This window comes from Anarhichas minor, unplaced genomic scaffold (assembly GCF_050575085.1).
Source record: "Anarhichas minor isolate MPS153535 unplaced genomic scaffold, ASM5057508v1 ptg000113l, whole genome shotgun sequence".
NCBI lineage: Eukaryota > Metazoa > Chordata > Actinopteri > Perciformes > Anarhichadidae > Anarhichas > Anarhichas minor.
This window is the reverse complement of record NW_027466559.1, coordinates 302,596-446,774: the sequence shown is the minus strand read 5'-3', so window position 1 is coordinate 446,774 and position 144,179 is coordinate 302,596. Positions and strand designations below refer to the sequence as shown.

Genomic DNA, 144,179 nt, shown 5'->3' with positions numbered 1-144,179 from the left:
AATGGGACGCTCCTCTGTACGGAGGGAGAGAACCAAAAGTAAAAGAGCACAAAAGAAGAAGAGTGGAACACATGCTGCCGATTTGTTGGAGATGTACAGAAGCAGGAGAAGAGGGAAATGCAATAGCGACAACTAAGAGGAAATAAAATGGTTGAACTTGATGTGATGTCGACGCCAGGAAGGAGATCCGCGAGCTACAGAAGAGTGAGTACACAAAAAAATAGAAATCCGCTGTAGAAGAGGAAGCTGCCTCATTTGCATATCGCTGTATGTGTGTATGTGTGTGTGGCAGGTGCTTTGCCCATGCTGTGAGGAAGGGGAAGACCACGTGTTGCAGTAAGCTGCCGCAGCCCCCCCCCCCCCCCCCCCCCTTCCTCCTCTTGTCACCAGGAGCCCTTTAGTTCATAACAACGTTATCAGTTTATATGTTTTTGATCGATGATGGGCTGTGTGCGTCACGCCGTGGGGATGTGAACTGCGTGTTTCCTCTCCGCGCGCTCCATGTCCTTCCCTGTCATCATCATACTGGTTGAGAGCAATTAAGTCACCTGGGGCTGTGTGACGTCAGGGCGCACCATGGACGTTTTGGCAACAATGTAGCGTTTGCTGTGTTCAACCAGAAACTAGCTTTTACTCTGTTTTACGTTCAAATACCAATGGACATTTTCAGATAGATAGATGAATGTATATACGTATATATATAGGTATATATATATATATATATATATGTATATATATATACGTATATATATATATATATATATATATGTATATATATATATATATATATATATGTATATATATATATATATATATATATATATATATACGTATATATATATATATATATATATGTATATATATATATATATATATATATATGTATATATATATATATATATATATATATATATACGTATATATATATATATATATATATGTATATATATATATATATATATATATATATATATATACGTATATATATATATATATATATATGTATATATATATATATATATATGTATATATATATATATATATATATATATATATATACGTATATATATATATATATATATATGTATATATATATATATATATATACGTATATATATATATACGTATATATATACGTATATATATATATGTATGTATTTTTAAATACATATATATTTATATATATTTATATATATTTATGTATATATATGTATATATATATATAGATAGAGAGATAGATGGATGGAGCTTTCTAGATAACCTCCTCAGGATAACCTCCCCCCCCCCCCCCCCCACACACACGCACTATCACCAATATGGCCACTGAGGGTGAAGGCGAGGTCGTGGCCAGTGGGAGGTTAAAGGTCATGGACAACTTTCTCTCCCCCATGGCCTTAAATTCAATTCTGAAACATGCTTTCATAGCTTTATGAAAAAAAAAACAATACAGAATAGTCAGCTGAATTGTTTTGGGAAAGAAACAAAATACTAAAATTGCGACAAAGAAATAGTTTGGTCACGTTCCACGTGTGGCATAATTATACTCCAGCAGAAAAGAGATGAAGAAAACACAGTATGAATAAAGAGTTTGTTTTGGCTCCGATTTCTCTGCTTGACTACTGCGGTTTTTATCAGCTCACATCCAAACGCGTGGCTTTCAGACCCGTGCCGAATCCCGTATGGCTGCCAACACCATGCGCCTGCGGTTCCAGCTGTTTATTTCCCTCTGCTGATTGCTAATGTGCCATTTTATTTTGATTATAAGCTGGCTGTGGAATAAAACGCCCCAGTCTATGGGGAGCGTTGTTTTGTTTTTTTCTTGCGCGTCGTGTGTGCTCCTCCATCAACACAAAGAGCCGCGGTAATACCGTTCACATCCGGCCCTGTGTTCACAGCTTTAGAACGTGCTACTGGTTCATGTTTAGAGGCTGTTTATGCGCGTATATTTGGCACCGACAACGATCACGCGGGCGCTGTGAGTGCAGCTATTTTTAATGCGGCCTCGCGACTTGTCTGGCCTGCAGAACAGGACGATATAGTTACAGTTCGACTGTAAGAAAGAAGGAGGGAGGACGTGTTGGAGAAGACGGCGGCACAATGGAGTTACTGGATTGTATTAAGGGAGAGCACATCTCATCTGGTCATTTTGTAGCCAGCGCAGTCTGCTGCATTGAGAAGTGTATTTAGTGTTGCATATATAAAGGCACATATATATACCTGTGTGTGTATATATATATATATATATATATATATATATATATATATATATATATATATACTGACCCTGCCATACGGAGGAAAAGGTCTACTTCATTTGTCCTTCCCTGTCCGGTGTACTTTGCATGACAATAACCAGGGGAATGGACCTCGATGTATTTTTCAAAGTGCACAAAAGAGCAAAAACGCATTTCTCTTCTTCTTTGTTGGCCTGCAGCTTTTTCACCTCGATAATATTTCACAACACTGACATGTGGGTCGCTGCAGATAATGGCGCCGTTTAACCCCTCTATATGTTCCATTTAAGGCCCGCCGTTAGAATAAATATATAAAAAACTACATGGCTTTTTTAAAGGCAGGGTAAAAAAAAAAGACAATTCCATTTTTAATGGTGCAGACGAACAAGCTTTTAGCGCATTGTCTTCACTATTTATCCCTTCTTTATGACAAGAGCCGGGGCCATACAAACGATGGAATCTTACCTCAACGCTCGAATCCATTTAAGACCCGAGTTTAATCCCAAATGTAGGGCGGAAGAAGAAGCAGCAGCAGACAGCGGCGGGTCTGCGGTTTATTTCTGTAGCTTTGCGCCAATAACTTACTGCGCGTGTTTGTGAGCCGCTGATGGGACAAACTTCTTAGAGAAGCTCGTAAATTGTGAGTGTGACTGTAAAGTTATATTTTTCACGCTCTCTTCCGCTCCCTGAATATTTTATTGCTTTGTGCTTTGTGTGCGTGTGTGTGTGCGTGTGTGTGTGTGTGTGTGTGTATGTGTGTATTTTTGTGTGTGCGTGTGTGTATGTGTGTGTGTGTGTGTGCGTGTGTGTGTGTGTGTGTGTGCGTGTGTGTGTGTGTGAGAGTGATATTATGATACTAATGACATTTGAATGAACCAAACTGCAGAATGGCTGTTTTTTATTAATTTTAATGAACTACTAATTGTTTCTTATTTGAAAGCGAGCAGCTGTATAGTGTTATCTGAGCCCTTTCTTTTATTTCCTTGATGCCACATTGCTACATGTCTGTATATAAATGCATGTAGTGAGAAATCCGGTTCTTCCCGTATCTTTCAAATCTAAATGTGTGTGTGTGTGTGTGTGTGCGGGTCTCCGGTCAGCGCATTGACCTCTACCTGTAGCGGAAACATGGGGCCTCCCGTCCCACTGAATGCTCACTGCTGACAAACTTGACAGAGGGCCGGGAAGTGCCGCAGTCAGACTCAACACACCTTGATCGATACCTGAGATGCCCCCGCTGCAAAATAAAAGCGGGAGGTCAAGGTGACAGAAACACGCCCACACCGGTGCAAAATCACAACGAAATTGAGACACGGTTCAAAAACCAAAACCAAAAACCACAGAGAAACACTGAAAGGTAACAGGAACGATGCAGACTGAGGCAGGTTGACAGCCTCTCCCGCCAGTCTGAGGAGAGGCTTTTTTGTTGTCCATGTATGTTGGTGATGTATGAGCAACTTTTTTGAGGGAACAAGAGAACAGCAATATTGCCTACAGCAGGGAGGGGAGAGCCGGTGTCACAAAATCAATGTGGGAGCAGCACAGGAGCACACACGTGGGAAATAACGCAGGCAAAACGCTTTCAAAACGCACGAGGACAAGCACAAATTATATTTCATTTTTGCTCTTAACCCAGCATATTAATGTGATGAGAAGTGCACTAAAATAACGTCAAATATGACCTCCTTTAAGGCTTAATAAAGCCTAATCAAAGTTTTCTTTTAATTTAGATTTAATGTGTATATATATATATATATATATATACATATATATATATATGTGTATATATATATATGTATTTATATATATATATATATATGTATATGTATTTATATATATATATATATGTATTTATATATATATATATATATATATATATATGTATTTATATATATATGTATATGTATTTATATATATATATATGTATATGTATTTATATATATATATATATGTATTTATATATATATATATATATATATATATATATATATAAATACATATATATATATATATATATATATATATGTATATGTATTTATATATATATATATATATATATATATATATATATATGTATTTATATATATATATGTATATGTATTTATATATTTATATATATATATATGTATTTATATATATATATATATGTATATGTATTTATATATATATATATATGTATTTATATATATATATATATATGTATTTATATATATATGTATATGTATTTATATATATATATATGTATATGTATTTATATATATATATATATGTATTTATATATATATATATATATATATATATATATATATATATATATAAATACATATATATATATATATATATATATATGTATATGTATTTATATATATATATATATATATATATATATATGTATTTATATATATATATGTATATGTATTTATATATTTATATATATATATATGTATTTATATATAGAGAGGGAGAGATAGATGGATAATTAAGAGTGCAGGGCCTCCTTTGTGTTAGTTATATTCCTTTTTAATTCAGTTGGATCAGAGTTTTCGAGGACAGACTTCAATTCATTTGGCATAGTGAAGGGACATTTATTCATTTATTCATTGGTCCATCCATTCTTCAGTCGAATCAGTCAGGACCATTTTTGATAGGACAGTGTTTCCCCGCGCCAAGCGATCTGTCTTTTTTTCCTTTCATTAAATCGTATCCATTCGGTTAGAACGCTCCACGGGTGGAGCTGCCAAGATTTTTTCTTTCTTTCTGTTACTCTTTCTTTTTTTCTCTTCTTGTTCGTTTGGATAATTACAACTGTATAATCGGTGTGGTTGTTTACGTGGTTGGAACGCTTATGGGACATTTTGAATACAATTTTGAATAAAACATTCGTTTTAAACGGAGTAGTGAGAGACTAAATTGGGCATGGAAATATTCAAATTGATTAAAGAACAGGAGGTATACGTTTTTTTTGGTCATAGTCGGAGGCCTGTATATTTGCAAATGATATGATTTTATAAGGACTATAATAAATAATATTTCATTTCCCGGACACAATACATTTGTACTGTTATTCCTCATTATAACAGCTTAAACAATTCCAATACAGAATTTGTAAATTAATGCACATTATATTAAAACAAGGTGAATATGCCTTCATTTTTATTTACAAGATTTATTTCGCTAACAGAACTCAAACAGGACAATAACGCAGCTCTCGTGCTCCCTCCTCTCCCTCACACAAGAGCTGCGAAGATGTTCATTTCCTTATCTCCTTCTTTTATTCGCCAGTCAGTTCATCGTCGCCCCCTCGACTCGCAGGAAGTGTTACAGCATTATAACTTCATTTCCCAGATCCCCACCAGCGGCGAGGAGGTCAGGGGGGTCGGGAGCGGTACAGACGGAAATATTCCAGTGCGGCTGTGGCGGGGAGTTTTATGAAAGCAATAAAAGTCCATCCACGGTGTAACCCTCGTGCCTCCAGAGAGCCGCTGTCTTCTATATCTACCCTGTAGATCCGGATTTGTGTACAAATCATTAAAACAATCACAAATTCGCTTCTAGGGGAGTATATAGTGGATTTATACGCGACGGCAGCGATGGATCCAACGCAGGAGCGGGAGGCCTTTGAGCGGCTGTTATTGGCTTGTAACGCCTTATGGATCGCTGCTTCACACTTGATTTTCTCACAAGTGGAACTGCAAAGGTTAATAAAAATGTCTCATGCACGAATTTGTATTCCACATCAGCGTTGACACGCGCGAATTCATTCATTTCAAGACATTATTGCTGGTTTATGTTGATGGTAACTCAATCCAAGTTTCGTTACACTTTTATTTATATACTTTTACATCATTTTTTTTCCCGCAGTTGAAGGCCGATTCCAGGTTGAATTGGACTCTTTTTTATTTATTATTTGTCCAGTTGAAAAATGATGCGGTCGACTTTACTGTTCATCTAAAGGGGGTTGGGTATGTGTGTATGTGAGGGGGGGGGCTAAGGTTTCGATTTAGAGACGGTCAATTTTTCTCGAAACAAAGGACTTGGATATCTCCATCATCTTGCCTGTGTGTGTGTGTGTGTGTGTGTGTGTGTGTGTGTGTGTGTGTGTGTGTGTATGTGCACATTCAGTCCCACTGATAACATCACAGAAAGCGCCTCCTCTTTGATTAGAAAGAACACATCTTTGCAGCACATTTTATGTGTTTGTGTCTTGCTTCTAAGCTCTCGAACCGCATGCAGAAAGTTTACTGTAGAGTGTGAGAGAATGCTGGTGAACGTGTGTGATTATTATTCTTTATAAAGCAGCGTGTGGTCGAATCTCTGTGCGTCCTCACTTTGCGCAGTGCAGGTTCAAGTCCTTGCTTCATGGTGTTCTGTGTCTGTTTATGGTAATGATAAGGTGACACTAGCGTTAGAGTGTGTGCTACATGGAAGTGTGTTAGTGGTTGAAACGGGGGGACAAGGTTGTAAAAGTCAGCTCGTGTGAGCGGGTCACGGTTGAGGAGATGAATTTCCTCCAGCAGGAAAAAACAACAAAGAGCTGTGTATCTTCTGTTCGGTAAGCTCAAGGGCAAAAGCAGCCGCGCGCGGTCTGGACCCGGCACATGGACTCTCCATGTTAATATCGGGGAAGTGGAGGAAAACAAATACACATCCTGTTTGTTCATGCTGGGCAAAAAGCGACCCGAGGCTGGATTATCATGCAAAGGGAGGGGGGGGGGGTTAAATGTGGAGTGGCTCTCCTGCAAAGAGCCAACCTGTGACGGACTCTCTCCTTCGCATAATGCAAAGGTCTGCTGGTGATTTAGAAGGCCCGTGGAACCTGAATTAGTTGATGAATTTTCTATCGATCCTAAACAAGCCAGATTTATCTCTGACATGGTGCTGCTGCTGGGTGGCGGTGGAGCACTCTCCCACTCCCCGTTATTAGGGATTTAAAAGAAAAAAAACGTTGGTAAGCACGTCTCTATACACACACACACACACACACACACACACACACACACACACACACACACACACACACACATACACACACACAAATATATACACAGAGGGTGGTGCAGGCGCCACTTGAAATCCCCCCGAGCGCTTTCTTTCCACTGCTTCTTTTTTTTTCTCCTTCTTTTTGAAGTCCCAGCCAGACGCGTAAAAGGAGAGAAAAAAGGTTCGTTTGCATCACGGAGGACTTGTCATCTGTACTGTACTCTTGTTGCTCGCGTGTGTCCGTTTGCGCGTGCGCCTTCCTCGAGCTCGAGCCGGAACGCACTTGTATTATTGTTGTGATTCTCTGGCTGCTTTAGGGCGGTGTGCGCGCCGACATGTGGTGGAGGGATCTGCAGAAGGGGGAGAGAGAGGGGACGGTGTTTGGGAGGCTGTGAATGCCCACAAACGGAGGCCATATGATGGTGCGCGTGCGGGGGCCGTGTATATGCTTAATCCCATTTCCTTATCCGGGGTTCATCCCGGAGGCGCGCCATTGGCCGGCCGCCGTCACGTGGCTTCTTAACTTTGTTCACTTGACAGAAAAGTAGGAGGGTTCAACGGAACAGGAATAACCGAAGAGTAAAGGGATGAGATATAAATTTTAGTTATATATTTTCCGAGTAGGTGCAATTCCACAAAAAGACTGACATTAATGGCCATGAGCTCCTATTTGATCAACTCCAACTATGTGGACCCGAAGTTCCCACCGTGCGAGGAGTACTCACAGAGCGACTATCTGCCCAGCCACTCTCCGGTCTACTACAGCTCCCAGAGGCAGGAGGCTGCCGCCTTCCAGTCGGACTCCCTCTACCACCATCAGCACCAGAACCACCACCAGCAGCGCGGCGAGCCGCCGTACACGCCGTGCCAGCGTCCGGGGCAGCCCGCCTCGGTGGTGATTTCCCCGCGGGGTGAAGTCCTCCCCGCGGCTGGGCTGCGGACGGCCGCCGTCCCGGAGCTGAGCCACCGCTCCGACTCGGTGACGCCCAGCCCGCCTCCGCCCGCGACTTGCGGCATAACACCCCACAGCCAAGGCAGTTCGTCCCCCACGAGCGCCAAGGACCCCGTCGTCTACCCGTGGATGAAGAAAGTCCATGTAAACATCCGTAAGTGCTGCATGCAAACTTCTTCCTCCCTCTCCCCCCTCTCTCTCTCTCTCTCTCCCTCTCTCGCTGCGCCTTTGTGCATGCCGTGCAGTCAGCTAGGTGTCCACCGTCTAAATCGACGGCTTCCCCTCCCTGTTTCCCGCTAGAAGCAGAAGAGTAGCCCTTGGGTCAAGATTTACGATCGTCTGTTTGCAGGGCCAATATAATTACACCCTCCATAAATTTTTATTACACCTCTCCGCCGAGGTGCCTTTTGAAGTCCGATCTCCGGCGCGTCGGCTCTAATTCCTCGCCTTATGACAACTCAGACCGAGCCCATAAGTTAGCTTTTATGCTTTGGTAATTTGATTTTAAGTGGTCGGGTTGTATAAACGGTGTACTTTACTCTGTCGAGCCTTCCTTCCCCACTCGTTGTTCCAGGGGAGGGAAAGTTTTATGGCAGCTGAAATATTCATGTTTATGGAGCCGGCCGTAAAAACGCTAATGTAAAACCGAATAGCTGCAGTCTATTACGGCTCCTCTCTGTAATCTTCCAATAGACTTGCTGCCTATATGCGCGTTGGGATAGCTGGAGTTCGCGAGCGCGACCACAAAAATAAAAACAATGCCACTTTTGTAAAGTCACCGTAATGATTTCACTCCACCGGTAAGCACAATTCTCTTGCATATTTTTTTCTTCTCCCGTAGCACAGTTATTTTAGCTGTCAACAGACTCCGCTGCAGCATGTTTGATCGCTGCTAGCGTTTGGTATTTGTTGAATCATCACAAAGTCGGCCATTCAGTGCCATCGTGTATACCCCCCCCCCCCCCCCACACACACACACACACCCACACACACCACCACCGCCACCTTTATCCTCAATCAGTTTATACAAGGCAGACAATGCTGCCATAATTGCGCTCAGTCCGTGGCATCGAAACGACCGCATTTAAATGTTCTGGTATGTGCGCACACGTGTCAGAGCGGCACGATTTTTTTGTCAAGCTTTTAGATAATGCGGCTCTCAAATCACAACATTTGGACACCAGCGTGAGGCTGGATGCGCTGAGAGGATCCACGCCGCCGCAGGCCCTGAAATGACACCTGACAACATGTGAGCCTGTAGTGTGAAACAAACGAGTTCCGCCGTAACAGCTGTGTTTGCGAGCACGCGGGCCAACAGATTTAGTGGTAGGATAAAAGGGGATCGCGATCATTAAAGGGTCTGCAAGGTTACGGCCATTTTGTATCCCATCAGTAGGTGGCCGTGGCTTTATCTCTCCTCGTTGCATGCTCATAATGCCCTGACGTTTTTATTCCTCCGTGGGGCTTGGTGGGCTGTTTTCAGTTTCGCACGTTACCGCAGACATCTGTGTTGGGTCCTCTTTAACGAGCCCACAGTTATAAAACAATAACTATGTATTTTTAGTGAAAGCCAATTGTTCTACTGTAACTATTATAAATATGAAAGCAGTGGCTTGATATCCTGTATTATTTATAATTGTATAAATTATAATTATATATAATTCATGTTATTGTGGCAATTATTATTATTATTATTATAAGTAGTATTACTATCATGACCATAGGCTATATTTTCGAAATTAATTGAAATTATTGTGTTTTCTTATTTTTTTGCTTGAGTGGAGTCGTGATGCTCATATATTCCCGTTGTTGTTCCACAGTGAGCTCGAACTACACAGGCGGGGAGCCGAAGCGCTCGCGGACGGCCTATACGCGCCAGCAGGTCCTGGAGCTCGAGAAGGAGTTCCACTACAACCGGTACCTGGCGCGCAGGCGCAGGGTAGAGATCGCCCACACGCTGTGCCTGTCGGAGCGGCAGATCAAGATCTGGTTCCAGAACCGCAGGATGAAATGGAAGAAGGACCACAAGCTGCCCAACACCAAGGTCCGCTCCGGGACCAACAACAACAACAACAACAACAACAACACAAACTCCCAGGCTCTAACCGGCTCCCAGAACCGCGCTGGGCCCCTATAGCCTGGTTCTCCGGCTCTCTGTTTTATGGTCTTCCTCTCCTTGTTCCAAAACTGAACGCCGAAGCGGCAGCCGCGCTTGTAACCACCGGAGCCCGCACTTAGGACCGGAATAACGCCTGTGCTCTGGAGGAGGATGGGGGGGACATGTCACTGCCGCCTGTTCGGCCTTGATATGTGCTGATGTTACACTCTCTAACATGACGTTATGACGTGGGAGGGGGTGGAGGGGGGAGAATTCCCATTCATGAAACAATGAAATGAACAAAAGTAGGCGAAGGAGACTGAGTGAAGTGAGAAAGCGCCGCGGCCGCTCCTTTGCTTTCCCCTCCTCGTTCCCTCTCTGTCCCTCCCTGCTTTTTATGTCTGTCTTTTATACTCGTCTCTCTCTCTCTCTCTCTCTCTCTCTCTCTCTCTCTCTCTCTCTCTCTCTCTCTCTCTCTCTCTCTCTCTCTTTTTCTCTCTCTCTGTCTCTCTATCTCTCTCTCTTCCTCTCTGTGACGGAGCATAAGACGGTATAGGCTGAGGATAATGTGCCCGCGTGCGTCTATTTTTTGTTTTTTTTTGGTGAAGATGGATCCTCGTTTTCATCTTTAATCATGCCAAACTCGGGCCCCATTTGTCATGTTTACTCTGCAGGTACAAAGAAAAGGGGTGAACCGTGGCTCTGCCCATTACCCCCCGCCCCCCCCAAACCACTACCCCCCCCCCCAACTCACGCACGCACGTGTAATAAATGGAACTCTCGTTTCGTCAGGAGAAGTATTCTTACACCCCGCCACACACACACACGCACACACACACACACACACACACACACACACACACACACGCACACACACACACACACCCCCCTCTGTCCGTCCTTATAGCACTCCGCCATCAAATATTACCTCCGGTGTGACCCGGTATGACACCAGGCAGTCTTCCGCCTCGCTGTCATCACTATAACTGTTGGTATTTCTGTTTTGTTTGACGACAAAATATAGCTTTTTTGAATGAGTCATTTTATTTTTTGAATTCAGTATTGATTGTAAAGCCGTACTCCGTGCTGCTTTCTTTTTTCATTTCTTTTGCTGAGAATGACAAGGAGCGTTTACGTGGTTCGTTGATTGTTGATGTCGTGATGTTGTATACAGGGAAGCAGACAGACAGGGTGAATCCAGAGATATTAAGGAGCGTATACCGAGCAGGGTTTGTAAAGCTGCCTGAACAAAGGACAATAATATCCAAACCAAAATCCTGGTACGAGTAGCGCAAGAACACATTATAAACCCAGCACTATGATACAATGTACTACCTATTACCTCAGTTCTACTTATATAAATATATATATTTTTATTTCTTTGGTCCTCTTATTTCCGCTCGCTCGTTCAATGAAGTGACAGCTTTTCGAGCTTTTTATATTTTTGAAATTGTGTGACGAGTTATTATAATAATAATAATTATTACCTGCAATACAATACAAAGCGCTATTCATTTCTTGTATGTGTAAGATTTAGAAAACAATTATGTAATTTAATTATAAGCGATTGTTCCAGTCATGGACATTGAGAAAACAAGGAGCCTTTTTATTGCATGTCTGAATGGTGTTCACTTTTTCTTTTCTATTTCTTCCTCTTTGTCTTTTCTCCGCACATTAAATGCGCGCGCACTTCCTCTCCCCTCCTCGCTACTCCTCCTCCCTCTGTTCTGTCAGCTTGTTTTTACACCTTTTATTCTGCAAGTGTTGTTGTTTTCTTCTTGAATTGGTGTTATTTTATTTACATTCCAAAGATCACGTTTCTATCGTTATTGATGGTGATAATTATAACGATGATGGTATTGTTGAACATGTGTGACCTCCTGCGATGTGTAAGCGGCTCCTCTCTCTGCTTATGCCTCCTCAGTGTCTACCTTCCTATTATTTGTAAATAGTTCATAGAAATTTAAATAAATGGCTAAAAAGGTTAATTCTCCATCCTCCTCTCTCTTTTGTTATCTTATCTCAGAATTCTGGGTTCCTCATATTCTTCTAAATTTCCCAGCATATAATATTGTTAAAGTCAAGAGGTTTTATTTTTCTACAATTTGTCATAATAAAATTTGTAATATTTTCCTTTTTTCTGCCTCCATAGAAGGTCTGAAAGCAAAAACAAAAAAGAAAAAAATATATATATATACATATACATACACACACGCTCCCACGTGCACACACAATAAATAATTTCATTTCATTTTACTGTTGGTTTTGCCCACAAACGCACATAAGACCTGTCTCGAGAAATCAGCAGCCTGCGATGATTAATCTGTCCCGGCCATGAGTGATCTTGGTACATTACGTCCTGTAATCTCGTTTTAAATCACAAACCGTCCCTCCGTTTCACTCCCGTTCTCCCGTTAATTTAACGGCTGCTCAGACGCGCTTGCACCGGCCCGACACAGAGAACGAGCCCCCCCCCCCCCCCTACCCCTCCTTCTTCTGAAAAAAACATTAAATAGTTTCTTGGTTCGTGGTATTTTAATGCTTTAATGAATGTAATTTTTGCACAACAGTTTTCCCCCCCACCGCTTCCCTATCGGTGTTTTCTAGACCGGTGCTGTGCGCGCATGTGTGTTTTATTTTTTTTATATATTACAAAAAGGGAGCGGGCCGGCGCCATAGCTCAAACCCTGACAACCAAATAGATAATCAACAAGACGAATGGCTTCTTTTGTAAGGCGCGGCCCCCGTATTAATTTTCATTTTCTTTTCTTAGAGCAGGTATCGAAAAATATAGAGCAAGAGGGGGGGGAGCGAGAAAATAGCATTCCTCTCGATGAACTTTAAACACAAAAAAAAATGTGTGCCCCTCAAATTGGTCCGCTCGTATTCCTCGGCCCAGAGAAGATTCCCTATTACTTGTTGGTTGATTTCTCCCTGGGCCTCTTGCCACAGAGACTCCCTCTGCCCATTTATCTGTTTTCTTCCTGTTTATGAGAGGCTGCAAAACGCCGCCCCTCCTATCCAACTGTAACGCCGAGGTGTGCTCGAGCGCGCACACGCACACTGCGCCAAAAATGGTAAAAAGGCTGAATCTATATACACCTTCACTGTTTTATTAGTGCAAAACTCAATTTAAATGTTTAATTTGCTCGGCTTCCAAGTAACAACGGTGCGTTTTCACTCCAGCCTAATGCTTAATATACAGGAGGGCTTATGTATATATATATATATATACCCCTCCACACACACACGATCATATTTGTCCTGTAATTTTCGCCGTACACCAATTGTGCCATATTGGAGAATCCAAACAGAACCCCCCCCCCCCCCCCCTAACTAATATACACACACACGCACACACACGTATGTGCCTCCACAATAACCCCTAAAGCCCCTCAGCGCTCTTGCAGTCCGAGTTGAAATAAATGAATTTGCGTGCCGAGTGACACCGCGCACAATAAAACTCCACCGAGGAATCTGTATTCTTTCTTAGCCCCCTTTATCAGCCGGGGCCTTCTGCCGCTTGTGTGAATGGGAGCAGATTTATTTTTTCTGTGAGGATGCCTACCACCCCCCCACGCCCTGTTGAAAAAAAAGTTCACCGCCATTATTTGCCGGACAGCACAGAAGGGACGGCACCTCAAGAAAAATGCGAGAATTATACAAGAAGAAGAAAAAAATCATTAATCACTTGTTCTTCTTTAAACACGTCTCCTTCTTTTTCTTCTCCTGCTCCTTCTTCTCTATTGTCAGTCGGCAGCCTCACACAAGACCCCTTCTGCCAGCAGAGAGAGAGAGACAGAGAGACAGAGAGACAGAGAGACAGACAGGGGAGAAGAAAAAAGAAGACGTCTTGGAAGACAACCCCCCTCCTCCTCCCTCCTTCCCTCTCCCACACATAAACAGTCACACACACCTCCCCTTCCCACCCATCGGCAAGCTATTTTTTTTCCTTTACACCCCACAAGTATCCATAAGAAAGAAAAAGTTTTTTTCTCTTCCTCATTGGAAAGAAGAAGATCCCTCCAAAGAAACTCCCAACAAACCAGTCAGAGAGCCCTCGCAGCGCAGGAGAAGATGGCCCAGAGGTCCACGACAGTGGTGGCATCCGAGGTAAGAGGCCTGGGAACTTCATTTCGTCTCCCCTCTTTCCGTCTTTTGGCTCTCCTTGCTCTTCTCATTTCGCCTGATGGCTCGGTTGGCGTTTTTATGGTTTTATTGCCCCCTTGCGCATTTGGCGAGATCAGGCGAAGGGAGCGTTTATGGCCGTGGGTGCTTTGATTCTTAGCGCAGGGCACTTTTGGAGTTGCGTGTTTGTGTTGGAAGGTGTGTGTGTTTCTCCCTGAGTTTGTGCAACTGTTTTTTTTTTGGCCACGGTGTCACTTTTGCGTCTGTTTGTCACTCGCGAGGCCCCACCGCTTCTCGCGCAGCTGTTGTCGTGCGTGAAATATGCGTCTGTCACGCAAGGGATTGGGTAAATGGAAATGTTTGCTTTTCAGATTTTTATTTTTTGAAGGTGTGTTTTACTTCACAGGGTTTATATTTCGCAGTTGGACCACAAACTTCACGCGGTCGCCAGTGCAGGCTCGCGCAGTTGAGAAAACGCTCGAGCTAATGCATGACAGAGTGGCCCGCGTGAATACTTCCTGGTTCCCCCAGAGCTTATTATACATTTTGCCTTGGTTGTGTTTCTCTGTTTATAAAGTGTTGCTATGGCCTATAGCTTTTAATGAGATACTATTGGATGCGTGAGCGTGTGTGCGTGTGTGTGTGCGTGTGTTGTCGTCCAGGTGCAAACAGGCTACGGAGACTGCGGTGCGGTATATGAATAATACGGTGCTCAACTGGAGAGAAGGATGCAGGGGGGAGGGAGAGGGGGAGAAAGAAAAATTAAAAGAACTGGGGTGAGGGGGGGGGGGGGCTGGTTAATGGATACTCTCGGTTACGCTCCAAAACAATTTACCTCGAAAACAAACGCCCATGCGGTAGCAGAGCAGCAGCGGCGGGCCTTCGGGATCGCACTCACTCCCGTGTGACCCCTTCAGAAATCAATCGCGGTTGGGATTAAAAAGTAGAAGGGCAGCGGGGGTGGACGCGGGCCGTGGCGTGATGCGATGCGTGGAGAAGTAAGAGAAACGAATGAGGGAAATATATAGGCCGCGGGAATCGAAGGGAAGGCAGAGAATGAGAGAGGAGGAAACAATAATCGATGGTCAAGCAGGGGCAGCGGGATGGCCAAGCTGTGCCGCAGAGGGTTCAACCAGGGGACACGTTTTTCTGACCAATGAGGTCCACTGGCTCTGAAGCCAGAGGCTGACCCGTGGTTACCACAACCTCCCCACCCCCATCCACACACACACACACACACACACACACACACACACACACACACACACACACACACACATACCCCCACCACTCCATGTCCCCCTTGACCTCCTCACAAGGTTTGCTGCTCCCTCGGACATTCCCAGACCTCCAGCCCCCCGGGCCACTTAGTCATAACAGGCCTGAGTTCAGGGCACTGTACCCCGGGGGCACAGCGGCTGTATCTCTGCTCCCACAGCCAGACAGACAGACAAGTGAACTAACCTGGGCAGGGAGGTCAGGGCAGGCCACTGTCTGTCTGTTCAAGGGGGTTGTGTTGAGGAGAACACATCTCACTGTTCAACACAACCACATGAATGTGTGTTGCTCCCAGCGGGGAAGATAGTTTTGTAAATGTTGCATTTGTCTCAAGGTTTGGTCAATCTGTCACCTGAAAGCAAAGCTTTTCAAATGTGGTGTTCTGTCTCCATCTGAAGCCTTAAACCCGATTGGGCAGTTCTGACTCTATGATCTGCTATGAAAGGGTCAGCTAGGCCTGCTGGTCCGGCTGAGAGCCAGATAATGTGCAGCCTGATGTTGGACAGTATTTGGACAGACTGGGACCTTAGTGTAAACAGAGCCGTCCCCTCCTGATTGCCTTGCTGAAAAGCTGCTGAGTTGTTGTTGTTGTTTTTAACTTCCAGGCTTGTTCCAACCATGTTTACAAGCTGTTATTCAGAGCAGAATTTCATACTTTGTTTGGTTATAGTTTAAGACATGACAAGCTGATCCATAGTAGTCAATAATTAGAACAACACAGGAGAGGATGCTGGTGTTTGTGTTACTGTAGAATTGATTGTGAGAAATTCAGTGAGCTGCAGCCATCATTATTTACCGGGATTGGGCTGCTGGTCATTTTCCAGCCTGGTAATCTGACCTGCATCTGGGAGGGGTGGGGGCGTTATGTCTGTGTGTGTGTGTGTGTGATGTTAAGCACTGATTAATCAAGGGCACATATTGAAATGCTGTTCAGTTTGGTTCCCCCATGCCCTCACTACCATTAGTCCAATACAGTGTAGATGGGCCCCTTCATTGTCTATTTCACATGCAACAGATATAATGGAGTTGCCTGCAATCTATAGCTCCTTGAACTGATGGATCCATGTTTTCATTTCAGTCAGCATCCAAAGATAGCAGACTGAATTATGGGGAAATGATATATCATATACATCTATGAGGTTCAGGATGCTGTTGGGATCAGACCTGTGACTCTTTGTTCAGCTCAGTCCCATCTATGTCTTTGACATGTTACAGTTGTAACATACTAAAGTTTCCCTTCTTGCATAAAGCTTCACTCTCACAGCTCTTGAATGTGTGCTGAAGCAGCTTTTTACACATGTAGAGCTAATTCGATTTTTTTTCTTAATACAGTGCACATTAATACAGTATGACACTATCACTAGTCACATGCCAGAGTGTTTAACTAACACAGCTCTGCAGCACTCTCAGCTAGTTAAAGTACATGTAGGACATTATAGATTCACCTACAGTGGATGAGATGTTTCAAGAGCTTCATTTACCAACAGCAGAGGAGATGAAAGGTCAGAGGTCACAGCTCCTTTGGGACTGTGAGACATATTTGGTGTCAGGAAATGATAATCCTTTCAATATCTTAACTTGCTCACTATGTTTTTACATTCATGTTTGCTTTTTTTAATTGAATATAAGCTAAAATGTATAATTTGCATCGTTTTTTTAAATATTATCCTAACACTTGGAGTCTTCAATTTAAAATAGTACAATCAGACAAACATTCATCAAAAGTATGTTTTAAAATCAGCCAACATTCGATCAAAGAATTAATAAACAAACATTCACATAATTCTTCAATCACAAACCAACTCTCTGACAGTAGATGGAGTTACTTTGAATCATTGATGCATCAGTTTACACCAGTTTACGTTCGAATCAAGCTGCTAATGAGTCCTGCTACGCATTCTACGTTTCCTTTCTGTGTTTTTTCTTTTCTTTCTGAATAAGAAATGTTCGACATCTTTAAACGTCCTGCCGGTAAATAGCGTGTCTCTGTGTGGTGTGAAGGTTCTGGGTGGTGGAGGAACGTACAAAGTGCTCAGGCGGAGACTAAATAACAAACTCTTTTCTTTGGACCTGTTTTACGTTTCTGTTAATTGCAGTACAAATAATCCAAATAAGAACTCGTGCTGCAATGCCTCTCATCATGTTGCAATAGAAGAGAAGATGTCGCAGTTTTCATAGCAAAACAAAAGCGCAGTTGCTCAGAATAAGAGCTTGCACGGAGTAAATCTCATTTCTGCCCTGAGCTCGTGCAGGTTCATTAAAAACGCGCTTGTGAAATTAAAAGTCCTGCTGCTCTGCTGCTGCGTACAAAGCCCGCTGAGCTCTTATTTAGTGAAAGTAGATATGACTTATTCTCTATCTCTCTCTCTCTCTCTCTCTCTCTCTCTCTCTGATTTGAAGCCTGTTCCCGCCTCCGTCTGTTGATACCTGTTCTTTTTGTCCTGGTGCTTCTCTCCATGTAAAAAGGCAGAGATCTGCGCGTGTACACATGTCGGCGGGGATTGGCAGATAAATAACTGTGGGGTGGAAGCGTGACGCTCTCGCGCGTCTGACCCGCAGCTTCACTGAGGCCGTTTCAGATCAGCTGTCGGAGCTGATGTTCAACGGCAGCTTTACACCGGAAGCTGCGGGCTTTTCCGGGTTTCAAAACAACGCGTTTGCGCAAATTTGACCAACTGTCTCCGGGTGTGTGCTTTGCGTGAACGTGCGAGTGCCCACATGCTTCAATCGTAGGCTGGCACACACACTTAACACATCCAACCAAACACCAACCTCTCTCTCTCTCTCTCTCTCTCTCTCTCTCTCTCTCTCTCTCTCTCTCTCTCTGACCTGGGGAGTCTCGCGGTGGTTAACTAATTGCTAAACAAATCGCCCGCGCGTTTTTTTTCTCTCTCTCTCCTTGCGCTCATTGAATTTATTATTCTGGAGAGCGCGAGGAGAAGAGAGGTCACGGTGCAGGCGCGCGGGCTGCAGGAGGAGGTCGTCACGAGAGATGTATGGCTGCCAGGCTTTTACTATACTGTGTGTGTGGATGTGTGCGCGGAGAGAGAGAGAGAGAGAGAGAGAGAGAGAGAGAGAGAGAGAGAGAGAGAGAGAGAGCGCGTGCGAACCATTTAAAAGTAGACACGTATTAAGTATTACAAGGAGAGTGCCAAACAATGGGTGCCAAGTTGCAACACGCGCACACACTCAGGCCTGCGCCGTGTATTGTTAGGCCGTGGCTGCTGCAGCGTAATGCTGTTGCAATGTGTTCTAGTGTAATATATTCAATAGGTGTTATGTATGATTATTACTGACGAACATAATCATAAACAGCAGCAAAACCATGAATGACTTTCTTACTGCACGTTTTAAGCGACAGACCGCATTGTGTCATCAGTTTTTGTTTTACGTGAAACCTGGCAACCCGGAGGATTTGAACGCTCAATTAAAGCCTTCTACTGATGAATGCATGCGATATTATCGATTAATAAGTCATACAAATACGCCTTTTATTCAGTCCCCTTTGTCCCCTGCAGTTGGACAGCGTCACAGTCTTCGTAAGGCCGCGTGCAGGCAACGGAGACAAGTGATGACTCCATACCGTTGTGTTCCAGCAGCGCTCATATCCGTTAGATGCGAGTGATACACTTCTGTGGCCCGTATGACTAATGATATATATATATATATTCATATAATAACAGGCCTGAAAACCACACGTAGATTCTGGCAAACAACCACTGTTATTGTGTCACACGTCAGAAACCTCCACCCGAGACGAAACAACTCATTTTGACCCCGACTTGCTTTATTGTTATTATTATTGTTATTATTTATTTCGATAGTATTAACCCTTTAATCGATTAAAGCCCTTCGCATAAGGAGTTAATTGGAACATTTTGCTACAGTTAGAATGCAATACTACTTATCAGTTATGCCATCTTGTCATATATTCATCATTATTTATAGATATCTCCGCACATGTGGAGAGACGTATAGCCAGCTCGTCGTACGGTTTATATCACCACGAGACAAAAACATCCAAAAGCATGTGGCCGAGTTGTGTTCGGATTTCCATATGAAACTGTTCCATATGAAGCCACCATTAGAAGTGCCATTGATCCAAGCAGCTCTCCCAGACTGTATAAAGGGAACACTGGGACAGTTCGAGCATTGTTCAAAAGCCATTGATCCTGTCACGTGTTCTTATTAAAACTCACTGAATTTACTAATAAAAGTAGAGACGGACGGGTTTCAGATAGGATTCAATAATAATAATATTAATAATAACAGTAATGAGCGCGTTCACGTCAACCACTAAAAGGCTACTGGCTGTTGGTTTTGATTGGTTTTAAATACCCACTTAGATACATCATTGATAAGGTACGGGGGTTCCACCACACGGCCCGTGAGACCGCGGCCAGCGGGAATTCGTCTCTGGTGCGATCCCATAATATTACGGGGAAGGAAGACCTCGCGTCTCGCTCAGGGAGAATGTATAAAAAAAACAAAAAACCGTCTGTGCGCGTGCAGCCGTTTTGAGACAGATTTACGAGCCGCGGTGAGAGGCGAGATGTCGGGGCTTGGTAAATCAATCTCTCTCTCTCTCTTACTGTCTCTGTCTTCCTCCTCTCTACCGGATCAGTCTAGCCTTAATAATAATAATAATAATAATAATAATAATAATAATAATAATAATAATAATAATAATAATAATAATATAGGCTCTTTTGATGTAATATAAAACCACTTCATCACGTCGCGGACACTTTGATTTTACGGCCATTCTCCATCCTGACAAAGGGATATTTTCAGTTTCTCTCTTTTTATTCAGAGCCAGTTAATCATGAACGAGGAGGAAGAATCTACCTGTCTTAATCCATCAAGGACCGAGAAGACCCCCAAGATCCCAAGAACCACCACCTTCAATTACTGGCTGTTTGGTGGGATTCTGTGTCCACCTAATAAGTGTTAAAGATAACTGTTTTAATAACCCACGAGACATGCTGCTAGGACGATTTGAATCAAACAGACTTCTCTAAAAAAAAGCCTGCAAATATATGACTTATTAGTAGATTATGAATATTATTAAAACAACTTAAATGCCAGTTTTTAAAAATGATTATTTTCCTTTCTATAAATAGCCAAGTCCATCATGTCGCAAACACATCCCTTTGTGTTTGTCGGCAGCCTACCGTCACTATGAATGATTGTTATGGTAAAGCTACGTTACGGCACTAGAGTTGAAAGGATCTCCTTCTGCTTGACTCTACAACACACACGCACACGCACGTACACACACGCAAACTCACACCACTCCCAGCCATCATAATTCGGATGTTTATGCTCTCGGAATGGTTTTTGTAACAGCTTCGCGTGCGGCTGTGCCAAGTTTACACAGAGCTGACTGCTGTACCGCTGCTGTCAGGCCGGCGCGCGGGTCTCCGCCGCCGCCACTTATCTTCTGCTGTTGTGTTCACACTGTGATTACTATAATTTATGGCCGTCATTACAGACGCCATCATCACCGCCGCAAATGTTTGATTTCAATCTTGTTGTGGGTAAAAAATCTCGGGCGCACAACTTTAAGGGACTCTGAGAAAAAAAACAGGGAAGAGAAATAAATCACAGCACAACTGTTTCCCTGATAAAAGCCTCAGAACTAATGCTAATGCTAATTCTTTTTTATTTCTTTGTTAGGTGGGTGATATTTTTAGAAACCGTGTTTTACTCTGAGCTCACTGGCTAATTTCTTCAGATACTTCACATCTTTTTTATGTCACTTCTTCTCTGGCCTCCCATAAAAAACAACTGGCTTCAGCTGTAGCGGAAGCTTTGTGTGTGTTTTTAGCATGTAGCTTATGCTAGCTACCTGGTTGACACGCTGATTTAGAAATGCTGGGCGGAATGAGGAGCAGCCGCGTGCACGTCTGGAGGCTGCCGCGGCCCATTGTTTGACCTTGAAATATTTCTGTTAGCCGCTCAGCAGCGAGGTTAGTCCCGTTAGCCTCCCGGCATGGACACTTTTTTTTTTTTTTTAAAGACTCTCGAGCTCTATTGTTCTGCTGTGAGGCGGCTCGAGCTCTGGAACCGGGACACGCCAAAAAACAAACAAAAAAAAGGATTCCAGGGTTCTATTGTTGCTGCTCCTGGCGCGGCCTCGCGACGGGGTTTTTGTCTCTCGTCTGTCTCACTCTCTCCTTCTTCTGTCTCCCTCCTTGGTGTCCCTCTCTTTATATCTAACAGCTCGGTTCCGCGTGCTACCTGTCCCTTACTCTCCCTTCTAAATAAATATACACCTTCCTCTAAATGCATTGCAGCGCGCGCGGGTGGCGAACTTGTTCACGCGATAAAATAATTGTAGCCAGTTTTGTCAAGATAAAATATATAATTGTAGTCTGTTTCAGAGATTTTCTCTCATATTTCCAGCTGCATCACCCTCACATTTCGATGCGGATCATGAATTTGTAATTATTAAACAGTTTTAGTCTGTTAAATATAAAGCTGAGCGCTAAAATCAAACACGGGAAATAAACCCTGCCGTGATGCACAGTAGTGATATAAAAAATAATATGCTCGCGCTTTGCTCGAATATGGAATATTGTCAGCTGGAAACAGACACACTGGAATATAAGACGGGACAATATGAGGACCCCCCCCCCCCTTGTTCTGTCGACTGACGGCGACCCGAGAGCAAGCTGACAGTGAGGAATAACGGAGAAAGAGTCTCTATGGCGGCCGGTCATTTTTTTTTAAACGAACATAGTCACAGTGACAATTATCTTTTATTGGGCCTCTCGGTGCGTCTGTCACGGGCCCGGCCCTTTACCTCACACTACAGCACGCGCCACTCCCGCTGAACAAACCGGCTGTACAGGTGAACAGCGGGGCTTCCCGTGCTGCGTTTGTGGGCATGTTTTTTGTTTTGTTTTTTTAAGTCACAGCCCTGAACTGGTCCGGATGGGTCCCACGAACGGAGAGGGTGCATTGATACCCCCCCCCCCCCCCTTATCACCCCCACCGATACCCCACACCCCCGCCCCCGACCGACACGTCACCGGATTCATTAAATAATTAATGCAGAGGGTTGCAGAATAGATATGTATTCGTCGGGAACATAACGGTGAGACCAGTGTGTGTGTGCACGCACTTGCACGCGCGCGCGCGTGTGTGTCTGACGTCGGAAAATCCAACTGTCCTAAAAAAAAAAAATACAAGCCCCCCTATAGCAGCGGAGAGAGGGGGAGAGAGAGAGAGAGAAAGAGAGAGAGAGTGGGGGGAGAAGTGGAGACACCGAGAAACGCCGACGGAGAGAGAGAGAGAGGAAGAGAAAAGAGAGAAGGAGGCTGCAATAAAACAAAATTTGGACGGGTGTGCGTCTTGCGGGTCGCTGTGGACACCGTGAGTATTGCGGAAGGAAGGTGGACTGCATGGGGGGAGACCACACTTCTTCTTCTTCTGCTTCTTCTTCCTCATCTTCCACGCCGCTGCGCCGCCTTCGCCCGCATCCCTTTACCAGTGAATCATAGGCTATTTTAACACCGTGGTAAATATGCCCCCCACACACATAAAAAATACCCATCTTTCGCCGTCTTTTCTCATCGTGCATGTTGCTGTCGTGTTGTTTACACATCTCACCCCCCACCCATCATCATCAGCCATTGTTTATCGGTTCGGAGTAGTGCAGCAAGGCAGCCTGCAAACCGGGGACAGAGAGAGGGAGAGGGAGAGAGAGGGGCAGAGCGATGTGAGCCGGTGGCTGTTTATACTGTATTTTGAGAAGCACTTGGATTATTCTTCTCCATCTTTCTCCCATCACCTCCTGTCTGCCTCTACATCTCTCTCTATCTGCCCGACTCTCCGTCCATCCCTCTCCCTCTCTCTCCCCCGCTCTCTCTCTCCCTCTCTCTATATCTCTCTCTCTTCCTCGTTCTCTTTTTTCCCTCCCCCAGCCAAGCTACTTCTCTTGATTTATAGTGAGGCAGGGTGTCAGCGTGCAGTCGGGGCTGCCATTGTGTGTTTGTGAGGGAGCGCTGTTGTTTACGGTGCTGCTCGCGATAAATCACGCTTTTTCCCTCCGCTGTGGGGAGAAAAAAAATGACGGTCGATGGACCGATGATCCACCGGAACGAGGAAGAAGAAGGAGGCTCCTCTTTCTGATCCGGCTGTGCTTCTCTTTCTCCTCCTCATCATACCCACACACATACAAACACACACACACACACACACACACACACACACACACACACACACACACACACACACACACACACACACACACACACACACACACACACACACACACACACACACACTTTTCTTTCACTCTTGATTATTACTCCAGTTGTGTTTTTTCTTCTTGCTCAGTATGTAACTGGCTGTAGCTCCGGGTCGTGAATTACCGCGGCGACAAATTAACGGGAGATTTGTTTAAATGTGGCACACCGGGCACGCCTCTGGCCGCCATGAAATCTCATTTTTTTTTTTTAAACAGGGGGACCTGCCGGCCAGGGAAATCGCATTCATAGCCAAGAAGTGCGAGTGAATCCAAGTAGCTCAGCCAGGGGAAGTATAGCTCGAATGGACGCCGGTTAGTGTCCAGGGCTTCTCAAGCGGGAATTAGCCCTTCAGGCCGCGTTTTAATGTGGAAAACCCATCATTAACATGCTCTCTGCGGTAAGAGGAGATATCCAGGGAGAACTTGTCTTTGGGATTCATGTCGACTTTATTTGGGCTTTGCCACCATGACAATATTGTTATCGTAAATATCGTTGACATGTGCTGCTGGTTAATTGTATTTAGAGGCGTCTTCATGGTGTCCGCACTCTACTCTCACTCAGTCTGAGTTCTTTTCTTTTTCAGAAGTTTCTCTTCATGAATATTTTTTTTTCTTCAGTGTGTTTTCTTTGGATGCTAGAATGGAGCTGACGTCATTATTCATGTCAGCACTCAAGAGTCTCTGCATTTGCTCAAACCCGTCACTGTGAATCAGAACTTCTTCTTTTTAAATGTAATAAGATGCTGGATTATTTTAAATTGTTGCTCCATGTTTATATTCACATGCATTTCATATCCCATTCTGCTGAGTTTTCCTGCTCGCGCTCGTCCTGTGAAAATACCGAGACTCAATGTAGGCATTGTGAGTGTATTGTGCTACCACGTTTCTTGTCTTTTTAGACTTTCCCATTGCAAGTTATGTAAAATTAAGTATGAGTGGAGGGGAAGAGGGGGGGGGGGGGGGGGGGTAATTCCATCGGCTAACCTCATAAGTCACTACAGTAGTGGAGGAAGCTCGTGTGGTGTTTTGAGTGTGAATATGCAAAGTGCAATGAGTACAATGGGCAGTGTAGAACAAATGATACATCATTTTATTGCTCACACACAATTAGCTTGTAAGACCATTTTTATTGGCCTTGTGATCATAATAATTCATGTGTATTTTTTTAAACAACTGTAGCGATGCATCTACTCTCTGGATGAATGAATGGATGGATGGAAGGATGGATGTGAATCCGGAATATCACTTCACAATCACATTACTGCTGAACTGTCCCAGCATCCTCTCTGCCCCCACTCTCTGTGTGTGACCATGGCTACCAGTGTAAACCAAGTGTAACCAAATTACAGCGGCTCCGCGTCTTTCCCATCCCATAATAACGACAGTAGCAGCGAGAGGCGGCGTTATTTTTTTATGTAAAACGTGTGTATTCCTTCCTGCCCGCCGCCCTGTCAGAAACAATATCCCGCCTCATTTCTGTGGACGTAGACAGAGAGACAGAGACAGAGAGAGAGAGAGACAGAGAGAGAGAGAGAGACAGAGAGAGAGAGAGAGACAGAGAGAGAGAGAGCGGCCTCGTGTGTGATTTGGGCGACATGGAAGGCGTTGAAAATACATTTCCAAACGCATGCTGCATTAAAATAGTCCCCTCGGTGAAGGGAGCGTAGCGGCGAGAAGCGTCCCGCTTTATCTTATCTGATCCCGGGCACGTGTCCTCGTAGAGTGTCTGTTTTGTTCTACAGACGAGACAGTTTCCACATCAAAACGCTGCTGAAATAGTTCAAATATTTGAAGTTGAGAAATGATAGCACTCCCTGTCTGACATCCATTAGCCTATGGCTGCTGCTATCTAAGCTGCAGGAGTGTGTGTGTGTGTGTGGGGGGGGGGGGGGGGGGGTCAGCTCCTGTGAGGCCTCGATGCTAAATACTATTCTGCTGCTGCTGTTGGGCGACTATCATTCATAATCCAGATGTGAAATACATGTTTGTTACCTCATTGTGATTAAACAAAACAAAAAAAACACATGTAGATCAGTCGGTGGTTTATTGTGACGCCACAAAGCATTTGAGGCTGGAAACGAACGTTAAAACACCGAAAGCTGCTGCAGGACGATCTGCAGCATATAGGCAGCTATAGCCCTTTCATAAGACGGGCAGCTTCTCCTATTGTGGTAATACGTTACTGTTTGGTTGAAGCGTTTGTGTTGAAACTGGAGCGACTCGTGTGCAGAGAATGATGGCGCATGTTCGTTAGATGTATTATTGTGTTTTATTATTACTATTATTATTATTATTTATCTCTTGCTTTTTATTATTTTCACTTAAACACCGTGCAAATTTAAAAAAAAATTGCAAATGTGTGTGTGTGTGTGTGTATGACAGAGAGAGGGTCTTTAGCCTAAATGAGTGGTGCTGAGCTCCGGGGAAAGTCTTGTCTTTAAATCTTCTACGGACAGTCTCGTGGTACTTTTATTGTTCGCGAGGGCTGGAACACACCTTTAAAAAGCGGCATATCTGTTTGTATTTACTGGTTGCGGCATCCGGTTATTGGTCAAAGACAAGGTCGGTGCGGACCCACGCGTCTGACGGACACGCACGAACGCAGGCGGACAAGGAGCATCTTCCCACTCGCTGCCTGAGAAGTGGCAGCCATATTGTCTTCTTCTCTGTTCTTTTTCCCACGCAAGGAAAAAAAACAATGCGCTGAGCGACCGTTTCGGTAAAAGGGAGAAATATCTTCCAAAAATATATATATTTATGGATAAAACATTTTAATCCATCATTTACAGTTAGATCCCTGAAACGTTGCGCAATTTTAACACTTGCTTTTCAGAACAGTCAGAAAACAGAAAATAATATGACTAAAACACCTTTTTCTAACACAAGTGAGGCTGAATGACAGACACAAATATTCTGTTATAAAAAGTTAAATATATTTAAATATGCAAGCACGTAAACCCGGGTTAAAGTATTGAAAGTCATGTGGAATTCACCTTTAAAATGCTCAGTAACCGCGTGGTTATTCCATCCATTTAAAGAAGCGCTGTAAAAAAGTAAATACAAAAATAGGCCTTTAAAGTGAAAATATATCCACCGAACGAACAGCTCCAGAAATACATTCCATATCCGTAACACTGGTGCTTTCTTCTCCAATCTGCCGCCGAGTTAATATCACTTTTAGGTTGTATACAAAGCGCGGCTTCCAGACAATTTACTATGAATTGAAATGAAAAAGGCAAAGAATGAAACAACAACAACAACAACAACAACAACACCGGAACAACGAAAGCAGCTGGTTTCAAATATGAGAATGGAGCAGAGATTCTTCGAAAAGAGTCGGACATAAATCAGAGGAACGCTCGGCCTCATAAATCTGCAGCGGCGGGACGTTAACGAGCGAAAGATTTAAGCGTGGGAGAAACAACGTAACCCAAACACGTTAACACGTGTTTCAAGCAGCCTCAGCGAGGGGATACTCTCCACCGTGATTTATTAGAATAGGAACAATTGATCCGCTCTAAAAAACATATTATTCATATTATAATACATATTACTAATATTATTTAACCTATAGCCTAAAGTGCCTTATCTCTTCGAGGCTGCAGATATCCAGTCTCGTGCTCCAGGTACTTCCGGGGCTCTTCCCTCGCGCGGAGATGATTACCTGTTCGGAAATAAATCAATAAGAAGCCTCGCGCTAATTTATAATCGGCTGAGCGAGGGCAGTGATTCAAAGCGCTTGAAAAATGAGCGACTGAAAGCGTATCCAGAGCCCGCGAGCTGCGCTTTTTTCTTTTCTCAAATCCCCCCCCACTCTTCCTCCGTTCAACCGGGCCCGAGAGCAGCATGCACGAGAGCGATAAGAGAGACTGCTTAGCCGGAAATGTTTCCACGAGGAGGGGACCCCCCCCCCCCCCCTGTTTTCTTTCTTTTATCATAGTGGAAACTAAAAATAACGGCTTTGCCTTCGTGTTATTGAACTTCTCTCTCTCTCGCTTCGACCTCTTCCTCGCTTTGTCTCTCTCGTTTTCTCAATGTGTGTGTGTGTGTGTGTGTGTGTGTGTGTGTGTTTGTGTGTGTGTGTGAGTGTGTGTGTGTGTGTGTGTGTGTGTGTGTGTGTGTGTGGCAGTAGCAGTGAAGGCATGTCTATATGCGTGGGCAGATAACACGGATACACACAGAGAGGGGGAGATATAGAGAGAGAATAGCCAAGTGCGTCTCTTTGAGATTCATTTAAAGCGTAAATTGTAGCCTATTTCAGAATAACTGCCAATACCCCAACAAACCGTCTTAAATAAAGAATTGCAATCCAGCAACACGTCCACGGTCTAATCTCTGAGGAAGGCTCGAGAGAAAATGTGACTATTTTAGTGATTTCAGTCAAAGCCGGATATCATTTCAAAATTAGGAAGTCATTTCACCCTCCCGCTCCGTCACATCTATATGTTTTTCGGGTTTTTCTGTCGTCACGTGGAGAGAGGGTTCCATCACCTCACATGATTTGGGTCACAAAAATCATGTGATCTCGCTCAGTGCTAAATATTGAATTGAATCAGTTTGCTTTCGTTTAGATTCTGACCACGTGTCTGTCGCGTGGGACCTACCTTATTGATTGAAGATGATATATTATAATATAATTATGATTGTAATTAGCCCAGATCGGACAGGGTCTCTGGGCCTCCGCCGCTGTAAACACGGCGGAAACAGTTCCCTGCGTGGACGCGCGGGTCAAATCGCAGCGGAACGTCCGCTCTTCCTCTCTGCTCTCAACCTCCTCCATCTCCCCTCTTCCTCTCCTCTGATCGCTCTCAGTTTGACGCCATGTAACAACCAACATCTGGCCGGCAGGCAGCTGGATGGACAGGCGGGTCACGCCGAACTGCTCCACAACCCCCCGTGCGCACCTCAACCACACCACCCTATTGGACAGGAACAAGAACCAGAACTCTACACCTCTCCACTCCCCCCCTAGGTTCTTGCCAGTCCGTAGCCTGGTCCAGGAACCAGCGTACCCCAGCAAAGCCGGGAAAGGACGAACAAGCGGGGAGACGCACACCCAGGGGAGAACTGGCCCATCTGGGGTTGTCTAAAGAGAACCGGTGAGGTGAAATGCGCGTGAAGGGGACGTTTGACCATTTCAGAGACAGATCTAGAATATTTTGGTTCGTGTGGGTGACACAGGTCACCACGGAGGGCTAAACGGCAACATCGAAAACAGCAACAGCGTGCGTTTTGGTGGCTTGAACCAAAAGATAGCAGCCAGCGGTGAGGAAGGAGGTGACGTGAAGAAGAGCGGACAGAAAAGAGGATAAAGAGGAGGACAGAGGCCGGGGAGTACGGTGTCAAGCTCGATCCAGAAAAAAAGCTCTGGCTCAGCGTCTACAACGTGCGACGAGGAGCCGGCGCGGGACCCCCGACATTGGCTCTCCTGCCGGTAAGGAAAAGACAACGCAGCGGCCTGCTACAAGGGGGGATTTTGCGGCGCACGCGGAGGGAGGGGTCGAGCGCGCGCACGCAGTGTGTTTTTTAGGGTAAAGTATAGCACCGCGAGCCCCCAGACCGAGCAGTCCCCGACCGTTTGTGCGCTGTTGGTGTAGGCTACAGGCTTTGATTGTTGTAGATTTATGGCGGAGCCGACTCGAGATTTATGTGTTTTTCCCCCCTCAAATCGGGCTTTCCCCGTGATGGAGGCGTTCTGATGGATACACCGCGATAATAGCGAGCAACAGTGCGGTTTAGTCGCCCGGCTTAACCGGCTTGAATGTCATTTTAGAGCGATTTTGGACTCGAATACACGATAGGAATAATAAATAAATAAATAAAGTGAATATACGTCCAAGGTTTTTCCAACGAGGGATTCTCTGCTCTTCTTTACTCCGCGTCCGTGTCCGAAAACAGACTGCATCCTGGGGGGAAAAACACACTCACACACTACACTAGGAGGAGAGACACGCCGAGAGAGAGCAGGTAGGTCTGCCGGGATGCTTCTCCCTCACTGTCCTGGTGTGTGTTCCCGAGTCCCCCCCCCCCCCCCCCTCCTATCCCGCGCGCTCCGCCGCTCGACATGTCATTAATTATCTGTTGTGTGACCGCGGTCTCCCTCGAACTCGCGGAGGCATCCAAGGAGTGTGCCCGCGCTCCAAAAAAAGCTTCTGCTCTCTTTGTGTGCGCGCGTGCTTGAGCGCGCGCGTGTATGAATGTGTGTGGACAGATGCCTCAGAATAGGTAACAGAAAAAAGGGCGCCATGGTCTCTCTCTCTCTCTCTCTCTCTCTCTCTCTCTCTCTCTCTCTCTCTCTCTCTCTGTCTCCATCTCCCTCTCTCTCTCTCGTCATTGAAGAACTTTACTTGCAGCTCGAATAGTGCAGTGTGTGGACAGAGATGTGCGCGTGTGCGCGCGCGGCATGGGGGAGGAATGAGTTGCAGGGAATAGGGGACCTGACGGCTAGGTGTGAAGAGAGAAGATGCGCGTTAACCGCACCGTGATTTATGATAGTGTGAAAAGATTGCTTACTCAAGAAGCCGCCCTCCTCTCTCCCTCTTTCTTCCCCTCTCTCTCCTATCCACAACTTGTCACCCCCTCCTCCTCCAACACAAAACAAATCCACAAATGGTCCCATGAAAACAGATTCCTTTGCCCATATCTAAGCAAAAACCAGCAGAGTGCTTATAAATATACGTAGGCCTGTAATTACAAGTGCAACAATTTCAGTTTATTCCCGAATCCTCCTTTAATCTGACTAATGTGTTGGGTTTCTCACCTGAAGCCCATTTAATAAGAGAGGGGTGTTTGAAAGCAACATCAGCAATATAGGAATTTAATCAAATCATGCATGCTCTGAATGGAGGTATTTATGACCACAATAAAAAAGGGCCTTACTCTTCTTAATGTTATGAGTGGACAAGATTTCAGGACTCCAACGTGATTTAATTCATTTGTTTATTCTTTCTTTTCATATTGTCCAAACACAGTACCCTCAAACCTGTAGTAGTAGCAGTGAGTATTATTATCATCAGCACAGGGGGAAAACAATCAACACAAATAAAAAGTGCATCTATTATTGGCCTTAAAAGTACCATAAAAGGTCAAATAATAGAGCTGGGGGCCTCATCATCAATGAGTAGTCATGTGAAGAATGCTAGATCTAATGGGTTCCATCCCAATGATATTGTTTGATATATTGTTTGTTATGAATACATGTGACCTATAGGTTGGTCCCCATGCACGGTCAGCATTCTAGAAATACTGAGGCCTCTTCTCCAGATAAGAAGTGGAGCTGACCCACGATTCATCAGCAGCCTCCCAGTTCTACTCCATGATCATCTACTATACTATACTACACTACACTACACTATACTACACTATACTATACTACACTACACTACACTACACTATACTACACTATACTATACTACACTACACTACACTACACTACACTATACTACACTACACTACACTATACTACACTACACTACACTATACTATACTACACTACACTATACTATACTACACTACACTACACTATACTATACTACACTACACTATACTATACTATACTACACTACACTACACTATACTACACTACACTACACTACACTACACTATACTACACTACACTACACTACACTATACTATACTATACTACACTACACTACACTATACTACACAACACTACACTATACTATACTACACTACACTATACTACACTACACTACACTACACTATACTATACTACACTACACTACACTATACTATACTACACTACACTATACTGTACTACACTATACTATACGTCTCATTCTGTGCTTATTAGCGTGACAAATATGTGACTTTCTTTAATCTACCTTTTCTAACTCAAATGTTTATGATGTTTGATTTTCAGTTAAAATTAAAATTAGTAAAAAAATAACCTCACTTTAAATATCTATCAGTGTGTCAATCTGGGGATGGGGAACCCCAAAATAAATCTAACAGAGGGATGAGAGAAAAAGAAATCCTCCAACACAAAATGAGTTTATTTGTTTTTGCTTTTATTCTTGTAAAATAGCGATTACTTCATATGTGTGTGTCATCTAAACACACTCCAAATACATAATCTGAGAAGGAGAAGAACAGTAAACACTGCGGCCTCAGCCAAGAGTCAGGAGAAGATTTCAGAGGGGCCACTCGCCAAAAAAAGATAGTTGCCTCATCATATCAAGTAATAGCCAGACAAATCCTCTGGAAGCTCTCCTGACCTTGGTGGTTTCCGCTCACTTCCCCTCATAGAGATTTTAAAGTTGCAAAAAAAGAAAGAACCCACAGCAGCTCCAACGCAGCTGTGATTTAATTGATTTTTTCATACATCACTGACAAACTATGGGCAAAACACCGATCAGAGTAGAATAGAGGGGGCAAGCACGCCTGACGCTGTGGCACTGTATAAAGGCTGACAGGTCTGGCTGGGTTCCATGCGGCACTCTCTCTCCTGCTGTAACAGGCCTATCTGCTGCTGGGGCCAAAGGGCCTGATTGTATTACAATCACAGCTTCTTTTTTAAAATTTATTATGATCCGTGTGTCAGACGAGGATGTTAGGAAAGGGATACGGGCCTGTTGTACTGATGCAGGTTCGTTCACGAGGCCTCAAAGCTATTAGAATAACAATTTAGGAAAATCCATTTTCAAATGCAATGCCAAACCACAAATGACTACACAGATACATATCACTGAGTGCGAGCAAGGATCTTGTGTTTAACCAACAGGCTGCCACACTGGATGTATTGTCCTGAATTCAACATCCACAACTGGATACACACACCGAGAAAAAAAACCCTGAAAGAGATGCTCTGTCATGGGTCAAAGCGGCTTCCAGGGGGGACAACCCAAACCTACAACCATGCAGCTGCTGGAGCTGCAGTGTAACAAGTGTTCTCTTTGCAGTCCGAGAGTTTAACTCTGATGCCTCCCTGTCGGGCGTCACACACCTTCAAACCTCACTTATACAGCATGTAGTCGTCAGAGCAAAACAGACCCATGGCATATTTAAATACAGCTCGGCTTCATTTTAACCAGCCAGAGATGAAACTTGCCCTCAAACAATCCTTCGTGATTTCTTTCTGTGAGCACACACACACACACACACGAGCAGTCACATCCATCCCTGTTCCTCCTTCTTGACAGACTTGGTGAGCTTGGCACTTTTCATGGCCCAGGAGCAGAAAAGGGCAACTCCACCTCCCTCTAAACCCCCTCCTCCCTCCTCCCCCCACACCCCCTCTCTCTCTCTCTCTCCCTCTCAGGGCTTTTCTTTCTTTGAGTTTGAGGTTAAAGATTAGCATCTCTGATAAAGATTAACTCGCTGTCAAAGGAAGGCGCTGATGACATGAGTTTTGTGGTGCAGGACTGGTGGTGACACCGGGGAGAGGAGCGACCCAGCCTGCAGCAAGGGAGGAAGGGCAGCGTACACGTCGGCTCAGTGGATAAGGTTTAATATGGGACATAACAGCATCATGTAAAGTTGTAGGAAAGGCATTTTGTTGATGTCATAAAGTTTTGGTCCACTTAATGTGATCTTGGAAATAAGATTAAGGTTGTACATAAATAACAAAGATTGTGCACTTAAATGCTTTTGATTTCTTGAGACATTTCCAGCTTTCCAGTCTCCTTCCTAGACTCCAATAAGTTGTCGGACACTAAGTTCAGCTCTGATTGTTGGTGGACGTGTGCGTGAACTCTTCTAAGGACATGAATCAGGGAACACAATTGGTCCTCTGCAGCAGAAGCCATGTGGCCGAACCAGGATCCAGACAGGCCCCTTTGTGCACCACACCAGCTCAGTTATGTGTCGACAGCCAGCAGCTACCAGGTCAATAAGTGGGAGATTTGTTCAGAGTTCTGGAGCTGAATGAAAACAACGGGTTCGCCAAATAAAATCTGATACCGTCCTTTCCGCTGACATGCTTCAGGTGCTGCACAACACATGCAGGGCTGTTAGGTGTAACTGAGGAGTGTGGTGCTGGTGCACACACCCAGAAGAGGCCATGCAGTTTGGACTGGTTGTGAAATGAATAGCCTACAATGTGCACTCAAAGTGCATGTTCACCTTCTAAAATGAAAAGAGTGAAGAGATGTGATTGTGTCCCGGATGTTACAGAACAAAGTTGCCAATGCATGGAAGTTGTTTGATTTGATTGCAATCTTGTGTTTTTTTTTAGATTGATTGGATTCCTACAAGTATATAGGTAACTGAGACCCCCCACCCCCCACCCCACCCCTCTGATGAGCCACTCTTTCATCAAACCAACTGGACGCAGAGGAACATGGTGTCTCTCCCTCTCTTGCTCAGTGGGGCCTATCTGCTGTCTGAAAAACGGTGTTGAAAAATGTGCAGGTCGCTCGCCCTGGAGCGAGGGGGGGGGGGTGTGTTGCAGTGTGGGGGTTTTGTCGTAGCCTGGCTCTGTGGCCTGTGGCTCTGGCGATCGGTGCTGCGTGGCCGTTCGACCTTATTGCACTTCGGGGAAAGCTTCAAATGGACTTGATGAAAAATGGATGGATGGATGATCTTTTTTTAGGGGGGGGGGGGGGGGGGGGGGGGGGGGGGGCACATATGTGATGGCAGTGTAGGTGCTCTGGTGACCCCCCAAAAAAGGGTCAACATTTCTATGCAGACTGTGAATTAAGCAAAGGTGAAGGAGAGTTTGCTGCTTGTTAGTACTTATTGTAAAGTGTAGCGGCATTGGGAGAAATAATACAACTCTCATGTCAGACTACAAACGTGCATGAGTTCACATGTGTTTACAGTTTGTAAATGTTTTCACACATGAACCAACATGTCTCTAAAATCGCATGTGCTCTAAATTGATCGGGTTTCTTTTCTTTCTCTCTTTCTCTTTCTTTTGCTCTGGAGTGAGACCTAAACAGAGAGTTAGTTCAGCATGTGGAAAAAGAGTCCACCAAACGTAATGCAATTGTAACCATGGAGATCATTTGAGAGGAAGGCAGCTGGCCGGTGGTGTTGCAGTAAATGATGTCAAATCAGGAAATTGGATACACATGGGGGATGTGTCCAAACGATAGGTTGATTGAGGTCAAGGCTAAAAAAAGTTACTGTTATGTTTATCTTCTAATTTTCAGCGACTGCAACTAAGTTTGATTGAGTTTTGTCTCATAAAGCTTCTCTGTTAAATAAAGCTGAATACTTTGAGAAAGATTTAGCAATCACGAATAGGCCCGTCACGCTATACGTTATTATTAAGTTATCGTCATATTGTACGATGTATGCACAGGACTTTGATCGTTGTTACGTTATTAACTTATGGTACAATATATGGACCTGACCACGATCATTTGAACATTATTAAGTTATTGTACGATATTTGAGCATGACCTCGATCATTTTACCTTCATCGACTTTATCGTACTATTTGTGGACATGACCTCGATAATATTAACGTTACCACCTTATCGTTTGGTACATGGCTATGACCTCGATCATTTCAACGTTATCGACTATACTTGTACGATATATGGACATGACTGGGATCGTCTTTAAGTTATCGAACTATCATAAAATAAATTGACATGACCGTGATTATTTTTTAGATGTTGACTTGTCATAAGATATTTATAAATGGCCGCCATTATTTTTACGTTAACGACCTTATGTATTTGATATATCTATATGCCCTGGATCATTTTACTGACCACTTGTTGTGTTTACATGCATGTTTCTTTCGACGTCATCAACATTTTATCAAACATGATGCCAGGATAAAGAGCAGGGCTTTAAGATTCGGGCATTGCACAGTCAATAGACATTTATTGCTGACAGAGAACGAGAGTCAATTTTAGTTATTTTCTAAGTTGCGTTTTTCACATTCCAATGCCAATTTCTAAATATTTTCGAGAGTTAAAAGTCAGTTTCTCTTTGACGGGGTGTACTTGGTGTTAATAAGCCATTATTTTATTATTATATATGGTCTTAAAGTGACAAAAATATTATATATGGATATTATTTCTGCGACAATATATTGTCCAAGATAAGTAGTTAACGTGAAAGGCCTTTCCACAAAGTTGGCCTGCAGTTTTATGTCTGCATTTGCTCCCTTGACTACATGGACTGAAATTAAGAAGAAGACTAACGGATTTCTGACAGTTAGGTGAAAAATATATCAACCTATCATTACATAAACAACCTTGATCAAATGTTATATGCAAACATAGTTTGGTGGATAATCTTACACATGGCATTATTGACATATATTCATGTTTTGTGTTGGAGTTTAAATACTTTAAATCTTGTCCTCTTGTCAGCTGAATGCAGTTTCCCAAAAACAGCAACAGAAAATAATTATTTTTGGATTGGAAATTAAATATCCTTGTGTCGCAATTAAAAGGTGGCAGGCATTGAACAGCATTAAAGCATTGAACAGCACATAGAGCAGGAATGCTGCAGCACTCCTCCATGCAGTGGGTTGATCATTAAAGAACTGAGCTGTTGCTCCTCCGGGTCAAAGGTCACTTCTGGAGAGCTGAGTGCCAATATATCACCGAGTGCTGTGGGGCTTCTCTGTTAATACCACCAGATACTTTTTCAAATGTTTTGCCACGAATGTAAAGCAGCAGCACTGATATTTATAAGCATGTCTGAACTTGTGTTTCAGTTGAGTGATTCTGTTGTGATTCAGGTGGAGCTATACGGTTAAAAGAAGTACGAGGACAAAGACTTCTAGAAACTTTACATGAGGCTGATCTTTATTTGTATCCAGCACAGAGACCTTGATAAACAATAGTGAGTATCAGTAAAGCTGTTCTGAAAAAGGATCATATGTGTGTGTGTGTGTGTGTGTGTGTGTGTGTGTGTGTGTGTGTGTGTGTGTGTGTGTGTGTGTGTGTGTGTGTGTGAGGGCTGAGGCAGGCCGGTGACAGCACTACCAGACCAGCAGAGATAAGAGCAGGAGGGAGCCCTGATAACTCCTCTTCGGGTCACGTGAGACTTTAACATGAGACTAAAAATCCATCCAACCCTCCACATTGTCCCTGCAAATTATTAAGAAACAAATATATAAGAAAATATTCCAGTATCACAAACTTGCTTGTGTATGGGGTTTCCGTGAGTCTAAACCCTGCTGTTCTCTCACTTTATGTAAAAGCTCTGCTAAGCTTTACTTGCAGCCTGCCGATACTCCAACTTTAACTTCATCCTGAGACAAAAAAAACAAAACTGCACCCATCTGCATCGTTTTTATTCAGATCCAGGATCCCGATCCAGGAGCATGCATGTAAAAGTCCCCCCTTTCTCCCTCAGCCTCCACTTAAAAATCTGGCTCATCAGCTGTTCTCGGGGGCCTCTGGAGGCGGCCTCCTCCCTTTGTCTCGGCCTATGGGCTAGCTGGCTAAGCTAGTCGGGCCCCTGCATCACTTTCTGGGCAACTTTAGACTAGTCCACTCCTGCTCCCGTGTCGCTCCAAATTTCCCGGCTAGAGATAACCCTGCAGGGGCTGACGTGAAGTGAGGAAAGAGGGGAAAACACAGGGAGGAGACCCTCCGGGGGCTGCGACGGGGATGGACTTTGGCCAGAGATGCGCGTGAGTGCATGGAGGGGAGAAACAATGAATAAGTTTATAGTTGTAGGCTGTAGGAGTAGTGGTGGTGATGGTGGTGGTGCAGGCTGGTACGGGGAGGTCGGGGGGGATCCTTGCTTTTGATTTATGTGTTTGGGGGGAAGCTGTCAGAGAGCAGAAACAGAGGCAGCGCGAGCCACAGATTTATATTCCAGCACTTTAATAAAATACACGAGCCGCTATGCAACAGCACGGACACCGTGGATGCTGTTACAGAATGATTCACCAGGAGAACCACGTTCTGCCACAGCGGAGGGTGGACGTGTACCTGCCCGCATCAGTGCCGGGATGCGTCCTCCTGCTCCGGGACGGAAGCGGGCAAATCGCGCTAAACGTTGTCCGGGATGTGTTCGTTTCTCTCCGGCTGATGCCGAAGTTATTTATGGGCCGCGCGCGTAGCTGCTGGGGAAACAGCTGTTCGCCTCATGGGGCCGCTTCTCGTTCGAGCTTAATTCCCAATTTTCTTTGCCCGTTTTTTCGATAGCTGGAAACATTTCCGACGTTTTTTGTTTTTTTCTTCATCTCCGTTGTTATTGCTGCGGGTTTGTTCATTATTAATGCGAGGCGTTTGTGCGTGTTAACTTTGAGGTTCTCACGGTGCGCTTTGGATTATATTTATTAAGATAATATGCATTGAAATTAATTAGAATCAGGATTTAGAGCATGTTGTTCGATTGCGATCATTTTCTCTTTTGTATATTGGCTGTGATGTTGTCATATTGATGCAATACTTGATGTGCTGACGTTCTCATAACAGGCTATTATATGATATTTAAGAAGCAGCTTATTTATCGTTTGAGTTACTTTATTGTCTTCTTTTTTTTAGGATTATAGACCATCGAACACAGACATGTTGTTTACCTTTCATGCTATTAATACTCCATGAGCTCATTGCACAATATTGTTTCTTATCATTTATGGATCATTTTAGAACATTTTCCATTATTCCCACGTGTAACTGCTTCCTACTGATGGCTTTCAGTGCCATTTTATTTTTCAAACAGCAGAACAAATACGGCGAATATGAAAGCATGTGTAATATGATAACCAGAATCAATAACACGTCAAATCGCTCCCACGCAGCCTTCGTTCCTCCCTCTCGCTCTCACTGCTCTTATTGCTTTTATTCCGGGATATTCAGCGGGAATAATTTCAGGTCAGCGGTACCTGTCAGCGGCCGCTCTCGTCCCAGCCGCTCGATCGGACTACAAGAGGTCTGTGCTCTGTATCGGATTTGAGCGAGACCTTTTGATTGCATATCTCTATCTCTTTCTCTCCCTCCCGTTTCCCCCTGCAGTTCTTAGGAGCTTTCTGGAAGCCGCTTCCTTCCGCCAAAACATCAGCCAATAAGAGGAAATATTTAGGTGAGTCCTGCTGTTTTATTATATATTTCTTTCTTTATTTATTGTGATGCTTTATGTAATGTGAGGAAGAGGTTCATGTTGTATAAACCCTCCTAATTGCATACCCACAATGTCTAAATTTAGACCATTCGAGCTGGTCAAAACACTGCATATATTTTTATTGTTTTATGGACGGGGATTTATTTTTTTATGGGGACAATATATATTTCAAAACAGATTTTATTCTGCACCTGTTGTAGGGTAATCCTCTTTATTAATATGTGTATAATCCTTCTCATTATTGCGTATACTTTAACATTTCCACACCATGATGTTGGAAGTAAGCATAGTAATGTGAGTGAGGAGATGAGGGGATTTTGCTCCACGATTAGTCGATTTACTCCATTTGTTTCCTTTAATAATCGACCGAATCTGCAAAAGGGTGCAGCAGAATGAGTGCATGCAAAATGTGTGTGTGTGGTTGTGTGTGTGTGTAATATCATGTAATGACACGTGCTAATGTCATATAATCCAGCGGTGTGAAGGGCAGTGTGGTGACCGCAGCAGGGTCCCTTCATCATTTCATAAGACAGTTATTAAAACAGTCGCTGCTATAACGACCCCGAAGCTAATAATGGTAACGAAACTAGCACAAGCAGCAGCGTGGAGTCACAGCGGTGGAGTTAATCCATTCAAACCATCAAGGAACAGATATATTTGTTTGCATTGGCATTAACAGCAACACAGAGTCTCTGCACAGTAAAAACAATATCAAATATGATTTCAAATCCCGTAGTCGGAGGAAATTCCTCAGCGTTATCCTCCGTGGCCTACATGTCCCGAGGGGGGAAGGGGAAAAAAGAAAACAAAATGGAAAGAGGATTTCCATGGCTCTGCGAGCCAGAGAGTTTCAGTTGTGAAACCCAATATCCGTGACTCGATCCGAAACACGGATCCGTCGATGCGCGTCTGCCATCCGAGGAAAAAATTAATAAAATAAAGGAAAAGATCTGCCCTCCTTTACGAGCGCCGGCGTGCTTTTACAAGTCAAGACATAGAATCCGCTCTGCTCTCTGCCCACACTGTTGCTCAGTGGAAGAAAGAAGAAGAAAAGAAATAGCAGAAAATAGCTGATTAGTGGTGAAGTTAATGAGTGATGAGGTTGTTTTTCAGCAGCAGTTTGCAGATCCCTCTGTCCTGTCACACACACAAAAAGACGGTCTGAAGGAAAAGTTGCAGTCGGACACATTTCAGGCTCCCACCTACACGGAGCTCATCCTCGCATTTCAGCAGCCCACAGCGAATGCTATCTGTTTTAAAGTTGGGCTGTTTACACACACACACACACACACACACACACACACACACACACACACACACACACACACACACACACACACACACACACACACACATACACACACACACACACACACACACACACACACACACACACACACACACACACACACACACACACACACACTCTCTCTCTCTCTCTCGCTCTCTCTCTCTCTCTCTCGCACACACACGCTGCTGGGTGCGAGAAAACTCATAAATCTTACGTAGCCATAAACGACAGGGGTAGCGTCCTGAATAATACAAATAGAGGGAAGTGGGAGAGAGAGAGAGACAGTCTATTTGGAGGTGTGAGTGTGTGTGTGTGTGTCTGTGTGTGTGTGTGTGTGCGTGTGTATGAAAACCTAGTAAGACACCTTCATATTTTCATTTCATGCACCTCTCTTTGTTTCATTTCCTTCTGGGTTTTCTTGTCACTCCCTTTTTTAGCCTACTTCTTCAAATGTTACATTTCCGCTCCTGTCTTCCTCCACATGTGTCAAAAACACACGTTTGCTCCCTTTAAACGACCTGAAGTGGAGGATTTCAAGTTTCACATCATATCTGTATGTCATACCTGTGATTAACCCCTTTTTTGTTGTTGATTTTACATTGTCTGTATGTCTCCTCCCTCCCACTGTGGCTTCCTTTAATTATTTTTCTATTTACCACTTTCTGTGCATAGTAGCAGTGTGTGTGTGTGTGTGTGTGTGTGTGTGTGTAGGGGGGCGGGACGACGACGACAAGGTGTTGAAATGTTAACAAACACGCTATGGATCTAGTTCCTGCAGAGAGGCCTGAGCTACAGGAGGGGCTCTGTAAAAAAAAGAAGTATTCCCATTCCTGGAAAACTATAGAGGGGGGCTGGGAGCAACTAGTCTCCTCATGATGCCTGTCACCAAATATCAAAAACGATTCACCAAATTGCCACAAACAGGTGCACGGTGCAGTGATATCCCCACTCACTTAACTCACGGAGCTGGCTCTTCAACCGTGAGTGTGTTGTGGCTATAATACACTCCCAAAACAGCGGCAGTCTCACTATGCGTAAGGATTGATAAACATGTAAGAAATATTAGTGCCATGAAGTCACCCGACATCTTTGCAGTGAGCTGAATGGTGTTGAACTGTTTGCCCCTAAAGGTGTCCTCAGGTGAGGTCAATGCTTGTATATACTTTATTTATCATTTTGTATTTTGTTCGATTGCGAGCCTCTAGTTTGGTTTTAGTTCCTATCATTTGGATTGAGCTTGGTTCTATCTGAATAAATGGACTACAGCTAATCCACAGCCAAACTCAGCACACGAAGAACTGCTATCACCTGATTTGGAAATGAAACTAATATGGCTAATGCTAACTGTCTAAGGCTGTTTATCTGTAGCCACCCTGACCATTAGCATTGCCGATAAATAAGATAAATGTACCCCTGTGTATTGAAGCATATTAATAACAAATGGCAGTGAAGGGCATCGAAACAGGAGTTCCATAAAGTTTAAAACATGTTGTTGTTGTTGATGTTGTTGTTGTTTTTACATTAGGGTACACATAGGCTAAAAGTTACGCCCATGTGAAAATAGCTTGTGTGTGTTAACATAACTGCTGGTAGATAATTCCAATTTAAAAGACTCAATTCTGAACTAATGGCGCCATTTAAAAAGTAGCCCGGTTGTATGGGATTAACACAACCGCCTGCTGCGTGTTTTCACTTCCAGCCAGTGGAATTAGCATAATGTGTGAGTGACGCCGAGGTGTTTGATGGGGGGGAATGAACGCGTCCGCGAGTCAAGCCCCGTTATTTCCTCCGTAACACCCCACACGAGCGTCGCTGATACCCGGGCGGCGCGTTGTCAACAACATAACGAGAACGGGCTACCTACTGGATAGGCTACCACAGCCACAGTCACCGCTAGGCCCGCCATAGGCTGCCGCCGCTGGCCGTGTGGAATAAGCCCAACGGCTAAAGCCTCCCAGGGACCGGAGCGAAGCGGGAGCTGGAGAACCAAAACAGAGAGGAAGACGCGGAGGGAGAGAGGCGGGAGACCCGGGGAGACGGAGAAGTGGAAGGAAAAAGAAAAGAAGGGCGCTCAACCGCCCTAAAAAAATGCGATGGGTTGACATTTCGTGGCGGACCTGTTCCTCAGAGGCGGTCTGAACGAGTGGCTGGCTGGCAGCGTGAGCGACAGAAGCTAAAAGGGAACGCAATTTGAGGCCATTGTTATCAGCCAGCGGCGGTGCAGGCAGCGCTGGTGCTGGGGCGGAGGGTGGAGGGGGTGGTGGTGGTGGGGGGGCGCAAGCAGGCTCCCGGTAAGCTCGTTCAGCTCGTGCGCTAGCTTTCCTGCCTGTAGCCTTATTGGCGTAGGCTACACCAAGCCCGTACGTTAATACTGCCCCGTGTATCGACTGTCTCGAGCCCGTCCATCTCTCATCCAGTCCGCCGTTCATGCCACACGGTGTCCGACTCGCCGCCCAAGCGCAGCCCGGTCCGCAGCCGCCACCACTGCCTTTGGCTCCAGGAGGTGGTGTTGTGGTGGTGGTCGCGAGCAGCCGTGCTAGAGTCTCGAGACAGCACCGGAGGAGCAGCGGGCTTGCGGGGAGAAGAAGAAGAGGAAGAGGAGGATAAGAAAAAAAAAAAAACAGGAGAGAAAGACTGCGAGCGGATTCGTTATTTATTTAATTATTTATTATTGTTATTGATTAACCCACGCGCGTGAGGACCTAATATGTGATGCTGTGTTGCCGGGTCCGTGCCGGACTGGACCGGGACCGCCGGTGCTAAAGAAGGTAAGGAGCATCACCGGCGGGCGGGCAGGCCAGCCGGGTGCTGCGCGAGCTCGAACAACACAACCAGAAATACACGAGTGTTTGTTCGCTGAGCAGTTTGTGAACCGCGGAGCGGCGGGCTCAGTGATTTATGGCCCGTATGACTTCAATCCCGGTTCAAGAAGAGTTCACAATGCTTTAAGCTGCCGTAGCTATACCCGCCGCAAGCAGCCCCCCTTCTTCTCTCGGCCTTCCATCTGTCCCTTTTCTTTCTCTTCTTCTCCCTCTCGTTTTCTTCTCATATTCCCTCCTCTTCCTCACTTAAAGCTATTTATTTACAATGCAACGGCCGCCCATTATTGTTTCTGTTATGAATGATCTATATACTTCTCCCTGTTGGTTACTTTCTCCCCCCACGGGCCTCCGTTGTTATTATTATGTTTGCTAATATCTGAGACTATAGTTAACATTTAAATGTTTTGATGCAGTTATTTAATTCGCACATGTATAGGGGTTTCACTGTTCGTTGATTTCAACCTAAATCCAGGCCATGGGCATGGCAACAATAGCTCTGATCTGGCCAATCTTGTATTATTTCTGGGCTGGGCTCCATGTTATTGGCCCCCCTCTCTCTCTCTCTCACTGTGTGTGTGTGTGTGTGTGTGTGTGTGTGTGTGTGTGTGTGTGTGTGTGTGTGTGTGTGTGTGTGTGTGTGTTAATGGGATAAGGAATATGTGGATTGTCCAAGTTAATGCATTCTCTGTGTGACTCCCTGCCTGCATTGCTCCTCGCATGGCGGACGCCATTTGTAATTTTATATCCCAGGATAAAACACAGACACTGGACACCACTGGCCGACCTCTCCCTCTCCATCTCTCTCTCTCTCTCTCTCTGTTGTTTTTGTTTGGGTGGCTGTTTCTCTGTCAGTGTAAGTGGATTATTTAGGGAGGCATCTAGTAAAGTTGGTGATTGTATTAAACTGCAGCGCTACAAGCAAGGGGGCAGAGACATTACGTGTTCCGTATAATGGCGAAACAGCATATGATTTAATAACATATTCCTCCTACACTCACTGCCATGGCCTCTCTCTCTCCCTCCCTCTCTCTCTCTCTCTCTCTCTCTCTCTCTCTCTCTCTCCCTCTCTCTCCCTCTCTCTCTCTCTCTCTCTCTCTCTCTCTCTCTCTCTCTCTCTCTCTCTCTCTCCCTCTCTCCTTGGGACTATTCCTCAGAGTAAATAATTCGGATTCCAGCTTGTCTACTAGAAAGATAAATGGCTGACATGTGTGACGTGCTGAGAGCTGGAGAAGAGCTGGACTGTCTGTCTACTCACAAAAAACAGAATAATAGTATATATATATATATATATATGAATTATATGGGCAATGTTTATTTAGGTATATAGCTATACATTTTACCCAAAACATTCACATCTGAAAGAGGAAGTATTTTCTCTTGCTCTCTTGCTCTTTATTTCTCTTTGTTGATACACTATTATTTAGGCCTCGTGCGCTGCTGGTGTTTACAGAAATAATTGTACTGAATAAACTGTAGACGAACCACGAACATAGCGTAGCCATAACCTACTACTGGAAATAATTTCACTTTTATTTTTAGCATTTGTTTGTAGCTTTTTGCAGCGTAGGCCTTATTTAACGGTGCCACTTATTTTCGCACGCGCTTTAATTATGCATTTTAGTTTGATGTTTTTATATATATTCTCCAGCAATGAAACCCGGAAGTGGCTTTACTTGATTTTAATATTGTTAACTAGACTTGGTGGCTTCCAATAGGCCCACCTGTGTGCTGGGGAATGAATTATTGCTAACATTTACAGTTGGCGGGCCTCAGGAGTTAGCTTCAGTGCTAGCATGCCGAACCGCTGCGTTAGTGTCAGATGGCGGAGCCGCTTCCCCTCCAGCTTCTCCCCGTTCAACATTTTATCTCTACCGATGAGCAATGAGTGCCAGGTGCTCCCTCGCGCCTGACAAGCCGGCCCTCTCGTGGCACACAGGCCCACCCTTAGCGGTGAGGGTGAGATGGGGAGTCTGTGGGGGCTCACACTGCTGTTGGTTCTTTTTTTCTCCCTTCCGCTCCTTTTCCCTGGGCCGTGATAGAGCACTCGACCCTATTGAATCACGGACTCGTGAAGGTTCGGTCTTTTTTATTTTCTATCCATCTTGATGGCCTCTTTTGTTCTGAAGTTAAAAATGTCTTAATTTTGACATTCCTCTTTTTAAACCGTATTAACCAAATAGAATAGTCTGGAAATCATTATTTCCTTTAACCAAAAAAAGAAGAATGTTTTGAGAAATATTCCCGAGATCCCCTTCTTCAGCATCTTCAAATTGCTAATTGGGAGCACCGTTAATACGTTTTTATTTTTTACTCTGTTTAGAAAATCCCCCCAAAAAACATCGTAATAACTTGCAATAATACTTTATTTTTCCTCGGACCTGTTAAAAGAAAATCTCCCGTGATGGCAGCAGCAGCGTTTTTATTCAGCAGCAAACGATCGCTTCCGGAGATAGACTCCTATGAGTGAGGTAACAGCCGAGCAGACGGAACACACTAAATCATACGTGGAAGGCAGAGGCTGACATAAATAGGCTCCCTACATCAGTCACACCGGGAGAACAGACACACACGGGCCGCATCCACTGCCGCCATCACGCGACCAAATGTACCGTTCGGCTTGAATAACAGCAGACATGGCGGGGTCATGCTTTATTATGAACCATACGAAATTAAATATTCAGAAAAACAATTCTGAATGAGGGATAGAAACATAATGACATGTTCATGTTTAAAACAATAATGAAAATACTTTTTTCTGTCATTTTATTCCCAAATTCAAAGGTAAAGCATGTTCATCATTCTTAGATTAATTGCTGAAAAATAGAGAATAATTAGTTCATATCAATAATTACAACAACTACTTTTATGACCACGTCCACTCTAAATAATACGGGTTGGCTGTTATGTAAATACTTATAAAAATAAAAATATCAATAATGATAATAATGATAATAATAATAACTTGTAATTACAAAAATGTGAATTTCTGTGGAAATCCAACATTGGCTAATGAGTGTATGTGTGTGTGTGTTTGCCCTCCTGATGCCTCCTCCACTAGAGCATCTGCAGGCTGTTCACTGGGCTCAGAGGGGAGGGGGAGGGTTAGGGGGGGGGGGGGTGAGGAAAGAAAAGCAGTGGTTTCTATTCATGTCATGACGCCTTTCATGGGAGGAAGATGGATTTATCTCTCTCATTTCTCCGTTCTGCCTCTCCTAACCTTTCAGGTCAGATTGCAGGAGGCCGCTGGAGAGACACCGTCACGTGACCCCCGGTGCCAAATGGTCTTCCGGCAGCAGCTCTCAGCAAGGACCGGAGCACACGAAGACGCCGCCACCTCTCTCAGAAATGCAGAAGACAACCTACTACGACAACTCCTCTGCGCTCTTCGGTGGCTACTCGTCCTACCAGGTGCAGGGGGCGGCGGTGGCGGCGGCAGCGGCGGCTGCCAACGGCTTCGGGGGCTACGATGCACCGGTCCCAGTGTCCCACCACCAGCCGGCCTTCCAGTCAGCGGCCCACCTGGACGTGGATTCGTACCAGCGCTCGGCCTGCTCGCTACAGTCACTGGGCAGTAACGGCGGCCACCAGCAGCAGCAGCAGCAGCAGCTAGCCAAGACCAAGGAGCTGAACGGCAGCTGCATGCGGCCCAGCCTGCCCTCCGAGCACCACCCGGGCTCCCAGGTGTCCCCTCCACTGCCCCCCAACCCCAGCAACGGCAATAACGGGGCCCAGCAGCCAGGCGGCGCCGCTGGGGCCTCCTCCATCTCCAAATCGGGCCCCAATAAGTCGTCCAACTCTTCCTCCTCCATATCGTCCTCCACGTCGTCCTCCTCCTCCTCGCTGCCCCCCAACCCCACTGTGGCCAAGCAGATCTTCCCCTGGATGAAAGAGTGTCGACAGGCGACCAAGCAGAAAAACTGTTCGCCCAGCAACAACTCTGGCAATGGTGTGTTCCACTACACCTGTCTCTGTCTCTCTGTCTGTGTCTGCTTTGATGCCCCTCCCCTCCCCACAGCCCCACACAAACAACATGTCCTCTTACACCAGTCTCTCCTTCCTCATTTTTTTCTTTCCTCAGTCCCTTTTGTCCTCCTTCTATTTCTTCCTCCCTTTATTTTCCTTCCTCATTAGCTCCTTTTTCTCTTCCTATTATCGTCCCATCACCACGTCCCTCTTTCCTCACCTCTCTTATCAACATCCCCTTTCAAGCTCCGGATCCCCGGAGGATTTAAAAGGTTTCTCAGACTATCACTGCAAAACAGGTTTCCATAGGCTGTGGTTCAGACTACTGGTCAAGCTGGTAATCTGTAGTCTGCTCTGGTCCAAGGTCATTTTAGGCGTCTAATAATGTTTTAAAATGATCAGCTGGTGAGCTGGATTCACCAAAGCATTCCTACATCTCACTGAGAAAGCAAGGCAGCTGAAAGGTCCAGTCTGACTTCATCAGCAGGGTAACTTTAAAAAAACAACAACTTAAAAGGCAAGCGGTGAAGAGGTCAAAGGTCAGAGGCATGGCAGACTGACAAATATTCCAGCGAAACCTAGAGGTAAACATGTTAAAAGCAGGAAGAACATTTATATTTGTAATGGCTAGTTTTTTTAAGAAAAGGATGTAGTTATTTATATGATGTGTGCAAATGAAATATAGATGCTTGGATTCAACAAATGAAGATCTAAACAAATGCTGCGCCTCTTTTTTTAGAGTGAGATAAGTATTATGGCAAGTGCAGTGTCAGGAGGTTATTAGCTTAGCTTAGCATAAAAAAAGATAGAGCTTGAAATAATGCACCGAACACCTCTCAAGCTAACTAATACCAACTAATGAACGCGTTGCATCTTTTTTTTGTTTAATCAGAACACAATGTAAAAGCAAGTATGTGTGGTTTTAGAGGGAGTCACATGCTGGCTCTGTTTCTTTCTGCCAATCAACAGCCAGATGCAGCGACTTCCTGGAGGCAAAGGCATGACCCGCCCTACGCTCACTCTGATTGGCTAGAACTCGGTGCCTTTGTGGGTTGGATTAGTTAGGTTTAAACGGAGCAGCGAGGTTAGTCAGGGTTATGGTAAAGGTTTCTGAGCGGATGGATTCATCTAGAAACAGTTCCAAGGGTTACCCTAACCAAACAGCAGAAAGGTGGAACAGAGAGCGATTTAGTGTTCAGTAAAAGGACCTGAAATGAAGTTGGACTTGATAGAGAAACAATCACGGACTATAACACACGACTACAGTAACAGTAGTCACTGTTAGGATAGTGCGGCTAACCAGCTGGCACAAAGCTGCAGCCGATAGCCTGTACACCTCCCTTCATTCATTGACTTCCTCCAAACCTCTCCCCTCTCTGCTAATTGCTTGCTCTCCTTCCTCCCCTCTTCGGCCTCCTCTCTCTCTCCTCCTCCTCCTCCTCCTCCTCACCTTCTTGGAAAGCCACAGCAAGAAAGGAAGATATTAAAACGGGTGAATTTAAATGTTACGTACGATAACAGATGAATAGATCTTCAGACATGCAGACGTTTGAAATGGAAGATATTAGGGAATGTGGGGAGGTGATGAATTTGAATATCATCTGCATGTCTGATAACAGGCGAAGGAAACGGTGATTGAGACAGACACATTGGTAGTTATCAATGAGGAAGAGTACGCTCCGCCATAATGAATATGAGTCTGGTATTCAGAAGGCATTCAGCTGACTGGGCCGAGGGTTGAGGAGAGATTACACTGCTTATTGATGAGGATTTGAAACCATCGTTTTTTGAGAATGTCACCATCTCCGCGAGACGGATGATGTGATGGTTACCTCTCTCATCGCTCTGTCTCTGTGAGAGTCAACTGTTTACACTGTTCAGAGAGAGAGAGATAGGATCTCAGTGCGTGGTATCATTGGTATGAACGCATCGCAGGCGTGCCCGTACATAACAATATATTCATAACAGAGACGAGAGAGATGGAAGAGGCACTGGAGTTCAGCTCCTCTGTCTACTGTGGAATAAACAGCAGCCCAGAGGCAGCTAAGGATCAGCTGTTACTGTTGGAGTCTATGTGCTTCAGCAGCATACCGACCCTCGTTTCAGTCCTTATGACACATGGAACCTTCACAGTTTCTGGGTTTAGATTATGTAGTGACTTTTTGACATTCATGCTCATGGCACATGGTTAAAAACAAAAAAGTATGTTCACACCATACATGAATACTCTGGAAAGATTGAAGAAAACAATATATCCTTTGTTTTTATAGCTCTAGCATAAAAAGGCATATAAAGGCCATTGTAGGTATAAAAAAAATCTAATTAATTAAAATAAAAAGTACGAAGGCAGGGGAGGGGGAGGGGGTAATATTCAGAGAGAAAAAACAAATATTACATGAAAAAAACCTCTAATCTTTCAAATTAAAGGGGTTCATTTACGAGAAAAACACTTGAATATTCTCTGAGATTAAAGTCACAAATTTGCAACTTCCCCCCCCTTGGTTCCACATTGTTTCACTCTAAAGGTTGGGTCAACCTCATCACACCACACATGTCCTAAATTTGCAACTTTAATCTCTTTAATATTTTTTTACTTTATAATCTCATGGAATATTTTAGGTCATTATAAACTCGCTGGTTATTAAACATCAAAAGCAAACTAAATCAACGTCCTACCTCAACTTTGACCTTTTGTAGTCGTGTGTACAAGGCACACCTAGCTACAGCTAATACATCACAACCTCATGGAGGCTATAATGTTCGGCTTATGTTTTAGAGAACTTAGTTTTTGGTGCTGAAAGAGGTTTCTTGCTCTACCCTCATTGGTATAAATGGGTTGGAGATCATATTAGAAACACCCTCAGTATGATGCAACAACATCACACTGAACATTATAACATTCATGACCTTCTGCTGCATTATAATTCCATTAGGTGTACCTAATAAACTGGCAATTTAGTTTAGATAATCTGGTTTATCTGTCAAGTTAAGTTGTCAGTTGTTTGTTCACCCGTTTGACATCTTCTATTTACTGATAGTATCTTTGTTGATGATGATATCGTCAGTACGTGTGAAGGCCAGAGGGTTCAGCAATGCTGAGCAACGGCAGTGATTCAGAAAATAAACATTTATGATACAGGCTACCTAAATTCTGAATTTTAAAACTCATTTTGGAATTGATGTTACAAAATTAACCTCATTTGTTAACGCTTCATTGTAAGGTCCTTATGATAACTGTGGTTTAATAGGCAATAAGGCCCTTATGAGTCCTTTTAAAATGCTTATTAACATTAATAAGTGTTAATAAGACTGTATAAGTGTTAATAATCGCATCATACAAACGTTTATTGTTAGAATATAAGACATGTATGATCACTTATGAGAAACTTGTCCACAGTTTAGACTATTTAAGAATGGTAAGAAAAGGCTTTCTTATATTTGCTCATAATAACTTTCCAAACAAATGAATGATGTCATTGTTAAAGCTTTGCAAAGCTTCTTTTGTAGTTTGATTAACATCAACGCTTATTTTATTATGCATTAATTAGCAGTTAACTGCTTTTTGCTGCTCCTGGATCAAACAATGCCTTAATAAGGACAATACAACATAATAATGCACTTATTAATAACTATAAACACATACAATAAATGTGTGATGATGGTATTATTAACACTTGTTATAGTCTTGATAACACATACTGTTTATAAGCATCTTTTAAGGACTTATAAGGGCCTTATTACCCATTAAGTAACGCTTGTTGACCTTAATATAACGCGCTAGCAATTATTCCTGCTCCCTCACTGTGAGAGTAAACAGGCGTGTGTGACGGGGCTTTGAAGTCCTCTTATCCTCTCAACATCCCTGCTTGTTTTTTATCAAAACTTGACTTTGACTGATAAAGCAGCAGCTTCTATATATTAAGGTATATCAGACTACTTGAGCCCTTTTTGTGTCAGATAACCAGCTATCGTCTAGAATACCTTTCTTTATGAGTTAGTGTAACTATCACATCGAAGCTTGACGTTTTCTCGGTGAGCTGTCTGAGGAGAGCGCGGTCAGCTTCGCTTGCTGGTGCTGCAGCTGCTGTTGCTGCCGGGGGTTTGTCTTTCCAGCCAAGATGCAATTTGGCTGCCCTCGGCCAGCGCCGGAGCCCTCCGTCTCTTAATAACTGCCACTGTTATGAAGTGTTGACAACTAATATCGGGGGATAATTCAGCCGGCACGCCCGGACCACCCTCTGCTTTATTAAGAACCTGAATGCTTTCAATTTCCTCCAGCATGCAGCCTGAGTGTGTTTTATTCTCTCTTCCTCTCTGGCTCTCTCCATTCAGTCCATCATAATTTACCTGCTTCTTACTGACTCCCTTTTTACAATATTTTGTGTAAGTTTCTCCCATTTTCATTCTCTTTATTTTTTAGGGTTTTTTGTGCCCCTGTTTTCTTTTGTTTGGTGACACTTTTTCTCTGCATCCTATCCCTGCCATCATCCATTCCTCCTAATCTCCTCTCTTCTACCCTCCAGCATCAGGAGGAGCTGAGAGCGGCAGCAGCGGGGAGAAGAGTCCCACCGGCGGCTCGTCGGCGTCGTCCAAGCGGGCTCGCACGGCGTACACCAGCGCCCAGCTGGTCGAGCTGGAGAAGGAGTTCCACTTCAACAGGTACCTGTGCCGGCCGCGTCGCGTGGAGATGGCCAACCTGCTCAACCTGTCCGAGCGCCAGATCAAGATCTGGTTCCAGAACCGGCGCATGAAGTACAAGAAGGACCAGAAGTCCAAGGGCCTGAGCTCCAGTTCCGGGGGGCCCTCGCCGACCGGCTCCCCGCCCCTGACCATGCAGTCCTCCGCCAGCTTCCTCAACTCCATGCACCCCATGGTAGGGGGAGGCGGGGTCGGCTACGACGTCCCGTCTCCGCCGTCCTTCGGCAAACCCCACCAGGGAGTGTCTTACTCCATGTCCACTGCCTACTCCAACGTCCCCATGAAGGGCTGTCCCCCCCAACAGAAGTACGGCGCCCCAGACCCGGACTACGGCGACCCCCATCCTCACCATGGCCTAGTGCAGGCCAACAATGCTGGCTACGGGACTCCCACCAACATGCAGGCCAGTCCAGTCTACGTGGGGGGTGGCAGCTACGTGGAACCCATGCCCGGCTCGGGGCCCTCCATGTACGGGCTAAACCACCTGGGCCCCACACCGCCTCACCACCAAACCATGGACTACAACAGCGCGGGGCCCATGTCGGCCGCCAACCAGCACCACGTGGGTGGAGGGGGCCCCCCGGGTCCCTGCGACCCGCCCACGCACCCGACGTACACCGAGCTGTCGGCTCACCACACCTCGACTCAGGGCAGAATCCAGGAAGCACCCAAGCTCACTCACCTGTAGCAGGTTTGGAACAAAAACCGAAAACGTAGGAAGTAGTGAAGACGACACACAGAACGCGTGAAACGACGCGACTCACTAACAGACGAACTAACATGCGGGGACTCTACTGCTGCAACGGGACGGCAGGAGAGACAAAGGGAGACAGACAGGGGCCGTCCAGTGGTTGGTCCTTTGCTCTACAGAGTTGTGTTGTCCAGCCACCTTGTTTCCACTGCCTTCTGAATAGGGCTAAGCCTTCACTGTTCTCTTTAAAGTGCAGCTAATTTGATTTAAAAAACACAATGGTTGTGCCTATTATTAAGTAGCATGAACACAAACCATTTATGTTGCTCAAAAACGTAAACAAAAGGCACTCCGCAGTGTAACGGTACTGAAGTCAACGGTAGTTGCCAAACATTTCCAAGTATTTTTTTAAAAACCGGGACCAAATTTACTATTTTACATCCTCGTACAAGGAAATTATTTCTTTTACACGAGCCTTTTTAGAGCAATTTACACTCTCGAGCGTCCCAGGTGCAGCGAAGCATATTGTAGGCGCGGGAGAAGAAGTGTACAGTCAATTGTCTCCCACGTCCCCCCCTGGGGACAATAAATGTCAGGAAGCTGATCTGGCGGCACCGATGCAGAGACATATCGGCAGCTGTACGGCACAACGGGATCTGAAGGCGAGCCCCGTGGTTCAGTCTGATAATCCACTGCGCTGTCAATCAGAAAACTACAATGTGGACTATTTCAGTTCTTCTGTTACAGAATATCTCAGAAACAGAAAAACAAACACAAATGGCAGTGCATTCTCTTTGCATAATGTGTTTAAGTTACACAGCAAAATAAATGCAAAGCGTTTTTTGTGTGCGTGTGTGTGGAGCACACTGCAGCTGTAGCTCAGCTAGCATGTTTGGTGGAGCTGTAGTATGTTGTTTAAAACTGTAAATTGGTGATATATTCCCCGCACACACACACACACACACAACAAGCAGCTCTCCCGCCTGGTGAATGAAATAGTTGAGATTTGAATGGGCGGTTTAACGAGGTGGTCAGATTTATGACGCTGAGCTCATGGCAGCACGGGTTGTTGTCAGCCGGGCCGAGCTACGTGGTGAGCAGCACATGTGTACAACAGAAATGTACGAGGTTCCACGAGTCACATTACAAACACACTGGATGGTCCTCCCCTTCCGCTGTCTCCTCCCGCCTCCTGCCGGACCGAATCACTACTAACCCACCGGCTCCTGTCTGTGGCAGCAGCACATGGCTTCTGAAGGAGGCCAAAACATGTTCCCACAATCCGCCACAGACCCCCCCCTCCACACACACACACACACACACACACACACACACACACACACACATCCATCAACCACATGTGCACCCACTGCCCCCTCCCATCAATCTAAACAGGGTTTAAGAAGCTACGAGCTCAAAGGCTAAGCTAGCTCCCATGTAGACGCACATCTGCGCTAAGCGAAGCTCGCGCCTCCACACACACACGCACAGCAATGCTAAGCTAGCTTCCTTTCGTTGACATACATCCACAGCCAGGTGAGCAGCTGTTGACATCTTTACACAAACACAGGAGAGGACATGGAAGAGACATTTTAATGTTCTTGTTTTAGCACATCATCGACACAGGGTAAATAATAAGAGTGGAGAACACTATTTATTTATGTTTGGGTAAGTCATCGCCCTTCTCTCCCCCCCCCCCCCTCTCTCTCTCTCTCTCTATCACTCTCTCCCCCCCCCCCCCCCCCCCCCTCTCACTCTATCACTTTGGAAGGTTTCTCTTTGGCTACATTAGCGAACACCAATGCAGAATTTGTCCACCTTCTATATCGTTTTGTTTTGTTCTCACATATCTTGACTTTTAACGTGGATACAGGGTATATATTTGAACAAAAATGCATGTCCCAGATATGTGAGCTGATGTGTGTCACACTTTGTTTTATTAAAAACAACCGGGTTTATTTGTTTGAACGGTCTCTGCTGTTCTGGAAATAAACCTCCCGTATTGTTTTTGTTTTTTTAAAGTGCAGATCTACACAAAAGCTTTTCAAATCCGGGCATCATTGTTGCACTTAGAGTTTACATTTTGATGGTTAAAGGTAAAAAAAAGAATAATGATGAAATCTTATTTTGAAGACGGAAGGCCCTCCAATCAAAGCGTCTTTCGCCAATGTGTGTTCAAGTGAACATTCATATATAAATATTTATTTGTTATAGCCAGTTTAAAAAAAAGAATTTCTGTTTTGTATTATTATTATTTATCCTTAATGTATTTATATCGAGAAAAAATACTGTACTTTTTTAGTATTTACCTGTTATGAAAAAAAAAAAAAAACGTTGTGTTTCTTCTTGTCCATTGTACTGAAGTTCCATTTAATTTTTTAGTTCTTTTAGTTCTTGTATTTTAGAAGAATACGTAGTTTTTATGTTCCTATAATGACCCTTGTACATACATGTCTTGGCTTGTACAGGGAAACAGGCAAGGATGGGGATCGGTGACCCGTCCACGCATAGTCGGAAACATTTAGACAAACTACTAGCTGGAAAAAAAGAACGAGTCTTTCTTTTTTTGGGGAGAAAAACAACTTCTTTCTTTGTCCTTTGTAGCTCCTCTTTTCTTTCATTGTTGAGAGGGTTGTCTGTCGAACAATTCTTTAATAAAATGTTATGTTATTCACAGATATCTTCGGTTTGTTTATGATTCTCAGGTGCTTTCACTTATTCAAACGTTATCGTCCATATCAGCAGTGTTGCTGCAGGTAAAAACCTGTCGCGGCCAGTTGTGTTGACTGTCATGTCTTTGGACTGCGGTTACCTGCCAACGGTGACAAAACAACTATGAAAATAAGCTCAACTTTTAAAGTAAAGTATGTTTTTGTTGATTATCAACTTTGGCAAAATGTCAACCTACTGTCCCTTTAAAATCAGCTGACCTCAAGGATAGAACCCAAAAAGCAACATGAAAAACCACTGTCTCAAAGTATAACGTAAAGCTGCAGGACAAATGACTGTTTATCTCCCACAATCCTTTGCTTTAAAGCTGCTGTGTGCTGGTCGGCGTCCCGGCGTGGGGATCATGCGCGTTCTACCGCGATGTGATGTGACTGTCGAGGATCTGGTGTAGGTGTGACTTCTTTCCAACAAGCGGGGCTGACCTGACACTGACGGGTCAGCATTGGATATCGGGTCGATACCTCGGGGCTAAAGCATGGCATCGCTGTCAGAAAACCCTCCCAATAATTACTTGTGAAGCCGAGAGCGACGTGTAACATGTCAGAAGTAAAGAACAAATCTTTCGGAAAACGTCTCTTTTGAGGCTTTAGAAAGAAGGCAAAGCAGCTGCTACTATTCCACTGGCTGGTGTTCATTTACCGTACTGATTACCAGCAACGATCCACACATGCCGATGTGTGTCAGACACCGGGCTTCATCCCGGTGAAGGTCTAAGGTCGGATCCAAGAACTGTACCTGAACTAAAACCTGATACTTGTTGCCGCTTGTTCTTTTTTCAAGGGTCCGCTCTCTGAGAAGGAAACATTGACTTTAGCTCTGTTGTTTTTGTCTGACAGCAACATCTGTGTTCAGTACCAGTAAAAGCTCTCAGTATTGCACAGCATCTGGAGGATTATATTTGATTGACCCAGATGCTGGAGAAAACATTTAAGACTCAATTTCATGATTTAAAATAGAGTTGTTTTCATGTTGAGTTAATCCGTTCTGTTGGAGCGGCAAAGTGGCAGCAAGGCAACTCTGATCAACCCCCAAACACACAAACGCTGGCTGCTGAGGTGTCCTTGAGCAAGACACTAACGCCCCATCTGACCTCTCAACCTGGACGCTTCACACCAGAACGATCTGTTCCTCTGCACGATGGGTGCTCACTTTAAATCCAGAGGTAGAACATAAGTGCTGTGACTTAAAATGGTGAGCGAGACCATGTGGTGTGGTTGAAAGCTCTGGTGGAGCCTTCTTTAAGTTAACCTCTGTGAGAAAGCAGCAGATGGTTGGAGTTATTTAAATGTATTGGTCTTTTTTACTGTCTAACTAACCCTCCTGTTTGATCATTTATTATTTGTTTGACTATTTATTTGACTTTCTTTTAATAATTGACTGCTGAGTGTTAACTTTCTGGATTGACTTCATTTACTTTTGCTCTTGCTGAGAATGTTCATTTTCCCTCTTGGGGTCAGAATAGTTTGACCCTTTTCAACAGATAGGTGACCCAAGACACATTTCTTCTTAAAGGGACAGTTCCCCCCCAAAAATCAAAAACACATACTCTTACTTTTACCTGTGGTGCTATTCATGAATAGTTGTGAGTGGGCTACTTTTTCGGAGACATCGGCCACAACAGACCTCGTGGTCACAACAACAGAGGTTGCTGTTGAGTTTTGTGTGATAGTCCCATTACATTGGAGAGAAGACAGACTTATTCTACGGAAGATATCTCCAAAACTAGACAACTCACACCAAAACTATCTAAAATATGGATTTTGGAGTGAACTGCCCCTTTAATGTTTTCTCTCTTTTCAACTTTATTTTTCCCTTGTTGTGTCTTTAATGTTTTCTCTCTTTTCAACTTTATTTTTCCCTTGTTGTGTCTTTATTTTCACATGCATGCTGATCCAATGTGTCCTGTGATGTTGTTTATGACTAAAAAAAGCACTGAGGCCTGCGCCTTGGCTCAGTCACATGGTCTCTACCCCCCCCCCCCCCCCCCCCCCCCCCCTCTCCCTCTCCCTCACTCTCGCACGCGCTTGTGCTGAGAGGCCTGAGAGCAGCATAAAACTTGGGACATAAATCAGGCTCCCGTAAATAATGGCTGCACTTCCCTTTACATCTCCGTTGGACTAACAGACAATAAAAACACCAATAAGCAGAGATTGGATCTAATTTATTGCCTCATAAAAACAGGCGGAGGGCTCGGCTTCAGAGCAACGCAGCCTCTGCTGAAAACAGTACAGCTATTACTGTGGAACACGCTCACAGCCAGGTACGCGCACTGCTCTGGAGTCAGACATTACAATTGCATTAATAAGGTGACGATGTTTAGGCAGGGAATTTGTCAGAAAAAGTTGTCTGTCAGACGAGAACAGATGTCTTTATTTTATCATGCAGATAATAACACCAATAGTTATAATAAATAAAAGCAGCCTATAGAAAAATCCTGCTCATTTAGATTTTGTTTTACTTTACTTTGGTGAATTTAAAATCTCAACTATCAATATTAAGCGGACTAATTATATGTTAAATTAGATCAAATCAAAACGTGGGTATTGGTGTGGTAATAATAGTCGTTTTACACCGAGTAACCCTAAAACAAGAGAATTGACTGCCAAATAAAATAAAAGTCACAAATCTTTCAGTCGACCAATCCACGCGTCCCGTGTGATAACTAGCATGAAAAAACTGCCTCTGTTCGCCAACAAAACTTCCAATAAAGTCGTCGGTATTTTCCAATAAAATACATTTTTTTTAAATGAATATATATAATTTTCAAAATTTGCGTAAAAACGAGATGAAGAACAGACACCGAGCGGGCCGCAGTGCATTGTGATGCTGGAGCTCAGGCAGCAGCTTGTGTCTGCTGTGTTCACGCAGCCTGCGCTTATTCTGCTGCGTTCAATGGCCCTCACTCCCACGCGCATTTCTGCCTTTTTCCACTTCTGCCGTCTCTTTCAGAGTCAGGCGGGAAGAAGCCAAATGGCATGGGAACGAGAGGGCGAGCTAAACAGCATTTTCTCCATTTGTATCTGATTGGTTTTATTATTTGTATTTATCTATTTATTTTTTGTTCTCTCAACCGATAAAATATAGCCGCGTGACGTTTACATATGAGCGCATTTGCCGCGCGTAGAATCTGTGCGAAAAAGTAAAATAAATAAATAAATAATAACACACAGTGAGTAATGGATCTAAAGGGGGGGGGGGGGGGTGGGGGGGGACCGGAGGGTTGCTTGTTATTTAGGGAGAGAAGAGGGGCTGCTGTCAGCCTCTTTGCAGGGAGTGAAAGATTGATCACCGCACATTTTCTCCACGCTCGGGGCTCCTCGAGCCCTCCCCAAAAATATCCTCCCGAGTTCCTGATCTTTATGAGGAAAAAAAAAATAAAAAAAAATAAAAATCTACATGAGCCTGAAGGCCACTCAGCACACTCTCACTTTCTATTAGCTTTCGTATTATTGCTGCTGTATTATTAGTATTTTCTTTTACTACAGGAGACCCGCGCTCTCCCCTCATTTTTTTCTAGCTGCACGGAGCGACCTCGCTGTGAACTCTCTCTCTCTCTCTCTCTCTCTCTCTCTCTCTCTCTCTCTCTCTCTCTCTCTCTCTCTCTCTCTCTCTGCGTAAACACACCGGACATTTTTAACACACATACATTACACTGGAGAGAGAGAGAGCAAAATAAATAAATAAATAAAGCAAAATTTGAATTTGAGAGAGAGAGAGAGGGAGAGAGAGAGGGAGAGAGAGGGGGGAGGCTATTTTAGTGGCATTATATTTAGACATTTTAGGGTTCCATCTCTCTCACGCGCGCTCCTGCAACTATTAAATACAAAACATGATCCAATGATTAAAACAAAAATAAAGTACACTTACACACCAACAGGCTTCTCTTCCCCGTTAACTCTAACTGTCTCTCTGCTCTGCTACAAGCCGGTCTGCCTCATCTCCACTGAGTAGAACCTTCATCATCCTCTCCTCCTGAGCTGCTGCGCCATCTAAAACCCTCTCCAAGTATTTTTTTTGGTCCTGTGTCTAAGTTGGGGATTTTCAGCCTCTGTCACACTTTATAAGATTAATGAGCTGAGTGCTGTAAACAGTGATTTCTTTTTTCCTGAGGAGCCATATTGTAAACGGTGCCGGCCAGCTCCGTCCACCCTAACCATCATAGCATCACCCAGAGGACCAAAAAAAAAATGTCCGAGAGATGCTCTATTGTTTGTGCGTGTGTAACACCGGGTCCATGGGGATGCGCCGAACCCGCCGCCCACACGGCGCACATGGCGAACGGCCGCCTCGTCGTCTCTCCTCCGCCCCGCACGTTACCCCCCGTTAAGACGAAACAATAGCAGCCATCCTGTGATGCAGCCCTGCGTTGCCACAGCATTTGGTGGAAAAAAATAATAATGCTGCTTCCCACTGCCATCGCCATCGCCGCCAGGGCCTGGACCCCCCCAACACCCCGATTGGCTGTTTCGCGTCACATGATCAGGAATTGGCTGCAATTTCGCCCCATAGTTCTTCAGTTTAGCCTACCCATGGTCCCCATACGCGAGTAATATCACCAATATACACAATTATTATATAGCCGCCGCGTTTACGCCATTGCGGTCGGGAGCCTACATGCTTGTGCGTTTTTTCCTTTTTCCCCCCCGAAAGAAGCCATATTGTTTTGAGTGCGTGCGCGAGCGTGCGCGTTTATGTGTGTGTTTTTTTTTGTTTGTTTTTTTTATTTTGGGGAAGGGATTATTTCGGGGGTCTCGCCGTTCTGAGGTCGAAGCCGGTTCGAGGGAGCTATGAATTTTGAATTTGAGAGGGAGATCGGTTTTATCAACAGCCAGCCGTCCCTAGCAGAGTGCCTGACGTCCTTCCCAGCCGTCCTGGAGTCATTTCAAACTTCATCAATCAAGGAGTCGACAGTAATTCCGCCTCCCTTCGAGCACACCATCCCCAGCCTCAGCCCCTGCACAGCCAGCCATCCGAGACCGGCTGCTAGGAGCCAGCAGAACCGGAGGACCTCCGTCGCCAATGGCCTCCAGACGAACCACCGGGGCGCCCAGCAGCCCTTCCCGCCCGGCCAGACCCCTGCCCTGGCCGTGGCCGCCCCGGCCGGCCCGCTGGCCCACGAGTTCCCCTGGATGAAGGAGAAGAAGTCCTCAAAGAAGTGCCCGAAGCCTGGGAGCGGCTCCAGCGGCGGCGGATCCATCATCCCCCCTGGCTCGTCCTCCCCGTCGCCGACCGCCTCCGGGTACGCTTCGGCGGGCATCGAGTCACCCACAGGTCGGTATGCTGGGAAGCTGGAGCCAGTATGTGTGCGCGTGTGTGGTGGGAGCGTGAAGGGTGTGCAGCATAGTGCTTTCATTTTCGGTCTGCATCTTCATTTCACTTCATAAACATCATTCATTACACACAGCATGGATTTGAGATGCCATTGTCGTTTTCTTCCTCAGTGTGTGTGTGTGTTGTGTGGTGCTGCAATGCTGTGTCAACAGGGTGGCCATATCTAGACCACTGCATTATGCTGCAGTGCTTTGCACTCTCCCATCACGCATGTAAACGTGCACCCATAACGTATATCTCTGTCACATCATTTATGTGGAATTCAGCTTCACGCTGAGCGCACGTGCCTCTCACACCAGCTTCCGTTTTATTCTGCATCAGAGCACAAATTTGCAAAATGTATATTGTCCACATAGAGTTAATAATCGTGCGTAAAGACGCACAGAGGTGGGTATTTTCCCCCTCTCTATCCACTCTGCAAAGGATTCCTGCTGCAGCCTGATTCATTCTGCTCACTGGCTGCTGTGATTTCAGCAGCAGCGTCTGCCCTGGCATTATATATTCATAACACAACTGAGATGGTAGCCATATTGGATGGCGGTGTAGGAAATATAATGGCGAGGCAGTGGACAAAATATGTTTGGTGGGGGCTGCAGGTGTGTGTGTGTGTGTGTGTGTGTGGGGGGGGGGGGGGGGGGGTATAAGCTACATCCTACACAGAATACAGGCTGCACACAATCTGATCTTCATGGGTCTACCTCATTTCTGTCTTTTAAAACCGACTTCCACAGCAATCACTGCATTTGTTACCCCGCCCCCCCCCCCTCTTTTTCCTCTAAACACAAAATCCCACGCCCGTTCATTTTAGTGGAATTTCTTTTTTCCTCTCTAGCTCCTTTCTCTCCCAATTTCCTGCTTTTATTTTTTTCCTGCATCTCATTCATAAAAAAAACATTTATGATTTTTTTTGTTATGTTCCCGCCACATCGGTTTCACGTGGACATCCCCACATTTCCTCCCTGTCCGGTGATTTATTTATTTTCCCTTTTCTCTTTGCACTTCTCTCAGCTCGTGCTGTAGCCGCCTCACAGCTTTACAGAAGAGAGAACCCCTCTTTGACTTTATGATCATCTGTCTTTATCTAACTTTTTATTATTATGATTATTTTTACCAACCAACAAAGTGGTCAGCTCTTACAGTTATGGCTTTAGCTGCTACGGTAAATGGGAGGAGTATTTTTTTATGAGACTTTTTCATGTTTTATTATTTTTTATTAGAGCCGAGGGGATTTCTGCTCGGTGCTGAAGCAGCTTATTTCTTGGCTGGAAACCCTGCACCCAATAAAAATATGTAGCGCTTTTACGGGGCTCTCCAGAAATAGTTTAAACGAAATATAAAATGTAAATAAAGAATTAACGAGGATAGCTTTTTTAGATCACACACAATAAATCCTTCACGTAATTCCGCTCTCCGTTTGATTTGTCTTCTGCAGACTCGAGCCAGGCGAGTCTGGATGGTGGAGGAGCCGGGTCCCGCCGGCTGCGCACCGCCTACACCAACACGCAGCTGCTGGAGCTGGAGAAGGAGTTCCACTTTAACAAGTACCTGTGCCGGCCTAGGAGGGTGGAGATCGCCGCCCTCCTGGATCTGACCGAGCGGCAGGTCAAAGTCTGGTTCCAGAACCGGCGGATGAAACACAAGCGCCAGACGACGCACCACCGGGACGGCGGAGGCCACGAATCCGGCGAGTTCGAGCCGCTCGAAGGCGCCGACGCCTCGTCTCCGTACTCGAGCCAGCCGCTGGAAGCATCTGGCACTGGGGAGGCTGAGTCGGACAGCGAGGCGGGGAGCTGCAATCCATCTTCGGCCGCCTACGCTAATGACAGCGGGGACAATGCACAACCCACGCCGGAGAAAGGAGGCCGACCGAGCCGCCCCGAACGCCCACCGTTGCCGGGAGCATCTGGCTCCTCCGACGCTGCCGCGGCTCGCCACTCTCCGCCAAAGTTCACCGCGGATATCCCGGGCCTGATGCAGCTCGGCGAGGCCGGGCTCGCAGAGGCAGCGTCCGACCCGTCGTTCTCCGAGCAGCGGGACTCCTCCGTCTCCTCGACCTCGTCCTCTGCTGCCGCCGCCGCCGCCTCGACATCGCTCCCCGACCTGGCCTTCTTTGCCGTGGACGCCTGCCTGTCGCCAAGCCTGCAGAGCTCCCTGGATAGCCCGGTGGATTTCTCCGAGGAGGACTTCGACCTGTTCACGAGCACACTGTGCACCATAGACCTGCAGCACCTGAACTTCTGAGAAACATAAAACTACAAAGAACTAAGGAGCGGACGGAGAGCGTGGACGAGCAATCGAGCGGAGGAGACGGCACTGGAAGCTTCTCGGCAACATTCCTGAAACATTTCTGAACTAAAATTATGTTCCTTTTTTAAATCTATTTTTTCGTCTTTTTCCTGGTTTTATTTTACGACTGTAGCCTACCTAGTTTAAGAGAGTTGCAGTTCATTTTATGGGGATTTTATAGGGATTTTATTTTTTATTTTTGCTTTTCCACGATCGAAACTTTGTGGATTTTTCTCTCTCCCCTTGTTCAGGTATTTATTGCCTTTCTTGTTTTTTGTTTTGTACTGATTTAACTCATCAGTATGTGTGGATTTGTTTCATCTCTTACATTCTGGTGCAGCTTCATGGATCCTTAATAACTTCTCAGGAACTGTTCACGGAGTCTAAAGGTGCAGATAGCTGGACTGCTTTCTAGAAACTATCCCAACTGAAGAATGAATTCTTTCTCTCTCTCTGAACGAGACAAGACCAGAGAGAGAAGTCCTGCTGATGACCCGAGTTTTAGACCCTAGTTTATTTATTGAGATTCTTTAATAGTGAAAATCCAAATTATTTATTGTACATATATTTTCATAGTGGAATAATAATAAAAAAAAAAACACAAACATTTAAGATGTGGCCCATGTCGTTTTGTTTTATGAATTCCAGAGGTGCTGAATGGTCTTTATAATAATGATGTGGATACATGCAGCATTCAAAATAAGAATTCAGTGCAATTTGTATTACGCTAAGTATAATACAAAGTGAACATTTAGCAGCATATTTGACCATTTATTGTTTTCTTCATTATTATTTTGTTGCTGTCATACGAGTGTAATATTTTTTATCTGCTATTTTATATAGTATAAATAATTCCCATGCTATATTTATACATTGCAATTCATTATAAGCCTATAATTCCCTTTTTATAAATATTTTATAATTATTAAGGTTCAGATTGTCATTTTACTAAACAATGTGTAATTTTGATCGTATTATAATCTTCTAATATGCATTTTAATTTTAACTCACAATGTGGACTGAATGCAGATTATTTTTAAGTGTTAATGCGTGGCTCCCTGTAGTCCCCCGCACTATCATCCACCACATAACTATATAGCCTGATATATAGCCTGATATATAGCCTGGCATGGCCCAGTATGGTTCAGCTGGTGTTTACACAGAGATAACCCTAGAATGAGGTATTTTTCCAGAGCAGATAAAAACAGGAGAAACGGTCTGAGGCCAGGCTGGGTCATTGTTTTCCTCCATCGCATTAGCTTAGCTCAGCTGAGAAGGAGCTAATGGTTAGCATAGCACACCAGAGGCAGCTTCCATAGCATCCTTTCACTTAGAACGTGTGGGACCCCAGAGCTGACCCCAGAGCAGCACAACTCACGCTCTATGTGTAGTTTACGAGCATGGAAGCTGACTCTAGCTCGGCATTGCAGATTCTCTCCCACCAGTAAGCTGCCAGGGTGACCATGGAGCAACCCATGAGTTAGCATGGCTGCCATTAGTGTGTGTGTGTGTGATGCTAACTAGCTGCTCCTCCTCCCACAGAGTCAAAATGGCGCTGAAGACAAAGCAGGATGTGAACAATGAGCAGTGGCAGCCATTACAGGATGACCGGCTCAGTTTGACAGGCATGGTGTGTGTGTGTGTGTGTGTGTGTGTGTGTGCGTGCGTGTGCGTGCGTGTGTGTGTGTTTGTAATAGTCAAAAAGAAAGAAAGATGCCTTTTCTTTTAGGCTACAGATTTATTGGTTTATGGCTGATTGTTAAAACAATGATAACATTAAATATAATAATAATAACAATAATAGCAATAATAATACTACTATAAATAATAATAATAATAATAATACTGATAATTTCAGGATATAAAAAATTGAATTATAATCTAATCATCAAAAATGTATATTTGCAATTTGCAAACATACTGAATCAGGAACATTGACTTGGTTGATATTGGCAACAGAACCAGTTAACAAAATAGGTTGGTGCATGAATATTGCAGTTTCATTGTCAATATGACATACTGCATGTCTATTGTGAAACAAGTCTAAGAAAAGACTGACCATTAAAAATCACAGTAACCTTTATATAGTCTGATCAACCATGCCGAAAGTCCAGCCATTGAGTAACAATGAGGACACACATATTGTAATTTGGATAAACCATCTTCTTTTTTCTCTTTACTACACATATGTGGTGCATTCATCATCGCATTAGAAATGTGTTCAAGCTAAATGTTGACTTCATAAGCTGCAAACAACACTGAGGAGTAAGCCCAAACCCAGACTGAAGAGGCTTAACTCCCATTAGTGCTCTCTGGTTTTCTTTCAACCACAATCAGAGGGCATTCCTCACTTCTTCATCTGGGCCTCATTCAAACAATACATATCTTGGTATTTCTATTGGATCCTTAAACTGTGGCAAAGCATGAAATAGAATCATTCAGACTTCACTGTAGTCTGACTGATGATTACACACTAATGTTTGATCAGCATAATGAAGGCAGCCTAACTCTCCGTCAAGTTAACATCGCTCCCTTTGTGTGGTAACGACAAAACCTACAAAACTCATATGAGGTCCATGCAAGTGAGCACAAGTTTTAAATTTCTTGTATGTGCAACATACTTTTGCAATTAAACGTTCTGATTCTGATGGAGTTCCCATGGGAGCCAACAGGCACCAATACTAATAATAACAAGCACTTATAAAGTGTTTTAGATGAATAGAAAAAATGTATGAATAAACTAAAAAAATAGCAAATGCAGTAAAAGACACAATTAAAAAACATACACAAAATAAAATGAAACTAAAATCTTTGACAATAAAAAGTATATTTAAAACATGTATTCAAAGAAGCAAGTGTATCTTCAGAAGGGATTCCAAAGGAGATCTGGTTCACTTCATTTTCGTAAACTGATCTGCTTCGGGGCCCTGCAGAAAAGCATGATCACCTTCAATCTAGTCCTTCAGACCTCCAAAAGTCCAGAGTTCGATTTATTCGTGGTCCCTGGCATGCACGCCTTAATATGTTTGGTAGAATAACTAAAACTGTATGTTTCCCTGATTCTGAGTCAGTCTGGCAGTAGGGTTCTGAACTAACTGAAGACAGTTCTGGTTAGCTCAGGCAGCTACACAGTGAGACAGGATGTGACAAATGCACATAAGAGTTTGCAAGTTCCTGAAAGATTGAATCTTTGATACTTTGGTTTAGCGCAAATTAATAGGATGTTTACTGTAGTGTCATGCTTCGCTGTAATTTATAAATCCGGTAGGGGGTCAAGTCGCAGGATACTAAAAGAATCAGAGAATGTGTGTATTACAATGAAAATCAAGGTTTTGTCCGTGTTCAAGGTGAATCGGTGGCAACAGGCAAAACAGCAGTGGCCCCTGAATAGAGCCATGGGGAACTCCACTGATCTAAGGCACCCTCTCATGAACTTGAATCCCCAAAAGGGCCAGAGAAAGTTTAAACATACGCATTTAATACTGACCTATGCAGTGTTATCAATAATACATCTTGAACCTGTCACTTCAGCATCAGCTGGTCACTTCAAAGAAGTTCCAGAATGTGGCTCTTCATAGAACTCCAGAAGAGTTTGAGATTTGCAAAAACACTCTTCATGCTAAGCTAAGATAACCAGCTACAGGCGTAGCTATATGGCACAGAAAGAGAAAACAAACACCTTGAGAGTGAATTGCGTGATCAGTAAGCAGGTAAACTTGTCTTCTCTTGTGTTAATATGCTCGCTTGTCTTGATCGGCAGCAACTTCCAGAGCTGCTCTGTGACTTTGTACCTGACAAAAATTAGAGTGAAATAACACTTATTATGTTTGATAAATGCCAAAGGTATAAATAATACCCATCAAGTATTCAGCCAAGCCATGGAATAAATAGTATTCTATATTTGAAAAGTAAAAGATGGAATCTGGCTGAGCCTTTTAGACTGATGGGCCCAATGCTGCAGATTAAATGAATAATACTGTTCTGTAACTTACAGGTGCTATGAAACCATAGACTAATATTGTGAGGACTGGACTGGACTAGGACGCAGAGCCAAAGTTCAGTGTTATATTATTATATTATTTCATACATATTTTGATTTTCCACAATTCTGTAATTAAATGTTAATGTTGATATTCACTTCTCTAAAGCATCTAAAGAAACTATTCTATTCAATAAGTGTTACTACTCTACCTATTCTTAGACTGATGGGGAAAGTGTTTGAACAGAGGGAGGATGGCACTGTGACTGTGTGGCAAATGGTTTGAATGGTTTATGGGTCTGGACTTCCACTGTTGAATAAGACAGAGTCACATATTAGAACAACAATATTTAGGTAATATTTGTAGTGGCATTTAAGTATTTGGGTACACCTGACATAACCAACGTCTTATTTGGATAAGAAAAAACCCCACATGAACGTTAACTGAGATGCACATGCATGCAGAACATGCATCTGCATTGCGACATTGGATTGGCCCGACCACATCTGCAGTTGGTCTGTGTTGCACTGTGATTGGCTCTCAGCCAGTAGTAAATGACATCTGTGCAATTCTTACAAAACAATACTGGCCAACAAGCTGTAAGGTGTGCTTTCCCTTTAGCGATGCTAACAATGACGCTTCGTCAATCGGTGTTTGTGGGCGTCTTCCAAAGATACTTTTCATCACAGAATTTCTTGTGTTTCCACAAGCTGATGTTTTGTTTTGGTATGGTAGCCAATAAACCTTTGGACCTTGTATGAAGGCATTTCATCAGCTTCTGCTTCGTTGTGGAACGCATCTTTTGATATCTCATATCTTACATCTGGTCAGATAGGAATCACAGCCAGCATGCAGAGAAGGCACTTTTAATGCACAAATGGCAGGTGAATATGGTATTAAGAGAGAATCAAAGCAAAACTATCTGTTAAAAAAAGATTAAAACTTGCAAATAAAGATCCACACCTCTACACTAACTCTATACGAAGCTCTGTAAAGTATGGTAGTGGGTTTGCAGACTGAAGAGTGGGACTGAAACACAGCCTCTCTCTCCTGTAACCATCCATCGAAGTGTATCTTGTAGACAAAGAGATTACAGCAGAGTACATCTCTATGCTGGGAGACATATCTCACCCTCTGAGTGCCTGTATGTGTGTGTGTGTGTGTGTGTGTGTGTGTGTCTGTGTGTGTTTGTGTTCCAGTAATCTCTCTCTCTCCTGGCTGTCACCGCCTGTCGGCCTGCTGCCATGCTGTAATATGCGGACTGCTCCTTTATCTCTTGCATCACCGTCAACATCACTGTTATGATTTCTGCCTCCTCTGTGTGTGTGTGTGTGTGTGTGTGTGTGTGTGTGTGTGTGTGTATGATATTGCATAACTCAGGCATGATAGATCACCCACTTAGCAGCTCTGGTGAAATATGTGAGCCGTGGATTTTTTATCATCCCGCAACGTCAAGAGGAAACTTTACCCCCCAGACATGCAGTCGGTCCTGCTGCTCTGCCGCTGCACTAACTTTGCACGCAGACATTTTTCGTTGCTGACACGCGCTGCAGACTGAGAGTCAAAAGGGACGACTTAGATTAGAGGGACAAACTGTCACTTCACAGTCCGTCCTGCCTCAGCCTTGTGCTGTGCCTTCAAAGTAGTATGAAGCCATAACAAGAACTGTTTTTGCATTACCCAATTTTGATGTAAAATCCATTTCCTAATAACTTCCTAACATTTATGACTGCAAAATGTATGAATTATTTAACAGAAAACCTTTTTTTATTGACTTACTAACATTTATAATTGAATACATGTTATAAAGTATGAAATCCATGAGTAATTGTTAATGTGTTACCAACATTTATACCTGTATTATTACATAATAGACGGATTATTTTTCATAACCTGGCAAACCAAAAGTTAATGACAGGTCATGAAATAGTCACAAAGGGAAATCTATTGGTTTCATGTACATAGACACGGATTGTCATTTTTTATTTCGTGTTGGACACACAAATGAAATGCATCCAGCTGACTATGAAACAGGGCAAATTACGGAGATTGATGGGTTGAGTAGTTCCTTCACTGTTAAAATAATTACACAGTCTTGTACATTTAACTTATTTCCCACAATTTTTTTTCATGTCTCATTTGCCGTATCAGATGAAAGCATTCATAACAATTCATCTGTAACTATTTCAAGATTACCTGTCCTTTGACCTCCAAGTTACTGCTGTGAAAAGTACAATCTATAGGATTTCCTGTCGATCTCCCCAAATAATATGATCTATAAGTGTAACTTTAACGTACAGCCTAGTACTGTACGTTCAAAATAGTCTCTGAGAGACATCACCAAAGATAACTGGCACCACTATACAATAAGGCACTTTTCATAAGAGGCTGATTAGTAAATTACAACATTTTTTGCATTACCCAATTGTGAAATATCTAGCTCTAAAATTCAACAACTGTGTAGCGGTGATGCAAAATGTATACGATTATTTAACAGAAAAGCATTTTGTTGGCTTACTAACATTTATAATAAAATACTTGCTATAAAGTAGGAAATCCATGCTATTTATAACTACACTATAACATTATAGACTGGTTCTTTTTCACAACCTGGCAACCCAAAAGCTGTCATTCTGTAATGGTTTATAATCCAGCCCAGTATTAGGTAGTGAGCATTAGGTTGTCACCGAATGGAATCTATTGGTTTCCTGTAGATGGAAGCAAATTGTCTGTTTTGTGATCGCAAAAACAATGTCAAAGACAATTGGGATCCTTGTGGACACGCAAATGAAATGCATCCACGTGACTATGCAACAGCCAGAGCAAGTGACGTAGTATATGATATCCAAAAAGACACATTATGGCTGGCTGGAGGGGAAGTGGATGGTCCAACAAACACAGGCCTTTCAACCAAAAATCTGGTGTTCGACACCGCGCTGTGCTTTTCTTGCCTAAACCTAACTGTACGTAGCTATCTAAAGCCCAAATATGATGTTTTTCCAAAACCTAACTTAAGTGGTTTGATTGCCTGAACCTGACTTTCATTTTTAAAGTAATGTTATCACGAAGAAAAAAAGTTATTCCCAGCAACACAAATAATACATTACATACATACAATACTTCTATAACTATGTTTTGGGACCTGAACAATTTGTCAAGGTTAGCCTAAACAGAGCCTCTCCTTAAACCGGAGCCACAAGGACCGCCTGGGGAGAGGGATCAGGTTTAAAGAGAGCACACTGAAGGTCAGGGCAGGGTCATGGCTGGAATAACAGTCAGCCACGTTTCACGCTTGTACATGCTGTGCATGTCTGTCACATGCATATGCGCACGGAGGCAATCATTTCCATACTTCTCTGTTTATTCTATGTGTGTGAACGGTGTGTTTAATAGCATTAACTAAGCTAAGTTAGCATCCGTTCTGTAAGGGGAGCTCAGAGTCAGATAATCAATGCTTCCGCCTCTGAGGGCCCCCATCAATTCACAGTTTAGGTGTGCGAGAAAGAGGAGGCTGCATGGTTGTCCGCATGCAAACACACACACACAACTGTGTATTGAGTTGTCAGGTAGGAGCCTCGGAGGATACACACTAAACACAAATCACTCTGTGAATGTATGTGTGTTGGTGGAACCCCCTTGCAGTCTCTCGGTAAGAGGTCAATAAAGAGCCATTCCACAGGATTTACTGGTATTTACCAAGGGACCGACACAGACAATTGTCGGTCAATCCAACTGCACCAATTATCATCCAGTAAATAGACTGCTGAGTGGTCATCTCAGATCACTAACCAGCAGCCATGTTATTTAAGCGAACCACTGACATCATTAAAACTGTCCAGCCGATGAGTTACATGTCAGTATGTGTGACTTCATGTTTACGCCCCTCAGGTTTTTTCCATCGGTCCAAACCAGGCGAAGTCTGAAGACTGAAGCCAACGTGGAAGTGTCTTGAACTTGCATTCTTTCTAACGACCAGCAGGGGGCGACTCCTCTGGTTGTATAGAAGTCTATGAGAAAATGACTCTACTTCTCTCTTGATTTATTACCTCAGTAAACATTGTAAACATGAGTTTATGGTCTCAATCTCTAGTTTCAAGTCTTCTTCAATACAGCATGATGTTCATTTAGTACATTATGGTCCATTTAGAGTCAAACAGACCATAAAGCAGGGGATGCTTTAGGGCAGGGCTACACAGTGATTGACAGGCCTTTACCACAGCGTTCTCGATGTTTTCGTGGAACAACTTCACTGTGTTTTTAGTTCATGAAGGTCAATTGTTCACTTATTGAGTGTTCAGTCGCACTCAGCTCCTCTCTAGATGTGTCACTTCTAGTTTCAAGAAACCAAGATGGCGAAGGACAAAAACCAAGATGGCGACGGCCAAATAGCTGAACTCAAGGCTTCAAAACCATCTGGAAGCCTCGACTGCTCCGACCAACAAAAGTAGCTGTTTGTCGTTTGGTATCTGCAGCCGAAGCAACTGCTGACGTGTTTGCAGAGAAAATGAGACTCCTCATTGATGAAGTGATGTCATATATGAACACAGCTGGCTGGTGACCAAATTGGTGAGGAAATGAACTGGAATGTTTTCAGAGGTGCTTTGACTGACTGAAGAGTTTGTCATTCAATAAGACTAAAAATATTGAAGTTTAGCAATATAACCAGAGTCCAGAGGTCAGTGCAGTGTTCAGTGTTTCTCCAGATGTTGGATTGATCAAACTTCACCATGTCAAGGGCTGTAACTGATCTTCATTATTGTTTAATTTGCTGATTATTATCTCTTTCAATCAATTAATCATTTGGTCTTTAAAAGGTCAGTTAAAGAAAACCAGAACCAGACCAGCCCATGTTCATATTTAAATTCCTCGTCCAAAACCCCAACATATAATAAGAAACGCAGCAAGTATTCATTTTTGAGAAGCTGGAATGAAGTGAATTTTGAAATATTCTCTGTCAGTTGTTTGATTGATTATTTGTGTTGAGTGTTTCACCTGCAGTCAGTCAGAGCCGGGATATTGAGATGATTCAAAGGTAAATAACAGCTAATTGCTGACACTGTCAGTACTACAGTAGTTGGGCAATAATGCATTCACAGTACCCATTGGTTTTCAGTTAAGTACATATATGAGTGGACATAGTCATAGTAGTCACCATGACCATGATCCATCCATCGGTTCATGGAGGCCTCAAGTTTGAACCGGATAGAGCACACTCTGCTTTATGGTCTATTTTACTCTAAATAATGACATCTTTTCAAATGTACTAAATGAACATCATGCTGTATTGAAGAATACTTGAAACTAGAGATTGAGACCATAAACTCATGTTTACAATGTTTACTGAGGTAATATTTCCACAATTGCTTCACTTTTCAGAACCAGAGGTTGCTGCCTGGTTCAGCAACAGCAGTCATGTCTGACGGTTAAAGCTGGTGTGTCCTAAGCTGCAGTCATGCTCACCGCTGGATCTCAGCTCTAGGAAAAACTCATGTGTTGAAATTAACTGGAAAAATTTTGCACTAAAAATACATTTTCCCAAAGATGGAATAGTTTTAGTGCCTACTTTCACCAGTATTTCATTTTTTTTACAGTATAATTTTAGGAATTATTCTTCCATAATAAATATTTTAGAGAGGGATGCTCATGGTGGATTTCAGGAATTCATTTTATTGACAAAAGAAGCTGAAAACCATTGTCTCTGGTAGTAATTTGTTGGATAACATAGCTAAATGGGTCATCCTCAACAAATTAAGTATTTCCACGAGTACTGTCACCGTACGGTCACAGTACGGTGACAGTACGGTCACAGTACTGAATGAGGTAACGATCTGTTACTAAATATTTTCAGTTCATTCTGAACAAGATAGCTGATGACATTCCACAGAAGGGCAGTAGGTACAAAAGGTTGGAATTCTTCTAAATTATTTCTTATTGTCAGGAAATTTCATAAAAAGACCAAAACGAAACTTTCTGACTTCCCTACCCTGTAGTGGCTCTCAGCCCAAAGCCTATTGGTTCCTACTGAAGATGGGATGAATCAAGAACATATACTTTCATGTTTTTATATACTTAATTTTAAAAAGGCTTAGTCATTTCCTAAAACAGCTGGTGACTGTAGTTTTTATGAAACATTACTCAAACAAGAGGAAGATGGTGCATTTGTTGGGGGCTATTGTCAGCGGCGGATTAATCCACATTTGGAGGTCTAGTGAGTATTTGCGACAGCAAGACGGTGTGGGAGTCAAGATAAACTGCAGCGGGTGTGTGTTCATGGTGATGAAGAAGCAAACAGTGTGGCTCACTGATGTGTTTTTAATAGTTTTTGGATTTGTACAATGGAGCTCAGAGGAAGAAGAGATATCAGGCTTTGATACACACAAAATACTTGTTGGCAGATACGTTCCCTGTTGGGTTTGGTCTTTTCATGGGTTATTCATGGTTTTATTAGTTAATCATGAGAACAAAATACCCGTTTTTCAGTTCTTGGTTAATACGCTTTTACAGTCTGGATCTTCTGCCTCACAGAAATGATAAACAGACTTGGTACTTTTATGCGCTTTTCTAGTCTCTCGACCACTCGAAGCGCTAAATAACGCAGTTCTCACAACATTTCTCAGTTACCCTTATGAAATTCATTCAGTTCCATGCACAAACATGAAGGGCTATTATCTGGAGGCAGTTGTTGTCCTTTGTGGCCCTTCTCCCCTGCCGTAGCCTGGGTGTAAATGTGCTGTGTAGATAAGAGCGGCCCGAGCTGACAGCGTCTTATCTGACGGCTGATAGCAGCGAGCCAGCAGGGAAATCCCCTCAAGCTCCCATTTTTCTCCTCTGCTCGCGGCTGTTCACTCATATCATCATTCTGTGTACACAGGGATATTACATAGCTGCTGTGACCTCCAACTCTTCACCTCTGTTTGAACAGTTTTATGTATTTAACGAGTAAAGATTATTCTTCCCAGCAGTGATGTTGAGCTGCAGTTCTTCTAATGGCCACTAGATGCTGCCTTGAACTCAATGGAAACATCTCGTTAGAAGTACAAAGGGCCCGTCCCTTTACCCACACTTAGTAGTAGTCAAATGCCTACTTGTGTGACATATTTCTTAAAACTGCAGTGTCCAAATGGCTTTTGAGACACAATTGTGCGGAGATTCATCAGAGCTCTGACATGCTTGGCCACAGTAATGAGCAAAGTAAAAGACATGTCTGAATTAAGTGCAGATGCTTTGTGGGTTTTATTAAATGTTCCCACAATAAACCAAGAAGTAGGATCAGCCAGAGCTACATAATCTCAGATCGCAACAAAAAACAAACACGCATTCGGGAGCCAAAAGGGTTAAACTAGCAAAGACTAATTGAGTTATCTAGAAGCATATAAGTCTCCTGTCCATAAAGGAGACGTAATGTTGTATTACTTTAAATCAGGGGTCACCAACCTTTTTTAAACTGAGAGCTACTTCAAGGGTACCGAGTAGTACGAAGGGCTACTTATTTGATACAAACTTCCTGAATAACAAAGTTGCACAGATCACCTTAATAATAATAATATATGTGAAGAGACTGTTTGATCACATGTCAGTTAATTATTCCTCACAATAATTATTAATAATGATTTCCACAACAATGATGGTATAGCTACACATACATATTTAAACATGCAACTTTTATTTCTGTTAATCTGTTTCAACATTTGAAAGTCAGAGGTATCACATCTCTGATATTTTTGTATCATCACATCAAAGCCGGTTACTTTTGCACATAGCGCCTACTGGTGAATGAACCAGTGGTAATGTAGACATGTTGGGAAGTCTGGGTCACCTTTGCATTGCGCAATGAAGCCTGCATGCCGGCCCGTCATCGCGGGAGCCCCGTCTGTTGTCACCGACACCAGCTTTTCCAACGGTACCTTTTTCTCAACGAAGAAACTAGTAACCAGTCTCGTCTATAGCCGAGCGGGGGATCCAACCCTCCTAGGCGTGCGAGCGTCTTCGGGCGCCCGCGTTCAAACCTCTAGTCTGGGCCTTTTCGGTCGGATTGCGTTGCCTCGCCTCTTCCCCCGCCACCCCTGAGTTGTTGCCCCGCGGCCTGTTCCGAGGATTTACAGACCTGACGACGGTGTGCGCTCGTGGCGTGCGTCTGGCGCTAACGGGAAAGCGCCTGCGATTCGGAACCTGAAAAATAGTGCGGCGGCCTCGTCCTGGCTGTCCGCCGTGCGCCTCCGGGTACCCAACTCTCTTATGACAAGAAATATTGTCATTTTAAAATCTACAATAATGCAAGCGTTTTTGATTAAAAAAGAACAGCAACTACAATTTTAGACGGAGCTCCATGGTGACTAGTGCTATTTTTAGAACATGTCTCGCGGGTGACTCACGTGGTCCCTGCGGGCGACAGGGTGCCCGCGGGCACCGTGTTGGCTACCTGTGCTTTAAATGATGTGGGTCAAAATATTTAGGGGAAGAAAATACTTGTTCTTACATATATGTGCAATGTAAGACCTAACTTGACCTCTGCGTTGTCCACTAAGTTGTCTGTGTTTTCGTCTTACAGAAATTTAACCCTTTCACAGTGTGTTTCACTTCATCAAAGTTAATGGCAACGTCTTATTCAGCATTATGATGTACTTAGCTCTACCCTCTTGTGTGGGAGAAAAACAAGATGGCCACGACCAAAATGCTGATCTCGAGACCTAATAAGTCAGTCCACATAGCAAAGGGTGACGTCCCAGAGACTACTCCAGTACAGTCTATGTGCTTAACTGAAAACCAACGGGTACTGTGAAAGCACTTCTGTCTAACTGTTGGTAGGACTGACTTCATCAGCAATTAGCTGGTATTTACTTTGAAACAGTCAGTCAATTAATAAATCATACAATTAACTAACCAACTACCAACTCAATTCTGGTCCCCTAAAAATGACTTATTCAGCAGTTGGTTGTACTCAGCTCCACCTTCTCGTGTCACTTCTGGTCACAAAAAACAAGATGGCGACAACCAACAACCAAGATAATTATGCCCAAATTGACAAACTCGAGGCTTCAAAACAGCATCACAACTGAATAGTGATGTCACAATGTGTACATCCACTTCTTAAATACAGTCTATTGTCGTCACATACCACTGGTCAAAAGTATACAGCAATATGGCCGACCACACTGGCTGCATGCAGTTACATTTCATCATCAGATTTTTTTAATTTAAACTGACCATGAAGGAAAAGTAAAAAATAAAAGTTTCTCTATGCTTTGCTGATACTTTCTCTATCTCTTTCCCCATCAGTTGAGATGTGTGTGTGTGTGTGTCTCTGTAAATGTTATTAATAACGGTTAATAAATGCTGTTATGTGTCTGCATCAGTGGTTCAGGTTTCAAAGATAATGCAACAACGTCAGCAGTCTGGAAGCACAATTTCTTCCACTCAGTCATGCCTCCCTTTCACTCTCCCTCCTATATCATCTTTCATGATCTTCAGAAAGCCCCTCATATCGCACACACACACAGATACAGACACACACACACACACACACACACACACACACACACACACACACACACACACACACACACACTCACACACACATCTCCACTGTTTTCCAGGAATACTGGAGTGTAACTTCCTGGTTCCGGAGTTATCTGACTGATGACTGTCTGATGGGACTGTTAGAGGAGACGGACAGACAGAGAAAGCAGAAGGACAGGAATCTTATTTGTCCAATCAGATTGCTGCGCTTCTTTGAAGCGATGTGTAACTTTACGGTCACATTCCCTGCTCTCAAGTAGTACTTCTTAATTCACTCTGATCCAGGACTGTGAGACATCCTGGAGGGACATCCAAAATATGCAGACCAAAAGTCCGAAACACTAACAGATAGTTTGAGGCGTATAGGTCTGATTCTTACATTCCACTCCTGACCTGAGACAAGACAGAAACCAGCCTGACTCATCCGGGAGGTCACGACCCCCACAGGAGGTATGAAGGTCAGTCTGTCAAGAGGCAGAGTCCAGAAAAAGAGAAACACTTCACCAGAAGACCTGTGGCATTGAAATGAAGCTCTAGTGTAAGTTCAGTAAGGAAGACTATACTCTTGCATGCTTAGACTTGTAGTTTATTTCTCATACATCTGTCATTCACTTCTCACTCATGCTCACTCATTATTTCATTGCTGTTATTGTTTCAGGCTGTCAGCCATGATATCAGCTGTCTAGATCAGCTGGTCTCTTCTATCCAATAGCACAATGAAACAATGACATCGTTAGCCTATCATGTTGCTGCTGTCTCATTTAAATATGATTGTCTGTCTACCTTCAGTACATTCATGCTGCTGTTACGCACCTAAACAATAGAGAAGCAAAGTCCCGCACCTTCCAGGGACTTATTTCATAAAAAATATGTATGCTAGTCAATGGCGAGAAACAAATTATTTTTGGATTTGATTTTGAATTGTGCCATGTATGACACATATGACATTAGTCGATTTAAAAAGATACTATTGCACGTCAAGAAAGAAGCATTTGGTCGTTAAACTGTTAAAGTTCAAGACTGTGAAAATACGTAATTAGAAAGACACCCACAAGTTGCGTTAGCAATATCTCTTGCTGTGTGTTCCACACCAAGAAGTTCCAACAAAGAGTCTCACTCGTTCTTCTTCTTAAGATAACGTTACATTTATGTCTGGATATAGCTAAGTTAGCTAAGTAGCTAGCAAGCTGAGCTAATGGTCATGTTGGTGACGCACATTGTGCGAGATGACAGTCACTGATCGGTTTAGCAAATAACTAAATGATAACGAAGTCAAATCTGTGACAAACTTTCTTGACTTGCAAAATTTGCTATAAACAAACATCATACTTGAAATTCATGGCCTAATTAAAACGGGATCAACAGAAGGTTTGTCTTTCCCCGTTGACTACAGTACATAATTTATCCCGAAATAAAGTCCCATAAGGGACACCACGCTGCTCTGAATCGCTCCAGTTGTGAAGAGTCTCTAGCATAGTCCTCATTAGAGGACAACAGTTGCTCCGTGCAGGCTTAACCCTAATCTTTAGCGCCACAGTCTCTTTCGCTCAACCACACACTTGCTACACTCACACACACACACACACACACACACACACACACTAACTACCAATGCCCCATTGAGCCACGATCGTATGCATCAATGTTGATGCACAAATGGAATACTACCGAGGCATGCAAATCTGGAACAATCCACTTCCCTGGATTCCAGGGATTCCAAACTGAAGCAGTTGTTCATCACTTGCAGCCTCTACTGGCCGGTTAAGGGGAGCCAGGCATCAGCAGTCAATGCAAAGTACCTCATACAACGGTTCATGTTTCTTTAGAAAAGTTACTCCTTGGTTTTTGTGAGTTTTCCTGGAAAAGCCAGCAAAACATTTCAATTTAAGCATGTTACATGCATACGGTCTTTTCCATTACATTACAGTCATTTAGCAGTCGCTTTTATCCAAAGCGACTTACAATTCAGATTCTATCACATTTATACACCGTAGGCACAGCTACGGGAGCAATTTTGGGGTTAAGTGTCTTGATCAAGGACAAGGATTGCTCCCTCCAGGTGGGGACGGAGTGCCTACCTCAAGCGAAGGTAGGCACTTGTCTTGTTCACGAGTGAGGGTAAGATGGAGCGGGAGATCGACAGGCGGATCGGTGCGGCTGCAGCAGTAAAGCAGGCGCTGCACCGGACCGTCTTGGTGAAGAGGGAGCTGAGCCGGAAGGCAAAGCTCTCAATTTACCACTCGGTCTACGTTCCTACCCTCACCTATGGTCACGAACTCTGGGTCGTGACCGAAAGGACAAGGTCGCGGCTACAAGCGGCCGAAATGAGCTTCCTCCGTAGGTGGCCGGGCTCAGCCTTAGAGATAGGGTAAGGAGCTCTGTCATCAGGAGGGAGCTTGGAGTCGAGCCGCTACTCCTTCGCGTCGAAAGGAGTCAGCTGAGGTGGTTCGGGCATCTAATTAGGATGCCTCCTGGACGCCTCCAACTGGAGGTTTTCCAGGCACGTCTAACTGGGAAGAGACCCCGGGGAAGACCCAGAACACGCTGGAGGGATTACATCTCCCAGCTGGCCTGGGAACGCCTCGGGATCCCCCAGAATGAGCTGGAACATGTTGCCGGTGAGAGGGAAGTCTGGGTCAGCCTGCTTGGCCTGCTGCCACCGCGACCCGAACCCGGATAAGCGGAGGAAAATGGATGGATGGATGGATCAAGGACACATGCGACTAGCGGAGCCGGGGATCGAACCGTTGATCCTCTGAAGGACAGCCCCGCTATCCACTTATCCACAGTCACCCCAATTAAACTAAACTAAAATAACTACGGAAGTGCCGTAACTAATTACGAAAAAAAACATCAACTTCTCGTTTCACATTGGGATCAGAGAGTGGTCTCCAGGCTGAAAGATCGCTGCTTGTTTGACCCATCCAGCGTGTGCTTCAGCTGTCTTTATACTTCCTCATTCATGACTACGTGGATAACATGCAAAATGATTTTGTGGAATATCTGCAAATCAAGACGCACTATATTTTAGGTAGGTATTGCTACGAATGCTGGATGACTTATGAGGTAATGACGGTATAAAACAGACCTTAAAATATGTCTTTTAAAAATTGTGGATCACCTCAACTACAAGGGGTCCTTAAGCATACAGTCATAAATGAGCACAAAACATATCAGACATATGGCTGCAGTAGTATGTGAGACTAGCCATGGACAGACAGACAGACAGACAGACAGACAGACATACACACGCGAACACATAATCTCCCCGTAATGTTACGCCTGGTGGAGATGATAAACTGAAGCATGCAGGCACCGAATACAGTCAATGGTGTTAAGTTATAATCATGACAAGTTGTGCATGAAGCTGTGATGCATTTCTGACTTGTAGAGGCCTCCTATTCGTTGATTCAGTGCTCGAGGGTATTGTGGGTAGACATGATTGTTGGACTATTTTACAACACTGAAAACTATTTGGCTTCATTCTTAAGAGAAAAATCTGCATGTAAGGTCACATGACTCCTTATCCGATCTGCCAATCATAAAGTGACAAAGGCGCCCAACTGTGCAAAGGACAAATAAGTAGAGTAGAGCTGTATTGGTACATCTGTTAGTCGATCGACAGATAAATGATCAACAACTATTATACAGTGCATCCGGAAAGTATTCACAGCGCTTCACTTTTTCCACATTTTGTTATGTTACAGCCTTATTCCAAAATTGATTAAATTCATTATTTTCCTCAACATTCTACACACAACAACCCATAATGACAAAGTGAAAACTGTTTTTTGCAAATTTTTGCAAATCTATTAAAAATAAAGAACGAAAACATAACATGTACATAAGTATTCACAGCCTTTGCTCAATACTTTGTTGAAGCACCTTTGGCAGCAATTACAGCCTCAAGTCTTCTTGGGTATGATTCCACAAGCTTGGCACACCTATTTCTGGGCAGTTTCTCCCATTCTTCTTTGCAGAACCTCTCAAGTTCCATCAGGTTGGATGGGGAGCGTCGGTGCACAGCCATTTTCAGATCTCTCCAGAGATGTTCAATCGGGTTCAAGTCAGGGCTCTGGCTGGGCCACTCAAGGACATTCACAGAGTTGTCCCGAAGCCACTCCTTTGTTATCTTGGCTGTGTGCTTCGGGTCGTTGTCCTGTTGGAAGATGAACCGTCGCCCCAGTCTGAGGTCCAGAGCGCTCTGGAGCAGGTTTTCATCGAGGATGTCTCTGTACATTGCTGCATTCATCTTTCCCTCAATCCTGACGAGTCTCCCAGTTCCTCCCGCTGAAAAACATCCCCACAGCATGATGCTGCCACCACCATGCTTCACTGTAGGGATGGTATTGGCCAGGTGATGAGCAGTGCCTGGTTTCCTCCAGACATGACGCTTGGCATTCAGGCCAAAGAGTTCAATCTTTGTTTCATCAGACCAGAGGATTTTGTTTCTCATGGTCTGAGAGTCCTTCAGGTGCCTTTTTGCAAACTCCAGGCGGGCTGTCATGTGCTTTTTACTGAGGAGTGGCTTCCGTCTGGCCACTCTACCAAACAGGCCTGATTTGTGGAGTGCTGCAGAGATGGTTGTCCTTCTGGAAGGTTCTCCTCTCTTCATAGAACAACACTGGAGCTCTGTCAGAGTGACCATTGGGTTCCTGGTCACCTCCCTGACTAAGGCCCTTCTCCCCCGATCGCTCAGTCTGGCTGGGCGGCCAACTCTAGGAAGAGTCCTGGTGGTTCCAAACTTCTTCCATTTCCGGATGATGGAGGCCACTGTGCTCATTGGGACTTTCAATGCTGCAGAAATTTTTCTGTACCCTTCGCCAGATCTGTGCCTCGATACAATTCTGTCTCGGAGGTCTACAGATAATTCCTTGGACTTCATGGCTTGGTTTATGCTCTGATATGCACTGTCAACTGTGGTACCTTATATAGACAGGTGTCTGCCTTTCTAAATCATGTCCAAGCAACTGAATTTAGCACAAGTGGACTCCAATCAAGTTGTAGAAACATCTCAAGGATGATCAGTGGAAACAGGATGCACCTGAGCTAAATTTTGAGTGTCATGGCAAAGGCTGTGAATACTTATGTACATGTTATGTTTTCGTTCTTTATTTTTAATAGATTTGCAAAAATTTGCAAAAAACAGTTTTCACTTTGTCATTATGGGTTGTTGTGTATAGAATGTTGAGGAAAATAATGAATTCAATCCATTTTGGAATAAGGCTGTAACATAACAAAATGTGGAAAAAGTGAAGCGCTGTGAATACTTTCCGGTTGCACTGTATATTGATTATTGATTTTATCAGTCCATTCTATGGTTTATGAGGATTTGCTTCGTGTCTTTGTCTTGTTTGATTGCAAGCTCAACCCTGCATTTTATTATATGGTCTGTTGATTGGAAAAAACATCGCTTTGATGACATCCCCTTAGGCTTGAGGTGACTGTGATGGACCTAAATACTTTTTTTGAGAAAATAATTAGTTGATTAATTAGGAAATCTAAATGTCACATGATGAAAAATAGTGTTGGTTCAATTCAATTAAATTTTTTTGTATAGCACATAGACTGTATATAAGAGGTGGACGTAGTCATCGTGTCCTCACCTGTTGGTTTATAGACTGCTGTTTTCAAACCTCGAGTTCGGCGATTTGGCTGTCGCCATCTTGCCGTTTTTGCAACCAATGAACGTAAGTGATTATTTTGCAGTATACGGCTCTGGTAGCAGCAGCAACCTGTCAATCACAGTGAGCCCGCCCTTAAGCATTCTCCGCTTTATGGTCTGTTTGACTCTAAATGGACCATAATGTACTAAATTAACATCATGCTGTAGTGAAGAAGACTTGAAACTAGAGATTGAGACCATAAACTCATGTTTACAATGTTTACTGAGGTAATAAATCAAGAGAGAAGTAGAGTCATTTTCTCATAGACTTCAATACAACCAGAGGAGTCGCCCCCTGCTGGTCATTAGAGAGAATGCAAGTTTAAAACACTTGTGCGTTTGCTTCACTCTTCAGAACTGGAGGTTGACTGATATAGCCCAAAATCAAACTTCAGAAATTTGCCTCACAGGGCTTTACAATGTGTGCAGCATATGACATCCACACTGTCTTTGGACAATTGCATCAAAAAAAAAAACAGAATCCCCCCCCAAAAAACATTTTACAGAAAAAAAAAGTAAGAAACCTTTGTGAGAGCAACAGAGGAGGATCCTCTCCCAGGATGGACAGAAGTGAAATGGATGTCATGTGTACAGAATGAACAACATAATAGAGTTACAACACAATCAATCCATTTGATATAAATTATTCAAATAATGCCCAGATACAAACCACGAGTTCAAAACTTTAACACACACATAAACTGCTATATGACCAAAGAATGAATTAACAGAACTGAATCCTTACATGAATTTTAAAATACCTGACCTCATGACCCCTCTCTCCTGTAGTCCCTTCACCACCCAGACAGCCGCGTGGGCGTCATTTAATCTTCTTCTTCTTGTCCCGGTCTGTTCCTGCTCACTTCCTGCTCACTTCCTGCCCACTCTCTCGCTCTCCTTTCAGCCCCTCGCTGATCATTAACCTCCCTACTTGTCGCACGCCCACGCCGCTCGTCCTGATTTCGTCCTGGCGGCTGGGCGACGGTGCGTCTGCTGTCAAGCCCCTTCACAGGGGAGGGGTGAAATGGATGAGGTCATAATGGAGAGGGGGGGGGGGGGGGGGGGGGGGGGTAATGAGAAGGTGTGCAAACTGTGAAACGGACACTTCATGAGCAAATAGTTAACAAAGACATGAAGAGATAAGATTACATTTTATTTACCTCAAGGGTGCAAAGAGTGCAAACATCAAATTGTAAGAGAACAACAAGGTGCAAAGAATTCAAGCAAAGCCAGAATCAGGAGAGCAATGGCTGCTGGGGGCCACTTGAACCGGAATTCTGGAATTCTGTTAAGATTTTAAAAAGGTTACGAATAAGATCATATGTTTTCAACATCATCAAACTAACAACTCAAGGACACAAAGGGGCAAAGAACACAATTAAACCCAACAATGAGCACAGTAGCAGGTCATTGTTTGGCGTGCTCACAGAAAGAACATTGTGTCGTCGTCAAGGCTACCCCTGCTTCCTGTCCTGCTGGACCGGCAGGGTTTGTCCGTCCAGAAGGCCTCCTGTCTGCCTTAACCTCATTTCTGTAACAGATCAGCTCATTCATTCAATTAGCAAACACACACAAGTGCACTCTCACATGCACATTCTGCCATCAGAAATCCATGGCCTCCCCAATCCAATTGTCGAAAAACCAAACCGATTCCCAAAAGTCTCCGCGATCGGGGCTCCACCGGTCGATAGGAAACCTTTTGATCCTTTAAAAGATCCCTCGCATCATGTGAGTCAAACGTGTAGAGAAGAGATACAGTCCGATCAATGATCTTTAAGGTGACGATCGGTGTGGGTGAACCGGGCTGAGAGGTGAACGCAGAAGGAGAGATGAAGCTACAGTCTGTCAGTGCTGCATGTGTACAGCAGAGGGACAGAGAGTCAATCAATCAGCCACAACGGTAGATCGAACTTTCAGAGACGAGCCAACGCACTGCTTCGGCTCTCGGTTCACATTGATGATGCTGTATTTTTACAGGGAGTTGTGGAAAAATCCTCAGAGTTTAGTCAGCCCCGGCTGAGCTCGAAGTAAGAAACCATACAAGCATACGTTTAATGAGGATAATTCCACTTCATTACAACTCTATATTTGTAGGTTTGGCCAGCAGCAAAACTTTATTTTTCTGGGATCCAATTTTTTAAGAATGACAAAACCACGTCTCATTAGGCCTCATCTATAAATGGTGAGGAGAGCGAACGTGTGCGTAAATGAACGTTCCGTGTTTTACTTTAATTTCCACATCAGCATATAGCATCTTGGATGGTAAAGCAGCTCTGTAGCTTTGATACATCATACCTTTGTTGATGCTTATGAAAGCATACACATTTGTTGGATACTTTATAAGAATTAACAGGATCATTCTTTTCATTTCCTCTCATCAGTTAAACAATATACATATAGGCAGAGTTTTTTTATTCATTTAAATACACAGAATGTAAGCTACCCTTTTGTATCACATTCAATGTTAGAGGCTATCAGAGCAATAGGAACGTTCCCTCGTGTGGCTCACAGGTGTACAGCGGATATAAACGTTACATAGAAGACGATGGAAGACATTCTGCAGATTTTTTTGGCGACCCCAAATAAAATCTCCTGCGACCCACCTGTGGACCCCGACCCAGTCTTTGGTAACATCCGTCCTAAAAGTCCTAAAAAACTCAGTTTGATGCCTTTGTTTTTCTTCAGTATATCTTTTCATGGTCCATTCATCGACGCTCACAGCTACATGGTCAGGTATATGTGCAGTATAAACGTAGGTTCCATAGTTTAAATAAATCAAGTGCACTGTTTGATTCTCAGACTAGATCAGAAACGATTCTTTGATTCCCAATAAGGACCCCACAAAGGTTCATCTATGACCCACGTTCACAATACATCTTCATGTGCAGTGCAAGAGAATACGCAGGAAATGTGTGCCTCCAGTTTGTATTTTTTGGAACCTTGTGTTAACATTGACTTAGTTCATCGTTTGGGCTCCCACAGACCCCATAGTGAATAATTATAACAAAATCAAACTATTGTTTAAAAATATGATTTCCTTCTGACCTAATTAGAACCCAATATGTACAAATCATTGAGGCCGTAACTCTTTCCTTTGTCAAAAACTGGACTTCAAGTTTTGATGAAGAAATGAGCTGAAAGCATTGTAAACACACTAAACAGGGACGTATTCCATGTCTGATATGTTATGAGCTATATGAACAAGGAAAGGAAACGCTCAGCATGTTATCCTACAGAGTTTGGCTCCATCCTGTTAGAGCTTGTATGAGCTTTTAGGAACATAAATCCTACATTTGGGTATTTAAGGAGGAGCAGTGCTGTGTGAAATCTACTGTGGGCTATCAGGTTATGAATAATCCTCTTCCATGAGGAATAGTCATGAAACAATGTTATTTTGGAGCTGTTAAAAACAACACATCACTCCGCAGTCATTCCAGCAGCAGCAGCATCATGACAGTAATGCTGCCGGACAGGGAGATGTGTTTGGGGACCTGCAGCAGCAGTGTTACAGGAGTTATACTAAAGAACATCAGTTTTCTGGGAGTCAGTCTTCTCCAGAGAGGTCTGGAAGCAGCGGGCCGGCTCACACAGCTCCTCTTCTGTTCTCCGCCTCTCTCTCTCTCTCTCTCTCTCTCTCTCTCTCTCTCTCTCTGTTCTGACAGATCCGCGCTCATATCAGATTGATGGGCCCGTTTGATTGAAGTCCCTTTGTCGCGCTAATGTCACGGCGAGTGATGGATGAGGCGCGTGCGCCGGGGCAAACGCGCGCGCGCGCAACAACTATACACTCCTGAACCGAAAAGTCCCCTCCTCCTCCCCCTTCCCGTACATACACATGCCCCCCCCTCATCCCCCGTTTTCTGTGACCGGCTGACAAACTTCTGTCCTCCGGTCACCACAGGCGACGTGACGACGAGCCACGTGACCTGCGGCGGAGGTTAGAACGACAGTCGTGGGGGGAGAGGAGAAGCGGAGAAATAGGTCAAAACAGAATGGAGGAGAACGGAGTGTGACCTGCGCGGAGGTGAAAGAGGTGACTCGACTCTTTTCCGTCTTCTCGCGGTGTTTCGCCGCCGTCACCGACGGAGACACGCGGGTTTAGATGAGCCGTTGACAGCGTAAAGGCCTCCCGTTTACGCACACAAGCGCACCACGGCAGAGCGCGTGACTCGCGTGTGTTTCCAATTTATTTTACTCCACTTTGGAAGTTTCTGCTGTTTGTTTTCATCATTTTTGCTGAACTATTTTACAGAACTATTTTTCTTTTATTGTGGAGTTTTTTTCTTCTTTTTTTTGTGATTTTGTCGTTTGTTGATGTTAATTCTAACTCGATTCTGTTAACTTCATCTGTGAGCTCCTGTTTCTTGCTCATTTTAAACGCCGCTGTCTGCATGGACAACATGAACTCGTTTGTGGAGTACTCCATTTGTAACCGACCGGGGACCGGCGCTTATGCTGCGCCTAAATCCGGTTACAACCATTATCATCACCATCTGCATCACCATCCTCTGGAGCAGCATCAGGGCTTTCCGGTGACCTCCGGCTCCTTCCACGCGGGGCCCACCGGCTCTTCGGCTCCCGTTAAAGGGACGAGAGGTGAGAGCGGCGTCGGAGGAACGACTTACACCGGGGACGCGCGACTGTACGTGGGCTCTGGAGCGCACGGGACGACCCAACAGCAGCAGCAGCAGCATCAGCAACATCATCATGAACAGCACCAGCAGACGCACAACGGCTACCATCATCAACTTCACCCAACCCAGAGCTTACAAAGTGGAACACTGTCTGCCTACAATAACGGGAATAGCGGCAGTACCGGGGCCTATGCAGGTCAGGCGTGCGCCACAAACTCGGAGTATTCTAACGCGGTAGGCCCTCCCAACACCGTTCACCCCCAGTATTTCATAGAGGAGCCCGTGGCCTCCACCTACTATCATCAATCAACCTTCCCCAGCTCGGCCTCCACCGTCGGCCCCAGCTACGGGGCCCTGGCCGGGGCCTACTGCGGGCCTCAGGGCGCTCTGGCCGGCCCACAGTACCCGCAGCAGCTGAGCGGGGGTCTGGACGCAGCGGGCTACCTGGGGCTTCAACACGGGGGAGGTTACGGGGAGCTGCCGGTCTCCCAGGACCGAGAGAGGGGAGAAGAGGAGGGCCAGCAGGCCGGGCAAGGGCAGACCTTCGACTGGATGAAGGTGAAGAGGAACCCGCCTAAAACAGGTATGGATGGGCGGGTGATTTTGCTGGAGATAAGCGGTCAGTTACAGCACTATAGAGGCAGTAGCCTCGTTTGCATTCATCAAAGCTGTCACGACATATGAAATGTGGTGGACAATAAATATCTAAAGGAAGCTTTTAAAAAATGTTTTATGTTTAGCTGAAATGAGAGGAAAAAATGTGGCCTATAGTCAGCAATAAAATGTGAAAAATAACATTTAGGGGGAACAGGTAATTAAACTGATTGCATTTAATTGTAACAACACAAGCGTATACGTTTCTCTGAAGAATAACGAAATTATTATCAGTAATGTATTTTTAATTCTATTTCCTGCAGGCCTCAGTTTTCAATGTATCTGTACACAGATGTCAGGCTTTTCTAATGTAAATGTCACTTGCAGTCTGTTCTCGTTCCACTGAAGTCTCAATTCGTTTCACGGTAAACCAATGGGACATTAAGAAAAAAAGAAAAGCTCCATCGATGTATTTATTTACTTTTATTTATATTTTTTGTGGTTGTCCAACATCAATAGGTCACATACACTGTATTTATAAACAACGGGATCTATCATAATACTGAGTATTGTGGTTTAATTTCACAGATCTTTCAACCACAATAAAACGTTTCTGGCATATTTCACTAATAACGACCGCGAAGGTTTCATTTCCATTGTAAACACACATTTGCTCTCCAATAAATGAAAACAATTCATTATTATTTTAAATGACCAATTTGTTGCTGAATATTGTTCAAGTAAAAAATAAAATGCCTATGGATTATTCTTATATGTATTGCTCGTGATATTCCTCATGGAACGCCGCGAAACGTTTCACTTCTCATTGTGACGTCAACTTGACTACTCGCACTTCATATACAAAAACGGTGTTTGTGTGTTTTCAGGACTTATTCAGTCTGCAGTCATATCTCAGGCCAGATAGCAGGTCTGGTTCGGGTCCACGGAGGCCCCCCGACGTCTGATAGGGGTTTCTCCTCTCTCTCTTTCTCTCTTAATGGACATAGCAGACGGTTACTTCACCCTAGGAAGTCTGACCTGCTCTGTTATCTTTTACCCCCCCTCCTCCATTACACCCCACCTCTCCATCCCTCTGCACGTCTGCTCGCGAGCCCTCCCCCCCTCCCCTCCTTTGTAGTCCTTCTTGATATTAAACTTATTTTGCTGTAACATTAGGATTAGCAGATAAAGACACACACTGATCACTATACAACCTACAGTCTGGATTGAAATAGCCTGATTAGTAAACTAAATACATAAATAGATATTAATACATAAAAACATTACCACAAATCATACAACAACAAAAATGAACGAAAAAAAGTATAGGGACCTATAGGCAATAGTTTACTTCCTGATTCTATTCAACGTGAAAGGCATGCCGGGTAAAATAAAACAGCAGCTCCCAAACATGGACACATTTAATTCATACGGTCGGAACTCTTTGTTCTCTGTATTCTTAACATGAACATCTAACCTTTATTTATTATGTAAATAAAATAAATTCCTATAACACATTAATAACATCCTCTCTCTCTCCTCCACCCAGCCAAAGTGTCGGACTTCGGCCTCGCGGGAGCGCACAACAACGCCATGCGCACCAATTTCAGCACGCGGCAGCTCACGGAGCTGGAGAAGGAGTTCCACTTTAGTAAGTACCTGACGCGGGCGCGGCGCGTGGAGATCGCCGCCACGCTCGAGCTCAACGAGACGCAGGTGAAGATCTGGTTCCAGAACCGGCGCATGAAGCAGAAGAAGCGCGAGCGGGAGGGCACCACCGCCACGGCGCGCTCCTCTTCCTCCTCCTCCTCCTCCGGGGCCGACGGAGGCTTCAACAAGGACCCGGACGACACCGATCACTCCTCCGCGTCCACGTCTCCGGGCGCGTCCCCGAGCTCGGAGACGTAGTCCGCGCTAGCGATGTGACTGGTTTGGCAGAATCTGGGGTGTTGCACTATGGGATGCTATCTGTGGTTAAGTCGTCAGCAACTACGCATTGGTTACTGACTTCCTACATGTCCCATAATTCCTTTTTATAATCCCATCCAGCACCTGGAGGAGATCCGGAGAAACTTGATCAAGCCTTTCTGGTATATTTACTGCTCGGTCAGTTGTTTTTATACAGAGAATAACACGTGTTTCCTTCAAATACATGAACTACAGTTACTTGTTGAGGAGTCAAAAAGCACTACAGCTGATTCTGAGCCCACAGTAGTTGATGTTTTGACCTCAAGGGCTGCACTGATGCAACAAAGGGGACCAACACCAGGCAACCAACATGAGCGCACATATGGCTGATAATGACTGCCGATGCAAAATGCCCCAACTGGAGGAAAGTCTTAGTAATAACAATAATAATGAAGAAGTCAGATAAAGCTCCGGCCACTTTATCTGGGATGTCAAGTAGGTGACATTGTCCAGTGGAACTCTGCAGCTTCTTCCAAACCAAACCAAAAGCCACATTCTCACACAGGACCACGTATTTCATACGGAAACAAACAAGTTGCAGTGGTTCCCAACTTGGGGTTTGGGACCCCGTCATGGGGTCCAAAGATAAGTCTGCAGGGTCGCGATGTATAATTGAAGGAAAGAAAAAACAAATTTGGTTAAACAAAATGATTAGTGTTTCTGCTTTTTTGTAAAAGTATGGAGTATGTTTACATCTTTAGGCTTCTATACATCTTTATAATGAACAATCTGGGAAGGAAAACGAACCCACTGGCTAAACTAAACACAATGCATTTGTACTCTAGGGCCATACATAACCTCTGCAGCGGTTAAAAGGTGCTGAATTAATATAGCCGCAGACAACTATTTGCTGTATGAAGATATGTCTACCTGAGCGAGAATGAATTCTCTCCCCCTCTGTGTGTTATCTGAACTTCTCCGTGCTTTGTGTACATAGCCGGGCCGTCTGCTCGTGCATTTAGTGCACGTGAGTCCTAGTGAGCGTGCCCCACTGGCGAAGCTAACAGCCTCGTCTTTGAACTGCGCTCATACGGCGGTTACCGCTGACAACGCCGTCCCGACCGCCACTGTCCCCCCCCCCAAAGGTGAACACCGTTGCCTTTGTTTGCACCATTCGAGCTGTTAGGACTGTCAGCTGGCGGCTCAGCCGTCGCCATGTTGAGAGCCGAGTGGACGCAATCCCCGCATCATAGGTATGCTCTGAATCTGTAATTGAACACCTTTAACTTTGTGGTAAAGGTTGGTCACCACTGCCCCAATGGACCTCTGGTGCAGCAAATGTCATGACAGCGTGGATCACACGTCTCGTCTCTGTCCAAACCGGGATAATCAAAAACCTTCAGGAGCCGTATTCTCAAACTCTCTCACTGGTGAAGAAGCTGCTGTGGTGCTAAAACGTTTGCTGAACAGATTGTTGGACTAAAACCTTTTGAGAGTCCTGATGTTTAGACACCCACATATATTTTTGAGATGATCTACTTTTCATGTGACGGTAGATGAACATAGAGTCTGGTGTACCGGGTAATGATGACGATGATGGTGGTGGGATGCACTTTGCCATCTTTATATAATGTCTGATTCACAGGGTTGAACTGGTATTGGGTTATTTAAGGTGGATCATACGTTATTTCTGCTTTTTTTTGTTTTACATTTTTGACGGTTTTAATATTTTTTGCCACTGTTGTTTTTGTAAAAACAAACCCCATGAGGACCATCATGGGATGCTAAAACCCCACTGAAAGCCTTCGTGATTGATGTCAATGGGAAGAAACTCAGGGATACACAGCTGTGCTGACATGACCACTTCACATACAAAACCCTTAATTTATGATATAAAACATGTCGAGCTTTGGTCCATCTTTAACCCACATACCAGTGTGAGTCCAGCCTAACTAAACGAGCCTGAGGATCAGGAATACAGGGAGCCTCTGATGGCAAAAACACGCCTATGTCTTATGTGCTTGAAGCTATTTTTGTTCCACTTTTAGAACCTTTAAAAATGTATATTTGAACATGTGAAGCGTCGTACCGTGTGTTCGTCTCACCCCGTGCAGCTCTGGCCTTTGCACTGTGTGACTACAGGGTACCTTTGCAGAAAAACTGCTTGAATTCATACATTAATCTGGAATATTCGTTCAGTTTCTATGTATGGTGATTCACAGGATTGTGTCTTGAACATGTTAGTTAGACTCAGGGTCTAATTTGGGGTGTGTGTGTGTGTGTGTGTGTGTGTGTGTGTGCCAATGGGGGACGGGTGATTAAAGAAAACTACTGAAAAGAAAGGCTGAAGCCTGATAAGACACACTCGTCTCCTTGCTGAATGGGAAAAGTGGGGGAAATAATGTTTTACTGCCGGTCCTTTCCCCCGCGAGAATTATTTATTGGATGCATTTTATGTTATTGATTAAAGATGATGGGAAAAAAGGTGTTTGTCTGTGAAGGGGGTGTTCTCCACGTGTACATCTTTTTTGTTCCTGCAGAAGGCCGTGATACTTAAAACCTGACAAAATGACTTCATGTGAATAGTTCTACTCTGAAATAGATCTAGTAAACATCACAGGAGTAAATCTCGTCGTGTGTGTAATGTTGTCGGGTTAAAGGCCGGCCTCCACTGTGATCTTTTTCTTTTTTATATTGTTGTCTGTTGTTTTGAAATGAGAGCAGACTGACTGAGTTTTATCAGTTCTGCTGCCTGAGAGACTCCCAATCATGTTCCTGTCTGTCCTTTTCTGTCTGTCCTACCTCAATTAAAGACTCTCCTGTCAAACCGCTGCTATTGCACTCTTGACGATGTTTTCTTTACACTGACCATGAACTGTTTTGTATGATATAAATCCATTCATTCACAAATTGCAGAGATTTAAAAGCAGTGCTGCAGGAACCAGTGGGCTGGGAACTGAAAGCCAGAGAACTTCATGCATTTCAATAAGCATTCAGGTCTCTCGCATCCACATGGCCGCATGCCCTCTGGTTGACCCACACACACACATGCAGGGCTACAGTGAGGAATGTAGCGGGGCTTTCCGGGTGGCTCGGCGACCTGTTGACCTTTGGAGAGCCTCTGGGATATCTAAACATGTAAACACACTCCTCCTCCTCATCTTCATCTCCTTCTCCTCTCCGCCGGACTGAAGGTGTCTGTCCTGGAGCCTGGGTGGCAAGCTCAGTCACCACCTGATCACACACACCAAATGCAAACCTCCCTTAGATCCTCCTCCTCAGTCACACCTCATCCTGTGCACTACATTGCAATAGTTGTTTTCAGATTATTTGGTCAAAGAGTTTATTTTTAAAAAACAACCTCATCTTCGACTGCAATTAGTAGTTTTCTACGTTCCCTAATATCCACCAGGAACCAGTTTTCCGCTGTGATTTAGACCCGTACTTTCCCGCTCTCTGCTGGTCTGACCGGATGTAGACTGTGGGTATAAGCAGCGTTGGGTAATGTTACTTTAAAAATAAAATGAAGTCATCAGTTTTGTGTTACCAAAAAGCAAAACCCCTTGCTATTCCATGCGCATGTTGGTTGTATGGTCCAGAGGGCACGTAGCCCACACGTAGGCTATACCTGCTGAACCTATTGAAACGTCATCGCACAGCCTCGTCTGCTGCATCAGGGCCCTGCGGGTACTATCAGGTCATCTGAGATTCATTTGCAATTAAACAAATAAAAACAACGCAAAAAACATGGAAATTATCCTTTTTTCTCCTTTTTGTTGACAGAAACAATCAACAATAAACCCAAATAAAAAATAAATATCTGTATAAAAACGTTTTTCTGTTATTAAAATTAGAACAGAAAAAATGCAACAAAAAGCTAAACGGAAAAACAGAAGAAGTCGTTTCATTTGTCATTGATCAGGGTCCAGTAACGGATCAACTTGGCGGGGGAGGGACGGAAAATAGTCTTTTTTTCTTTTCTGCGAGACTGTTCCCTTCATGTTCCGCTTCATAGAGATTTTTATTTATGCTCCTACGGAGAGAGATACTCGTTCATATCGGTAGCATCTCCTCCACCATGTAACCGCCTACATGCGTATTTATTTCCCTCGGAGTGACAGCTCGAGAGCTGAACTAAAAGCTTCTTGTCTCATCGTTCTTCTCCTTAATGTGCCTCAGCGCCCACCAGTCTTCTTCTTTAAATCTCAATTAGACCTCTTAAAGCTGACAGACACTTGTCCACCGGGCACAATATAACAAAATAACTGATTACTGTCAATTAACACGCCGCGTTACTCGCTACGACAGCGATGTAATCTGAGTCGTCTAACGTGTTGCTTTGTAACATGTTGCACTTAGCACTGGGTGTAAGTCTGCCATTGGCCGCCTAGTGGGCATTCTCCTCCCCTTCTGATATTTTCTATTTCCTTTTTTGCAAGGGCAGCGTCGCTGCATCCTCGGCCTAGTGCCTACGATTGTGAAAGCCAGACCCCCCCCCCCCCCCCCCCCATACTAGCACAATAATGGGACCAGCCGGACCTTTTGACCTTGTGGACATAGGTCCAGTTGGCATTGGATGTAAATTGTGAGGCGTGGAATCGCCCGTGTGAACCTACTTCCTCTGGATTCTGGGCTGGGATTTTTTACAAGTTTCCTATTTCTTGCTCAAATAAATACCAAAAGTTGGTCTCTGTGTTCATGTGTGTCTGTTTCTTCTTCTCTTTGTATGGTTCCTCTGGCAGGAAGCTCTTACTCTTTCATTCTAATGGACGATATTCGAAGTGTGACAATACTTATTTCAACTCAATCTACTTGTCAAAAGGAAGTGTGACTGAGCCTGCAAAAAACAGTAACAGTTGACTGGAGAAGCTTCGTCATGTCTGAAGCATTTACTCTGATGATGTCATAGGATTACCATAATGCTGTCGTTAGGGTTTTCTCAGATGGGGCATAGAAACCTTTGGACTGGAAGCTTGTGTTACAGACTTGGGGGTGTGGAGTTGGAAAGGTGTGTCCATTTACTGGTCAGGGAATCTCACGAAGGATGTGATTTATTGTGATGCATTATGGGAATTGTAGGACTCATGATATGGAATAAAAGGCAGGATATCTCAGCCCCTGTTGCTTCAATTTGCAACCAATCAATGAATCAAATGCTCTGAAGAAAAGAAGAATGTAATCTGGTATCTGTGTGAGGACTGTAATAAGACGGTCTAAGACGGACTACCTGCTAGTCTACCTGTGCGCACTCATTGCTCTTCATCCCGGTCTTCCACAAATTGCTATCTTGACAGCTGTACATCAATAACCATGTTCGTTGTTTACATTCATATGACAATTGTGGAGGAGTGGCTTTAGAGGGAGGCCTGACGAGACAAGCTCTGTGTTGCCGACTTGGCAACCTTCTCACTAGATTCAGGGACCTTTGGAGCTAATGTAGCTGCTCTCATTGTAAAACAGTTGGCAACACTGAGCTGGGTTCTTTGGTTGGATGAAGTTTATTTTTAGTTTTTTTTATTCATCGTACTCTTGCTGGTTTCTCAAGAGTACCAGCCTTTAAGGGGAAAATAAGAAAACGGTGCTCCGTTTGAGAACAGAAGGAATAGGAAGAAGGCGGGGGGGGGGGGGGGGGGGGGAATGCTGAAGATGGTTACATTGGTGAAGCAGAGGACAGTGCATATAGAGGCCGAGAGGACAGAAAGAGAGAGAGAGAGAGAGAGAGAGAGAGAGACCTTGAGAAGGAGTGGTAATTATTTCAGGGTGACCTCATACGGTCTGACCCCCAACTTCTGTTTTCCTTTCCATAACTCATCTCAAGTTCAACACAGAGCTGTCTGCCTGTGTGTGTGTGTGTGTGTGTGTGTGTGTGTTCATGCCCTCACAATGAGCTGTGAAAGATAACGTGGTGTGGCTGCAGTTCAAGAGTTCAGTATAATCAAATAGACGAGTGCACACACACACAGACACACACACACACACACACAGACACACACACACACACACACACCACACTAGGCAACGTTCTTATGGTATTCTATAAAAATAAGGTCATATTATGAATTTTTTAAACAAATATATTAAATTTACACAATAGAATACATTTAAATCATTACGTTTTTTCTATATTTTTATTCTAAATAGAATTAAGCGTTCGTCGTGTTTTTGTCTTTAGTAGGATTTCATAATAGATTTTTTACATGCGGAATGCTCAGAAATCTGTACGTTTCAATATTGAAAGAAGATTGTCAATTCTAAATGCTGAAATAGCTCCTCCTCGTCTTCTTCACTCCTGGCCTTTGTCACCACTGGACGGACAGGAATGTCATGGCCTGATAACCTCCTGCTCCCTGCTCCCCCTCTGACCTCAACAGTCGAGCCTGTTGACAAAAACAAAAAACAAAAAAACAAAAACTTTCGGCTTGTGTCCTCTTGTAAAAGACCCAACATGTGGATGACATCACTTGACTCTGCAGTTTTAATGTTGAATTAAAGAGATGGTGTGGGTCGTCTGTAGATTAGTGAACACCCTCCCAATGAAAGACTCAGGTGATGCTCCACTTTGGGGACCAGTTGTCCTTTAAGTGAGGATCCAGGATCGTTGGGTGGTTGAGATGATTCCAGGGATCTTGCTTGGATCGGGAGTGAGAACCAGGAGGATCTAAAACGGATTAAATGATGTTCAGTGTCCTGTCCTCTGTTTCACAGCTCTAACACACACACTTAACGGTTATCTGCTTGCTACTTAATGACTTTGAGAAATTTGATGACGATCGCTTATAAAATTTTAATGCTGACGAGTTTCAAAAGTCTCCTGCAAATTACTGCTCGGGGCATCAGAGACTCCAGCTGTAAAAACTGGTTGAAAGAGATTTTTATGAATGAGTTTATCTCTAAGTAACAACAGAAATATATATTTTCATTTTATTTTTTACATACAGAACAGTGTTAGTCTGTTGGACCCCAAACAATGAGGAAGAAAGAAAAGGTTCAGAGGGTTTCATGGATCCTTAAGGGTTTTGTGTTTTCTAAAATGTTCCAGTTTTGCATCAGTCTAATGTGGATCAGCCGGAACCAGATTGAGGTCTGAAGCAGGGCCCAAAGAATGTTTTATCCCAGCATTTCATGCACTCAATTGTGCAAATCAGATTTATTTTGTGTGTATGTGATGATTTTCTTATGTTACCGCTCATATTACAACAATACAGTATCAGTGGCCATTATACAGAAATGAACAAGAACTTTAAAAACGTAAGTGAAGCACGTTGTTCCAGAGCTTCTTCAGCCGCTCTAAACCTCCAGTGAGGAGGAGTTTGTTGATCTTCTATCATTTCTAAAAAGAGTCTTAAGTTACGAATGCTTTGGGCGTGAAGAGGTCCATCAGGTGGGTTTCAGGATCATCTCCGCCCTCAGAGGCCTTTGGGAGAGGAGGCCCATGCAGATGTTTCCTCCAGAGCAGCAGGCCTGTGTCAGCGGGGTGCGGCGGCTGCTCAGCAGGGCTGCTGAGCTCCTCTGTGGGCAGCGCTGCACTCTGGATGACCTGACAGACACAAACCATCACACACACTCAACTGGACTGAATAAAGCACAGAAACACACTCCAGGGTTCCTCTGCTCGCTTTATCTTTCTATCTTAGTGTTCTATTCACTGTAATCCATTTTAAATGATGCCTTTAGATTGGAACTGTCATCATTATTTATGATGACAGTGTTTTGTATTTTCTAATGTTTCTGTGATATTTAATAAATTAAATCTGACCATAGTCATCCTTTAATTGATATCAGCATGAATATACTGTATTGTTTCATTGCATTAACAATACAACACATTGTTACTGCTGATGAGTTTTTTGGGAACATACATACAGCTCACTCCCAGAGAACTGAAAAAACAACAAAAAACATGACAAGAACACAACTATTATTATTATTATTGTAATATTATTATTATATTTTACAGAGTGAAAGTGTAGTTATATCAAATATGTGGATGACAATACAACAACACATCTGTTAGATATAAAGTGTATCGCTTTAATTCATATTTATAATGTATGTATTTTACCATAACCTATTATATACTAATTATATTTGTTGAAAATGGGACAATTTAGATTTAATTAATATGATGAATAATATGCAAAAGAAAAAGGGATTTTCTTTTACATTATATTTACAATACATTCATATATTTAAAACATCCTGTATTATTGTTCTGCCCTGTATTCATTAGAGTAAAGAATGTGTGTGTGTGTGTGTGTGTGCGTGTATTGTGTGTGTTTAGCCGGCCCCAGCTGAGATACAGCACACAGCGTTGCAGTCCATTAAGCAAGACGAAGCTGAACATCTGCATCAAACGAAGACTGAATACAAAGAAAGCAGCTTTTTATTTCAATCAAGTCATGTGACCGTTTATGCTCACATAAAACCGGCCCACGCAAATAGGAAAATACTCATCTAGTGTGGGTGAAATTGTTTTATTAACTTTCATACCAATACATTTGACATCGATATGATACAAAACAATGTTAAAATTAAGTTTTTTATTTTTTATAATAAAAACACTTTCACAAATGTTGAGTTTAACCTGCAAAATAGGACCAGCTGATTTTGAGGCAGTTTAATTCATAAAAAAAACAAAAGACTAAATAAATTCGATAAGTCACATAAACCCACAGACACACAAACCCACAGACACACAAACCCACAGACACACAAACCCACAGACAGTAGGCTTTGATACGGTTTATCTGTCCTGCAGCTTTGTACTGATCCCGAATAAGAAATCAAACTTTTACTGACCAACTGACAGCTCAAGATAATAGAATAAAAATGTCTTCATGTAGAGACTGTAGTTTTCCGACCCGATACTGCCAGGCTGGTGTGTGTGTGTTTATGGCAGACAGGCCTGAACACCTATGACTGTTTGCCTTAGCTAACATTGTGTACCCCATGCCCCTGTGTCCTCAGCACACACACACACACACACACACACACACACACACATGCTCACCAGAGTCCGCATGCGGTGTTAGCTTCAGATAAACAAGCTATTGTGCTGCGTTCTGTCAGCACCCTCTCTCTCTGTGTGTGTGTGTGTGTGTGTGTGTGTGTGTGTGTGTGTGTGTGTGTGTTTGTGTGTGTGTGTGTGTGTATTGAGAGAAAGAGAGACGGGGGGAAACAGGAACAGCTAAAGTGCATCAGCTATCCTCAACGCTTGGGCGAAAGCAAGGGCACATCCATCACACCATGACAACAAACACACACACACACACACACTGACACAACACCACAAAATGACAATGCCAATATTTAATGAACGATCTTGTTCGACATGAAATCAATCAGTAATTGGGTCATAACAATTATCTAAGTTAAACTGCTGTTGACCAAGAACCTGAGCAGGCAGAACCAAGGCCACACACGCAAAGAGAGAGGAATATTGTTTCCTTGAAGCCGGGGTGGGATAGAGAAGAAGCAACCAGCGTTTACCTTGACTGACTGTAAAAGACTACTGTGGGCAGATAAAATGGAGAACTTTGAGAATGTCAGTTCTTGGCGGTGAGAAACCCTCACGGAGAACAAAAGATCCAAACATTTCCTCGTCACGATTCCACGTTAGCTCGTGTCCGTGAGACCGTCCTTGTGGAAAGTATAAATGAGTCTTGAGGCACCTGTCAATCAGAGCCCCCACAATGCCACTGTCTTCTGAAGTTCAGCCAAAGACACAAACATTATTGAAACAATGGAATGAGTTTCAATTTCTAAAGACAAGCTGGGGTTCTTTAAATTTAAAGTGAAGCCAATGCAGAAGCACATTCAACTTGCATTCTCTCTAGTGTCCACCAGGGGGCGACTCCTCTGGTTGTATAAAAGTCTATGACTCTACTTCTCTCTTGATTTATTACCTCAGTAAACATTGTAAACATGGGTTTATGGTCTCAATCTCTAGTTTCAAGTCTTCTTCAATACAGCATGATGTTCATTTAGTACATTATGGTCCATTTAGAGTCAAACACACCATAAAGCAGGGGATGCTTTAGGGCGGGGCTTACTGTGATTGACAGGTCACTACCACGTAGTTGTCCGGTCCTGTGTTTTTGTCGTAGAACTCTAAAGCTCTTGTCTCTAAAGGTTTATTACCATGATATTATGAAGGGGGATAGTAACAGTGTATATGTTTCACCCACCTTTTAATAAGGTACTGCTGAAATACACTACACACCTCATGTTACCTCATTGCCCTGTGAAGGGAAAATCCCTGCACCAGTGAACAATGTTGCTTATACAGACCAGGAGATCATTCTTTTTCTCTAGTTCATGATCAGTAGATGGATTTATGAATAGTTTGGTCTTTGTAATAATGCCAAAATCATATCTCTAAAATCTGTGCTTTTAAAGTCTGGCTGGAACCAGGTGAAGACCACATCAAAAGATGGGTCTCGGTCCAGTTTTTGGTCCGCACCAGAGGCGCTCTACATTAGACCACACATACAATTGTTGAGAAGAATACATAATCAATTCATTTCTTGAGACCTTAAGTCTCAAGTCCAAATGTTCCATTCAAATTTCATTAAAAATGAATCAGAGACAGTCTGCTGGCAATGCTAATGATGATTTGTTGTTATGCTTTGAGATATCAATATCTATGTAGAAATGTTCACACTCCAGACAGATCAGGCCTGTATTGAGTGCTGTCCACCTGTGATTGGCTCACTCGGGTTACATTCAGTATCACCGTGTGAAGACGGCCCGTTTGTCTCCGGTCTGTGCTGTTTCCTGGAGGCCAGACGGTGAGGTGATGACCACACGTTACCATCGATCAGCAACAGTTTGACCACACATACACCTCAGAGACTCACCCTGGGGAAACACACGCCATTATAAGACCTGAGGTTGCCAGGTGAGAAGACTTTATCCTCCTTTTATGGCTCCGGTGCAGCCGATAATTGAGATGTTGTCTTGTGCCCGTTACGTTACTGTTGTTGGGTGAGTTGTAGGGCTACTTGGTTTGGAGCTGGTGCCCTTTTATGGCTCCTATTGGCGCATGGTCGAGACCTTTTGTCATCTTTGTGTGTATCCTTATCGTTGCCAGGTCAGTCAAAAGGTCGCCAGTCCCCCCATTCCCAGTTTGTGACTCACCACTGAGCTCCTCCTTTTGTCTTCTTATCCTGTCAGCTCCAGCCTTGAAGTTACCTATTTGGACAAACCTCACTATTTGTCGCCACTTATTGCCCGACTTCCCGTTTGTCTCGCTGTAACATAGGTCATTGGTTAATTGCCAGGTTTGCAGTGGTCCATCCTTCTTTTATGGCTCCCTGTGACTAGAGACTGAGCTCTGTCCTGGGGTTGTTTGTGTCCTTACTGTTATTACTGACATGGGTGACATTTACATCACTGTTTCTTAATGTATGCTTCAGGGACATTATGGGTCACGGTTGTTGATTCATCCTGGTCTCCTTGTTCTGACTCAGCAGTGATCCAGGACCGACATGTGTCAGCAACTGGAGAGGCAGATATGACCTTGACATAAACTGAACTAAAAAGATTTCTGGAACACCGGCTAATCTAGTGGACCGAAAGCACTCTGCAGCACAGCAGGCAGCTACAACTGCCCAGTCAGTAAATCTAAGCAACACTAACCTGACGTGCTAGAGAACCATCTGAGAGGCCGTCATTGTAAACTGTTTGGAAAAGGGTAGGCACTTAAAAGGGAGTTTACAAAATACCTGTCAGCTGATTGGCTGAACCAAAAGAGCAAAAAACCATACAGTGCTGTTCTTTCAATGAAGAAATACGATAGAACTGATGCTATTGCAGCATCTACGCTAACCTCTTTAGGCGCAGCCTTTTATCTGTAAAAGTCCGATTCTTTGATTAATCAGAAGACACATGATATTTTTATACATTCCTTTGATGAAAGATGTTAGGACCTGGACACTTTGTTTTATTCCCTGCAGGCCTTCATTTAAATCCAGTGACATATGAGAATTCAGATAAAAAACATCACGATGAAGTGTAGTGGTAGCAAATCATCTAATGTCAAAATCAGAGAGGAGATGAGGAGTTTTGTTTTGAAACAAAATGATGAACTGTGCCATGTTGGTTTTTAAAAAGCTGACTTTTCAGAATGAAACGGATCACAGTTGCAAATCTTATACAGATATTTTCACAGGATGCTGAGTGGTGAGAACCATTGTGGTGAGAACACAAATGCATTACTCGAAGCCTGACGAAGAGATGGATTTTAGTGATATCTCCTGATCTCGCAATTCTTGTGTGAAGTTGCGAGAATCTAGCTGCACGCAAGGTAAAAGCAACACTTTCAATACAAGCAACAACTTTCCACAGCGGGCTGGATAACATTACAAGTTCAACATGGTACGGCAAGGTGGAGGAATGCCAATAATAACTAATCTTCTCATCTGAATTTCTCACCTTTTTAACACATTTTCTGAAGAAATGTACAATTGTTGTTACTAGGCGATGCAAATGTGTTGGTTTTTGCCAAAATATATGATATTTGTGTCCTTTGGAGTCTCCAAATGGTAGAGTAGAGAGCTCGATCGCCAAAGTGAGGGAGGATGTATACAGTCTCGTGGCTTTGGCCACAACTGCATACACATCCTCCAGCTGACCAAACTGACCAGGCTGCAGGCATGTTATGGCCCTGAAAATTTCAAGAATGAGAAGATTTATTTGACCATGTTTGTGTGTGTGTGAATTAGATCACTAAGACTAATTCAATTGTTTTGATAGTAATATGTTTTCTATCAGTAGAGACCAGTAACTGACTGGATTAAAAGGGCTCAAGAACGGTTTGCATTTTATCTTAGGAACAGTCCTAAAACAGTCTTAACATTCCCAAGCGTATGACCACTGAAACAGACCTTTGCCTATTGTAATCATCCCTCCTGTTCATACTCATATTCTCCAAAGGGTACCATTAGATAAGGACTCATTTGCATTTTAGAATATTTCAGAAAACTTGTAGAACAAAAAACAAAATGTAAAAAATAGATATCTTCAATGGTCTTCTTCTTTTCGTTTCACTGAAGCGTGATGGTTATATGACAGTTTCCCATTTCTTTACACAGTCCTTTGCATTTGAATACTGCAAAGTCTTTTGAGTCTCAGGGTTGGGTAGTAGAGGGCAGACAAGGCAGTGCTCCATAGTGTGGTCTGCTTCTCCACATTCAAATGTGGTTGGGCCAGCCTTGTAGCCCCATCTGACCAGAGCAGCTTTTGATCGTCCCGTTCTTGTTCTGAGGCGGTTTAGTGTTTTCCATTGAGCCCATGGTGCTTCTGGGCCAGGGGGAAGGTTTTCAGTGGGGGGTATTCCCATGACAGTTGGAGGAGGGTCATTCTCAAGCTTTTCACTCCAGAGTTGGAGTCTGGTTTCTTCCTGAGACTTTATTAGGGGCTGGACATGGCTGAGAAAGCTTCTTCTTGATTTTAGCCGTTGGTCCGGATGGTGACATCCATGGAGGAGATGGCGTTCATCACTAGTAGATTTTGTTTTCTCGACTCGGCTGGCAACTTCCCGTCTAATATCAGCAGGGGCAATGCCAGCGAGGAGGTGAAGGTTGCTTGTGTTGGTGGGTTTCAAGCAGCCAGTGATCAGGCGGCAGGTGTTGTTCAGTGCTGGGTCAAGTTTCTTGGCATGGGTTGACCTCTCCCAAACTGGACATGCATATTCTGCAGAGGAATAGCACAGGGCCAGAGCAGTAGATCTTAATGTGTGTCCTGTGGCTCCCCATTTGGAGTTGGTCAGTTTCCGTAGGATGTTGTTTCGGGAACCGACTTTGGATTTTGTGTTGTTGATGTGCTCCTTAAAGGAGAGAGTACGATCCAGGGTTAGTCCAAGGTAGACAGGGTGGGTACAGTGCTCAAGTGGTGTTCCAGACCATTTGATGTTAAGTGGTCGGTTGGCTTCACGGTTCCTGAGATGGAAGGAGCAGACTTGGGTCTTTGCAGGGTTGGCATGTAGGTGGTTGCGCTCGTAATATAGGAGTAGCTCCTCTAGAGCTGTGGTGAGGTTTAATTCTACTGCTTTGAACGAGTTCTCTTGAGATATTACACAGAGATCGTCTGCATAGATGAAACGCTCAGTGTTCTGGTCCATTGGCTGGTCGTTGGTGTAGATGTTATACAGTAGTGGGGCCAGCACACTACCTTGAGGTAGGCCATTCCGTTGTTGTCGCCAGCGACTCTGCTTGTTATTCAGGACAACAAAGAAGCGCCTGTCTTTCAGAAGGGCTCCAATGAGGTCTGTGAGTGCCAGGTCTTTTGTCAACTCCAAGATCTTTTTTAGGAGGAGGCGGTGGTTCACAGTGTCATATGCGGCAGACAAATCGACAAAGACGGCTCCTGTTACCAGTCCTTTCTGGAATCCGTCCTCGATGTGTTGAGTGAGGTTCAGAAGTTGGCTTGTTGTAGATTTGCCAGGTCGGAATCCGGCTTGTTGAGGTATGATGGCTGGTTCAGCAACAGGGGCAAGCCTGTTGAGGATCAAGCGCTCAAACAGCTTGTAGAGGTGGCATAGCAGAGAGATTGGGCGGAAGCTCTTTGCATGTGCTGGGTCTTTGCCTGGTTTGAGAAGGGCAATAATCCTGGTTTTCCTCCAGATTTTTGGGATGTTTTTTGTCAGCATGCACTTATTCATCAGCTCGAGGATCCATTTCCTCATCAGAGGTCCAAAATGCTTGATCTCTTCAGTGAAAATGTTATCCAGTCCAATGGCTTTGCCGGTTTTAAGGGTGTTGATGCTGATATTGAGCTCTTCAGGGGAGAACGGCTTGGTCAGTCCCATGGTTTGGGAGTGCTTTACTCGATCTACCTTTGGTCTTGGCTGTTTAGTGGTGGGTTTCCCATTGAGCAGCAGCTGGTGCGCAACTTGGTTGGCAGTGGTCGTATATTGTTGCCGAGTTGCGGTTGATGGATCATTGCTGATTTTTCGGATGAGGCTCCATGCCTTTTTGCTATTCTTTGCCATATCAGTTGTCTCCAGCAGGTTTTTCCACTTCAGCTGGCGGCGTTCTGAAATGGAGGTCATGAGTCTCTCACCTACTTCGGTGGTAGTTTCAGCAAAGGGGTCAGATTCATAGAGCTGTTGGTATCGCTCGTACAGTTCGGTACTTGTAGCGTCAAGGCCCGAGATGTATTGAGTGCGGCATCCTCTTGGGATGTTCTTGCGGGCTGCTTCATGCACAAGCTTAGTGAGTTTGTCATAGTTCCTGCGGTGTGCCGGGAGATGGGCAATCTTCCTTTCAACATGTTCTTGAAAGCCAGGCCAGTTCGCTTTTCCAAAGTTGAATCTTCTTCGGAATGGAACTGTGGCTGGGGTTATTGCAGCGTTGACTGTGATGCCGATGGGACGGTGTTGGGTCCTTGGCAGTGGCTCCAAGACCAGCTTTTTGCTTAATCCTGCAAGCTTGTGGCTGACAAACGCGATATCAGGGTTGTAACCTGCTCTCCATCGTCCGCTGTTGAAGGACTTTGGTTGTTTTGCGTCGTGGATCAGATTAAGCTGGCAGTTTTCAGCCCACATTTCTACTGCATCTCCATCTGCATTGTTGTTGGCGTATCCCCATTGCGTGCTATGGCTGTTGAAATCTCCTATCACAATCTTCGGTTTTCCGGATGGTGGTATTTCAGGCATCTTCATAGGTATGGGGGGCGGTTTGTAGACTGAGGTGATGGTAACTCCTCTGAGCTCAGTGGTTAGGACTTCAATGTTGTTTTCATTGCTCTTTGATGTTGATTCGGCAATTGTCCCATTTTTTGCTAGCATGATGCTGCCATATTTCTTATGTGGTCTTTCTATGAGGTGGTCATACCTTCCACACGGGGGCGATGGTTTTCTGGTCCGCGGTGAGTTTCCTGTAGGCAGAGAATATCGCACTGGTATTCTTTGCAGAGTTTTGCAACAAGTTCTTCTTTAGTTTAGTTAGTTAGTTTAGTTAGTTTAGTTATTTAGTTTAGTTAGTTTTAATGGTCAAATCTACAATTAAATAGCACTTACATAGATCGGAAACTCTCCAGTTTTAGAGCCTGATTTATACAACATTGTATTGATAAACCCATGGAGAAAATGGATGGACTGTTGAAAGTATTTTCTGATTGATGAAGTGATAGAAAAAGATATCCAAAAATTCCTCTGTCAAAACCTTTGACACCAATATGTCAACAAAATGAAACAAAACTTTTCAACCTGGCTCCATCCCATGTTCAGATTTATGTTCAGGAAATGTATGAATAAGTGCACATATTTGATAAGATATTGCGTCATTTGCATATTTAAAAAACATTTCAGAAAATTTGTAACATGGTCAAACTGCACATTGAAATTAACAAATGTAAAATTGTAACAGCTTTAAAGTTTGATTTGTGAATATCCTCCCGAACACTGCCTGTAACTTATAGAACTGTGTAATAAAGTTGAACCCAGGGGCCTCAGATTACACTTTATAACAGTCTGTCTGATTTGTATGGGAGTTGAAACATAGCTTGTTTTGCCATGAGGGCTTCAGGTCAAAGAAAGCTCAACAGTTATGACTGAAGAGACAATACTCAGAAAAATTAATGTTGGGACGTACAAAATGGACAGCTGAGACATGGAAGCTGTAAAAAATGAGATCAACTTGACCTGGAAGACGGAGACAGAAAGAAAGCGAGGACAGAGGGTTAAAGGTGGTCAAACATCCGCCCCATCATTCTTTTTTTTTCTCAGCTATTTTTCTTTTTGCTGTTCATTCGACTTTCATTTTCCTTTCATTTTCTCCTTTACATACAGCCATCGGTTACACATTTCAAAAGTATTTTTATTGATCTTAAAAAGCAAAAATAGAAGACCCCTTTGGTAGAATTCAACAATATAGCCACCAAAAGGGCCATCTCTGGCATTCAAACCACATAGAATAGAAGACAACATTTTAAAATGGGAATGTTTATTCTACAACGGTTCTGATGTGACGCAGGCTTCTCTCAGCCCGTGTGTCCTCTTTCAGCGGTTGACCTGACACCCTGTCCTGACAGCATCACCACCACCCTCCATCTGTGCATGTGTGTGTGTGTGTGTGTGTGTGTGTGTGTGTGTGTGTACAGAGATAACCTAGCTCCTTAGAATCCGGTTTCGATGACCTCTGTTGACCTTTGCTGGGGTCACAGTGAGGTTGGGCCAAGAGATTCTTGACATTTTTCTCTTCAATACCTGACCCAGCACATAACCAGGTGTGGGTGTGTGTTTGTGTGTATACGGTGTGGGGACATACATTTCTTTACACAGTCACATTGTGGGGACTCTCCTTTCTTTTGGGGACATATTGAAAGTCCCCATAACGTGAATCATTTCATTTAGCTTCGGTTAAGAGTGAGTCTTGAGGAAAGGAATGTGATATCAACTAAAGTGATGACAACACGACTGTGTGTGTGTGTGTGTGGGAGCAGTGCCACAAATCTTTATTTCTGCCCGTCAGTTATGTGTGTTATGCACCTGACAGCAGAGCGTTTTATACAAATGACTCCACAGAGCTAACATCATGACAGGATTGAATTCAGCTGTTAACACTGAGACCGTAGTAAAGTTTATCAAACGCCAACCTGTCAGTGTAAGATACATCCTCTAAATTCATTGAAATGCGTGAATAACAATATGAAAACAAATGGTGAATACCAGCTGTTGCATATAATTAACATATCAAATATTAAAAAGTCAATCGAGTGTAGTGTAAATCTAAAAGGGGAAAAGAGATGAATACTGTTTAAGGAGTCCTTGTTGATGACATTAGCTCTGAACATAAAAAAAGGCTTTGACATGAAATATCATAAGAGAAAAGGAATATCTTCTGTATAATGTTATATAGTTTTACAGGTCCACATACGACAACCAGGAAGTATCCCTCCAGTGCAGTTCAGCAAGGAATCATTCACTAATATGTGCATGGAAATGTTCCTACTTCATGCACGCAATATAACTTTTGAACACGTGCACACTGGCCCATATGGTTCTTACCACCATGTAAGAATTGTTCAAAATAAGCATACTGCTATGCCCCCATTTCTCCGTTTAAGTAAATATGATTGCCTAGAGGTGTATTATAGAGAAAGGCCATTTACATTAGACCACTGCATTAGACCGCTGCATTAGACCGCTGCATTAGACCGCTGCATTAGACCTCTGCATTAGACCTCTGCTGCATTAGACCGCTGCATTAGACCTCTGCTGCATTAGACCGCTGCATTAGACCTCTGCTGCATTAGACCTCTGCTGCATTAGACCGCTGCATTAGACTGCTGCATTAGACCGCTGCATTAGACCTCTGCATTAGACCTCTGCATTAGACCTCTGCTGCATTAGACCTCTGCATTAGACCACTGCATTAGACCGCTGCATTAGACCTCTGCTGCATTAGACCGCTGCATTAGACCTCTGCATTAGACCTCTGCATTAGACCGCTGCATTAGACCTCTGCTGCATTAGACCGCTGCATTAGACCTCTGCTGCATTAGACCTCTGCTGCATTAGACCGCTGCATTAGACCTCTGCATTAGACCGCTGCATTCGACCTCTGCATTAGACCGCTGCATTAGACCTCTGCATTAGACCTCTGCATTAGACCTCTGCATTAGACCGCTGCATTAGACCTCTGCATTAGACCGCTGCATTAGATCGCTGCATTAGACCGCTGCATTAGATCTCTGCATTAGACCTCTGCATTAGACCGCTGCATTAGACCGCTGCATTAGACCTCTGCATTAGACCGCTGCATTAGATCGCTGCATTAGACCGCTGCATTAGATCTCTGAATTAGACCGCTGCATTAGACCTCTGCATTAGACCGCTGCATTAGACCGCTGCATTAGACCTCTGCATTAGACCGCTGCATTAGACCGCTGCATTAGACCGCTGCATTAGACCTCTGCATTAGACCTCTGCATTAGACCGCTGCATTAGACCTCTGCATTAGACCGCTGCATTAGATCGCTGCATTAGACCGCTGCATTAGACCTCTGCATTAGACCGCTGCATTAGACCTCTGCATTAGACCGCTGCATTAGACCTCTGCATTAGACCTCTGCATTAGACCGCTGCATTAGACCTCTGCATTAGACCGCCGCATTAGACCGCTGCATTAGACCTCTGCATTAGATCGCTGCATTAGACCTCTGCATTAGACCTCTGCATTAGACTGCTGCATTAGTAAATTAACGGTTTTAAATATTGCTGTCTATTCAAGAATTTTTTAAAGTGTAATGTTGTAATATCATGTGAATTCAGTTACAGTTGTGTGTACTAACAAATACAATAAAATATTGATTAATGCGGAGTATGCTTTAGGGCGGTCTTAATGTCATTGACACGTTGCTGCGGCTACCAGAGCCGTATATGGTCTATCCAGTGGTGGGCCGTCAGGGCCAGCTAAGTCTTCTCTGCTGGCCTAAACAGAATCACAAAGTTATAGCTATTTTATAATTTAATAATTTTTCATAAATACACTACATGTATTATAATTATTTTTCCCATTAGTTTATTTTCTCATTGCACAGCTACTGTCTTCCTCTGCAGTGCTGCTTCCAGTGCAACTTGTTTTAAGGAGAGCTTTTAGCTTTTATCCAATCAGATTTTAAGAAGAGAGTGTCATGTATCTGTTTTCTTTTACAAAGCAAGAATTATGGTCTGGAGAAATGGGAATTGTGTGGCGATTGCTTTAGCCCTGTTTGAATCGGTAGGTAACATCTACCTCAATGCGTGTGTGTTGCTGTTGTTTTCCTGCTAAGCTAGTTTAGCATAGCCTCCTAGAATAAACGTGCATCACCAGAGTAAAATATTTTTTTCCGTGGTGGGCGTGTCAGACAACACGTTGGGTGGGTTGCCAGGTTGAGCGCAGTCGCTCCACTGGAAGAACATTATAATTCCCACAGTTTAGGATAAGTTTGTAAGCCTCGGACCGAACAGTTTATTATGAATACGTGTATTGCTACACCCCTAGAAACAAATAATAACCCGTAGCTGTGCCGTCATAATGAGGTTATTAGGAGGTGCTTCAACTGTAGGACAGCACTGAAGGCCCAGGTATAAAATGCACGGCCCGCCGCTGGGTCTATCTACGTCACTCCTCCGCATTCCAAATATGGTCCCTTCAATTAATTGGTGGTCCAAGATGGCGACGGAAAAATTGCCAAACTCGAGACTCCAAAACATGAGTCCACAAACCAATGAGTGATGTCACGAAGACTATGACCACTTCTTATATACAGTCTATGATTTTACAACAACTAATAACTCTGTCAACGGGTATCTGAATATCTTATTGGGTAGCCTGCAGTGGACACTATTTCTGAGTACTGTGTTTGTCCTGGCCGCGTGAAATTAACTGTACAATCTTGTCCACCAGATGTGTTCATTTAGAGCAGATAATCTGTCATATGTACTTTTATGTGTGATATATAACAAAAGCAGTCACATTATTCCCATTATTCCACATTACTTAACAACTTCAGAATATATGCTTAGGTTGCACACGCACACACATACACACACACACACACACACACATATACACACACACAGCACTGGGACAAACTCTACCTGTGGAGTGAGTGGGAGGCTGACACGGTGGAGTGTCGGCCTGTAGCGTATGTGTGTGTGTGCTTGTGTGTGTGTGTGTGTGCAGGGGTCAGAGTGTTAGAGGTTGCGGTGAGGACAGGCAGAGGTGATGCCGCATCTTGTCTGCAGCACGGCATGGTGGGAAATATAAGAACAGAGGTGGGGAGAGAGAGAGAGAGAGAGAGAGAGAGAGAGAGAGAGAGAGAGAGAGAGAAAGAGAGCGGTTAGCTTGTCATCACCATCGTGTGGGTTATCTGAGATTGGAGTGGGGGGGGGATGTCAGTGAAGGAGGTGGCAGGACAGAGGGAGAGTCACATGAGCAGCAGGAGGGAGGTTAAGAGGTTAATGAATTATTATTTATTTTCAACACTATTTTGGGATATTTTAGTTTAACATCATACAGTATTTAATCGTTTGTCTCAGAATGTAGTGTTTTTTTTCTTTTTCTGCCAAAAATTTACAAAGTTAACTTTAATCGATAAGCTCAGATCTTATGGAACCACAAAAGTGAGGTTTTTAAATGAAATGTACTTAAGATGTGTGGTAGAAAATTTCTAGGTTAATCGGGAGGAGAGAGTTTTCGTTCTCAAATCAATAATGAAGTCATCAGAAGATTCAAAGTTGTCTTTTTCCGTTTATTCTCTTGCGCAAGAGGGAAGAAAGCACAACAGCCACGTATTCAGTAGACTGCGTGAAACCTTTTTCGAAGTGCAATATTCAACATCATTTATGCATACAAAAGTTCACGCCTTTACAACTTCAGATAATGCGTCAAAAGGGGAGGAAAAGTATTTCAGACAAAGGATGTCTGTTAGTCAAGGCCTCTCTGTGTCTCCGTCTTACCAACAAAGAAACAGTGTACAAGATAACAGATAACAAGACACCTGGATACTAAACTGATTATAATCATCTCCTGACTTCCTCACATCGAGTAGTACATTCTTTAAACATTACACATGATACTATAACATAACCTAACTTATATATGTGGTCAAGATATCTGTATTACGATCTATACTATAACATAATTTCCCATTACAGATGTTCATCTGAAGCTGAACGATTAAGGTTAGTGTTATTCTATATTTTTCTTACTTTCAACAAATCCCATGAAAACCAACAATGTGTTCCTCAATACTGTCTGACTTCCCTAATGACTAACTCTTTTTTAAGTCTTAGTCATTTTCTAAAGCAGTAGGACACTGTAGTATTTTATCAAACCTTACTCAAACAGGAGAAAGTGCATTTGTTGGGGGACTAATTTAGTAGCGGATTAACACTTCTATGTCTAATGTGAGACAACACTACTGTGTGAAACGTCTAATGCTGCAAATCAACCAATAATCTCCTAAAACCTTTTATTCCCTCGTGTCATTTTGTGTTTGTAAATCTAATCATAATCATCTGAAAAATTCACAGTGTTAACCACCTGGTTACACCAGCGTTTTTCTTGGTTGTAACATATCCTCAACTGTTCATATATATTTATTTTTGTAGCGTAGTGTTTCCTGTAAATGTCCTGCGACTCGTCAATGCAATGTGTTGCTTATAACATGGAAACAGTCTTTTCAAAATAAGTTTTCGAAAAGACTGATGTTTGGGTTAAAATAACTACAGAAGTGACGTTACTTAACTCTAGCCCGAGAGCCCCTCGATTTTACAGAGAAAGTTTAGCGTACAGCGTGTCGTACAATGCACTTTTCAGGAACGAATATAATAAATGTTACACATGTTATATACCCAGTTAAAGAAAAAGGTCTGGCCAACAATATCATGTAAGGCATTTTTACATGCTCCAAACACAATTCTACACAACTGATATTTCAACTAGAAGATTTCCCACAATATCACGTATTTTTCGCAACGAGTTCGCCTGACCCCTCTGTACTAAAACTTCTCTAATTGTGTTCTGCTTCACTTTATCAAAGTCAACATTTGCAGAGAGACTGTTCACATATTGTGCTATGATTTGGGAGACGTTTAAACTTTCAGCTGCATCATTCAAAAGAGACAATCATGCTTTACACATCTGAACAAATCTCACAAGTGTTACCTTTATTATAACATCAAAATTATTCAAATATACCTTGTAGTTAGAGAAATACACTCTTTTTAGTATGGTTATGCAATTTTCGACCAGAGGCCTAAAAATAGGGCTAGGGGTAAAGAGGTTTTTAAGTAGCAAAGTTACTTGACAAATAGATCAACGTTGACTTCTGGTTTCACACTGGACACTAAGCGTCCTTCTGGGTGAAGGTCTGGTGTTGATGTGGTACATGCAGTACATTTCTTCAAATACATTTTGTGGGATAAATAAACATCACAGTGTATTACTTTTTTCGTTGGTAGAGCTAGAAACAGTGTATGAGAACAGTCTAAACATTTATTCCCCCAACAAGCTTGTATTGCTTGAGATTGATAAGATGGAACATGGGAAATCATTTTATTTAATATTTTAGTTTTAATTCAGAAATATTGAAGGATATCCATTTTACAGTTCTGGGTGATTTACATTAACCTAATGGTTTGTTACAGAGAACCATCTGATAAGTTGTCATTGGAAACAGTTTAGAAAAAGGGAAGACGCTTTGAAAAAAAAATTGCTGGCAGGTGACCGGATGAACCATCTGTCAATCAGACTTATCAAAGCTACTCGGGAGAAGAGCGAAAACATCCTGTCCATCCTTAGACTGTATATAAGAAGTGGACGTAGTCTTCGTGACGTCACCCATTGGTTTGTGGACTGCCGTTTTGAAGCCTTGAGTTCAGCGATTTCGCTGTCGCCATGTTTGATTATGGCCATGGTCATGTTGTTTTTTTTGCAGCCAATGAACAGAAGTTACAATATTTGCAATGCGGAGGAGTGACGTAGAGACGCCACATACGGCTCTGATAGCGGCAGCGACCTGTCAATCACAGTAGCCCCGCCCTAAAGCATCCCCTGCTTTATGGTCTGTTTGACTCTAAATGGACCATAATGTACTAAATGAACATCATGCTGTATTGAAGAAGACTTGAAACTAGAGATTGAGACCATAAACTCATGTTTACAATGTTTACTGAGGTAATAAATCAGAACTCCAGTTCTGATATAACTGATGCTTTTGCAGCATCTAAGTTAACCTCTTCAGGAGCCATCGTTGTTGTTTTCAACGAACAGTCGACTCTCCGTTTTGTGTCACACACACCTAAGCCACGCCCCTATTTTCTCAGAGGACGCTGATTGGTCCATGCTCTGGCTTGTCGGTAACAAAAGCGTTACTTGAATCCTGGATGGATTTTTGTGTTATACGTGATCCCGTGACTCTCGCGTGATCTTGTGACATCGTCGGATTCAGATTGTTTGTTTGGGAATCATATCTGCTTGGTTTAAGTAATTTGATAGTTGGTTTAGTATCTTACCAAAACACGGCCTCAGTGCTAAAAAGTGGACAGTCGTGTTTCTGCTCATATATTCAGACGTGATGGTTGAACAGCAGAATAACACAGACAAATATGAGCTAACATCAGCCTGCTGCTTCTCTAGGCAATCCATTCAGCACTGCATGCGGGATGCCAGAGGAAACATTAAATCTCCGCGGCATCCGTCCTCCTCGTTAATGCTCGAGCAGCCCTGGCGGCGGGACACAAACCTCACGGAAGGAGTTCGCATTTGCCCCGAGGCAGGTGAGCCCCGCGGTGCAGGTGAGCCCACAGTGCGGGCCTCTGTGGCCGGGGCTTCATTCATCACCTTGCTGACACATTCCTGCTGTCTGCCTGAGGCTTACATTCACACACACACACACACACACACACACACACACACACACACACAGCGGGCTGTTGTACTCCCACACAGTGCCATGCGGTCACACTGACAACTCTGCTCTCCCCAAACACAGAGTCCATTCTGTTTGTTAGCCCGGAGGTGAAGAACACTGGGAGTCAATGTCAGTTGTTTTTCAGGAGATAAATGGTTTAACAATTGTGAAACATAGAGATTTCTACACATGAAGAATTAGCTTAGTGATATATTGAAACTCATATGTGACACAAACACTGCCAGGGTCAAGGCTTTGATTCCTTGTTCCTAGCAGTCGTATGTAAGCAGTGTTTGACCAGACTGTTTGGAGACTACAGTTGCAACAGTTCCCGGTAACTGAGACCTGAATCTGGGGCCTGAATCTAATCGGGTCTGATTAAGATCCTGTTTGCCGTAGGTCTTCGGTTTGTGTCTAAATATGTCTAAAACCCAAGTGGAGCTGAGAGGGCTCTATCAGCTCTGATTGTGTGGTGTACCCAGTGCTTGAAGTGGACCGGTATAGTCACTAGCAGTACCGGCACTTCTGCTGGCTCTGAATGTCAACAGGTCCCTTTCATATTGGGTCTCTTTTATTTATTGTTATTGTAAATGTCTGTATGCAGATTTGCCACCAACCTGAAGACATGAAAGTACAATACTTGTGAGATCCAATGGATATTGAGTTGGAAATCTGAAATCTGATACATGCAATGATGATGATGATGATGATGATGTCAGGATATAGTGACAGTTTGAACATATGTGATTAAAAAACGCAGCTTTAAGGGGTGGACTCAAATTAGACCTTTTGTTAACTAACCATGAGGTAATGATGGATTACTAATAACAGTATCCATAATGGTGAAATTAATTGGAAGGATCGATCATGAATTACTGATGAACTATAATAGTTATTCGTCAGTCAGGATAATGTACCTCCTATGGGCAGAAACAAACTTGGTAATTAATGTACAGGTACTCATGAAGCTAGGATTCAGTGTTCAATAACAACACCGTGCGATGCACCACTTCACCTAAAGAAACAGAACAATAGAGACTGACAGCAATCAATCAATCAAATGCTGTAAAAAAACAAACAGATATCTGCAGTGGTCACATGAGTAACTCCGTCCAATCATTACATTCGTTCGAATGAAACTGCCCGTCAACCTGCCAACACAGTCTCATGGCAGTTCGAGAAATAGTCACAGAATGCAATACATATCGGTTTTGTGTACAGAGACTCGAATGGTCTATTTTTGTGTGGCTCGGAACTTACGTTACAACGTTACGTTACAAATGAAAGTTATATTTAGAGAACAAAAACACTTTGTTAGGTTGAGGAAAAATCATCATGGTTGGACTTAAAATAACTACGTATAGGTTTAGGCAACAAATTGAACTTTAGGTTTAGGCAACCCGCCCACCGTTGCTTACTCACGTGGATGCATCTAATTTGTATCTCCACCCCGAAAAAAGGATCCTAATTGACTTTCCATTGGTATTATTTTCGTGACTATTTCGCTGACCTGCCTCTGCATATTCTGCCTGTGCACTCATTGCTTGTTAGCGAAGTCTTCCACACATCAATTAATTAACATAATCAATCATTGGCTAGTCTACAAAATTTGATCAGGACTTACTCAAGAATTGCCCTTTAACTGCTGGTTCACTGGCATTCTGTTCTTTATTGGTTCCTCACTTCCTCCCTGGTAACATGTTGCACACCTTATTGTAAAAAATAGGATCATCTCCATTCTGGTTCAGCAGTTTGCCGTTGATGAACAAGTTTCAACAACTTTGCTGACCAATGAGCAGTGAGGAAACAGAGCGTTACTTCCTGGTTTCAGGTTATTGGCTTGGACACAAAGAGAAAGGCAGATGCCGCTTTGGCACATGTTCTACCACAGCATGGGGAAGGAACTCGGTGTGTGTGTGAGTGTGTGTGAGTGTGAGGCAGCAGTGTGGAAGACGGATGAGTGTGTGAATTCTTCTGACTTCCTGTGTACCAGTCAGCTGGAAGCTTTTGACTTGATTAAAGCCTTTGTGTGTCAGTGTGTGTGTGTGTGTGTGTGTGTGTTAGAGAGAGAAAGGGAGAGACAGTGACAGAGACAGAGAAGAAAGAGCAATATGGAGGGACACGGTTTGTGTGCGTGGTAGCATGATGGTGCACCATCAACACACACACAGCCCTCAGTGTCAGAGTATACGTGTCCGCATGCGCTGTGTACAGCGTCTGAGTCCACAAACCAGATGCTGCTCGCTGTGAGAGACAAGACTGTCTGGCACAAAGAGATGAATGCCACCTGGACAAGACAGAGAGAGAGAGACAGAGTGTCACAAATATTTCCAATATATCCAAAAACGCCCCCCCCCCCCCCCCCCCCGGAAAAAAATGTGTAAAAAAAAAAGAGCAAGTGGATACAGGAAGTAGTTTGACGTTGAAGGCAAAGGCGCTAACGCAGGGAGAAATAATTGCAATCTGTCCGTTTCATTGCATGTTACCCAACATGTGTGAAATGTGGTGAATATTGATGTCAGACTGTACAATCTCAATTTTGAAGCATATCAGACACAATGGATATTGGGTTAAAGTGTATCTAAAAATTACGCTTACATTGATGCGTCGGCGAGTAAACCAATAACATCACGAGTATATTTGAGAACAAGATAACATAAAAAGTAGGCCCAAGCAGAGTACCTCTCCAGCAGGTGTTGGAGGTGAACTTAAACTTACATTTGTTTGACATTAACAAATCAGAATGAATTCAAACTAAACCAAACTTATAATTTATTGAAATTGGAAGACAAATATTCACTTACAAGTGATAATAGACAATATTAATATAGAAAGAGTTTTTAAAAATACACTTTCTGGGTGTGATATTAGACCACAAAATCATCTGCAAATCTCATATAATAAAAGTGACAGCTAAGTTGGCAAGCTGCGTTGCAGTTCAGGGAAATAATAAGGCCTTTTCTGGATCATAAAGCTTTACGAGCTCTGTATTGCTCACTTGTATTACCAGATCTGAATTACTGTGTGGATGTTTGGAGTAACACATACAAAAGCACATTCCACTCATTATGCATACTGCGGAAAAATAGAGCAATGAGCATAGTAAACAATATAGGATATTACAAACACAATAACATGCTGTGTATTAAAGTCACAGGCTTTGAAGTTCGTGGATCTGGTGGAATTAAGGACGGCACCAATTATGTACGAGGCAAGACATGATTTAAGTCATGGCTACATACGGACTGGATGGAATGGACCCAACAAATAAATCAAACAAACACAGGACTTTCCTCCAGGAGTCCGCTGTTCATGTCCCACGCAAAACTAGTCATTCAAGCTAATGTCGACTTGGCTCTTTTCCTAACCCTGAGCGCTTTTGTTGCCTCAACCTAAATTCCTGTGAAGACAGAAGTTTATTTTGAAATCACATTAGCATAATTAACACCCCAGTAATAGCACATAGGGCTACAAGTCCTGCACCATATCCTATTTTGAAGTCCTACTTTCAGAGATCAATAAAGGAAAGTTTATCATTTTAAACAGCGCCAACAGCAAAATGAAGGGACATGCTAAAGCCAAGGAATGGGGAAATTAACAATTTTTGCCATGTATGAATACGTTTAGAATTATTAGCCAATAATTCAAATTGCAGAGTCAAACTGGATAATGTCAACATAATTATGAAGTGTAACAAACATTTCAAACTAAAATTTGCTTCAAAGTAATGATATATTCAATTCATTAGTTAGACAATTGAAGATACAAGACAACTGGTGAGTTGGGATTTAGGAGTAAACTACTTAGGAAAACAGACAAAGTAAATACTTTTTTTTCTTTCCAGTAGCCTGAAGGAAGACGTATTATCCAAGCAAAAATAGCCCAAAATCGCAAAATTGATCTGTGCATGTGTTTTGCCTGGAGTGGCCCTTAACTAATAAGTCTGAAGTTCTGCCTTTCAAATGCTTTACCAATTTAGGTTTTGGGGCATTGACACCAAATGTCACAAACACTGTGTTTGTGTGTGTGAGTGAGAAAGGAGGAGTCTCTCTGTCCCTCAGGTCTATTGCTGTGCTGTCTCATCAATAACCTTCATATTGACAGGTGAAGGGACACACACACACACACACACAGGCAGGGACACCCCCACAGTGTGACGACTCTCTCTGTGTGAGTGAGTGAGTGAGTTTGTTTGTGTGTGTGTGTGTGTGTGTGTGTGTGTGTGTGTGTGTGTGTGTGTGTGTGTGTGTGTGTGTGTGTGTACCAGTCTTTCTTAATGTGAATGGGGTTTTCAGGCTTAGGAAATATCTGTGTGTCCTCAGCTCTGTCGGTGAACAGGTGGTCAGTCCAGTCTCATCTGCCTTCCCCTCTGTCACACACACACACACACACACACACACACACACACACACACACACACACACATCAGAGCAGCTCTCTTGTGTAGTCAAGAAAGTGTACACATCTGTCCGACAGACAGTGTTTCTCATTTGCTCCCTCTGTGTGTGTATGTGTGTGTGTGAGTAACAGTTTTATAAGAGTGAATGAAGAAACAGAGAGAGTCACTGTGGAAACAGAGACTTTTATAGATAGTTTTATGTTTGTGCGTGTGTGTGTGTGTGTGAGAGTGTTTTGCTGCGGATAATTAAATGCCAATAGGGGAGAGAATCTCATTTGCAGTGAAGGTCTTTATAGCAGAGTTCCCATGTCAATCACACACACACATGCACACACACGCCCACACACACGCACGCCCACACATACAAGGAAATTAAGGGAGAAAAGAGAAGAGCAAATGAGGAGGAAGGAGTGGTGTAGAGGGAGAAAGACGAGAAGATTTGATGCGCAGATAGAGGGAGAGAGGAGGAAGTTTATGAGGAGGATTTGTAGGTCAGAGACGAAGAAGAAGAGAAAAAGGAGGACAGCGAGGACGAGGCGGTGAAGATGAGAACAAAGATATTAGAAACACAGGAACAGTATATAGAGGAGCACGTGGTCAAGGGAGAGGAAGAAGAGTATAGGATAAGAAAGGGAAGGTGAGAGAGGACGAAGAGGTCGGGGAGGAAAATGAGAAGCAAGGAGACAGGGTGGAAGAGGATGTCAACCATGAGGAGGAGGAAGAGGAGGACAGGGAGTGGAAGTTGGAGAGGTAAGAGAGGGAGGTATAAGGAGCAGGAGGAGGTAATCTGGTAAGGGGTCAGGAAGGAGCAGGAGGAGGTGTCCGGCAGCCAGTCCTGCTGAATGATCTAAAGTGACAGTTCATTTAACTGCTGAAAGCCTGTGACTTTCACACTCCAAACACACATTCAACCATCAATAACTGTAAGGACCATTCACACTAGACCACTAATCCGTTTATGTCAGTCGCAGGTACCTGCAAGGTTGTCAGAGTACCGTGGATGAATGCTGTGCATGAATCCATTTTCTAAAAGGAGAGAAAGGATCCCTGATGCTTTGACGGACCCCAATCGAGAAAGAACAGCTTAATGCACTACAGCATCAATAACTGCTACATTCATTTGAAGAAATCTAAAGGCAACAGGACACGCTTTTGCTATCATGAGAGTTCTCCTTTCCAATTGTAGCTCTCTACTAGCAGTGACCAATCCAGTAGCAGGCTTTGGTTGAATACAGGTAAACAGTCTGTGAGGAGAGCAAAAGAGGCGCATTGGCCAAAATGCATTCTCTGAATTCACCTATCTTACTTGTGATCAATCTGCTCGTACTCGTAGTCTCTCAAATCAAACTCCAGCCTTGCACTCAGGTTGCTAATTGAACTGTAAACAATGAGTAGCACATGGAAGAGGCTTGGCTAAAGGCTCTGTCTTGGCACCGGAACCCCAGAAATACAGCCCCACCTAAAACCTGAGTGGATCCACTCAGGTTTTATGACACACAACCATACCTACCTGAGAGTTTCTATCTCTTCTCTTGTATGCAAGTGAACGGCACGAATGCCTTTGAGTAAAGGCAGTCCGAAAGTATGTGCTGTTATTATCCCCCTATTGGAATGATTTCTTACGTAAGGCTGCAAAGACACAGAGTTCTTTCCAGAAGTCAGGGTTGCAGTGAGACATTTAATTGTCTTTTACCTTTAGGAGCTCAGACGACACATTGTACAACCGAGTTTGTTTGAAGAACAATGAGAACTTTTGTTGGAAGATGCCATCAGAAAATCCACAGTTTTTGTAGAGTTTTGACTCTTAACTGAGACACCCTCCACTTTTTGGGTTAGCAGTGGTGGTCAAATCACTGGCCACCTGCTTCCTATATTGGCTACTTTTTTCTTGCCCACTTAAAGCCGACCAAGAAATTATCTTTGCTTCTTCTCCCAGTCGTCAAGCTACATCCCTCTGCCTCTTTCTGTGACACCTCTGGTTGCAAAAAGAAGTCTGATTGTATGAGAAAATGACCCTAATTCTCCCTTAATTTATTACCTCAGTAAACATTGTAAACATCAATTTATGGTCTCAATTGCTAGTTTTTAAGTCATCTTCCATAAAGCATGATGTTCCTTTTGTTAATTATGGTCCTAGTGAAAGTAAAGTAGACCGTAAAGCAGAGTGTGCTTTAGGGCGGGCTTATTGTGACTGACCGGTTGCTACCACTACCAAAGCCATATAAAGCGTCTTTACGTCACTCCTCCGCATTCCAAACACGGTAATAGCCATTCATTGGTTTCAAAAAGCCAAGATGGCAACGACCGTGATCCAAGATGGCGATTTTATTACCGAACTCAAGGCTTCAAAACGGCAGTCCACAAACCAATGGGTGACGTCGAGATGACTTTGTGCCACTTGGATGGCATCGACAGTGGCAGCACAATATTTAGACGTGGACAGGTATGGACCACATCCAACAACTACATCTTCCCTTCAAGGTAAACCATCATCTCCCAGTATCTTACCATTTCACAGTAGGGTGAGTGAAGGCCATACCTATCTCAGCTTGTGTTCACTGGCGTTAGTGCTTCCATTATAATGTGTCAGCTAAAGTCTTGTTGCGGTGTCATGATGACTATTACAGAGTGATTGAGGACCTGGATACTCTCAAAGTAGTATGGAGGTATTGGGATGTTCTGCTCTATAAGATAGGGTTACGTGGTCATATGCTATGTTTTAGAAGACAAACAATCTCTCTCTCTCTGTGAGTAAGAGGGAGGAAAGAGGAGTGAGGTCAAGGGAGGAAAAGTGACTGAGGATGAGGACGGGTAGAGAGAGAAAATGGAGAAAGATGATCTAATGTTAATACATTCACACACACAATTAACACTGAGTCTGAAAGGCCATCGCGTGTTTGTTTCAGTGTGTGTGTGGACCTGTGGATTGATGTATGGTCAAATGAAATAGGAAGGCTGCTGGATCGCGCTTGAATGGAGCTTACTTTACATGCTAATGTGTGTGTGTGTGTGTGTGTGTGTGTGTGTGTGTGCGTGTTATAGGGCTGTGGAGGATTATTTTAGTCTGGATCAATGGTGTGATGAGATGACACTGCCTCACAGAGATGTCACTCACACGTACACACAGCTGACAGGTTCAGATAAAGGAAGGTTACTTTTACAGAACATTCCTGTAAGTTGACCAGTCACTCAATGTCCAAGCTCGTGTTTCAAGCCTATAACCTTCTTAGTCCAACAGCAGTACAGTCGTTCCGTACCTCGCAGCCTTCACTATGGACCTTTTGACTTGTCATGATGGCAAAAGCAGCCGGTGTAATTAATGGCATTAATGACAGCTGCATTCCATTTGGCTCTGTCAGTTCCAGGTCCCTGGTTTGGTTTTATGCATGCAGCTCACCGTCAGGGTTTACTGATACATAGATAGAAAAGAATCAGCAGTAATGCTATTTGGTGGTACCTGTGCTTTTTCTAAGGAATCCTAGGAAGTTATATGTAATGTGTTCACACTGGAAAACAAAAATACTTGATTTAGGAGAAATGCAGTTGATTCTTTTCGAATGGGATCTCATCCCTACTAGTCGTATTTGCCACTTGGGTAAAAGGTAGCCTTTGTGGATGTAGAATCTCAGCACATAGTTAACAATGTAACACATTAACGCATCGAAACACGTGGTTCATTGTTAAATATGCCCCTGTCACATGTCCATTGTTTATTCCTCAAGGTCTATATGGTATCAGGATTATGTTATTCGATCCCTTAGCCAGTCAACTATTGGACAAAGATAGCCGAATATTGACATGAATTCAGACTACTGTCTAAAAAAAAACAGTAAAACACCGCTCAATCTCAGAGCTACCTCTTCGACCAAATCACACCCATTTAGGCCATTCTATGTTCTTTTGATAACTCTGGTAATAATTTGTTCCATTCACTGAAGCTTCACCTTACACTCTTTGCAGCCTCCCTGTTCTCACACTTTGAAAACCCCGGGTTTAGGCAACACAACTGCTTTGTTAGAGTTATGAAAATCGAAATCATGTATTGACTTAAAATAGCAAAGCTTGTAACCTAACTTAAGCTGCAGGCATAACATCTTGCATCTCGTGCATAGACTGCAGTAGTCTAGGAGTCACCCATGGGTCAGTGGACTGCCGTTTTGAAGCCTTGATTTCGTCATTTTGGCCGTTGCCATCTTGGTTTTTGGCAACCTGTGGTTAGTAATGACACGGATGGGTTTTCATTGGGGTTTGTTTCAAAAGCCCGGTGCGTCTCACACAGAAGCTTAATGATGCCTCGTGTGTCGACATGGAGATGCTAAGCTTCAGTGTTTATCGTGCTGGGGGGAGGCCAGTGTGCTACAGAAGTGTTGAATCAGAATGATCTGTATCCTTTGTGTCCACCTTTAACACATCCAGTGTTCTTCCCAACCGGGGATTCAAACCATCAAACTCCCTCTCTGCAGCAATGCGTCATACTTCATTCACTCTTTCTTTAAAGACGGAAAGGGTGGAAGAACAAAAGAGGAGATGAAGATTTCAATGAAGACAGAGAGAGAGAGAGAGAGAGAGAGACAGAGAGAGAGAGAGACAGAGAGAGAGATGGAGAGAGGTTGGTTTAAATGTATCTTTATTTCTTGTTAAGTTCCGTTTACAGTTGATCAAAAGCTACAACAAAATGAAATCATTCAAAAAAACAAAATTTAAATACTAAAGAAAACAGGAATAAGTTGAGAACCAGAGCATTGTCTCTGACTGAAACCAGATTCCAAATGTTCACAGAGTTCAGTGTTCTTTGTCAGTCTGTGTCCATTAGTCCACAGGGGGTTTATACCGGGACCACCAACAGCCCCTTGGGGAGGATCCCCTGCCAAACAACTCGGTCTACCTCGACACCCGCACTCCTTCATCGTCCCATTGGTCAGATAGTATACAGTCTCTTGTCTCTGTCTCTGTAAGACAGACTGGTGGAACGGTGTCAGACCAGTTAGAACCACTGACTGGGGCTGAAGTAGGAACAGGTGTTTGTCACAGCCCTCCTCAGCAGCACACAGGCAGTATCAGTCCATGGCAGGCCGAAGCTGTACAGCAGTCTCTGAGCTGTCTGAAGGCTGTGATGGGTGATGCGATGTCCACCAGGCCCTGCCCTCCCTCCTGGACCGACAGGTACAGCACCGCAGATCTCAGCCAGTGAGGCGCTGACCAGAAGAAGTCCACAGCTGCCCTCTGGATGTCCTTAATCAGGCCCTGTGGTGGAGGCAGGACTACCAGTCTGTGCCAAAGGGTCGAGGCAACCAAGGTATTGACGGTAAGGACCCTCCCCCTGTAGAAGAGCTGAGGTAGCAGCCATTCCCGTCCAATAGACCTTCCTGTCACCTCATCAATATTTAAAAAAAACAAAAACCTCACCTTGTGCACTGAGAAAAGAAACAGAGCGGTGATGTAGACAGTTAGAAGAACCAATAACAGAAAAAATAAGTGAATCACATCCATCATAGACTCACTTAGAGGTTTTTAACCTTTTTGCACCTTTCCCTTCATCTCTCTTCATTAGCTTCCTGAGATTCGTCACGTGCTTCTTTAGACGGAAACGTTTCTTTCCATCTAGTGACTCCATACCGACCGCTTTCAGTATTTCTGTAGCACTTTCAATAAACTTTTCTGCGTCTGGAAAATAGTCTAAAACATCTACAATTTCCCAAATGTTTCATCCAGGAACTTATTAATGTCCTTTAACTTGTACAGATCTCCAGTTAATAACATTGAGTAGTCATCACTGAGACCTTCAGAGTCAGAGTCATACTCCATCTCCTCCTCCACAACACAAGCCCCCCCACTCTCCTCTGGACCAGCAGCCTGACTTTGGTCAGCTTCAGCTGTCGGCCCTTTACTGCTGCCTGCTACACTTTCCCTGATTCCTTCCTCTGCTCCTGCTGTCAGTGCTTCCTCTGCTACTTGCCTTCCCTCTGCTACTTCCCTTTCCTCTACTTCTTTCCTTTCCTCTGTTGTGAGACTCAGAACAGCTGAGTCCTCATCAATAACTTTATCTCCGCCTAAACCAGCTCTCTGTTCCCCGTCCTGACTGTCTGTCTGCCTGCTATGCCCCTCCTCGGCCAGCGGGTCGTCGCCCCCCCGCGGAGCAGCGACCTCCGCCGGCTCGTCATTTAGCGGAGCTCCGGTGTGATCGAGCTCCTCCGCCGGTACGGCCCCCGGCTCGGGGTGCCTTTCGGCCGGCCTGTGAGGACAAGCGGTCCGCTTGTGCCCCACTTCCCCGCACTCAAAGCACCTGATGCTACCTGTGCTAGCGTACACCATGTAGTGTCCCTCCCCGTGTTTCACTCTAAAGGAGACCTCTAGCGTCTGTGAAGGACAGGTAAGGAACATGAACACCTGTCTCCTGAAGGACTGGACATGCTTCAGTTTATCACTCTTACAACCCAGACCCACATTCCTGAAGCTGCTCGCCAGCTTCCCGAAGCGCTGCAGCTCTCGCTCCAACACCTGGTTGGGGATGAACGGGGGAACACCGGAGACGGTGACCCGGGTGGAGGGCACTGCGAGCGGGGAAACCTGCAGATACACGCCGTTCAGCGAGACGCCGCTCGATATTAACTCCACCACAAAACGCTCCTCTTTCAGAAACACCAGCACACCTCTGTTCATCCTGGAGGCATAGGACAAGTTAGCGTGTCCCACACGGTCTCCCACAGCCAGGAGAACCGCCTCTACCGGGACACACGGGTCGGGCTGAACACCCGGGTCGGGTCCTCTCAGAGGACGCCATCCCCGAGAAGAAACACGGTTCTCTGTCCGCCAAAACACCAAAATACCCCGACGACAACCTCAAACCACCACAACTCAATCACACAGTGAACTATGAAAAAAGATTGAAGAACAGTTTGAGAAAAATCACCAAACATTTAGCAACGCTCTCCACGCTGTCCACCACCACGCTCTCAGAGAGAGAGAGAGACAGAGAGAGAGACAGAGAGAGAGACAGAGAGAGAGAGACAGAGAGAGAGAGACAGAGAGAGATGGAGAGAGACAGAGAGGAGGGATGGCACTGAATCCACTGTTACCCTAGCAACCAAGAACCCCTCACCCATTCCCATCAAAGCCCCCCCCCTCATTTACAGTCGGGTCCCGTCAGGTCCCGACCCCGGGCCAACGCTGTAACCATAGCAACCAGGCAGTTACAGCAACAGAGAGAGGCAAACGGCAATAACACGATACCAGATGGATGGATGGATGGATGGATGGATGGATGGATGGATAGGTAGGTAGATAGATAGAGAGACAGACAGACAGACAGACAGACAGACAGAGAGACAGACTCGCAGACAGACAGAGAGACATACAGAGAGACAGACAGACAGAGTAACTATGTCGTGTGCTTTCTCGTTGCCCTAACCTCAAAGATAAATTGGTAAACTCCAATTTGTTTCCACAGATTGAGTTCTTGCAACATCTGTTAGCCTGATGGCATCACACATGCAATGCAATACAAATGCCTTTAATCTAGGCGTCACATCTTTGGGAGAAAAGAATTCCAATCACAATATGTGTTTGTTGTTAAGTTAGTCATCCCCTTCATCACTTGTCCTGGTGGAAAGAAAGATAGAAAAGGGAGTTAAACATTAGAATAGCTGGAGCTCCGGCCCCCGAATGCTTTCTGACTGAACTCCTACATAACTGGAGCAAAAGTTATTTACTACAAAGAATATTGACATCTGTGTCAGCCCTAACATTGTCATGGGGGGTTCTACGCTTCTACCACTATTCCATAAAGAAAGGGTTAATATGTTGTGAGAGCATTTACATGTAGTTTTATAAACGTAGTTCAGGAACGGGGCCACGCCCAGAACACCGCTCATTTCCTATGAGTATTTAAGCACAACGAACTCGTTCACTCCCTCTTCGACTCTCGTCTTCACACGATGTACGACAGACACTCTCTAACTCAGCAGACACTCCATCCCTACACCCCTCTATCTACACCCCTCTACCCCCACCCCACATCCAGACGAGCAACGCTCTCTGACTCAGCTTTTCATACGATTCAAGACAGACGAGTAACGCTCTCTGACTCAGCTTTCATACGATTCAAGACATACGAGTAACGCTCTCTGACTCAGCTTTCATACGATTCAAGACAGACGAGTAACGCTCTCTGACTCAGCTTTCATACGATTCAAGACAGACGAGTAACGCTCTCTGACTCAGCTTTCATACGATTCAAGACATACGAGTAACGCTCTCTGACTCAGCTTTCATACGACCCAAGACAGACGAGTAACGCTCTCTGACTCAGCTTTCATACGACCCAAGACAGACGAGCAACGCTCTCTGACTCAGCAGACGAGCAACGTTCCATCCCTACCCCACGCTCCTACCTCGACCCCCACGAGCAAACGCTCTCCGACTCAGCTTCAAGCTTTCATACGACCCAAGAAAGACGAGCAACGCTCTCTGACTCAGCAGACGAGCAACGTCCCATCCCTACCCCACGCTCCTACCTCGAACCCTACGAGCAAACACTCCCCTACGAGCAAACGCTCTCCGACTCAACTTACTCATACGACGCAAGACAGACGAGCGACGCTCCCTGACTCAGCTTTCATACGCTTCATCTCAAGGCACGACAGACAACAACATCTTAAACCGCTTACCTTTCACAAAGGCTCTCCTCAACCCCTCCGGACGACCAGCCATATCCCGAAGCTCCCTCCTTTTCTCACCACGCTCGTCGCTAGCAACTTCGGCTGCATTTAGCCATCCTCATTCCCCGCAGCTCTCGATAACCATCCTCCGTCAACTCCGAAGCCTTCCGCCCCCGCCGTCCAACAGCCCGGGGGAGATCCCGATTCGGAATCCCATCTTTCGAACCTAATCCTCTCAATTCCTCACCCACGCCGCTCTCCCGACAGCCGGAGGCGCTCGAACGACCGGTGAAACCACCGTGACCCTCATTCACCATTCCGAGGCCCCGACAGTCTCTATATATCCCACTTCTCCGAGCGGACAGTTCTCTCAAACGAAGGAAGCAACCATCCAACGCAACAATCCTTTACAAGCGCAACTTTCCAAACTTTTCAAGCACCCGTAGCACAACACCTCTCTCGCGCTCCGAGCCTCCAGAGCACTTCCGGGTTCCCGGCGCCGTCAGGCGCGCGCTGTTGATGTCATGACACAGCACACGGCGGAAGAAGCCCATCCATCTACATCAGTCCCTCCAGAGGGCCAGGTCGTATACTCTGATTGTGAATCTTTAATCTGATTTTAATACGGCCAATAAGTACCCTATTAGGGTAATGAGACCGGTACCAAGGCTATGAATCGATCCTTTTCAAGACGAGCCACTATTAAATATCTGTCAAACTGCATGCGGGAGTCAGATATACAGCGTTCAGGAGAAGGTGTTTTAGTGTAAGTTAGGCTGCTGCTTCCAATCTGCTGTTGGCCCCTCTTAGGTGTGTTTAGAGAAGGGCAGTCGACTGCGTCCTGCCTTAAGTCGTCCCACGCCATACTGACTTCGGCCGTCAAGCTCCCCCCGCGCCAGAGACATCTCCTTGCAATGTTTTTCCCCCTAACTTCATGATTAACCCAGGCACATCCATCCTGGCATCCTTTCATGTTCTGTTACTTCTACATTACATTAGTCATTTAGCAGATGCTTTTATCCAGCGGACTAGCAGAGCCGGAGCCGGGGATTGAGCCGCCGACCCTCTGATTGAAAGACGGCCCTGCTATCCACTTAGCCACAGTCGCCCACCTTCCAGCTTCTACCTTCCAGTTCCACCCACCTCGGCCAACTTCGGCTAACTCCTCCCGCCTCTACCGGCTACCCCAGCCGCACAGACCGCTCCAACAACAGAACAGGTAGGTATATGGCACATGTAAGGGAGCAGCTCGGGGTTGGTTTTCTTGCCAGGGACGCGACAGTCGCTTCTTCCTGCCTATGCCCCCCCCCCCTCTTCCTCCACCCCTACCACGATTATCGTTGCCATCCCATCTTAAACCTTATTCCCCCCCCACCAGTTTCACTTTTAGCCACAGCTAACTCTATCCTCGGACAATTCCGAAGTAGTCGGCCCTTCGCCTTCCAACAACCCCAGGAGGAGATCCCCGAGGGATATCGTCCCTCCACAACGCCGTTCTTCCACCCCCTCGAGATTCAGCCGCTCGAGCAACGGCCAAAACCACAGCGACCCTTCTTCCCCACGCCAACGCTCCGACGGCCCCATACATCCCGCATTTCAGAGTGGACAGTCTCTCGACTGAAGTATGCACTCACCCAGCTCAACATCCATTTCCACCAGTCCGACAGAAAAGCAACTCTTCAAACTGCTCACGGCCGCTCGGCACTACACCTCCCTCGATTGCCGAGCCACCAGCGTCAGGTGCTACGTCGACGCCCAGACAAGCCCGGTCACTCACACCAGCCCCTCTAGAGGGCCAGTTCGTATCGCACCCCCTCCTTACTTTCTCGGCACCAGGGATATCTCACCCTGCAGCCTCTTTTCCCTAATCTGCACTTCCAAACCACGCTCACGCATCCTTTCATCCCAGCATCTTTTTCACTTCTCTCGCTCCGATCCCAATTACCGGTACCTTTTCATTTCCTTCAGAAGGATGTGTATTACTCCGCCATGCGTCCGTCCAAGAGCAGCTGGAAAAATTTCTTACCTGAATCCGGACAAAAGTCTCGTCACCGTAACCTCCCGGTGCATCTCTTAATTCTACTGTCTTTATCACCACTGCCATTATCGTGCTACCTACTGCCACCCACTGGCATGGAAGAGTATTTAATTACGTAGCCAGCCACTATGTCGCAGGCCCAGACGCTCAACCATGGCCTTCTTCAAACCCAGCACACGGTCTAAACACTTGGCTTTTCTCCACCAGATAAATAGAATCAATAGATTAAACAAAATCCTCCTTGCCACACATCCCGTTAGTCCCCGCCGCCGTTACAAACCTCCATGACCACGTCACAGTTGACGAAGCACGTAAACCGAGCTAAACCGACACCAGTTCCTCTCGGCATCTCCAACTTCCACGACGAACACATGACTAAGCCGGAAGACATCCAGCTTTTCACAGACGCAGCACCCTCGATCAGCTTCGACGGCTTCTACAGTGACAATTGGTCCTCGGCCGCTTGAATTCTCATCCCCCACACCTTCCTCCGCGATCTACGAAATGCATTCCATAGTCATAGTAGCCATTATTTTGGGGCATGAACGGTCCATCAAGACCATTGCCATCCATTCGGAATATAGCGCCTAAACGGCTGCCCCTCACTTCAGACCTCCTCACCTGCGGCATCCTCACCCCCAGCTCAGGTCATCCATCTCCCTTCATGGACAAAGCATTAAAGTCCACGTTCTTGCCAGCTTCTTTCGCTGCTCCGAGTTCACCGCCTTGGACTCCATCCGTCCCGACATGCCACCGCGTTCGACATCACATCCATCCTTCCGACACGGTCGTCTATCGCCTCAAATGCCGCAAGACCAACCAATACGGTCCACTTCAACCATCTACCGTTTCCGACCGGACTCGTACTCGAGTCCGTACGAACCCATCCGCGACTACTTAAGCCCAGATTTCAGCCAGCCGAATTCTCCGCAAGATCCCTGTTGCGGTCTCGGGCTCACCACCACTTCCGCCATATCTTGGCCTGATCCAGAATACCCCCGAGTTTACTCGGCGCCGCCTCCACCTCTTCAAGCCAAGGAATTTCCAACCACACCCTCAAGATACGCGATCGTCAGTCTTTCCCCGCGTACCTCAGATAAGTTCGTACCAACCCGAACGACTCCAGAAACAGCCATCGGCATCAGTCTTTATGGAGCTATCTTTTGGGGACTCTGCTCCGCCAGAGCTTCCGAAGAGATGGCCCCCACCCTACAGTCTCCAGTCCCCCCGTTCCCGCCAGTTGCCGGACATCAACGGTCCCCCATCGATCTCCTAACCTCCTTTCTACAAACCCTCCTCGTTTCTTCTTCCTGACATCCCTTCATCCCTCTACCCTTCATCCCTCTACCCTACATCCCTTCATCCCTCTACCCTACATCCCTTCATCCCACTACCACTCATCCCTCTACCTCGACCCCTCATCCCTCATCCCTCGACCCCTCATCCCTCGACCCCTCATCCCTCATCCCTCGACCCCTCATCCCTCGACCCCTACCCCTCATCCCTCATCCCTCTACCTCGACCCCTACCCTTCATCCCTCTACCTCGACCCCTACATCCCTTCATCCCTCTACCCTACATCCCTCTACCCTACATCCCTTCATCCCTCTACCTCGACCCCTACCCCACATCCCTTCCTCCCTACCCCCACATCCCATCATCCCTCTACCCCTACCCTATATCTATTTCATCCCTCGATCCCTTCCGCTTCTTGAATCTAACAATCTTTCCACTTTGCAATAAACCTCTCGAAACTCATACTGTTATTGGCGTGGTCCTTGTTAGTGAATTGACATTATGGGGATCCTTGATTTGCATTAGAGATTATTATATGGATTCAAATGTAGCTGATTTGTCAGCTAAACTTTCATTCAGGGAACTATGTATGTAACCTAAAATTAATAATGTCAGACAATGTTTGCCTCTTTTCAGGAGGCAGGTGTGAAAATAAATCATTCCTCAACATCTGTCGTGTTGCGGTTTCAGAATGATGAAGACAGTTTATGTACGCTCTACAGAGGATATGTTTTTTCTTGGACAACTATCATGTTTTCCCCAAATGTTGTACAGGTATTAGGCATTCTATCATGAAATAGCTTGAAGAAACAGTGCCGATAACTGGGGTTTAAGGTTTGGGCTGAACTCTGAAGGTCTGCCTCTGCTCGGCCCTGCATTACATCACTATAAGGTGCAAGACGTTAAGCTACCCAGTTACCGCACATTTCCCTGAAGCCATTCATCACGTGTCCTCTCTCTGATGTATGGGGAGTGAGAAGGTTAACCTGCCTGCATGTGATGGGGACGTGGGTTCTTTATTGCTGAGGTGAGAGGCACGCTGGATCTGCAGGTTAAGACCACGGCTCCTCTCGGCCTCAATGGAGGATTTGACCTCAGACCATTTCTATCATGTTTTGAACTTATGGCCCGTGATATGGTGCCGGGTGATCATTTTCTAATTCACAATAAAAATAAATTGATTAACGAGGAGAATTTGTTTGTACTTTTGATGCAAATAAGGTGCCACAGTGAAAAACATGAAAATAGACAAATGAAGCTCGAGGTGTGGGCTAAGCCCTGGATAGTAAGTCAGTTCATTTGAAAATAGGAATTTCAAAGTTTAATGTTTATTACTTTTATCTGATGAATACTATTAAAGTTACAAAGTATCTTCATTCTTTGTTGATTTGAACCCTTCCCTGTGTACAACAGCGGTAGTGTTTCGACTGCAGCATGGTCTGACAGTCTGCCACCGCAGTCCTGGTTGTGGATCTCCCGTGCCTCCCTTCCCTCCAGTGGGCCCAGCTATACGGCATGGGCCTCCAGCAGCGTGGTGTCGCTCTAGGGGACCGGCAGAGCAACGAGGCAAACCTCATGCTCCTGGCCGGAGGAGGAGGCGCTGCTGCCGGGCGAGGAGCTGTCCACCTCCTGCCGGAGCTTCAGACTGCAGGTCAAAAGCGGCAGTGAAACCAGATCTGAGTCTGTTCACTGTGTGCTGGTCGAGGGTCCCGCTGGACTCTGAGCTGGAGGAGTTTCTGGTGAACCTGCTTGATTTCCTGTTATTTTGCTAAAAATCTGACCCGATAGCTTTGGATTCTCAAAATCTAATTTCTCTTACTTCAATGACCTTTAATAGATTTGAAAGATCATTTGGGTATTTTGTGGATTCTTTCTCAAAATGTACAAAGTTTAAAATTGACATTCTTGCATTGCTGGTGGACACGTCTTTGGTGCCTGACTTTTACTTGATTTTTCCTTGATTTGTAACAACGGCAATGTAAATGCCTTCGCCAAAACATTGACCTTTATGAATTGAAATGAATGGATTTGAGTTATGAGTGTCCAGCTTTACCTTTTTTATGTTTGATTACTGCAAGCCAACGCCTTTCTTTTTTTTTTTTAGATAACTGACTTGCATCATAAAAGTCAATTCTGAAACAGTTACCTTTTCTATGAACACCTAATTTCACCTGATTTACAACACTATAAATAACATTACAACACACATGCAGGTCCTGCCTCCAAATTCAGACACAGCACAGATTGCCCCCTAGTGTTGCTAATAGTGTACTGCTAGAGGGCGCTGGGACCTGGACTGTGTGTGTGTGTGTGTGTGTGTGTGTGTGTGTGTGTGTGTGTGTGAGGTGTTAAGCCTCCTACTCACTGACAGCACTCAGGGAAGTCAAGGGGCTATCTCCTCTCCCTGTCACACACACACACACACACACACACACACACACACACACACACTCCTTAAACTATAGCTCATATTGTGGTTACACACTCACAGCCTGCAGGTATCAGCCAGTTCACGACCCCTTGAGGAGTTTTCTGAGCTCGAAAATCAATTAATTAAAAATAAATGTAGTTTAACACATTAGCAGTGTAAAAAAACACAATAACATGTCCTGTATATAAGAAATGTTATCAACAGAATAACTTTGATCAAACATATCATAATTCCCGGAACATGTTAGTTGAGAAGGGTAGAATAAAATAGTGGATAAGAAAAGAATGAGCGAGGAAAGACAGAAGCAGGATCGGCGATATCGACCGCACTCTCCAACGCTTCACACAACTTTACTGCACAGTCGTACCCTAGGGCCCGTTACCGTGGCAACACGGTGATGGAGAGAGTGCAGGCCTGATGTCAGGGTCACCCAGAGTGTGAAGAGAGGGAGGAGGAGTGTGTGTGTGCGGGGCTGTGAGCAGGGGAGATTTTACTGAGCAGATCTGTCAGTACCTCTTTGGAGTCTTGCCAAACACACACTGCTCACTATCCCAGCTGTGTGTGTGTGTGTGTGTGTGTGTGTGTAGGTGTGTGTGGTGCACCAGTCACTGTTAGCCCCTGCCATCAGTTTTCAATTAGCGGGTTGGTCAAACTAAGCTAAGCTCCATAACGTACATCACACGAGCATTATTACACCACGTATTGCACATGGTTGCTGTGTTATTGCAGAGGCAGGAGGAGTCAATGGAACTGGTTCTGTTCATGTTCTCTGTAGCTGGTTCAGTGATGGTAAACGTAACGCAGTCTCAATCAGCAGCAATGTAGTCTGGATACGATTTACATCCTGTGAAGCAGACAGACATCTGAGATTACAAAATACCACGCACACGCACACGCACACGCACACACACACACACACACACACACACACACACACACACACACACACACACACACACACAGAAACACAGTCTAAAAAGCTTACACGCTGCACTGCCTCCCACTGGCTGATTGTGGTAAAAGCAGACACTCTGTGTCTCTGTGTGAGAAGTCTTTCTGCACTGATGCATCAGTTGTATACCGTTGACACACGTTACTAGCTAAATGTTCCCAATATGGTATTACTACCACCAATCATACTCTACCGATAACACTACTGATAAAATAGAATAACAATACTGTGCCAGTAGTTGTATTAGTGTTCACTGCGACTGCTTTAAGCAGCACATGCTGCTGTTTGTCTTTAACCTCATCAGCTGAAACCTGTGGTGTTGCATTGCTTCATTTTTGCACCAGTGTTCATTTTGGAACCTCATTTTCATTTAGTTTAGTTTTTTTGACAAATAAATATCAATGACTTTTAGTCACATTGAGGTTATTTTTTTAGATTTGTTCAACAAAACACATCTTGGTCCTGTCCGTGACATTGTAGAGTCATTTCTATCGGTTTTCATTGTGAATTTGAATGGCATCTGTATTTCCTAGAGTTACCACGGTTACGGTTGTTTACGCGTGTACACATGACTGAATAGTCCAAACAAACAATGTCCATGCCACGCTGCTCGGGCTCTCTGCTCTCTCCGATGCAGAACAGCTTGATCGTTCAGATGCTCGATTCATTCACCTTCACTAAAATACTGGTGACTGTCCGAGTTCAACCCTAGGCGAGCAGCTAAAATGCCAGCGAACAGTGATGTTCACCTGCAGGTCCATTATTTAAAAAGAGATTTAGGTGATTTTTCATACGTGTCAAAATGCTATTTTCTCAAGCCCGTCTAAAAGGTTTTCCCCTGTGACCTAGCTTCTCAGCATGATGACATTATATCCTTATCCATAGTCGGAAGCTTAGCAATGCACCGCGCCTGATGCCTCATTGCTTCAGATCTGAAAGTCACAAGATAACAAAGTAAGTGATCGATGCAGCGGCAGACCAGCGACGCCCGTGCCTGGTCTATGAGGTACCGACACTGTCCTCATGAACAGTAAGAACATCTAAATTATGATGTGTAACATAATACGTCCGGGATTGTAGAGTGTGAACGTTGCAGGTCAATGTTTGTTTACCTTCACAGAATAGGAAACTTGAGGTATTGAGCCCGATCAGGCTCTGCATGTAAAGTCTGCTTATTCAGAATATGGGCTTTGACTGTAACAATCACAATATCCTGTCAACTGTAGAATACTTGTTACAGAACGTGCAGATAAATTATTGACAGATTTCAACAGCACTATTTTCAGACATGGAAGTTGATATGTTCAATAACAACAAATTGTAAATGAAATATGGTCACGGTCACATATTCAACATACAGTTTGAGTTTGATGCCTTGAATTCTGGACTAAATTAAAAAGAACACCTCTTGAAGCTGCCATTCTTACAGCCCAGTAGCCCGATAGGAATTCATACTGGACAATTCCACATGCCGAGGTTCACTGCTCATGGTGGCTGCATGACCTGACTGTCATGCTGAGGGCTGGAGGCTTGTGTCCCATAATAGACCTGCAATTTAGAACTGTTTCTATTAACCCAAAGTGAAAGTGATCTTTTCTTAACCTTAAGTGCTTTAGTTGTCTTACTGCATCGTAACAAGAGTGCATCTACCCTAACAGTAGTGTTTTGTGGTGGAAGAATGGTGGGGCAACAACTGCTTTGCACAGATGCAAAATCAGAAAAATAACACATTTTACAATTTGCTATTTCACATCCTCAACACAGTAACACTGGTGATACTTGTTCTCAACTGTCTGTTATACTGCTAAATTCCCTGTTTCTATGTGCTGTCAGTTAAGGAATGTTTGCTCGATTAAGATGCTTAATTAAGATCCATTCCCTCCAAATAACACACACAGGAAACGCAAACCAGAGCTTTTGTTTTAAAGTTGTTGAATCTCAAGTTCTTCTTCCAAACACATACTTTCAAATGTGAGATATTCATGATGTGCCCAGTTACTATCTTCTTTAAAAGAAACACTAACTTCTGCCAACTACGAACTAATTACAAAACCATTACTTTCTGCATGCGGGTGGTTGTTTTCCCACATTTGGGGAATGTGGGACTATTCCACCATAGCGTGCTGTCAATGCGGCGAGTATCTGTCTATCGCCATATAAGTGGATGAACGAACAGATTAATGTTGCTGCTACTTTAATAATATCATTATGACTTTACGACCAGCACACCTTTGTATGCTGCTGCCACCGTTTCTTTATCTCCCGGTGGCGTTTCTCTTCCGTCCTCAGTGGTTGTGAGTTTTGTTCAGTTTTTTCCTAATTCTTGGTCTCCTCCTCTTCCCATGTGCTACAATGGGTGATTTTGGCGAGTCTGTTGCATTGGGGGCCACAAACGACCCGTCGCCCCTCGCAGCATGATTGAACCGTACTATTATGACATTCAACCAGCAACACCTGGGACGGGTCGTCTTCCAATCAGAAGATCAGCAGATCGATCCCCTCCAGTCCATTTTGAAGTGTGCATTTGTGACGTCCAGGTGGTTGCATGGTAGTCTCTGCCATCCATGTGTGACTGTGTGTGTGACAGGGGCTTTGCAAATACAAGTCTGTTTACATTTTATTTGTCAAGCTCAGATATGGTAAAAAAAAAGTGTTTTTTGTCAAATTAGACATAAACAAAAACTCCACCGTGTGTAACTTCATCTACTGTTGACATTCTTGAATGATCGGGTTACAGGGAGAAAATGTAAACCTAAAGGATCATAAGGTTGCATTATATATATCATCAGACCATGTGAGCAAAAATCTTTTCACTTGAAGAAGAGTAACTCGCGTTCATTGACTCTCCGTCAAGTATGAAAAACCTGACATCCTGTGATGTGTGCAACATTAGTTTGGCACCAAATTAAACGAATTGAATCACTTAAAACTATGTTTTTAAACACGGTTCATCCTCAAGACAGGGCATCAAGATCAAGTAATAATAATGAAGGACCTGTCAGCATGAGTGGTGCAAAACCAGTCGGTACTCAATAATCCTGTTTCAGGGCCTGTGGACTCTTCTGCCCATCAGCACACACACACACGCACACACACAATCATTTGAACAAGAGACTGCGCAGGTGAAGACGGACGGAGAGAAAATATCTCCTCATCAGGTTCAGTTTTGAGCAGGATTATTAATATACACACACACACACACAACAAGGTTTATTTAACTGCCTTTTGTAAAGAAAAGCAAACGATCACACCCGTTTTTCTGTCTTTCATTCCCCAGCTTTTTATACTCTCCGTCCATCATCAGCGTGATAACGAGGTTGTAAGAGCTCGTTAACCTCACACACACACACCGCAGCTCAACCCGAAACCACAACGGCCGCGCGCGTCTTTCTCCCTCTCTCTATTTCTGTCATCACCAGATTTGAAAATACTTAGGTGAAGTAATATTTGCCTGCAGCCATTTATGTGTGTTTGTGTAAGAGCGAAGGGGAGAGGTGATTCCACGTTAGTGTTTAACTAAGACTTGCAGACCTGTGTGTGTGTGTGTATGTGTGTGTGTGTGTGTGTGTGTGTGTGTGTGTGTGTGTGTGTGTGTGTGTGTGTGTGTGTGTGTGTGTGTGTGTGTGTGTGTGTGTGTGTGTGTGTGTGTTTTCACTGGCAGCATACAATGTCAGAGCGTTAGCGACCAGGTGTAAAATGTTGCTTCCTCGGCAACGCTGTAACCATGAACGGACAAACACTGAGGACAGCCAATGAGAGAGAGAAGACTCTCCTGTGACTGTATTGCAGCCTGGGTGTTATAACGATATCACACGCTCACGCACTCTGACCTGCCGTTCATGTGAAGACATCCTCTTGGCATCCATTGCCAACCTTGTGGAGAGCTTTAAACTGATGTTAAGCTGGTTTGGTGGACATATTGGAGTTCAACAACAACACTTCAGACCTAACCAACTAGTTTTGTTGCCTGAACCTAACTAAGTATTGCACGATCTGTCCCTTAACCTAACCATAGTTTTGTCCCTGAACAATAACTGAGTATCTTATGAAAAGACCGTATGCATGTAAAGAGCAGATATTGACTTTGTTGCAGGCTTTCGTAGAATGGGCATGCAGAGTGAGGAGCACTTTTTCATAGGGTATCATACGAACCCTACGCATTTTATAGCTTAGCAGGAAAACAACAGCAGCTCACATGCTACACTCTCCCTCCAGCGTTGAGCTGTTCCCTTCAAACAGGCTAAAGCAAACGCCACACAATCCCCATTTCTCCAGACCATCATTCTTCCTTTGTTAAAGAAAACAAAAGCCCAAACAGAGAATCAAATGTCCGACCCTAACCCCGCCTATGACGGGATGCTTCGTCATTAACCGATAATGCATATAATTTAGTCAAAATCAACGTAATTCACACAATGACAAGAACAAACTCACAAGAACCAGTCACATATATTTATATGACAACAACGCATGACCAATAGTAGACAGTAGAAGACAGGAGCTGTGCAATGAGAAAAAACGCTAATGGGGAAAAAAATTATAATACATGTAGTGTATTTGTGAAAAATGATTTAATTATAAAATAGCTATAATTATGTGATTCTGTTTAGGCCAGCAGAGAAGGCCTTGCTGGCCCTGACGGCCCACCACTGTACGAACCGTTGTATGAGGATACGCTGACAACAAAGAACTCTGCTCAATGGGCTGCAATGTTACCGGCCAGCGTATCTCCTCACCATCAATGTACGTCCACTAAAAGCGTTTGTTTTTGCCGCTGACAGGCTCAGATCTGAAATCATTATGGAACGTTTTTCACTCAATCCGCTGAGATATTGTGCTGTTGGAGTACAGAAAGGGTAGAGGCTTCGTCTTATCTCAAAGACGTTCAATGTTGTGGCTGAATATTTAGCTGATTTCGTCAATGTTTCATTCAGTTGAGTGGCATGCGGTGTAACCACACACGTGATCTCATCCCTACTAAAATTTGCGTGTGGGGTTAACATTGTGAAACTGTACGTCTCATACGAATGCTGCCTTTTGCATCAGTATCAAGACGTTGAGGGCAACGGCCCAAGCGGCCGTATTCAACGCCCTTGAGACCAGGCTGCAACACGTCCACCAAGGTGCTCCCAGGTTTATTACTTTAAACAATGACCACTTACCTACGAGCTGCCTTTAAGTTAAGTCTTTCATGTATTCTATGTTGTCAATGTCTGTGAAACCTTGTTTTTGTATCTATGTATAAAGTTAATATGTTTAAAAAAAACTGAAACAAAATACAAATAAATAAATATGTATCTTTTTTACTGTAATGAGCAAACAGTAAATTCTCTATTGTTTCTCTATGATGGAGACACAGCTGCTACAAAGCAGAACACATCTCAACTACACTGCTTCTGTGTAACTGCCCAGTACTGTCCACATGAATGAGGTGGATGTACAAGGACTAATGTCTATAGTTGCATTAATGTGAAATATAAATTATAAAGTACACACCAATGCCCCCCCCCCCCTGCAGACTACTTATGAATCAACTACCTGATTTTCTCCTTTAAAGTTGTAACATTTGATTAGAGGTTCAGACCTAGAGGCTGGAAACTATACAGTATTTCACCAGATACAAGACGCTGACATGACAATACTTTAGTATAGCAGAAATATGACTCTTTCCTGTTCCATGTATCATCTTATAGCTGCCTGAGGGCTCCTCATCCTTACTGAGATCAGTGACAACGCTGGACCACACTGCCCCTAGTGGCCAGCTGACTGTGTGTGTGTGTGTGTCTGTGTGTGCGTCTGAACATAAATTGTATCTTGATCGGCTCTCTCTCCGACTTGAGACAGAAAAATGAGATAGATGGATTCCCCCAAAAATCCCACCCGTGGCAATGGAAAGAGTTATGCTTTTACACACACACACACACACACACACACACACACACACACACACACACACACACACACACACACACACACACACACATTCACACAGACAGGCAGACAAACAGTCTGTCACGCTGTACTGCCCCCCTCAGTTCAACCAGAGGAACTTACGTGCAGCACATCACAGCCTTTTTCCCAGAAGCTCCCACCGGATTGGTCACCTTTTCTTCCATGCAGCCAATCGGGAATCCGGAGATGAAGCTGGGATGGAACAGCTGAGGGATGTGTATGCTGTGTCACCTGCCAGGTTGTGGCAGGTTGATTCTAGGACTGGATTTGATTGCCAGAGTTTTCCACTACTTGTCATATAGTCTGAGAGCTGTCGTCATGCTTTGCTGAAAGCAGTCTGGTTATCCTGAGGTGGTGGTGTTCATGTGTTTATGACTCACAGCTTTGGAATTGGGTGTGGTGCTGTTAACTTAACCATGAAGGAGAGTGTGTGTGTGTGTGTGTGTGATTGACAGGTGAATGGCACCATGAGTTTACCTACTGCTCCTGCTCTCCTTCACTTCCCCACTCCTTTGTCTCATGCCTGGCCTGTCACCTGCTCCCCTTCCCCTCCGCTCACTCTCTCTCGCTCTCTTTCCGTCTGGCTCTCTGGTTTTTATACGTTGTAATGTTGTGTACAAAATAAAACAAATTTAAAGTCAATTTCCAATATTTGAGCAAAATAAGAAAGATTCAGTGCGTGTTGTCGAGTCCAGCAGGTGTCATGGAGAACATTACAACTTGAGTTACTTTTGCTGGTGTATCACATTTATGTGAGTTATAACTAAATGATATAGCTATAATTTGGAACCAGGGCCCTTTGGGGAAGTTTTATTTGGAGAGGTATAAAGTAGAAAAATTAAGATTATTTACTGTAAATTTGTGCGATACAATCAAAATCAGAATGTTTATCCTTAAGAAGGATGTAGTGTAGTGCCCTCTTAAGCACCACGCCCCCAAATTTGGGGGCTCTCTGGCTCAGGACCCCTGAAAATCATGTTCGGAAAATAGCCTTATTCTTCGGTAATATTGTGGATTGGCACAGTTTTTTTTCTGGATTAAACAGCAACGTATGGGCAACACTATCATATAAGTCACTTCTTACACACTCCAAACACAACTATAAACTACTAATATAAGCATCTAGAAAACGTGGCATAAAAGCATGAAATCCTGGCCAGAAATCGCAGTTATATGTACAGCAAATCAATATTTGCACCCTGATGCTAGCGGCTACCAAGCGTTGCAATGCATTTTATAGAATTAGCACACGTGGCCGAACGCATAAATACCTTTGGTTTTTCTCTCCATGGAAGCAGTACAAAGCTGTGAGTGGTCAAAGGTACCATCGTACTGCCCTCCGCCGAAAAAAATCGTGGGTTTTTGGTCCGGTTTTATGAAAAATGAGTACAATAACGTCGCAGATTATCCGTTTCAAAGCTGGAGTCATTGTTGCCAACTGCATCCTGTTTACTTCCGAGCTGTTTCCAGAATAAGAGCGGTCAATCCAGTTTGGGCGAGCGGTCAGACTTCCGGCGAGCGGAAATTTACGCTCGGGGAGACGCGGCACTTCTTGCAACTTTACTGGCTGAAACTTCTGTCAATCAACACCAAATTCGACACACGCCTTCCTGAGACTCTGACGCGTCGAAGGAGGGCTTATTGACTGGAATCGACCGATGATAGGCTGAGCTACAGCCCCATACACACACATGAACTGAGAAAATCCTATAGATGACAGCCAGAAACAGGCTCTGATGATGTTAGGAATCTCAAAATGATTCCTAACAGCTGTATTTGGATGTATTGAATAATATGAGTGATAAAAAAAGAAAAATATATAGTTATATAGTATATAAAAGTACAATGTAAGAGCTGCAACAGCTGGTTCGAAAATGATGACCTCGCTTGACCTCTCTCTACTAAAGCCTCTTATTCTTCACTTTATCCCAGCCAACCTTTATTCAGCAACTACTGATCGGTTGTGCTATGATTTGGGAGAGTTTATAGGGAGATATCTGCATTATTTCAAAAACATTATATTATAAAAGAGCTTTTTTTTCAGGCGAACCTGATTATTTTCAATTTGAGCTGTGTAATGTCTTCATTTACCATATTAACCAGCAACATATACACAATATTACCCATCTGAACAATCTCACAAGTGTTGTGATCTGATTATAGCATCAAAAATTATTAAAATAGACCTTGTAGTTACAGAACTATGGTCACTTTAGTATGGGTATGCTATTTTTGAGCAGAGGCCTACAAATAGGGCTGGAGCTTAAGAGGTTTTAAAGTTACTGTGAGGAACTTTTACCTGGTTATGAAACAGTCGCAATGTAATACTGATGCCTCTATATGCACTACATGAATAAACGAGACCATCAGCAAGAAGATTGGCTATTTCTATGTATATTATTAATGCTTGCCATCAGTGCCAACTGGTTGAGTTCCGGCGAAATCATGGAGATTAACCAGAAACGCCCCCAGCTCAGACTCCAGTGGGACTCACGCTTTGTTACCATTTAATGCCAGCATTTGTTTAAATCTGCGCACCTGTGCATGCTAGGACAGTAGAGTAAGACATTTTTTGCCAAACTATGGTATTTTTAAGGTTAGACTTGGTAATAGGCACTTTTAGACAAAAATCCCCATCTTGAAAGTTTATTGTACTTCATACTGTGCAATATGTGTCTAATAAAGTCTTAGTCGTAATCTGATTCAGACTGTACGAGATGTCTGCTGAATCATATTGCTTTGATAGAAAGAATATATACATGCAGAGCAGAGGCATATCATCAGCTTGATTCGTACGTTCTGCACTCGGCACTGAACGTTGGCACAAGTAGTATGATGTTAAGGATGCGGTCATCCAACGGACGCATCCTTAACATCATACTACTTGTGCCAACGCATGCCACACTCCCCATTGTTGTTTGCCACTTCAAGCTGTCAGAGCTAGCATGGAGCCCACAGTGTCACTAATTGCACTCCCTGAACGAAGATCATCACGTTTTTGGAAAAAAAACAAAGAAGTGTTTTCAGAGAGAAGCAGACAGACGTGTCACCAATATGTGTTTGAAGGACATATCGATGGCCGAAGAGCAAAACCTCCTATCTGAAAAATGCCTGGATCATTTTGCAGATAGGAGGTTTTGCGCTTTGGCCCTCGATATCCGGGATGTCAAACTGATTCAGCAGAGAAAACAGGTTAAAGATAGAAGCCAAAGCTACAGATCACAGTATAAAAGTGAACCACCACATCACCTGGATATCAATAGAAGACAATGACATTAAGGAACAACACTGTTCCTGTAAAGGATGTCTTTATTCACTGTTAAAGCAGCATGTGTATTCAGTATATTCTGTAGCTAGCGTAGCATAGAAGTGCTAACGCTAGTTTATTGCTTTGCTGACGTACTCTGCTAGTGTTAGCTCCACAGGTTTTTAATGGAGAAACGTAACCAACCTCTCCGGGTAACGGGTATCACCATTACGCAACATTTAACCAGGACATTTAACCAGATCCACTAAACCAGCCTGAAAATGAAGAAGATCTGAAACGACTGCATGGAGTCTATGAAGCAGAGCAGGTTGGATGTTGAGCTCAATCCTTGGAAATCCTTGGAAATACTTGGCTGGTATGTCTTTTAAATGTAAATCCATCAACTTTTCTTCTGTCTCTCTCTCTCTCTCTCTCTCTCTCTCTCTCTCTCTCTCTCTCTTCATTTCTTCCCTCTGTTATTCTACCTTATAAAAAAACAGAGCATAGTTCAGTCTTGCATAGAGGACTCCATTCATAGAAACTTGGCAGCTCTCTCTCAAGCCTTTACTCTACACCACTTCCTTTTCATATTGGAGTCTTCATCATCCCTCCTTCCATTCCTCTCTTTCTCGCCTTTACATTTATTTATCTTGTCTCTCTTTAATTCCCTCACTTTATTTTCTGCTTTCTCCATCATCCTCTCTGTATTTCCATTGCCTCAGTAGCTTATACACCTCTGGGTGTGTTTGCTCTATAAACATGCTGCGTCCCAGAGGGGTGGTGCTGCAGTACTAAACCGCCTTATTTATATAAAAAACACACTGTAACCACACTTTTCCGGCCTGTTGCCAGACAACAACGTGGACATTTACTGTTGACACCACTGAGTTGTTAATGTACATTCAAACACACACACACACACACACACAGTGTGTTAATGTGTATGCTGACAGCATTATGTTGTGTTGGCAATATCGAGGTGTTGATACTTTGCATAATACTGCCCCACACTTGCTGCCCTGGTTATGTAGCAAGTCAAGTACTGCTTCAGAGATGAAATCTTTCTGCATATTAATCCGTAAAACATGTTTCAAAAACATTGAATTAAAATACATTTGTGTGTTTCTGTGTGTGTGTGAGTGTGTTTCTGTGTGTGTGTGTGTGTGTGTGTGTGTGTGTGTGTGTGTGTACAGTAGCACACGGTATGTGTGTTTTGCAGCATCTTAATCTGAAGCACCAGCCTCTTCTCTTCAGGGTTCCTCCTGATATACGATTGGCTGAAACCTCACAACGAACTCTCCGCGACCCTGCCATAACCCCTCATTGACCTCGCCATGATCGCTCCATGATACCCCCGAACCACCCCTCCGAGCCCCCTCCTTCACCTCCTAATCCTCCCCAGGGAATGAGGAGGAGAAACATAGCTAATCAGCCTTTTAGCCTCCACCAGCTGTTGGTCCACATAAAATAGAATAGAACTCAATATGGGATGTGCACGGAAATGTTACTTCTACTTGTTCTGTTTCTTCTTTTGATTATTTATGTTCAATCTTCATCACTGGGTTGCTTGCTGCGACCTTTAACCTCTGACCTTTTACTGGTTCACTAAGATAATGCTGATGTTGTGTGACGACATTCTGCGTTACATGTTGTGATAAAATCTGATGAGATGAGCTCCCAGTCTGAATCTCAGAATACCTCTTAGTAGAGAGGAAGAAAACGCCAGCGTACCGACGGCAGCGAGTTCTGCGTAAATCAGC

General features: G+C 44.0%; 4 protein-coding genes across 5 annotated transcripts; all 4 read left to right on the top strand.

Annotated features, from left to right (window-relative positions):
• The first annotated feature begins 7,565 nt into the window (after positions 1-7,565).
• On the top strand, positions 7,566-12,395 carry hoxb4a (homeobox B4a). The gene is given in 3 exon segments (XM_076082914.1): positions 7,566-8,320; positions 9,987-10,226; positions 10,229-12,395. Coding segments are annotated over 3 exon segments (870 nt in total). The 5' UTR covers positions 7,566-7,866; the 3' UTR covers positions 10,405-12,395.
• A 33,904-nt stretch (positions 12,396-46,299) lies between these two features.
• hoxb3a (homeobox B3a) lies at positions 46,300-54,074 on the top strand. 2 transcript variants are annotated; one of them, XM_076082917.1, is made up of 2 exons: positions 46,300-46,992; positions 51,533-54,074. In XM_076082917.1, exons 1-2 carry the CDS (start codon positions 46,392-46,394, stop codon positions 52,393-52,395), a joined length of 1,464 nt encoding a protein of 487 aa, XP_075939032.1. In that variant the 5' UTR covers positions 46,300-46,391; the 3' UTR covers positions 52,396-54,074. The 2 variants fall into 2 exon arrangements, with proteins under 2 accessions (XP_075939032.1, XP_075939031.1); XM_076082916.1 differs by having other exon boundaries at positions 46,324-46,992; positions 51,542-54,074.
• Positions 54,075-59,514: 5,440 nt separating this feature from the next.
• Positions 59,515-63,739, top strand: hoxb2a (homeobox B2a). The gene is made up of 2 exons (XM_076082909.1): positions 59,515-60,399; positions 61,892-63,739. The coding sequence occupies exons 1-2, from the start codon at positions 59,916-59,918 to the stop codon at positions 62,698-62,700; spliced, it is 1,293 nt and encodes a 430-aa protein (XP_075939024.1). The 5' UTR covers positions 59,515-59,915; the 3' UTR covers positions 62,701-63,739.
• Positions 63,740-85,863: 22,124 nt separating this feature from the next.
• Positions 85,864-89,042, top strand: hoxb1a (homeobox B1a). Its single transcript, XM_076082913.1, has 2 exons — positions 85,864-87,123; positions 88,684-89,042. The coding sequence occupies exons 1-2, from the start codon at positions 86,298-86,300 to the stop codon at positions 89,040-89,042; spliced, it is 1,185 nt and encodes a 394-aa protein (XP_075939028.1). The 5' UTR covers positions 85,864-86,297.
• The last annotated feature ends 55,137 nt before the right edge of the window (positions 89,043-144,179 follow it).

Bases quoted from the DNA above. Each gene is read 5' to 3' on its own strand.
- hoxb3a (XM_076082917.1), top strand. From the start codon at position 46,392: ATGCAGAAGACAACCTACTACGACAACTCCTCTGCGCTCTTCGGTGGC. The intron at 46,993-51,532 runs GTGTGTTCCACT...TCTACCCTCCAG, and splicing joins CAGCAACAACTCTGGCAATG to CATCAGGAGGAGCTGAGAGC.
- hoxb2a (XM_076082909.1), top strand. From the start codon at position 59,916: ATGAATTTTGAATTTGAGAGGGAGATCGGTTTTATCAACAGCCAGCCG. The intron at 60,400-61,891 runs GTCGGTATGCTG...TGTCTTCTGCAG, and splicing joins GGGCATCGAGTCACCCACAG to ACTCGAGCCAGGCGAGTCTG.
- hoxb1a (XM_076082913.1), top strand. From the start codon at position 86,298: ATGGACAACATGAACTCGTTTGTGGAGTACTCCATTTGTAACCGACCG. The intron at 87,124-88,683 runs GTATGGATGGGC...TCCTCCACCCAG, and splicing joins GAGGAACCCGCCTAAAACAG to CCAAAGTGTCGGACTTCGGC.